Source organism: Indicator indicator, chromosome 21 (genome assembly GCF_027791375.1).
Source record: "Indicator indicator isolate 239-I01 chromosome 21, UM_Iind_1.1, whole genome shotgun sequence".
Taxonomy (NCBI): domain Eukaryota; kingdom Metazoa; phylum Chordata; class Aves; order Piciformes; family Indicatoridae; genus Indicator; species Indicator indicator.
This window is the reverse complement of record NC_072030.1, coordinates 12,530,038-12,651,933: the sequence shown is the minus strand read 5'-3', so window position 1 is coordinate 12,651,933 and position 121,896 is coordinate 12,530,038. Positions and strand designations below refer to the sequence as shown.

General features: G+C 40.8%; 3 protein-coding genes across 7 annotated transcripts in view; all 3 read right to left on the bottom strand.

Moving 5' to 3' along the window:
- Positions 1-2,028: 2,028 nt before the first annotated feature.
- KCNC1 (potassium voltage-gated channel subfamily C member 1) lies at positions 2,029-94,503 on the bottom strand. Of its 5 annotated transcripts, XM_054390317.1 has the most exons (5): positions 93,919-94,488; positions 19,320-20,253; positions 8,634-8,677; positions 4,914-4,983; positions 2,771-2,907 (listed from the first exon to the last, which is right to left on the bottom strand). In XM_054390317.1, exons 1-5 carry the CDS (start codon positions 94,486-94,488, stop codon positions 2,771-2,773), a joined length of 1,755 nt encoding a protein of 584 aa, XP_054246292.1. The 5 variants fall into 5 exon arrangements, with proteins under 5 accessions (XP_054246291.1, XP_054246292.1, XP_054246294.1 ...); XM_054390316.1 differs by lacking the exons at positions 2,771-2,907; positions 8,634-8,677 and adding an exon at positions 2,029-2,093 and having other exon boundaries at positions 4,914-5,102; XM_054390319.1 differs by lacking the exon at positions 8,634-8,677 and having other exon boundaries at positions 4,914-5,102; positions 93,919-94,503.
- An 18,211-nt stretch (positions 94,504-112,714) lies between these two features.
- MYOD1 (myogenic differentiation 1) lies at positions 112,715-115,514 on the bottom strand. Its single transcript, XM_054390539.1, has 3 exons — positions 114,954-115,514; positions 113,500-113,578; positions 112,715-112,962 (listed from the first exon to the last, which is right to left on the bottom strand). The coding sequence occupies exons 1-3, from the start codon at positions 115,512-115,514 to the stop codon at positions 112,715-112,717; spliced, it is 888 nt and encodes a 295-aa protein (XP_054246514.1).
- Positions 115,515-121,527: 6,013 nt separating this feature from the next.
- Positions 121,528-121,896, bottom strand: part of LOC128974171 (ferritin light chain-like) — a 4,468-nt gene continuing 4,099 nt past the window's right edge. The window contains exon 3 of the mRNA XM_054390719.1: positions 121,528-121,896. This exon is cut by the window's right edge and continues 120 nt beyond it. Coding sequence (XP_054246694.1) covers positions 121,528-121,896 — 369 coding nt within the window.

Genomic DNA, 121,896 nt, shown 5'->3' with positions numbered 1-121,896 from the left:
CTTGGATTAACCTGGATCTTAACTCTGGAGGTAAGAAATGGCTCATTTATCAGCTGAGAACAGGATAGAAACAGTGAGTAAAAAGTAGTTCTTGGAAGAAAGGACAGTCAGCTGAAGTAGAAATCAAGTACAGAATGCTCCATGAAGGGCTACAAAGGAGTTCTCTGATTATGTACAAAATCAGATTATTAGCCTTTCAGCCTTTACTCATAAAACATGGCTTGCAGTCTTCCCTGATTTTCCTTTTGGAGGAAGATTTTTGTGAAGACAAGGTCCAGTTGCAGTTGGATTTTTGTTTATAATTTAGCACTTACCAGAGTCATGAGTGTTTCTTCTATTTTTTTGGGTTTAATGTCTACTTCCTCGAGACCACAGGAATACTATTCCATTAAATGTCCATTGTCATGAGCAGTTGCAGATGCCGTAGCTTGCCTAGAAGGTTGCCAGCTCTTTTGAAGTTTCTCACAAGGGTAAAGATGTTTCCTTCCTTATAGAAGTATGTTACAAAAAGGTTCAAGCAACTAAGATGCTGTTGATACATAGTCCATAGTAGTTATTTGTAGCATCTGAACTGAAATTCAATCCCATTGTGTTTCTTGGTTCTGATTGTTGCGTGTTTTGTGTAGCAAAATAAAGTGCAACTCAGGCACCTGGATTTCTTTCAGTTTCCTATCAGGTGGAATGCTGTGGCTCAGTGAAAAACAAGTGAAGGACAGGCCCCAGTGAATTAAGAAAAACTGAATTCATTTAATCAGCTAAAAAGACAAACTTTTATTATTGTTGGGGAGGGGAAAAGGAAGATATCTAGATAATGATAGGGGTTTTTAATCTTCCCTCGTAAAATTACTAATGGTGCTAATTCTTCAGACATTGGTTGTATCAAGTGTTTGCAGGCTTCATTTACTATCTACTAACCAAAATTAGCATTGTAGAACCAAAGCAATACCAAGCTTTTCTCCTACATTTCTGTTGAGAACACTGTATTTATTCAAGATTTTAGAAGCAAGTCTCTGGAAACCCCTGATCGCTTCAGAAAAGGATTCCCCTTTACACTATACAGCAGGCACTGAAACCATGATACAAAATTTATTTCATGCTAGAATTGTTTTGCATAACATTGTGCATGCATTTTACTCAGTACTAAATTGCATACAATGCTGTTGTCTTGTTTCTTAAACTTTGAGACCATTTATAACTTGAGTATTTTCCTGATTTTGTACTATAAGTCCCAGTTTTAAAATAACACCTCTTTTGTTTAAAATTCATACTGATTACTTAAGATGAACAATTTATGAAGGGTCTTTATGTTGGATCTATACATCAATAAAATACAACATAACCAGAGCTGGAAAATTAAATCTAGACCAGCCGTTACTGTCAGGTCCGAAGAAAGGTCCCATGTGTCACAAGCATGCCAACAAAAACAGACAGGAAAATGTTTTTCTTATTTTTATACACTTCTAGTTGGATTAAAAGTTCTTGGATTTCCATGTGGGTGTGATGAACTGTGAAGGCGTGGTCAATATGACCGATGACTGCCTGATTGCACTTTTTAAAACCATTACTCTGTATCTTGTATACAAAAAGAAGCAATCCATAGCAAAGAAATGTACAGTTTTATAATGTTTTACATTTTAGCTACAACAATGTATGTAAAAGTAAAGAGCTTTGAAAGAAAATATATAACTTTGCTTTTTTTTTTTCTCAATCATACATTTGCAGTGTTTCTTGGGGGTTTTGCTGTTTTTGTGGGATTTTTTTTTTTTTAATTTTCAGAATTTTTTCTTCATGCAATTCATGCTATGGAACAAAAAAAATAGATTTAAAAAAAAAGGATCTTCTACAGTTTTGTTACATTTTGGCCGTAGAAAAAGCCTGCATCTCTAGTACAACTCCAAACCCACGAAGAATCATCCATAAAACCTGCATGGAGCGAGTTAACTTTGTCCGAATGAGAAGGTCTTCTATGCCTGCACAGTTCCACACAGATGTTTATTAGCCATCAATGTTCATCTCCATCTTGCCTTGTCAGGTCACTCTGACTGCCTCTGTTGGCATATATTTAGCAATGACTGGACTTTCTTTGCAAAGATCTGCATGTAAAGAATACAATCAGTACTTGAGCTTCTTCCCTGCGCTTTTCACATCAAGCTCGGCATCTTAGTTTTAAAGGAAGGAGGAAAAGGTGAAATAGCTACATGCAGAGGCAGCCATATTCTTCTTCAACAGGATTTTTTTTCCATGCAGCCAGACCGAGACCTCTCTACAGTGTGTCTGAGTATTGCTTTCAGCTTTAAATAGGCGCCCATGCAAAGTTTCATCCTACTGTGCTTGTTTGCTCAAACTCCTGCAGGGTTCCTATGGCTCAAAAATATCCTGAGAAAAGCAAAATCTTCCATCGTTGGCATGTTTCAGCATTGACTAAATGCCTAACCCATTCCATACAGAGCCAGTAGATCCACTATTAACCAAAATTAGCATATACTAGCAGGATGCACCAGCAAGGAAACTATCTGGTGCATCTACCCTTCATCCTATGTACTGATACCATGCAGCATGTATGGCCCACCAGTACTATGCAAATGCCTTCCTATTGTCATCTGAGTGCTATTTAGGAGTGTTGTCACCTAGCATCAGTAGTAACACCATTCCCAGCAGGTGCTACTGTGAGACATTGCATCTTCAGACTTAGTCACCTGGATTATATGCAACATAGCATAGGCTAATTGAAAATAAAGCTTTTTAGACCATTCTCTGCTACTGATCCATGCTACAATATAGATGGGATGGGAGACCAAGAACGTCTCACTGGACTAGGAGAGCTGTAGGGCGCAGACACTGAGGATAATCCTATCGCTTTTCCACTTATGCCAGCTATGCTGTTAAGGCTCCGTGACATTTCGTAACCTTCATTTAAAAGAAAAATGCAAAGTACAGCATTGGATCAATGACAGAATGGACTAAGAATGAGGTCAACATTGTAGCCAGTTCAATAGCATCTGCATGCATGGACATGCCAAGAGTAGTATCACTTGCAACATGACTGGAAGGCCATTGAAGTACAGAACACGTTTTAAAAAAAATAATTGTGTGTGTGTGTGTATATATATATATATATATTAAATCATTTCTCAAGCAAGGTCAGGCTATGTAATTGATCCTATAGGCAGCAACATGGTTGTACCCTAAAAAAAAAAAAAGAGTCAGTGGGAGGGATTTTCTGTGTGTCCATTATACACTCACACATACCTCTCCCTTCCACTTCATGCATTTTGACCTCAGGCAAAATTAAGGTTTCTGGTATCTTTAGGGACAGGAGCAGGGAAAAGGCAGCAAAATCCATAGAATTTGTTGTGTTGCTATAGAGATACTACTCTTTTGTTCTCAGAATTAAGAAAGAAAGAAAGAAAAAAAGAAAATGCATGCATTTGGTTTCCCTCCCCACTCCCCCCCCCTTCCCCCTTTCTTTATCAGACATGCACATAAATAGCTCAGCAAGTGTACAGAGAGTTGCACAAACTATGGATGAAATTCTGTTGGAACAACAGTTAAGATGCTCTCAACATGTTTCAAACAGGCCAACAATATGCTGACGTATATTACTCTTTAGCCAACCAGCCTCTGTTTCATTCAGTAACGAGAGACGGTTGCAGTGCATCGTGAAAACCATACATTCCTCATCCCAAAGGATGTGCCATTTGGAGTGTTCCCCTGATCCACTGGAACCACCCGAACTCGCCCGGGCTGAATGAACACGGCCAATGCTTATCCGATACAGAATCAAGTAAAACACTTTGCTACAAAGGTAAATTTTAGAGGATATGCTTTCATATGAAAGTCTTGTGCTCCAACTGTATCTTTGTTGATGATAAGCTTTAAACTTATAAATACATACACTATCTATAACTGGCATTTACTATAACTATTGCCCATCATACAATGGCACGTGGGAATTCTATACTCCATACTCAGTGTATGGTTACGTCATACAATCTTTGCGGTTTTAAAATACTGACTATATCGTATACTATATACAGTACACCAGTGATAAACACTGATCTGAAGAGAGAGATTTCCATTTTTCCCATTCCTTATCAACTTAGGTGCATACATACGTAACTGATTTTGGTTTGTATGGTTTCCTCATGTTAAATTATTTAAACAAAACAGCCTATTTTAAGAAGGGAAGGTTTTTTCATTTGATTTGACCTTTGTTGCTGAATAGATTATTCTGACCATTAGCAACCTAAAACACAATTACTTCTGAGAGATCACTAGCCATCAGAGCTCTGAAAAACTAACTAGTAATGGTTTATTTATGAAAGTGTTTTTAGATGGATTATGTTCCAGTTGTAAAGACACCTGTGCTAACAGATGTTCTTGTATGTTTTTCTTTCTGTTGGACTAAACAGCTAGGAATAGCCAAATAATTTGTTTTAGTGCTCTGTTAAGGTAGCCAAATAAGAATTTAATATCTCTTTAGGATGTTTTGGTTTTGTGTTTTATCTTTTCTGTCTGCCACTTTCAAGTCTATGCTTCTCAGAGTCTGGTAAGGTCTGTGAGCTTTCCAAGTGGCAAATCCTCATTGCTATGAAATGCTAATTGGCCTCTCCTTGAAGGATGGGCTAATTTAAGGACATTGCAGAGCATCCTCCACTAAAACTTAGTGCACCAGCTGGGGTGAAAGACTCAACTGCTTAGCATAGCTGCATGGGGTAGTTACAGCTCCTCAGGCTTTTCTTTCTGAAAGAAATAGGTTAGAAACTCCAAATGCAGACATCAGGTGGTGGTTTCCAGTCCAAACGTGCATATCTACAGCAAGCGCACTATTGCGTGCTACAGCTACAGCTGACTTTCTCTTATTTATTTACAACGGTTGCTATCTACATGGTTACAGGACCCCAGCTACATACCCTTTCTTATTCCTCCATCAGGCGGGCAGGGATATTCCCCGGTTGATAAGAGGAAGCAGGGTCCATATCTCTCCCGAGTGCCAGAGCGGGTAAAGGGCAGGCCCTCATCAGGCGTAATAGCCTGGTCTATGTGGGGACAGTCTTCGTTTGCCAGCGCCGCCTTGGCCACCTCACCATTCAGTTTCGAATCTTCAAACATATAAGCAAAAGGCTATTGAAACACTATGCACTGTTTATTAGAGTTCCAGCTGCAAATTAAGGGTTCACAGCTAAAGAGTTCTATAGCAACACTACAAAAGGTAGCATATCTGTACTAGACACTGCATTCATGTGCACTGCACCAAAATAAAGTCTGTTAAATGGGAGGAGAAACAACATAAAATTGCGTTAGGTGTAACAGCAGCCACCTGCACTTCCACACAGAGGGGCAGTTTCAGAAATGGGCGAGCTTTGGTTCCTAGTCCTGTGAGCAGAAGACTGCGGTTAGAAATTGGAGTATGTTTAGGCATGACATCAGATGGTGCATGAAGGACCTGTTGGTCATGAAGCCTACTGTCGCTCAGCACTTTGGAGAGGCAGTGGACTGTCAGTTCGGGTTTAGTATTTGAGTATATTCTGTTTGTGCTGATTTATGCTTATGTGCAACATTACTGAGGGGAAAATTCCTGCTCTTCCCCTTTCCCAGATTTACCCAGATTGTTTTATAGCATTTCCAGTATCAGTCATGCAGAATGGCTGTACACAGTTCAGACACACAGAGTACATTGCGTATGGAAGTATGACAGCAGAATGTGGATTTTAAAAAAAAGCAATCCATTTTCTGATGTTCTCCTCTGAAACACATACAGTATTTGCAATGCCAACACGGGACACTACAGATAGAAAACACTACAGCAGGCCATGAATTTGGAAAATAGATGGAGTAAAATTTACTCTCAGCTGTAAATAATGAAAGTAGGTTGTCAGATTTGCCCATTTTACTCCACACATTCCCATGAGGATAGACTGAACATAGTAAGTTTTCTCTGTGTGACTTGTTTGACATTTAGAAAACAATTTAAAGTGCTATTTAGTGTAGGATTTATTTTAGGGGTTTAAAGTGCAAATTGGTATATTGAGAATATACTCGAAATATGGCACAGCTCAATGTGAGTATTTTGGTTGAAAGGAAGGAAAAACAGTCAAAACGTGCTTTCTGTAGTTTCACAAATGCTGAGATACATTAACTGGGTGGTATTGGCAGCATCCTACACCTCGGTTGCACAATGCTTATTATGTAGACACTGTAAGGCAATGGGTGGTCCTGCAAGTCTTTAGGAAAGACAAACTCAACAGACAGACTTAATTTCAGTGCTTCTTCCAGAGTAGCCTACTTGCTTGTTCTGAATGCTACATCATACTGTCATTTATATTTCAGCAGTTTTGAAGCCAAATGATAAAAGGAAAGTACATTAGGTAGGGCTTGGAGATAGGATTCTGATCCTCTGGCTTCAGATGGACAACATAGATGAGTTGTAGGCAAAAGTCGCTTGAAGTTATATTTGTTGCTCTGCACATACACACACGCATACACACACAGAAGTACACGACACAAACTATGCCTTTATCCATGTACCAGTAATTGAATTCTATGTGTTTACTTTTATTTAGAGGGCACTGGTTTGTCACAACATAAACAGTCTTTTCTGCAGATCTCACCTCTGCCTCCATTCTTCTCCATGCAGAATCAGCCAATTACTTTCCCAAAGAGAGAGATAGTAATGTTTTGGTTTGTACAATGGAAATAATCAGGTCATTCAATGCGTTTTTTTTTTTTAAATAGCAGAAGCTATAGTTGCATTTTAATATTTGTAGACACTGATTTCAGTAGGATTCTAAAGTTTTAAGTTTGCACTGAGTTATATTTCCTTTGTGTTCATAACACTCACTGCTATTTAATGCCACTCTGCACAAAACCTGGCACAGCTGCCATAGTAGCCATGATACTGCAAGTACTGAGCTGTTGATTTAAAAATCACTTAACTGCATTTGGGGGCAGTCGCTGTCCTCATGGGGACTGGGCTTCTTTGTAAGCCTCTACTGCTACAAGCTGATGGCTCTAATACTGAAATGAAATTTCTGAGGTTCCCACTGCTACATCTGAGCCTCAATCTGCAAACTAAACTGTTAGTGATGGAGAGGGCACTGCTCTGATTCTAGAGCTCAAAACATACTGAGCAGAGTGGTTGTGGGTCTGGCGGCTCTCTGATAACACTTTTGCAAGCATCTTGCAGGCTCTGTTATGCTTGAATGACAAGGAAATTGACTTTCTTGGAATTTCATAAATTGCATCATACATCCCTAGCCACTTGAACTGGAACATGCTCTTGCAGGCTCTTCAGAGTCCCTTAGCAATGATGGAATTTTCTATATACTTGTTGCTGAAAATCCACAACCTTGTTATTTCTACTCAGTAAGAAGAGAACAGAGTAGCTGGAGACACAGATAAATCTCTGGTCTGTCCAAATAATGTCCCTTGAATATTCCATGCATGGGCCATTTTTTAGGAATCAGATTCTGGATAGCAATGCTAATGCCCAGTGACAATTTTGCTAAATAGTTAGGAAACAGAAATTACTAGCACAGAAAACTGCATCTATTGCTGGTGTCTATAAGCAAGCATTAAGTAGTTGTGTTCCAAATCACCTAATTCTCTGAAGATAAGACTGGGCAATCACATGATATTTAATATGTGATTAGTATATTATGGGAATAAAGAAAACATCACTGATGTCATCAGACCTGAGTTAGAAGTTCCTATTGTTTTCATTAGTGTATCTACTGTATGCTGAACAATTCCAGGAATGAGGTCTAAAGATGGGATGAAGTTATGTTATTTTAAGATGATTTCTCAAGTTTCAGTTTGCATGTTTGCTTTATCCAAGACAGACCTTGGGTCTGAGAGGATTCCAGATAAAGCAAAACTACCTAACCCATTACTTTCTTCTGGCTACCAGTCTGGTTGTACCAATGACTACTTCTCGGTGTTCAACATTCCCAAGTCTTGATTCTGGCCTACCAAATTCACATGAGTCTTTCCATCCCTGCTAACAGAATCTGAATTAGGTTTGTATGACATTTTTTGCTCTTTAGATTCTCTTTTATTAAGAAAAGTCAGCGTTATCATCTCTGTTTTACAGATGGGTAAAGCTACCATGCAGTGAAGTGACTTGCTTGCTGCTATGTAAGGGGTTATTTACAACAAAATCTTCTGACTCTCAGCTTGGCACCTGATCTACGTAATTGTCCTATCTGTGAATACCTAGTTAACTGCACCAGCTTTAAACATTCTCCTGCAGAGATTTGGCTGAGAGGCTAAAGAAAGTATTCAGCAGATCTCCCAGTGGAGTAGTACGTTTCACAGCTACCTCATTTCTGTGGTTTCTGCTTTTTTTTTTTTTTATCTCATCTATCTTCGTTTGCAGAAAAGTACTATTAAAGTGCTTCAGGCATTTCTGAGCAAACACTGAGTTTCAGAATGGGGAGGAGAGATTTTAAGAAAAAATATCTCAGAAGATATGTTGGATTTTGCGTTACATACTTTGCTTATTGTGGAGAAGCACAGCAGAGATACCTGTCTACTTGCAGCATGGCTTGCTGTTTTTGTCATAGCCAGTCATTGCATGCTGTCACTGTGGCTTTAACAGTGCTGCTGGTTTTGATGCTAGTCTAGAGTCTGACTCTGAATCTCCACCTATTTGAACTGCATCTTATGTTTAGAGTATCTGTAGACGATTGTACAATATATCATTGACTTCACTCTGTGCTTGGAAATGTGGCACTTGTAGAGAAGTGGTTCCTAGACTGGGAAAGTCACCCTAGTCCTCTCCCTGTAAGTAAACACTGCCATCTTCCAAGAGCTGCCATGAAAGAAAGTTCCTAATCTACTCTTCGTACCTTAGAATCTATCTTCAGAAATCATGTGTGAGCCAGGCATGGTCCCAGCTCCCACTGCTTCCTCTTGAAGTTGTAGCTGCCCCTCTTCCTATGTCTCCCATATGTCCACAGAGCTGTGAATTGGTCACTTACCCCAAAGAATGGATAAGCTGAAAGGCACTCTCAGGGTGGACCATTTTCTGTCCTTACAGGACTGGAAATCCAATGCCTTGTCCAGTCCTTACAGGAACTTCTGTATCTCGTAACTACTTTGACTGAAACAGGACTGAGAGAAACTGCACAACTCACAGCATGATATCTATGCATATTTACCCGTGAGTCAATATCAGGGTACATGAATCATTCCAGATTCTTTGACATGCTAAAGAAGATCAGGTCTTCTCAGCCCTGGAGCAGAAACACAGCAATTAAGAGATACAGTGCTGTTTCACTTGGCCACATGAGCTCAGTGGCAATCTCTTCCAGAAGAACATAGACTGGATTTCTTCCAGCTACCCCTTTTTACAGGTTAAAAGAGACAAGGACCCAGCCTGAACACCTACCACTTCTCTGAAGAGCCATTTGCCATTGCTCAAAGGTTCAAGGGACTTCAAGGCCTGTGAAATAAGGGGAGGGGTTGACAAGCAGGAAAAAGATAGGAGCAGTTTAGTGCAAATCAGGGCCAGAACTGAGAAAGAAAGTTGCTTGAAAGATGAAAATGTTTCTTCTAAGGAGACCTTGTCCAACTAAAGTTACATTCCACACCATTACTCCATATACATCTAAAAATGAACTTAGAATTTGTCTAGATATCAGCTGTGCTCTTATAACCCTGGTCCCAAACCTGGGATTGCCATTATTGCAGTCTGTGGATAGTCCTGCTCCTGACCAGTTGAAATTGGTCCTATCGTTCTCATTCAGAGCTTGAGGATCATGTTCATTTACTCATTTTTAAACACCTGACACTAACCCTAACATGCACAGGAGCTTCCTGAAATCTCTTATGAAGAAGGATCTCCATGAGGTCACTCACAATGGAGAACTTTAATCCAACTGATCCCTGAAGAAATAATAACATTGAGTTAATTACTCTTCTGCTTTTCAGTCCTCTCATGCTTTTCTGGTGATAGAAAAAGGATGTTAATGTGACAAATATTTGTTGTGTCATACTATGCTGGCAACAGGAAACTGTCTTGGTATGATGGTTTTCCCTGGCTCTTGGGCCGGTGACAGAATGGTACAGGAAAACAGTTGGCATGGCCAAAGAGAGGGTGATGTACTTTAGCTTTTCTTAGAGCCTATTAGCTGGAAGTAGGAAGTGTAGCAGCTGTGAGACTGCTGTAGTTGCTGCTGAAGGACAGAATTTCCCAGCTGTCTTTATTCTGTAGAAAATGCAAAGATTTTACATTCCTTTTTTGCATCCTATTATTCCAGCATCACTTTTGCCAGATACTTCTTGTGCTAAGCAAGTAATTATGATGAACTTAAGAGGATGAATGCAAGTACAAGAAACATTTCATCTGATTTGTGGAAGGGTTAAGAGTTGCTCAGCATCTGAAAATACCTGTTGTCTTTGTATCCCTAAATGTTGCATAGAAAGAAATATTTACAGTTCAATTCCTTACTCTCTTGAGTCTCTTTAATTCAAATTTCACTCCTGTAAGTTGTTTTTTTTGTTTTAGTTGCCTGGAGTTTGCTGCTCATTAATATTCATTGCCCACTCAGCAACTACATCAGTATAGATCACTTTATCTTTTATATTAGACTCCAGCTAAACTCTGCTGTGCTTCTTCACTGATTAAAGGACGGCCAGAGCATAACAGTGAATCAGGGAGTAAAGGAACTGCACACTGAGAAAAATGTGCTTCTCTGCAGTTAGTGCATGGCTATAGTGATTTCTGAGTTAACGCAGGATATACTGACAATTAAGAATATGATTAGTAGCAATAAATTTCATGCTATTCCTCTAGAAAATTATCTGAAATGTCAGCTATTTTTTATCATTCTTTCAAAGTAGTCTTTGGGGGTAATTGAGGGAGACTGTAAACAACATTGTTTGCTTAGAACCTGATTCAGCAAAATAACAATTATCCTTCTGTGCCAGACCATCTTCAGCTACAGAAATCAATTTTTATGGGCTCCAGAGCCTCATGCAGGATTAAGAAACATGGATCCCATGGGTAGGGGCTCATTTTTGTTGTTAAATCAGGTCCTTAGAGTGAAAGGGATATAACTTTTATTAAATTAGAAAAATAATTGTGGAGAAGATATATTAAACCATAGACAAAAGATGATGAAATGATATTACAGTTTAGAGAGTATGGAAGGAGGTATAGCATAGAGAAGAACAGCATAGAAAATATGGATTTAAACCTTTGAGAATGAGCGATGATGTGTCAGCATGGATATCACTGGTTTTCAAAATGGCAGTAAAATAATCCTAAATTGGTAGGTTTGGGAATTCTTTCTGCTGGAGAGTAATGAAAATTAATTTTTCCCATGCAGGCTATGTGAAAAAAAAGAAAAAAAAGATAATTTAACTAAGTAGTTCTATTGTCATACCAAGTACTTACTCTTTGCATTAATACCTCGCATCAGGTTTTGTGTCACAATCTCAGTGAAGTTACCTATAGTCTGTGACATTCCTTGTTCTTTTGCAATAAAGAACTGTACTGTAATCTCCTCGTCTGCCCAACATGGAGCTCAGGTTGATGGGAATTGGAGAAAAACTTCACAGAATAAAATGTGACAGTCTGTAACATACACAAGTTGCAAGCAACGTACAGTAATAACAAGTAAATGTTAACAAACAGAGCGAGAGAAAGAGAAAAAGAGAGAGAAAATGTGAAGAACATGTAAAAGAATTAAGATTCCTATATAACAGCTCAGTTTTAGTTACCCCAATATTCTAAGGACATAAAAATATTTCTTAGTGCCGGGTATCTTTATTATACAGTTTTCTGATTTTTATATTACTGCATATTTTGAAATTCATTATGAAGCTCTTCTGAGTAGATATCACACTTACGGACTTTACACTGGCCCGAGAGCAGAATTTAGTATGCTACATGAATATGCAGAATCCTTCCAACCCAACCTACCTCTTCAATATTTACTCACCACCGTGTTGACCTGGGTCCCTCCAGGAAGCCGTGTCTCCCAGTAAAGGCACTCTAGTGACGGGACCACCTGGCCCCGTACTAACTGGCCAACATAGTAACATCACTCCCAGAGAATATCACCTTTGAGAGGTATTACTTCTTGAAGTGAGGTGACTGTATGTTGGCTGCCTGCCTATTGTACTGCTTGAGGAAATGCAGGAGGTCTAGTTAAGTAGATCCAGTGCATCTTGCTATCACAGGTATTGTTGGTTAGGTGCTTAATGCAGTGCTGACAACTATTGTTCCTTGAAGTGCTGCGTTGCAAAAAGCTCAGGAAGAGCTTTCCTAGTTTTATCCTGACACTTCTGGAGTTTCACTTACACCCATCCTGGACTTCTGAGACTCTCGCTATCACCATATTCTGTAGAGGACTGTGGGTTGTTGACAGGTCAGGTAGAGGTTGCAAAAGGATGTAGTCAGGTGAGCCATGCTACAATCTTATATTACTGCTCTAACTGAGGAATACAGCATGATGATCTGTACAGTATGGAAGGTGTCTGAGGCATGGAGCATGGATGAATACAAAGAACAATGACAGCAGGAATGGTAGATTGCTTGTTATTTCAGCTTTGTGCTTATAAACAGACAAGCAGTAGACAAAAAGCTTGGAGAAAATTTCCAGCAAGTACAGAATAAGAGGGATATAGGCAAGTGGACTGGGCACAAAACTGAGACCTCACACAATAGACCCTTTTGTCCCTGGCCTTTTGTAGTAATGGGTAAGTCATCCTGTCATTCTGTTTATTTAGTTCTGTGTATGAGATGTACTTCTTGCACAGAGGTGCCTTTTGTTGTGTCTGTCCTGCAAACACTGCTCATACTGAGTCTAGCAGATGCGAAGGCTACCTCCCTCATATCCCAGGAATGCATTCTGCATTGGCATGGGTGCTGCAGTGGCAGGCACGTGCTTGAGAAAGAGGATTGACCACATTTACATCTGCCTTGTGCTGGAGGATTGGGTCAGGTTGGCCTTACTTGGCTGGAGCAGTTGTATCTGTGTATCTGTGTTTTCCCATCACTAAAAGTGCCTTGTGCTCATTAATTTAAGGCATGAGAAGACCTAAGATACATTATTTATTTCTACAATTGTTTTTCACGTTAGTGCAGTCCTGCCCCTACACACACTCATCTCTGGCTGGAGCTGTGTGGGGAGGTTTTTCTGGTTTTTTTTCGATGTCTCACATAGTGCCAGAGAAAGGCAGGGAAATCCAAAGCACTGTGCTTGAATTTGTAGCTTCTGCTTTTTGTTTTCAAATAACTTGGTATAGAGGATATTAATTTTTATTCAAATTCTAAAGTAAACAAGCACCATAGTACAAGTGACACTCACCAGTTGTGTCTCTACAGGAAATAACAGATAAATAATTGTACAACAAAGTATTACATTATATTAGTTATAAATTCTGCTCTCTGTGCAATTCACAGCTATGCAATTGCAGAAATGCCACATTGGGCAGGGGTCAAGAAATAGATCCATATTGCTTGCACCTGACTGTAGGTCACTTAACTGAGGATCTTAAGTGAGTTGCGTCAGCTAAGATCACGTGTGGAGAAAGCCACCTCCAGTGGGCAATTCAGATCATGAGTGAGTGAGATACTTTTCAGAACTGCCTGATTCTTCTTCCAGTATAAGGCAAGACCTCAGGAAATGCTTAGGTTAGTTGAGAAAAGCATAAGGAGCATTTTATACTCTTTTATATGGAGCTGTTGCAATTTCTGCATTAGATCTAGAGGACTCCATCGTCAGTGGATATGATCATTACCTCATTCACTATTTTGAAGTCACAACCTTTGGATTTTTAAAGGCTGGGGAAGCTAAGGATAGGGAGCAAAAAACACCTCCCTATTACCTTTTCCACTTCCCTTTTAGTATTTTTGATGTCCAGCATATTTAAACTCCAAAATCTTTTGAGCTGAAACAGGCCTAAACTCTTTGCACTTACATTGTTGTCTACTGTTCATCTTACAGAGAGGGTCAATGGTTTTATGACACTAAGATTAGGGTTTTTTTTGTCAATGTTCAAAGGCATTTGATCAGAGGATTTTCTTCCCTGTGGATTGAAGGACCACCACAGTGACTATATACCTATAGCTTCAACAACGTTTTGCTACCCATAAAAGTCTCTGAAGTTCTCAAGTACAGCAAAATGTTATGCAGCATAATGGGCCTGTGACAAGAACTGCCAAGAGTCCCCAGTTCCCACTAAGTATTGGCACTAGAATGAGAGTGTTCAGCACACTTTTGACATTAGGACCAGTGTGTTGCCCAAGGAATACAGGTTACTTAGGTTATGGTGACAGAAGGGATGAAAAATGAAGCTCTGAGAAAAGAGCACCTCCTTCAGAAAGCACGAGTGATAAAGCTGAAATGGGTAATTCCACAATTCTTTTAAAAGGAGATCAGCTCTCTCTCAGGAAATTGCATTGAAATAATAGGTTCCTAAATCACAGCTTTGCTCCTGTTCATCTGACCATGGAGTTACACTAAGTCACTCTAACAACGTAGTTCCTCTCGGTCAGTGAGACTTGGATTGCTTTAATTATAGAGATAGTTGAGGAGCAGGTTATGGAAAATGCGGTTTGGGGCAGGTAAGTAAACAGAATTTTTTTTCTGAAGCTACTTACTGTATTAGTAATGACAGACATTTTTCCTCTCTTAGGCACCTGAATCCTGGTTGCATTTTTTCTGTATTTTACAGCTATGCAGAGCAGTGAATTCTGCCATCAGTACACTGTGAAAAAGGCTGAACAATTCACTTGTATGAAGATAGTTGAAGTGAAGCTGCATGCAGAGGGGATCAGAGAGGTGAGAAATTCTTGTTTTGGCTATGTAAACACTGTGTGTGCTGGCATTGTGTATATACATACAATAAAACCAATAAAAGGTTAGGGTAGATCTCTGAACAAACCTAAAATAACCCATCACCTGTGGCTATATATTCTGGACACATTCTTAATAGCATTCCTCTGTGGTACCAGACAGTACTGTAGACATCAAATGAAGTTAGGAATTCCATTCATATTCTAAATTTCTTGTTGGAAAATGACAGTCACCACTTCATCCTGTGGCAACTTTGAGATGTATTGACACAGTCAACCTATCCTTCAGGTAGGCAAGCAGCTGACATAAGACTGAAGAGCTGAGTAACACTTCCCAAACAAAACTGAGAGCTTTCAAGATTCGGTTTGCATGTTCTGAGGTTTTATCACAAACTTGTACCTTAATGCATTCCACTACATGTACTGAGATAAATTATTTATACCTGTAGGATAGTGTGTGGTTGGGGACAGAAATTAGCTAAGTTTAAGTGGCTGAGATGATGTTTTTCTGGTTTGCTTTTTTGCCCTTTTGCTTCTGGTATGATACTGACTGTCTGGAATTCTCAGAAGCCTTTAGATAAAGGCACTGCAGCACAGCAAACTATGGTTGACTGATGCTTATTTAGTTATGTTAAACTAGTGGCTTTGCCACAGACCTTTTAAGTGATCTTACTCAGTTAAATTAAGCTGCGTCAAATGAAAATACTGGAGATGAATTCCACTTTCTCTTTGCTGTCTACTTAGCCTGTCGAGTGGAATACGGTGGTTGTCACATATATGACAGTGACAAAATGAAACCCTGATCTTGAATGGGGCCTGTAAACAACACTGCAGCACAACAAAGTTAATAGTTTGACACGGTGATGCTAGAACCTGATGTGTATTTTAAACAAGGGGACACCTGCTCCTCTATGGTCAGAGATATCCCCGAGTCAAGGAGTTTTAATCAAACTGGTCAGGTGAGATCAGGTCCAGTTCCTCCAGGCACCATATAAGCAGAATCTTGAGAATTTACAGGTCTGAGAAACTGCCTTTGTCTCTGCTTTCTTCGTGATGCTGGTAAAGGCCTACCTGCAGCTGTAGTTGTGCCATCCCCTGCCCTGAAGTGCTTTTCCACCCTTTCTGCTGCCTTGGAATGGAGAACAGGAAGGGTTGCTACAGAAAGTGGAGGCACAATAGAATCAAACTCTGACATTCTTGATATCAAATTAAAATCAAGTGCTGTTATTTAAAAATACCCTCCTGCCAGGTGTAGTTTAGCCTGGGACTGAGCTGCTGAGAGTGTTGGGGACAATTTTCAAACTTACAAGAATTTAAATTCAAACCCTCTTTGCTTTGCCTGCAAATGACCATGGCATCATTGGCAGCAGCTGTGCAGCCTGCAGGCAGAGTTCTGCTGTTTGCTTGTCTGAGCCAGGAAAATGTTCTTCATCCTGAGCAGAGGCACCAGGCTATGGCTGTGCAGGACTCTGCACAGCCCCCAGCCCTGTGTATGGACCAGGAACAGCTGAGAACTGCTGACTTGGTGCACAAGAGGGCTAGAGAGACATAGTCCTGTGTGGAACTATTTCATACTCATCATTGTTTTGTGAAGTGTTTAATCATTCTACCAGACAATATATGGAGTTAATAACTTCATATGATGTCCTTTACACCTGAGCAGCTAAACAGGCTCTTTTGGGAATAACATATTTAGATATGCATCATATGACCTTACATCACCTAGACACTGTCACACTGAAGCTTTACAATTAAAAATGACAAGAAATATCTTGGAGAACTCAGGCATTATTTTAGAAACGTTAGGCACCCAGTCCATGAGCCTAGTACAGTGTTAACTGGTTGTTTACAGTTAGGTGCTGTCAACCATCCAAATACTTTACAGTATGGGAAATATTCACTGCTTGCATGTCTCTGCTTTCCTCTAATGTGCAGGCTGTAGCTTCAGGAACAAGTCAGTGCCTATGAATGCTTCATGTTACACAAGTGAACCTCAACATCCAAGGCAATGCAGATCTTGTTTTAACAGTTCAGTTCTGATCACATGATTTTTTACTGTTTTCTTGCACTCTTTGTAGATCTTTCTCTACTAGGAAGCTGAGATGCAGGCAGTGTTTTTTTGCAGCTAGTGGTGCATAATAATTATCAGAAACAGAACTTCAGCAACAGTGTTACTGAGTCCATTTTGTTAGCTGATGTATAAGTGTGCTTTGTTACTTCTTAAAATATATATACTTGAAAATGTATATAAAAATATTCTCTCTTAATTATTGCAGAAATAGATAAATTGCTGTTACTATCAACATTTCATAGATATTCTAGTAACAGCTTATTTTAGAGCACTGATGGCGGCAAAACAGTTCCCCATTGAACCAAAATTACACGTATTCTCAGGATACCAGTGTGGAATTGCTCTGAACTCGTAGAGTTCTTAGTCCTCTAGCTCCCAGAGAGGACCTGGGTAGGTAATGGAAGGAATTTTATAAAGCAAGGGATTTCTGAGAAGAAAGTCACTCTGGAGCTGACTGCAGAAGTACTCAGGAGTCTGGTATCTCTTGCACATTACAATTGGGTTGTTGGTATATTGCTTACAGTAGGAGACATGCAGTATTGTTTGTGCCCTCTTTCCCTCTTGATATGTGATGCCACAAAGACATCTGTTTATGAGGAAGTTTGCTGCTTGGCCATGAGTTGTGATAAGCATTTGCAACCTGAGGGGAATGGATGATAAAACCATACGCTTATGCGCCAAAGATACAATAGGAAAAAGACAGTCTATCAGTCACGTGAATTGGGATTGGCCTGTTGCAATGGAATAGCCTTCAACCAAAGGGGAAAAAAAAAAGCTAGTTACCTTCTGAATGGATTTTACATAGTTGCACAAAAGGGAAAAGAAATAAGAAAAGAAGAGAGAAAAGAAGAGAAGGTTCCCACCAGCTCTTTCCCTCCAAAGTTAGCATTGGCATTGGTGAAATCACACACAAAGGAAAGTCTGACTTTCTTTGTGCCTCTCACAATGACATCAACATGCATGGCTATGAGATGACCAGAGAATACCTCACTCACAATGAGCAACAAATTAGAGTTTTCTTCAAAGTAAAAAAGCGATAACACAAGACCATCATAGGTATATGCTAGCTCTTTCAAAACATCTCTTTTTGACTAGATGACAGTTCAAATCACTTGAATGGCGATCTCTTTACAACACAGGGGGATATTCTGAACAGGCTAGAGAATGTCTACTATACAACTTGGCTGGAACACCTGCCAGAAATGAAGTTGGCTTTGTTTTCAACGTGGTTATCTACTTTGAAATTACTCCATAGAATAAATAGTGATATTCCATGGGTAGAGGTAGGTTATGGGGTTTAAGTAATCAAATTGGAGCCCCATAAATGTATGTGCTATAGGAGGATTCTCATAAAACTGAGATATTCCCATAATTAACCACTAGCCATGGGATATTATAATATATTCCATGGTGACTAGTATTTTTTCCATTTCCCTCCCCCCTCCCAGCAGAATTAGTCTGATTTAATTTTGCTCTGGTTTGACCTATTGCTAACATGAATCAGTATAATTAAAAATAAGAATGCCATATTATGAGGTGATCACTGTTTAGGCCAAACTGGCCAGTAATGAATGACCAGTCAGACCTTATCCAGTTGGCCTTTGCTGCTAGAAGGTTGAAAGAGCTGTAACTCACCAACCCATACTTGCAAAAGGAGCATATTTTAGAAAATGTGGTTCAAAACTCTTGATAGTTCTAAATTTTAAATTCTAGTGGAATATTATGGAATAGATTGATTCGCACGCCATGGTATAAACATCCTTACATCTAGTCATGTCTCAGAGTGAGTCATTTTGCATTACTGTCAAGAATTTGAGCTGTTGTTCTATTTTGCAGTTAATCATCAGAAAGAGACGTGATTGTCTCATGAATATGCATGACGATATAGTTGTCCCTTCAACTTACTAGGCACCTAGTTTCTGTAATGAGATGTACAATATCTGCCATTTAAAACAGCTGAAAGGTCCCAAATGGGAACAAATGAGAAAGCATCTGGCTGTTTCAAATTCCAGCCCTGTTTAGTCAGAAAACTCTGTAATTGCTGAGTACTTGGCTCCTACTCTACTCTATGAAGCATTCAGCTCCCAGGAGCCTCTGAGATGTATTACACAGTCCAGCAACATAGCTGTAGAACTCTCAAAATTCTTCCACTAGATGTAACAGCTCTTCAAAATATCTTGAGACTTGTATGCCCTTAACCAGGACCAAAGTTTGGGCTCCTGGAGCGTGCTTTCATCCTTAGTTTTGCTGATCAGCCTCCACTGTACCATTTGTCCCTGCAACCTAGACTTCACACATATTATTCACTGTGTGATGGTGGGACTAGAATGGATAAATGTGCTACCCATTGCTCTAAGAAAGCAGTCTGGCTGAATCTTAAATCACTACGCGGGATGGAGGTTAACGGTCAGATGGACATTCCTCTAAGAGGTTTCCTACCTGCTCTGTTAATTTCTAAAATTTCTTCTTGGGCCAGTGGGCAAGTGTCGCTCTGAGTACTGTGGTGTGGAGAGTTTACGACAGATTTACAATAATTGGGGGATCCCAGCTGGGGTGGCCTCGGGATATGCTTCTTTTTTTTCTTTGGTAGCTTCTGCTTAGCCATAGCTAAGGAGTAATACATTCCGAAATTGTTCACAATGACAGGGACAGGCATGGCAATGGTCAGCACACCAGCGAGAGCACAGAGGGCCCCCACCAGCATGCCTGACCAAGTCTGAGGATACATGTCTCCGTAGCCCAGGGTCGTCATGGTGACAACAGCCCACCAAAAGCCGATGGGGATATTTTTAAAGTGTGTGTGTTCACTGGCACTAGGGTCATTTGGTTTAGCACCTATTCTCTCGGCATAATAGATCATCGTGGCAAAGATTAAGACGCCCAATGCCAAAAATATGATGAGCAGCAAGAATTCGTTTGTGCTGGCGCGGAGGGTGTGTCCCAGGACCCGCAGCCCCACAAAGTGGCGGGTCAGCTTGAAAATTCGCAGGATTCGCACGAAACGGACTACGCGGAGGAAGCCCAGGACATCCTTAGCAGCTTTGGAAGACAGGCCACTGAGTCCAACCTCTAGATAGAAAGGCAGTATGGCCACAAAGTCAATGATGTTCAAAGAGTTTTTGATAAATTCCACCTTGTTTGGGCAGAAAGTGACTCTCATCAAGAACTCAAATGTAAACCAGACCACACAGACACCTTCAATGTAGGTGAGAAAGGCTTCAGTCTCTGCTTCCCTGTAGTGCCGCACCTGGGTGTCATTCCCGATGAACTCAGTTTCTGTCTTGTTCACGATGGGGTTAAATCTCTCATGGGTCTCGAGGCAGAAGGTGGTGATAGAGACCAGAATGAAGAATAGGGAGGCAAATGCCACATACTGTGGAAAAAAAGAGAGAAATGTTAAACAGTAGATTAAGTACAGGGGCTTTGATTCTGAAATGCCAGAGAGAGACAAGAGCTGTATTAGAACTGGAGATAATTCCAAGCCTTCTTCCTGTGAGCTTAAGATGCCAAATCTCACCTGCAAAGATAGCTAACATTCAGACTTAGAGGGAGAGCAGTATAGAAGTGGATGCTAACATCCGTTCCTATACAGCTGTCACTTAAGTGTGAATGTAAATTTAAGCAAACATTTAAATCTCAGAGCTTTCTGTGGGATTTAAGGTTAAGGACATTGAAATTTTGCCTTCCTGAACTTGGTCTTTTGTACTGTTTGGTCTTAAAGATACTGCATACCTTCTGGGACAATTGTCATGTGAGTCTTTTCTCAGTATTGTGTCAGTGGTATGGTGGCTCCATGCTGCTCCCAGCTCCCAGCTGTTGTATTTCAGATCTCAGTAAGGTGCTAGTAAATACTAGTGGCAGTCTCAGGTGGGCTCTGCTGCAAGGAGCAGAGACCTGCTTAGCATTGTCAGACTTTCTTGCCAAATCCCAGAGACTGGTTGCATTTCTGAGATAGTTCTGATCTTGGAGATACAAAGCATTGTCTATGCTTTGTTTTAAACAAATAAGCCCAGTAACCCAGTAGAATTCATTGATACAGGGCTTGGACTTGCCAGCAGATGGGCAGTGAGGGCTGGTGATGAAAGCACTCGGACAGAAAGCAGACGACTGAGGTTCTCTTCCAACCTTCACCATTGACATTTTTAGCCTTCAAGCATGTGTGTCTACGTCTTTTGCACCATCTTTTGTCTCCTTTTTTTAAATTGAGATGATAAACTCTTTGGGGCTGTGGTCTGCCAATTTATGTCTGCCTAGTATCAAGCCCATTGAATGCCTGTAGTGGGGACCTGGAAATGGAGACCTTGGCTGAGTCTTTGAAAAGACATACACCACTCTTGAACCATAGACAATAGAAAAAGTGGGTGATGGCAGTGGAAGCAGCACAGCCTTTGCAAGTCAAGTTCCAGTAACTTGAGAGTTTGTTTTCTAGGAAAGAGCAATCTACATGACACACCATTCATAATTCATTCCAGATCACAGTTCAGAGTGAGCTAGTAGAAGGTGCATGCTGCAGACTGTGCTCTTCTCCTTTGATGCTGCTCAGAATCACTTAACAATCCTGACTCAGGCTGGATGGGAGAAAAGAAACAGATCATGCTCAGAGATTTGCCAACCTCTCCCTTTGCGACTGCTAATCCCTTTTGTGTTTTAAGGAAGTTCAGGAAATTCTACCCTTCCCTGAACCTCTGGATGAAAGGCAGAGGAAGACACCATTTTGTTTGAACTACATCTGTTTCCTACATGCTGTTGAAGCATCAGGAAATCTACAGGAGAGGCACCCTCTCTTACTGATCTGTTTTGGTGGATTTCAGTTTGAATGGCAAAAGTATTTGATCACTACATCATAACCCTCCTGGTTTTGTGGAACCAACAAAACAGTTGTCTTAGTCTGTATGAGCAGGGCTTCTGAGCAGCATGAGACTTGCTGCTTCTCTCACAGGCAAACTCAGGGCTTGCCAAGACTAAAATCGGAGATGAGAGCACTCTCACCACGCATCTTTGTCTCCAGAGAAGAAATAATGGAGCTATTAGTGCTGTGAGGTTTTCAGAAAAATATATTAGGACTCTAGTGAGAGCAAATATGTTGAGGTGTGGGGATTTTTGGGGGGGGATGGGGGAACAAACAGGTAGAATAATAAAAAAAAAACTCTTGAGTAATTTTTCAGTAAGTCTATGACTGGTGAATGCTGTATATCTTGCAGGAACAAGATAGACTCAGAAGAGTTTCAGATCAGTGTTGGCAAACCATGGGTTGATTTTCTACAAAGCATCAGTAATTCAAATATATCCAGAACCCTGTGCTTTTTGCACATGATCACCATTCACAAGCAATCTCTTCAAATTCTTAACAAACTTTATTTTACAGTAGTTCCTCCTCTTGAGGCTTGTCTCTGAACACTATTACACCTGAATGAAGCTGCCAGCATTTACCTGTGACCTGAATAACAAAGCTTTGCCAAGTTTGTATTTTAATCTGAAAACCCATACTTCAACCACTCATTTAAAACTTAGTCCATGTATCACCAAAATGTTTAGCAACAGAGGCAAATCTTTTTGCTGCAGCTCAGCCAAAGAGTGGGTTAAATGAAACCTGCTTTAAAATATTTAGCTTTATAACCACTTCATTATCTGTCAAGACCAATTTTCCAGGCTTTCTAGGAGATAGGGACCCTGCTTCAAACAAATGACTCACTTTGAATGTGCAAGTAATTCTACTGAAATTTTGAAAGAAATGTTGAATCTGTATGACTGATCAGATGACTAAATGTAGGCACATGATACTGGCAACCAGATAATGCTGTGGAAGTGAGGAAAAGCTAGACTCTGTCAAAAAGCAACCTCTGCAATATTTCATTAAGAATCCTAATGTAAGATGGTTTAAGATCATTTGAGTAATGATTATGAAACTGAAATTGCAAGGGGAAAAATCCACTTCTGCTTTTATAGGTGTGATGAAAGTGTGAGGGCACAATCAGATGTTACCACCAAACTTTTCCCTGTGCAGGAAGAGGTGACTATCTTGGCAGTCTGACTTTTTTCTGTGAGATGAAGAGGCAATTGACACAGAAGCTCACACCAACAAATATACTGGCTCACTCACAAGATTTTTCAAATTCGTGTTTCTTAGCTGAGACAAATGGAAGAAGTAGGCTTGCAGATAGGCAAAGCTTGCTCTAGAGTCAGATAAAAAGTCCTACCAGCAGATCATGGATGAAGTGGTTGCACAATGGAAAAATAACCCATATGACAGCTTGCAAAAAAATCTTGGAATGCTTAGTAGTACACAGACATGAAGCAGCGTGTTAAAAAAAATGTGCAGTCATCTGTGGAAAATATGCTTAAGTTATTCGGTGTTGATACTGCAATAAATAAATTAGAAGCAGATCTCTCAAATGTTAGTCCTAGCAGACAGCCATGTGCTTTGACAGGGTAGTTACTGGGATAAGCAGAACTGCATCAGAACTTGAAGTATGATATGTGTGGTATTTCTCTGTGACCACATGGCCAGCCAGCTGGTCACAGGCAAAGGTTGACTTTGTGGCTTTGTAGCTCACAGGCAAGTTTTCCAGTTTCACCTAGGATAGATGAAATCTTGTGATTTGATAGGAGAACATTGTCACAGAAGAGACGTGAATTTATTTTACAAGGTTCCTTGCTAGCTCCCTAGCCTGGCTGGCAGTGAGAACTAGATGGAGACATTATGGTGGGAGTAAGAAATGTTTCATATTGCTCAGCAACAGCTCAATGGGAAATTCTTATCTTAACATATATAGATTGCTGATCTAAAAGCACCCCAAGACTTCTGCAGCTAAGTAAATGGGACACTGCAGAAGGAGCTCTAAGTGTTGAAAGTAAGTCTTCCGTTTCTTTGAGGGGATGAAGAAACCTGCATTTGAGAGGGACTTCCAAATGTCATTTCCCTGTCCCAACACAGTGTAATCCTTTCTGAAAGGTAGCTATAGTGACTGTTACTAAGGACCTGCAATAGTGAATATTGTAGAAGTGCAGCAGGAAGTTTATCCCAGTGCTTCACCATATTTTATCTGTACTTTTTTGTGATGCCTAACGTAAATCATCTTTGCTGCATTTTAAGCTTGCTTGCTTTTGTCCTATCCATGACAAACAGCTAAGGATTTAGAAATTTGCAGATCTTTTCCTTCTTTTCCTTGTTTATGAGTCCTAGACTCCTGTTTTCATATGCTCATGCTCTCACTGCATTGATTCAATAAAATTGTTAATCTCATTTTCTGATGATGCCACACACTTTTATGCTGTCAATTCTGTCAAATGCTCTAGAATGAAAAACTGGAGAAAGTCACATAACATCTCATGCACAGGAACATAAACTAACACATGACAAAGGCAACGAGGGAACTTTCATAGCCTGCTACTGCTAGGTTGTTCAGTCTTTTTCTGTTAGGCAGTAGGTAACCTACATTGAAAAGGCAAGTTATGTAGCAATGATGGATGGTAGTGTCATGCATTAGGATTTTCAGGATCTCACCTCACCACTTTTGTTCTGGAAACTATTTTATCTCCTGAGAAAATCACACTTCCTCTGTAACTTGCTGCCAGTCCCTCCTTGTGGGAAGAGAAAAGGCATTTCTTATGCAGTTCCTTGACAAAGGGGAATTCCTGACTGGAGCTAGGTGGAATCCAACTGGGAAAACCCAAAGACTTGTGAAAATGAGCTTAGTCCTGAGACTTCCTATGGCTTAGAAGTAATTTTTCATTTTCTCCTTCCAAAATGAAAAACATTTACACACATGCTCATGATTAGGATTAAGTGCAGCCAGATGAGGGTCTTTATATAAATCTGACCATTATGTATATCTGACATTTTGATTTTGGAAATGTGAAACTACAAAGATAATTTGTTGTCAGGTTTTATTGTCTTGTGTGCATACACATGCACACTCACTTCCCCAAAGTTAGCTGGCAAGGATGGAAAATAGTATTCACCTCAGAGGGGTTCTGTTGATTCAAGCCATTTCTAATCCTTGTGTGATCTGTGGCAACTTGTGCTGCCACAGGCCTGCTTAAGGCATGACATGTGTACAAGTGAGTGTCACAGGATAGCATAAGAGCTGCTTCCCAGATCAGAAATTACAGATTACTTCAAAACTTAGAGCTAGTTAGGTACTTGAAAAGTGCCAAAATCAAAGTCTGCAATTATTTTTTAAAAAATAAATTATTTCACAATCAGAGCTTGAGGTAGTTTTATGTAACTTGTAGTATAACCTCAATGGGGAGAAAGAGGCAGCTTCCCATTGTGACCACTTTCTTCAAATGCCCTGTGCTTCAGGTAAGGTGCACAATTTTTTTGGAAAGCTGGGAAAGCCATTTTCTCATCTTGATGTGCTAAGTGCAAGCGACTTCCCTAAACACATTACTTGCAACTCAGCAACATGATAATTCAGAGGATACTCTTTTAAATGTGGTAAATTGTTCCTGCACAAAGCTTTTGCACATCATAGGAACCCAGTCTCTGGTACTGACTGGAATCAGGGGAGACAAATGCACTCACTGTTGCTAGCTTCTTTGCCTCTGAAACAAGAACCCAGGATTTCTGATTCTCTTTCCCCCTTGCCCCCTGTGTTCCATTAATCTATCCAGGCAACTGCTCTGTTGTGGAGAACCTTGATATAGAGAGAAACTGCAACATGGTAGGAGTCCATTTCTGCACCATTTCTTCCAGTCAGCAGTAGAGCTTCTTTTTGATGTGAAGTGTTGCACTGAATATGTGACGATCAAGCTCTTCATGACACAGTCTCTCAGTGAGGTAAAGACTTGCAGCAGAAAAAAATAGCTTACTCTTAACCTGGCCTTGTGGGCTGAGAAAATTCACGTTTTACAGACCTTTTTTTCCCAGTGCAAGTGTTGACATAGTACTAGGAATTTTTTTTTTTCCTTTTCAATAGTCACAAAAGTTGGGGAGTGAGGAATTGCCAATCGTATTTTAAAGGAGCTGTAGCCATGGTAACTGAGGTCCCTTCAGTTGCCAAGGTAACAAATGCAGCTCAACTGCCTTGCTGTAAAGCCAGAGAAATCTACTCATGATCAGTTGATTTTAATATGCTTTATAAATTTTTGAGCTATTTAAGGTACTTAATTCCATAAATCAGAAGTGTCTGTTAAAACTACCAATACACTGTACTATTCATGAATTATTCACCCCATTCTTATTTCACCACCTGGAGTTTTTTCCCCTATCAACGTATCTAGGCTTTTTCACTCCTAGTTTTTCTTATTTATTGTTTTCGAAATGGTCCTTCTATCTGAAACAGATGATTCATATTATTGCTGGTTGTAAATCTTATTCATTGGAGAAACCCTATCCCCTTCCCAGTACCCTCCCAGCTCCAGTCCTGAAGCCTCTAAATGGAGCGTTATGTACTTCTGCCCTGAAACCATGAAATATATTTCGCTAAAAATTTGCTAATGAATTAAATCAATACAATCTGGAATGAGTTCCATCTCAAGCAATCAATGCAAGCCCAGTGATGTACAGCAGGCAGGCAGGTAAATTGTTCTAAATAAATTTACAATTGATTTTTCTTTTAAAACCAAATTAGGACATTTATAATCTTACCAAATAAGATCAAGTGCAACTTATGCAAAGAAGGGTATTCCTAAGTTTGTCTTTTCTAATACTAGTAGTGGACTTGTTGCTATTTATAGCTCACTAACTTTTATTCCTGGGAGAATAAGCATAACTTCTTGTCCCAAACACATCATTTACCTGTTATTGAAACAGGTCACATTTATTCAGGATTTCCACTGATTAGCAAAACACTAATAACTTGTGGTAGCCTCTGCTTGTTAACGAACACTTAAGGATCACATAATTCAGTGTAAGTTATGTGAAAGCTTTACACACCAGTGTCCTGCTATGGCTATGAAATGCAGGCCAGGACCTGCTTCTGATCATGCCTCTGGGGGTGCTGCTGGCTTGCTTGGCACATCAGCACTATGTGCCTTTGCTCAGCTCTCCACTATCTACACTCCCTGCTATGCAGACATTCCCACTGGAAAAGCAGATCCATGTAGGAGAGCACTTTTTTGTTCAAGTGGAGCATTGTGCTGAGACTGAACTAGTTGGCTGTGGAAGGAGGAGGTACAGGGACAAGGTTGTCAGAGCTGCATGTGCATGGAACGCTTGGATCTGGAAGTAGCATAGCCATGACTTTGTGCCTAAATGTATATGATCTGCAGTTTCTAGTCTGCTAATTTGGAGATGTTTTTCCTGCACAGATGACTCATTTGGGGATATGCATTGGGCATATCATTGGAAGGGGAGCAAAATCTAACTCTTCACCAATATGAAACGTCTGCTGCATTCATTTCTTGTGTTTATAGCCATGTTGTGGCAACAGGTGCACAAAATCTTACATTCTGAAACCACATAAGATTCTGAGTTAGTGAAAAGCTGGATTGTGGAAAGTTCCCTCAGAACTGTTAAAGTAGTGCTGTCAGCAGTGCTGTAAGACTGGCAACTAAGAAGCTGCCTTTAAAACCCCATCGGTATTTAGGCAGATGTCATGGGATTTAACACAGCCATTGGATTTTGAAGGTACTTGCTTTATTTTGCCTGAACAAAATATGCTTGCACGAGGGTTATGTTACAGTCCCCTTGGTGTTCTATAATGACCATTAGTATGAGTCATTCTCCTTGCTGCTTGCTCAGAAAATCTTATTAGTTCATCACATGCATATACAACTCCCATTAGTATTAAAGATGAGCAAATCACTTAATAGGTGTTGGTTTAACCCTCCGTTTTGGGCATATTAGATGAGACATCATTCTTACAAATCTTGGAAGTGAGAAATGCTAGAAGTTACATTTCGTGCGTCCTGTTGCAACTGGGAGGCCTTTCCAGGGCTATTCAGGTGATTATAGGGGATGGACTTCATTTAAGGGAGAATTCCAGAATGGAATATTTATTTATTTATCTATCTTTATCATGTTTTTTCACCCCATTATTCCTATGTACATGGTAATTTGTTTTGTTCAGTTTTTTTCTCCTTGGTCAAAGTGCTCTTCAGATTGTTGCAAACTGCTTTTTGAACTCTTTAGTCAGCTGCTTAGCAGAGGTAGATATATCGAGTTGGTTCGGTCTGTGTTCTTGTTTCCACTTATCCCAGCCTGCAGAGGTATCTTTTGGTTTTAGTGATGATTTTCTAAAGAATAAGGGAATGCTGGGATCTCTTCAAAGCTCAGTTTAGATCAGAATTTTAAAAATTTTGAATATTAACCCTTTCCCTGATGTTTGAGTTGAAGCTTAAATGTTATTGTTATTGATGGGAATAATTTAGTATCCTGCAGAGAAATGTTATAATGATAGCATGTTAGAAAGGCTTCATTTCTCAATACCACGTTTTTAAAAATCCAATTAGTCTGCTGGTTTGTTGCCTTTCAAACCTACTCAACAAGCAGCTCAAGTATGAGATGGTCTGCTGCAAGTGACAGATCTGCTGCACTTACCCAGCCCTTCCCATTGCCTGCCAGACAGGGAACTGAATCAAGATAGCTGAGCTACCTGAACATAAGGCGTATCTGGACTGATTCGTTGGCTCATGAACACAAGAAGCATCATGCAGTGCATTTATTACATTGCCAAGCTCTTCTAAGTGAACTTGAATTTCTGTATTGCATTCTGGGATTAAATGTTTCTGACATTGACTAGAGGGTTTCTCTTCCCAGCTCTCATTTATGACAATGAATTTCTTAACTGCTGACTTTTCTAAGTTACAAATGGCTGTTGGGTTGACTCTTAAGGCTTCAGTCTCGTAAGCATAAATTCAGATAAAGTTTCTAGTTTATCATAACTTTCTAGCATTTGGCAAAAGCTCTGGAGCTGGAAAACAGCGTGGAGAACTAGAGCCTCTTGGCTAATTGTGAGGAATGGTGGTCATGGGGACTGGAAAATGGCCTTCTTTGATGTGCTGTAGCTAGACTATCTCAGTCTCCAAAGCAGTCAGTCTCTGCTTGGTGTTGCTGTGGCTCCCTTACTTTGATCCTCTAAATCCTCTCTCTTCATTTGATTTATATGTGCAGTCAGCTTCTGTGTTCTGGGATCCCTTTCTCTTCTGGGCAAATGTGCATGAAAGGGGAGGAGTATTTGGCTGTAAGTCCTTTTGCTATTTCAAATACAGAAGTAGGCTGGAGCCTTCTGAGAAGGCACTAAATTCTTCTTACAGTACAGAAACATGTATTGCTGGGTTAAAAAATGTGTCCTGGTGCAAAACTAGGCTGTATCTTGGAAGATAAAATCTTTGTCCACCCCTGAAAAGATTACTATTGTGACAAAGCAAAGAAATACAAAATGGGGAGAAGGTGGTGTGTCTAAATGGTTTATGGGGAGTCGACTTAAAATCAGGTGTCCCTTTCATTCTAACAAATGAATTGAGAGAAGCAGTTAGGTTTTGCTGACAGCCCTTTTTCCTGTGTGCACTGCAGCACAACTGAATTCTCTAAACTGCCCTCAACAGGAACTTCAGCGGTACTGCAGTGACTGTCTTGCAGGAGTATCTGCTGTAGCTTTCAGCTGGCTGGTTTGGTGGTTAGGTTAGCAGCACAGCCCAAGCCTGCTGGCTGCTTGGCTGGAGATGTTAATGTGTGTTCTGTGGCAAAAGCTTAAGGGTCAGCTTTTACTGATAAGAGGAAGTAATTTGAGGGAGGGGGTGTTTCTATAGGTTGAGTGCAAAATTATGCTTTCAATTCACTTGTTTCTTCTAGCCAATTTCCCTTTCTCTTTATTATGGCTTTTCATCCTGTAGAGCTGACTTGAGGAGCAGTGTGCATGTAAGTGGGAAAGAGCAAGTGAGGAAAACAAGGAAACATGATATTGGACTAATTAGGTCTCTGCTGCTTGGCAACAAATAAATACTATTTAGAAGAACAGGAATCAGACTGAAAGGAAAAACAGGTAGCTGAACTGAGTGAGGGCTTAAAACAATTTTTATTTCATCTATCCTCTGCTCTTTACTCTTATTTTAAAGTCATAAATAAGGAGCTGAGTGAGATTATTTCCTATCCTGTCATGTTTTCTTTGACAACCTGTAACTTCCAAATAGTATCTGCTCAATAGTATACTAAGTCTTGTGCATTGAGTGAGGACTGCACACAGGCAGTGGCCAGATGTGGGGTTTCTTTCCAGAATGATGGAGATGTCTAGGTACAAATTACTTCATCAGTATGATAAAGTTTTGCTTATTTGCTTTCTTGTTTTGTTTCCATTTTTCCAGTAAAGCTTATTGGACATATCTGTATTTGTATGCAGCTTACTTAGAACTTGCCACATTCCTTCTCCTTGGAATCAGCAAGGCTGGGTTAGAAATGACCAGGTGCTCTGCGGCATTGGGAGAGAACAGGAAATTAAATTTAATTATTTTGGATATAACATGCTTGGAAAGATTGTTAAAGTAAAAAGCATATTATCTTTACCACTGTTTCACGTAATCATCTAGAAGATGCTGCTGAGACTTACAGATGATTGCAAAGACTCCCTGCAGCCCAATTTGCCCCTGATGGCATCTGCATCACTTGCTAGAATGCCCTGAGGTGATTCTCATCTCATCTTCCCCGTGATGCCCCAGTGAAGGATGTGGCTGTCTGCCACTTCACGGACCTCTCCCTCATCTGCTCCAGTTGTTCCTTGCACCATGGAATTAGATTAGTCAGGTTTACACCTTTACTATTTGCATGTGACACATTAATTTTCAGTATGCTAAGAACCTACTGCACAAGTATGCTTCTGGCAGGTTTTGATATTAATTAATGATATTAATATTAATTTGTAGAATCTCATATGTATGAGGCTGCCTGCCAGATGTCAGAAAATAGTGACTTTTTTTCATTCACTATGATGAACTTTGCTGCTTTCAATAACAGAAAAAAATTTATGGGGCAGGGCTGTGTTTGCGTGAAAAGAACATCAAATGCAAACAAACTACACTGAAGTTAAAGAAAAACTCCTAGTGGCTGGAAAACAATGCTTTAGTGAGGAAAGCAAAGCATTCCTGAAAGCTTTTTAGACCATTGTTGGGTTTTGGTATTAAGTGGTCTTCTCTAGAAATCAGCTGTAAGGCCACACTGACAGCAAATTCACTAGAAGCAACTCTACTAGATTTGATGCTTCTGGACCCTCTTCCTTCTGTCATTGGGGATCAAGCTCTTGCTGTTGGTTTCTGTACCTGGAGCAAGGTGTAATGAGTCAGCAGGATTCCTGAGTAAAAGAAGACCTGGAAACACTGTGTATGAAAGTTTGATAATAGTGTATATTGATTTATATTAATGAGACCTATTACTTTGTCTCACACCTTATTAGTTCTGATTCACTCTCAAACCTCAGTCCAGTGGAACTTACTTCTATGGTCTTGAGTCAAGTTGCAGAACTAGCCTATCAGTTTCAACTAATAACTTTTTGCACTTGACCTAATTTAAGGAGAACAGCAGGTAGCTAGAGAGAGAAGGTGATGACAGCATTCTGCTCCTTCCCTGAAAGTCAGTGGCAAAGGTTAATAGTTTTGTGTTAAACAGCTTTTCTCATGAGCATATCCCAAAATGATGCACAAAAGAGAAGGGCTAGTATTAATTCCCCATCGTGTATGGGGAGGACTAAGCTGCAGAAAGAAAACTGGTTTTGTTCACTAGTGCAGTGTACCTGCTTCTAGGAAATAAATACAGCCCAGAACTTAGTGTGGAACACAGATACTGCAAAAATGTCCCTTGAGAGTAGTTATTGCTTCTAAGCTGCAGTGTCAGTGAGCATTCAGGCATGACTAGGCATGATTCATTAAGTCTGTTTCTCTGGAAATCCTGTTGAGATAGAAGTTGTAAATGGGGCAAGAGCCAGCCAACTTCTTAATAGTGGCGCACTGCAGCTAATGATGCTTCTATTCATTTGCTACACCAATGGTACAGCTTAATGGGACAGTAAAAGAAAACGCAAACATCAGTCTTTAGTAGCTTCAGCCTGTTAGATATGTTTTGAATCTCAAGGCATTTAGAAACCCAAGTTGTGTAATCCATTTCATACTGATTTTAAATTAGAACAAGGACACCTTATCCATGGACCCTATCCATGATTTAACAAACTGGTGAGACTGGTAACGGATACAGAATTCGTGTCACAGTTTCGTATGTAAGCTTGTAATTTCATTGGCCAACTGTTCTTTAAAGAAGTTGGTCAAGATATAGCTTTGGGTTTTATCCTCATTATGATCCTAAATCCATGAAATTTCAGGCAAGCACTTTCTTGTGTTTAAGGCCACATTTGGGGTGCAGCTCTCAACTGTGGGCTTAAAATAATGTAGTCTTCTCAGTGTCTCCCAGACCAAACCATGATGACCAAATTAAGTTGGTGAGATAACAGAAATATCTCAACAGTGAATGTACTTCAGCCCCACCAAAAATCACTTACCAAGTATCTGTTAGTGAATGGTGAGAGGGCTGAGAGAGCAAGGACAACTGTACATGCTCTGCACACTGGCTTTATTCTGGGAAAACTCAAGTTTTGCTGGTGTGCAGAATAGATCTTGTAGAAATAGTTACAGATTTTGCAAACCAGATGATCACAATTTTCTTGGCAGGCTGTCCTTTTAACTTGGGCTTCAAGTTATTCCTAATAAACTTCTTTGTCAAAACACTACACTTTTATAAAACACTACATGCTTCTTTTTTTCCTCTCTCTCTTTTATTTTTTTTTTAATCTGGGAAAAGTTGTTCCTTCTAAACTGGCTAAAGTACAAGTATTATGGAGTCTCTCTGATAATTGCACAGGACTACATGGTTAGAAGCACACAAAGACAGTTTAAGGAATGCTTTCTTTTGTGGTCAACTTATTCCTATTCAAGTGGGAGAATAAGAAACCCAGGTATGTCATTACTTTTGCAATTTATCAATACGTAATTTTTTAATTGCACACCAGGGGAGGTGACTTTACTCTGAAATAACTTGCCTGAGTAAATTAAGAAGCTTCTTGTAGACTCAGGAGCTACATGCAAGTCCTTGGAGTTCAGTGCTTTAGCAGCAAGATTATTATTCTTGTCATGTTTTCCTTCTTCCAGAGGAGCCAGAATCATGCTGCTGTTGAAATTGGTAGATATTTTGTGGCATGGTTTGCTGTGTAGACAATTCAGCTTCTAGTGTCCATGGAACAGCAAATTCTGTGTTGTCCAAAGCTGTTTGCTGTCTCTAAAACAGCTGTGAATGTTTCAGTATTGATCCAAACTTGACCATAAAAACTATATAGCTTTTCCCGTTCTCAGTTTCTTGTTGTCATGTGTTTGACACTGAGTTTGCAATGCATGCCAAGTTTATAATTTCTACCCATAATCAAGTAACTATGTTTTGTAGCAGCTATTGAAGTGATAGCAAAGGTACAAGTTGCTGGGGAGATGGAGAGACATCTTTGTATAATGGATTGGATGCACATTGGTGATAAACCTGTGCTCTGTAACAGAGCCAAAGCTCTTGCATCTACCAGTGTAGCAGGGAACTCAGGACATCCCACATCTATCTGTTGAAATGGAAGTTTGGGATCCTATGTAAACAGAGCTAGTGGATGCTCTTTGTCATTCTTTTTTGAAGGACAGCAAGAGACTGCAGAGATACCCTAAACCACTACCCAAATCTAGCAGTTTGGTCCTTTCTCTCTGTTCTGAAGAGCAGCTGTCAAATATTCAGTTTTGCCAGGCCTGAGGACTAGAACATCAAATAAGTCGTGGTTTTGTGCCTTCTCCTCTGCCCTATTTTGCCAGGAAATATATACACAAATACATATAGCCATCCAGAAATACTGGCTCTTCATGGTAGGGGAATACCTGTCTTTTTAAACTGGGTTCCTGACTCTCACGCTGTGGGCCACCTGAGGGCAGAACATGATGTCCCATATTTATGAGGAACTGCCAATAAATACCATCAGTGAGGCAGGCAGTGAAATTCCTGGGCACGCTCAGGACTGGATAATGCCAGTGATGAAGGAAAGTGGCCAGTTCCTGGTGGGAGGGAGGTGGGGAGTTGGCAGTTGCTGATTTTTTCAGGGGAAGAGAGAGGCAGAATTAAAGCAAAGATTCATATACAATTCCTGCCTCACAATTCATATACAAGGTTGGCATTGCTGATACCAGCTTGAAAGTACTGGATTTTGCAGGTCTGTGCATCAAAGGTACCTGTATCTTCCTCTGCTGTCCTCCATTTTATGTTGCGCTCTATACCCTTGAGAGATCAAATGCTGCAACAGCAGGTTTATAGTGTCACTCACACAGGATTTGGTTACGCATCTCAAGTCCAAGGCCTTTTTCTTTATTAGGTTGCAGCTGGCATTTGTTTTTCACTAGCCAAACTAGGGCATTTGACAGCAGGTAGCAGAAGGCAGAAACTTCTTGTCTAATACTTTGCCTGCGTACTGATCATCTCAATAAACTAGGAGAAGTATCTAAGCTTAACAGCTCTGCCTGCACCCTTGCATCTTGTTTCACCAATGAAGCATCAGAAGAACAGTCTGCACTGATCTTCCTCCATGTCTGAGGAAGGTCCACCCTACTAAGTGTGACCTGGAGAAGTCTTGTGTTTTCCCAGCATGTTGATCTTTGTTAAATTGGAATTGATGATGGTGTAGGGAGGAGGGGATCATTGAAACAGAACCAGAACTGCTGCAATTGTGTGCACAAAAATGAGTATTTGACAATGGAAGCAGTAACCCCTCAGCAATCCTCAACTCCCCTGGACCTCATCTTTATCTCTCAACATAGCAGTTCATTCCCTGATTGAATGCCTACTGCTGATACCATTCACCTTTTCCTAGCATCCTGTATGCTTACAGATAGTGTCACAGCAAAATGATGTTTCACCACGATGTGAGAAAGTAGGCACTGGATAAATCATTGTGTGACTATTTGACAAAAATTTTCTCTCTTAAATTTTCCTTGAAGCCACAGTAGAATTCCTAGGTATGTAGAATTCAGTGTGGGAGTGACCAAGAGCTAGAGTGGCTTGGTATGGAATCAAAATGGTGATTTCTGTGCAGTGTGTGGTAGGTGAGCAGCAGAGAAAAATGGACTCTCTGTGAACAGGTGCTGGAGCAGTGGGTATTCACAAGTGAACTGGAGCGCAAATAGTGGTGGGACATACCCCATTTGCTTGTTTGTTTCTATCATAGCTAGAAAAGCTGCATTATCTTTTTACGTGAGTCTCATGTTTGTTTTCAGTTCAGCTTCCTGACAGGAAAACAAACCATGTCTGGGATGTGTTTTGCTCAGGGCTCTGTAATTCTGCGCAGTGACACACACGTTCAAGCTCTGTGGTGTGTACACCTGGCAGCCCATGTAGCATGCTTGCATTGTGCTTTGTAAAACTGGTCTCTGCTGCTAAGCCTGTCTAGCAATTAAAAAATCCCTCCTCGTGTATTAAAGCACTGAGCAGGCCAATTAAAATGGGAAGTAAGTTCACCAAACAGTGGAGTAATAAAAAATTATCCAGCTTGCTAGAGAAATCTGTGGTAAAAAATTTGCCACCTGGTATCTCTGGAGAGAGTTATTCTGTGTGTGTACTAATTTTCTTCTCCTCTTTCTTTTTCTGTATTTGATCATGATAGGGAGCACCCACAGCACAACATTTGTGCACTGTGATTAGTTACGCTTATTTGAGGATGTTTAGGGGTAGAGATTTTATTTTTCAAGTACTGTTGCCAGTCATGTTAGGTGAAAACCATCCTTATGCAACCCTTTTTAAAAAAAACAAAAACCGAACCCCAAAAACCCACAATCAAACTGCCACCCAAACACAACACACCAAAACAACAGAGGCTTCATCCTTTCTGCATCTTTACAGACCAATAAGACATTGTAAGGATTCCCCAACAGGGTATCACATTAGTGAAGTTGCTCAGCATCTTAGTGCTTCCTATGTTCTAACGAATTTACATGCCAACACTCACCTAAATGTGATAGTTGGCAAACTAATGCTTACAATTTGAGCTTGCTGCGTAAGACCTATTGCCTCATGTAACAGATCAGGAAAAGAAACAGAGGCCACGCTGAACCTTTATTTAAGGGAAACACCAGGAGACTTCAGCCATTCTTCTGTGGCTTCAAACAGCCCTGCATTTCATTTCAGTTCCTGTTTTTAACACTGTAGAGCTGCACTTAGAGGCTATGCACAGATAACCAGGTAACTTAATCATAGTGAAACATCTTCAGACCAGGTAAAAATCACACAAAAATTGTAAAACATTCCAAAAATCAGTAAGCAATCAGAAAATAAAATCAGAAAGTGATGAATCTGTGTGCCTCACAGGGTCTGCAGTAAAAACCATTTCGGACTTTGTGTTAATGTCCTGCTCTGTACAACTAGAAGAAGCTCTGAAAAACCCCAAAGCAGTGTTTGGTGGCCTGGCCTGCACAAGTTATGCAGTCTCTATAATTAGTGTTTCTTCCTCCAGACTTTGAACATATATTAAGTGAGCTGCTGAAGTGCAAACTGTGACCTGTTTGGAAGTTATTTTCTGGCTGGCTAAAGGAGTTGTCTTAGCAGGAGCTTGTAAGTGTTTCTTAACCTGTTGAGATTCCATTTCCTGCACTCTTACAGTAGGAATTGCTTTTACAGACCAGCCATTTTCCTCAGCTGGCACTACTGCATTATTAAAGTGCTTGACTTGCTCCAGGAAGGTATCTTTCCAGTGTAAGATGAAGTTTAGGTGACAGGCTCTCATGAGGGTTCCCCCCCCTCCCTTTTTTTTTCCCCACTGCAAGCTGCTGCTACTAGCTGGTGTTTTAAGCTTTCATATTTCATCATGAAATTTGTATCATCTTCTAGAATTTAAGTCTTGATAGATGGGCTATTGCAAGTACTCTATTGGCCAGGCTGCGCAACCATGTTACCATCCACATATGTACTGCCAGGTGCTACACTCCACATGTCCCTCCCTGGATTTAAATTAAACTTCCCCTCCAGTTGTTTTTACTCCAGAAAAGCAATGAAGATTAACTATCTTAAGACTATTGCTAAGATCAACAGCAAGTTTCCTTTGTTATTAACAAAATTACTACTGATACTTAGTAAATGCACTCTGTGGCAAACCTTGACAGGAAGAACATCTCTAGAGAGAAGAGTTGGAAGAGAAGCCCAGAAAATGGAAAAGATGTGCTGTGTTCACACAGCAGGAGGTTAATGGAAGAACCTGCTGGTCTTCTGACCTGGCAAGACAAGAAACCTGCATGTCTGGAATGGATTCAGCTAACAGAAGTTGCACTATTTTTTTAACTTTGCAGTCATTAAGATTTCATCTGAAGTAATGTGGCTTTTTGTGCAGAAAGGAGGGAGAGTTATAAATAACAATTCTTTACATTATACTGCACCTTCTCTCCAGAGATACTGAAGCACTTGACAGGTTAATTAAGACACACAACTCTCACAGGAGATCCATAGAGCATCAAAAGCTGTCAAGCTACCAAAACCCTAATGAGTTTTGCATGTCATCTGAGCAGCTCTTGGTGACTGGGAGCACCCTTAAATCCATAGGAAATATAAAGAAGAAGTCATGCTCTAAATCCACTTGAGTATATTTAAATCTTAAAGGTGGGTTGTAATAATTCTGCTTGAATGTGGTGACACTAATCTGCAGTAATATGATGGTTTGGAGGCCCTTCTAGATAATCACACTGCAACAAGTTTAGATTGGATATTAGAAAAAAAAAAAAATTACTGAAATGGTGGTCAGGCTGCCCAGGGAGGTGGTGGAGTCACTGTTCCGGAGGTATTCAAAGCACACGTAGACACAGCACTTTGGGACATAGTTTAATATCCATGGCAGTGTTGGGTCAATGGTTGGACTTGATAATCTTAGAGGTCTTTTTCAACTGAAGTAATTCCCATTTTCTAAGTGTCCTTTTCTAGAGGGAAATGACGTATGCCAAGCAACTAAAGACTATATGCTACAGTGAGCTTGTCTCTGGTTTCGGACTGGCTGAATGTTAATATTTCACCCAGAACAGTAGGGGGTACTCTTAGCTTTTCTCCTGCAATGGAGGTTGAGTTTTTGCTGCTCCCATTAGTTGTTAGGTATGAGTCATTCAGAAAATTCTGGCTTTGTCTAAATTTACAGGTAGTGACAGCCCTAGAAACAGAATAAAAGACTTGAGGGTGTTAGCTGCAGGAGCTGGGATTTTTGTAAGTGAACCAAAGTGGATTAGGAACACCAAACTATTCCCAGCTAAATGGGATGTGGCATGTGATTTCTGAAGATTCCCCACATAACCTGACTCTGAAGAACTTTGAAAGATGCAAACGGATGTGTTCAGGTGTTTTGAAATAATGACTGGAATCTGATCTGAGAAGTTAGTCATGCATTTTACTCCTCTATATCTGCACTTGCTTTCTGTGGCAGACTGAACAGTTACTTCTAGGACATTATTTTCTAAGAGTTCCATGAGCAAACCAGGCCAGGAATAGCTCCAGCAGACAGAAGCATCAGCCATCCTCTGCAGCATGTAGTGAAAGGCTGAGTGATTTACTGACATGGGATTCCCACTTGCCATGAAAGAATACCTGCTGTGGACCGCGACAAAAGAAGTGGGGGAAGCTCAGTTCGCCTGGGTAGCCAATGATCAGCATTACCAGGAGCTTGTGCGTGCATTAGAGGGAGAATGTGTCCTAAGGTCTGCAGAGCTGTCACAAAGGAAGTGTCAGGCTGCCCAGGCAAGCAGAATGCACAGAAGGGGATCTGCAGGGTTGCCGCTCTGGTATAACGGTTGACTAGAGTTGTCAGTTTGGGGTAATGTGATGTATGCATTAGAAAAAAAAAGGCCACACAAAACCCCTCCATAGAACCCCTCTCAGCAGCAAACACTTAGCTTTAAGCCTTGTACACAGTATGTGGCAAAACTATTTATATTTTTATGTGCCAACATGGCCTCACCTCTCCCCTCTGTTCATGCCCCTTTCTTTCCTGTCCCCTTGGCTGTGTCCACAGAGAAGAGCACTCCCAACTGGCTTGCATCTGTCAGATTTTCCTGTCCTGGACTACCCCTTCCCTTTTTGCCATTTGTTTGAGTTTTGATTCAGGGCAGTTGGAAGCCTTGCCCCTCACATGCCATTTCTAAGTGCCAGGGACATAAGATATGCTGCAGGCTTAGGGTATGATCCAAAATCATTTGGGTTTTTGGATCAAATCTTTCTGTTTTAAAAACTGGCAGCAAGGCTGGGGACTCTGTGCTGAGCAGGCGTGGCTTCAGGTCACTGATTTATTTGTTTTTATGAAGTACTAGTTCATGTAGCTGTGATGGCAGTAATCTCTCAGGCATGCTGGCTTTCTCAAGGAGAATGCAGGCAGAAAGCCTTTTAAATAAAACATTTTCTCCCTTTCTCCTTTTTCCTCCTTTTTCTTAACAAATTGCTTATTGCAGGGGGGAGAAGAAAATTAGCATCCAAATTAGCCAGGCCAATGTGGCTGCTGTAGAAGGATGAAGAAAATAAGGAGCAAGAGCCAGGAGCCCTGGAGCTCTGAGTCTTCTAGGAGCTCCCTCTGAGCCGTTCCCTTCTAACCCTCTAGGTCCTTTCTTATTACAGTCCTCTTTTCGTCTCAGATCTTTTGCTTATTGGGAAGTGGTTCTTGCTTCCATTATTTCAAAACATGACTGGTGACCTTTTTCAGGCTTTTCCATGCACTTCCTGAAGAGAAGTCTTAAAGACCTCTGAACCTGGGGTTCCTGAAGGAGTGTTAAAGGAAGCCAGTAATACTTGTTTCTTGCATAGTAAGACTGTTTGGTTTTCTCCATTTTTTCATTATCTGAAACCCCGAAACAGACCAAATAATTTAAAAGAAATAAATCTTAAATCACAAAAGTATCTTGGATAGATATTTGGCATAAGCTATCCACATCAAACAAAGATAAGAATCAGAATAAAGAGGAGAAAGTAATTGCTGCCATTTGTCTGTGCTATTCATATGAGTGTCACAGATTAATACATTTTGCAGGATTTGGAAGGCTTTCAAAAGCCAGTACTGCAGTGGGATCATCCCTATAGCAATATCTCAAAACAGCTGTTACTAGAGAGTGGATGAATGACATGAAGCATGTTTTCTAATTAGCTCTAAGTTTATCTCTGTTCTACCTAACCACCTCTGATATTCCATTTCAGCGTTAAATGCTTCCTCAGATGGATGAGGGCAGAAGAACTGCGCAACTGCTTATCTACTAAACACATTTTGGACTTAAGCTTTTCTTCTTTCCTATATTTATAGTAATTCTTTTCACATAATTAAAAGATCTGTTTCATTCTAGAAGCAGATTTTTTATATTCAGTTGCCTAAAGCTCGTGCAGGGGAATATGAACGTTCAGTTGCTTTCCCTAAACCGTTGTCTGCTCAGCAACGCAAGGACTTGAATGTTCAGCTATCTTTTTGCATTCTCAGCTTGCAAACAATCACTAATACTATTTTTACATGTAAAAAAATGTGTCCTCTATATTAAAATAACAAAGACATGTTAAAGCTAAGCACCAAACCCTAAATTTTTCTCTCTAAAAGACATTGTTGCCAACCATATGGGCATCACTGAAAATTAACCAGTAAAGTTAGATGTCAGTCCCTTCCACTTCCAACAAAGTGACCGTGAAGTAGGAACCCATTTATGCAGTACACAGGAAAGACCAAGACCTGTGAACTGGATTTTACAGATAGTGAGATGAGGTGCCCAAGTGAGAGAAGGAATATGTATGGCACCTCCAAAAATTTCAGGTTCACCTTGCTTTGGATTGCCATGCTGGACACTCAGAGTGAATAAGGACTTTTGGAGCTTTTGACCAAAATGATTCTACCATTAATAAGGCATAAAGACTGGAACTCACTTCAGCAAGCAAAATAGAGACAAGTGCAAGTCATTTTAGATAGAATTAATTTTTAGAGCATGTTTAAATTCAGCGTTCATAATGAGAAGCTGTCCTCCCTGGTGATGTGGTGTCTACCTCCATGCTATTAATAAATGTAGATATGTTCTAGAGTATTAAACCAAGAATAGATTTTTTTTCCCCAAGCATATTTAATTTTGAAAATTCAAAGATCTTTTTTAACCTCAGAAAACTTAGTTGTTCTTAAGCTTTTTAAAAATTGAAACATATGTTGAAGGTTTTAGTGAAAAGTGTGTTACTGACATAGAAAATTAGGAAGGTTCTTTTGCTATGAACCCAAATATGGGAAAGTCAGCATTTATTCTTGTTGATTTTCTTTCTCTGACCAAAGCCATTCTCTTTATTATGTTTTCCTAATTTTTTTAACCCTCTTGAACAGCAGTTTTAACATTGACAGAGTTCATGGGGCATCTCTATGTGACATCAATGTACCTTTATAATGAAATTTCTCAGAGAGCAAAGATTTTTAAATGGATTTGAGGAGTTTATAATCTAATCAGGGGGCAGGGGTGCCGGGAGTGGGGTACTACTGGTGGTTTTGGGGGTTTGTGTGTGTGTGTGCGTGGAGCTTCACTGAACTGATTTATACTGGCTGTTGATCTGATTCAGTGCCTTTTGAAGATTTACTTCCGATGAAAATCTCGTTCTCAGTCAAGCTCTTCTATTTTTGCAATGTCCTGTTCTAGAATTTGAAGTTTTTTGAATTAGATAGTGGTCAGCACGTCTTATCCTGTACTTGTTACCCTCTTCCCTTCCTTAGCTTTCATGGGTTCCCTCTGGTCTTTGTGCCAGTCTCCTGGGTCTGCTAATCGTAGTGTTGCCAGTCAGACTTTCCTGCCTTTTGCAAGCTCTGAGAGAGTACTGCAGCAAAAGCTGTCCCTGCTGCTTAATACAAGGTTCACTAGTGCTGTGATTTCACCTGGCTTTCAACACCTAGTTAACAGTCTGCTAAACATTTCAGAGCATGCAATGTACAACTGGTGCTGGCAATATCCAAATGCCTCTAATTAGGAGCCAGGTGCTACACTGGGCAGTCTGAGTGATAATAGAGAATGAATTTGAAAGTATGTAACCTTCATATTTTGGATGATGTCTTGTATTATACAGGAATATTAAGAATTCAAGCTAGCATTGATAGCTTTCACCTTAACTGGCAGACTTAATTCTTATGGTTCAGAACATACTTTTAAGTCTCTACACAGATGTCATTACTTAGAGTTGTATTTTGAAAAGTATACTTAGAGTTGTATTTTGAAAAGTTATTGATGTCAAGCCATTTTCCCAAGATGAGGACACAAATTCAATTACTTGTTTTGTCTCCAGAATGACTTCAATAAGCTAGCATTGATAGCTTTCGTCTTAACTGGCAGGTGTAATTCTTATGGTTCAGAACATACTTTTAAGTCTCTACACTGATGTCATTACTAGTATACTTAGAGTTGTATTTTGAAAAGTTATTGATGTCAAGCCATTTTCCCAAGTTTTGTCTCCAGAATGACTTCAATAACCTTAATCATGAACCTCCCTAAAACAATGGAAATTAGTTCTTTAAACAAGGAAACAAACTTGAAGTCATCCATCCTGTCTCCTTTTTCCCATGAATTATTTGGTTACTTAAGGAACTAATTGAAGCACAAGGCAATTTCTGTTTCCAGAAGTTCATTTTTAAATATTGGAGTCTAAAGACAGCAATTAGTCAATGAACTGAAATTAATAGGGCCTGTTTATTTAGAATTGCTGAAGGGTAAGATTACATGAAAGTAAACCCAGATCTTTGCCCTTGTGATTTAATGACAAGACCTTGTTTCCTTGAAGAACACTAGAGATTTCTTTATGTCTGCTTCTGTGTCCTTTAGAAACAAAGATATTTTCCAAATGCAACCACATCTAGAATGTGAACCTGTGCTTCTGTGTTGAGGCCATCCTGGTCTGAAAAATGTTTGAGGTGCCCATTTTGTGGCTCTTTTTAAAAAGCTCTCCAGCCATTCCTGTACATGAAACTGAACTAGGGAAGGGTTCTGCTGCCTGTAGATGGAAATGAATCGCATACTGAGAAGTTGTTCATATCTGAAGCTTTTTGTTAGTTTCACAATACCTTATCAGCCCTCAAAAATACCTGTCTAGCTTTCAATGCTTGGAGCTTTTAGAACAGATGCTCTTGCAAATTAAAAGCAGTTGAAGAGAAAAGATTAGGTCTGCTCTTGGCAACAGGATTTCAGAAAGGACTCAAGCACTCCTTCTAGCAAAAAAGGAACAATAGCCAAGGCTTGCAACCATGCTGTTATCAGTTCTTATATCCAGACAGTTTCTGCCATATTCATTGTTTCTTCCCACTCATCATAGGGGAGAATCAATACTAATCAATATGTGTTAATGTTTGCAAGCATTTTAAGGTTTTTTACATATTGAATTACTAGGAAAGAAGGCTATTATAGCAGACAATAACAAACATCACCATAAAATTGCTCACATTTCTTTGACTACTTTTAGGAGTTTTGTGTTCAGAAAAAAGAAAGGATAGCACAATAGGAGTCTGACACTGACCTATGATTTGTCCATCAGTGTAACACTTGTGTGAAATTATATGTCCCTGAGAAGCAGATCCAACAGATGAGTCATGAACATGTGAACATTGTGGTGTTCCCATTGCCTCTTTCCTGTCCTTTGCCTCTTCTATTGTGCATGTGATCTCAGTATGAAACTGTGCCCTACCATGTTTCTGTATCATATGAGATTTGATTTCTTCAGAAGCTGAGGCAAATAGCTACATTTTTATCAAGTGTCTGCAAACTGCAATAAAGACAACTATCTTCCAACACGTTGCAAATCCAATCTAGTTCCACTTTCTTCCATCACAATAATTTAAATGAGAATGTGCCTTTTTCTCCTTAACTTTCTGTCATGAAAGCTAAGACTACGTGCTCTGTTTGATTCTTGAAGTAAATTTAATGGTTTCAAGGAGCAAGAAATGTATATCATGATGTCTTGGTCTTTCTTTGTCACCCATTGCCATACACAGAGAATATTTGCTCCTAATTAAATCAAGATTTTACAAGCTATCGTAGGAGTCTGTTGACAAGATCATTATAAATTATCAGTTTACTTAATGAAAGGAATAGATTTTTTGGAATAGTAGCAACCAAGAAGCTGCCCTAATGTAGTGTGGTCCCAGCACACTGTTAACCTATAATTTAGAGTTCAAGGGTTTTGCTTAGAAAAACCATCTGTTGATGGAAACTTATCTGAGTCTAGAAAATACCCTGTGAATGGGAGATGGTAAGAAATTGTGCCACCTTGGAATATTTTGCTTCTAAGGAACACTCAAAACTCAGAAGATGAAAGCTAGTTGTGTAAGATTATTATTGCCAGCTATAGTAAGAATGATGGTATATTTTGTGTCTTATGTTAAGATGACCTATTGCAGTCTGAAGCATGTTTTGAACTTGTCTGTGCTCATATTTCATTGGAAACTCGCTCTTTCCAAAGAGACTGTGGCATTGGTAAGTGCAGGGCACACAGGCTTTTTGTCAAAAAGATAAGGAAGAGCTCCTGAGAGGAATTTGAAGAACTGGTTTGAAGAAGAAAAAAGAATACTTATTGAGAAGGAAAATAAAAGCTGCTCTAGTTAAAAAAGAGAGGTGGAAGACAGAAGTAGGAAAAAAAGACTTGTGGGATGTCAGGAATAAAGATGGGGAGCTTAGGAAAAACTGAGGACAGGTGAAGGTCTGTGCTACTGTAAGCAAAGCCTCTCAGAGTGTGAACAGGCTCGAAAAGAGGGTCAAAATAAGGAACTTTTGAAAGAAAAGTAATCTTGAATTTAGTATTGATGGTTTGCAGTGGAAAACAAAGACAGCTTAATGTGCAGGGCAGAAATAAGAGATTGAAGCTGTAGACTTCTTAAGGAAGAATCAATAATGGAAGAGTACAATGAAAATTACAGCAAGAGAGAAGCAGAATTCTATAAGAGACTGAGGAGAGGAAGGGTAGATGATGTGCATGTTGTGGTAGCTTTGGGGTAAGAGCACTGGAGGGATGTTTGGAATAAGATGAAAACTAAGCTGGCCAACACAGCAGGATGTGTCTTGGGTATGACTGGAAATAAATGGGGAATGCTGGTGCACAGATTTGGGGAAAACTCCAAAATAATAGGTGCATGAAGCAAAGCCAAAATGTTTGCTTCACTTTTCATGAAGCTTATGCTTCTTTTCTTGGAAGATTTGGGTGAATAGGTGTAGAATATGCAATAAAAGAGAGGGAAATGTGGAAAGTGGAGGAAAAGACCATGATTAAACCCTGAAAGTTAAAACAGTGAGAGTAAGGAGGATAAGGATACAGGAGAACAAAAATGAGAATACATGACATAGCACAATTATTGAAATAGAGGTAGAAACCTTTAAGTCACATGTATTTTCCAGGTGTAATCAGCTTCATATAGATGTGAGCTGGCAAAGTACAAAATTATTTCAAATGAATCTGAAATGTGATTATCTTGACAGACTGATTATATTTGATTGTGTTGATTATGGTTATTAAAATAATTTTTGTCTGATGAAAAAATATATCCTCATAGTCTAATTACAAGTATCCAAAATGTAGATTTAACAAATTGCCTTCTGCTTAAAAGTTCTTTTTTAAAAGGGGAGGGGAGGCAAACAAACAGATGCATAATATTGTTATATATTATGGGGTGCTTTGAAGGAACTCTTTCCTGGAAAACTTGTGTGCTTCCTTGCTCATCCCTGAAGTACTGTAGGCTACATATCTTCCAGAGGAAACATTCTGCTGTCATTTTGAATTAAATGCTTAGGTGGTTCAGGTGAGCCTTTTAAGTAATTTTACCAGAAAAAGAAAATAAAATAGAAATGTTGTGTTGTGCAATGTCTCATCTGAAAAGTGAAGGGAATAGCTCATCTCATATGAAGAATGGCTGAGAGAGCAGGGGCCCTTTAGTCTGGAGAAGGCTTGAGTGAAACCCCACCTGCAGTGCTGCGTCCAGCTTTGGAGTCCTCAGCACAAAAATGTCATGGACCTGCTTGAGTGACTCCAAAGGAGGACCAGAAAGATGACTGGGGACTGGAACACCTCCTATATAAGGGTAGGCTGAGAGCATTGGGGTTATTCAGCCTGGAGAAGAGTAGGCTCTGGGGAGACCTTAGAACAGTCTTCCAGTCTTAAAGGAGGCATAAAGGAAAAATGACAGGGAGGGACAGGTATATCTTTGGGAAGGAAAATAAATGGTCTATGGACTAAAGAATGAAAATGTAGAATGTTTTTGTAAATTAGATACTACATGACTATGTTGGCAGGAGGTGGGAGAGAGCAGATAGAATTCCTGAGTGTTTCTGTAATTCTTCTTTATTCATGAATGTTTCCCCCTGTGATTCTGAAAGTCTAGAGTATTTTGTGTGTGTATCCAATTTAAAAATGTTAAATGTGCCCAAGTGCTTAGAAGTTTAAGAGCAATTTCAGGAAGAGTTTCTCTGAATGTGTGTGGGATTAAAGGTTAGCCACTTCTTGAGAACTGGGCTTTGACTCTTCCATTATTTGAATGCTTCTAGCAAACATTCTACATTTTTACAGAAGAGTTTACTTTTCTCTTTAGTAAATTGCCATAGTTTCCTCACAAATTTCTTTAAGAAAATTAAATAAAGGTTTTGACCAAATACAGTTGGAGTTTTCTAGGACCTGGAAATGACTGTATTATGTAGAAGTTATGTTTCATTTGGATGAATTGGTTTTCATTCAGAAATTATCCTGGGCAACAGGCACTGAGTGGATTTTATCCCTTCAGTTACTGCCTTGGCAATTAGCTTTATTTAGACTTCTGGAGAGTGAGAGCATAATTAAAAAGTTCTTCAGTGCTTCTTTTAACAATTTCTTTCTCCTTCCATAGAGCTTTACTTCTTAAGTGGTACATCCAGCCTGATGAAGCCATAACTTAGTACATATACATGTGGTGGATTATCTAACTCATAAACTATCTATATCTGTATTTTCTTGGAGGCTCCTGTTTCACTTTTTCTTTTTATGTGATGTATTTCATGCATGTAATGGCACTTTCAAGGCCAGGGGCCAATACATTTTCAATAATTTTGCATCCAAAGTGTGCTTTTGAAAAAGGTCTGTTTAAGACAAAGTGTATGAAAAGTTTCAGTTTTCCCTTAAGCTGCTGAATGAGCAGAGGGATGGAGGTTCTATAGTTACCAACAATGTTTCCCAGTTGTTGCTGTCTAGGGAGCTGCTTGCATAACCATGTTTGTTAGGAAGTGCTGACAGTCCATGACTCTGCTTGGAATCAGTAGGAGCAAAAAATGTGTAGCAACTCTGCTACTTAAACTTGAGCACCTTAAATATATGTCCCTTTGAAGATGTTGTCAAAATGTTTCATTTATGGTATTTTTTGCTTAGCTGTTAAACTGTATGAGAGCATGAGGGACATCATAAATACCTTTTTAGATCTGTATTAGTTTGCACAGTACCAGTTTACTGAGGACAGTTGATATAATATTCTCCTTTTTTAATAATTAAGGTCTCTCAGTGAGGGTTGCAGGCTATGAGGAAAATTATCCAAGCTTCTAAACAATTAGGACCTCCATGGGCAGCTAACTCCCTCCCATAAATTCAGTGGCCCTAAAGATGAATACTAATTAGAAGAAAGTATGTGCCAGACACTCAGCTGGTGGAAAAGGAAATCATTCTCTTCCCCGCAGTGCTGCCAGGTTCACTTACATCAGATGAGAGTCTGACCACATGTCCCGGAAGACACAGCGCAGTGCCTACAGAAGATGAGTATAGGAGAGCCTAAACCTTGGGACCATCAGTGAATACTAAATCTGGCAGGAAAGCTGCCTTCAGAACTTCATCAGAGATGGCTTTATCACCATAATTATGTATGTGAGCCATCCAGGACACATGACCATGTGCAATAAATGACTGTAATCAGTGGTAGTAGGCAAGGGAGAAGTAATTAGTGGTGCAGAGTATATGGTTAAATAGCTCTTTCTTTTCTCCTCTACCTATTGGTTCAAGTTAATATTATTCATGTATCTTCTAAGATCAAATTACCTGAACTAATAGGTAGCATTTTCCCGATGCGCATTCATGAGCAGACTGTTGTTCTAAGGCAGACCTGAGACTGTCAAATGTTTGCTAATAGAAAAGTTAATTTTGGAATGAAGTGTAGGTGTTTGGAACATCTGTGCATTCCCCTGACTAATGTCTTGTTGTCAGCTGATTCTTCATAGACTTTGCCAATCATATTTGTACCCTAAAGAACCAGCTGGGCAGACATTCCCCATCAGAAAACAGAATTTGGCTGCTGATTTCACAGCTTCTCTGTTATGATACTGAAGTATCTTTGGGAGGAGATCACTCTGTGTGTTGCCTTGTCCTTACACAGGAATTCTGGGCCATCAACAGAGTGAAGGGAGGCTGTTGCTTCAGTCAGGTAGAGATCCTAATCCTGTAGCAGTTATGCCTGAGAGAAGTTGCTTTTGATTCAAGGATTTGGTCAGAAATCCTATAGCTTAATGAACTATTTTAACTACTGCAAACTACCCCTTTGCACTTCTTCTCTTCTTAATCCTAGAGACAGAGGTGGTTTGGGCTGCACAGTACTTCAGTGAGATGGCATTAGGAAATGGATTTAAGTCAAGGAGTTAAAGCTTTCTTCTTCTTTTCCTTTTCAAGCCTGTCCTGCAGTGCTCTCAGATATTTTGAGATTATCAGTCCCTGAAGGTCTACGTCATCTGTTAAAGAGTGCTCACTTCTGCACCCATCTTAGGGAGGCACAAGGCCTTCAGCCATTTGTGAAGCTGTGGGAGATCTTCCCTCTCCTCTGCTCCATGCACTGTCACACCCTTGCCAGGAGGCCATAGTGGGGAGATATTTACCTCTTGCCTGCTTGCAGAAACTGCAGTCACTGCTGAGTTAAGAGCTGAATGGTTCCCAGGGAAGAGATTTTCAGTCCCAGCTGGGACCTCACTGTCTAATGGTGAAAGTTGGTGCCTATTGTAAGACTATTAAGTCCGTTAATAACCAGCTTTTCTATTAAACCACAGCTTTACTTTGCCTGAAAGCTATAGTACTGGGATTATCACACTCTTGAGCACCTTTACAATGGCAAGATGATTATGCTGTCCAGGCAGTGCATGCATTTGGGTATATCACTTGCCTTAGAATGCATGTTTTTGTTCTAGCTCTCCCTGGTCACTGAGCAAGTGGTCTTATAAATAAACTCATCTGTAGATATCATGTTCATATATTTAGGTAACAGCACCAGAAGAAAGCAAAAATTCTTTAAAGTCATCCAGCTATTAACAGTAAGTCTAGTATAGATTCAGATTTGGCAGGTTTACTCAAAAGACTCTGTGCAATTAAGCAGTGGTCAGGGATCAGAAGGAAGGCCTGGCCTGAATAATTTGAGAGGTTGCAGGCTTTGATTCACAGGCTTTCCACTGAAAATAACACTAGGTGATCATACTGCTTGTAGCTCTTTGAAAGTCTTGCCTTGAAATTCTGCCCAAGTGCAGAATAGAAGCTTTCAGACAGCAGATATCCTGAATTCACCGTCCATATGCTACTGAATTATTGAAGAGTGTGGAAAACTGTTTGCCTGTGTATAGTGACAATCCACAGTCAATAGGGAATTTGGAAACAGGTGATAAGACTTCAAAAAAAGGCTTTGATGCAGAAAAAGCAGTTGTGTTTCTTTGCTTTTGTTATAGTTGGTGTTAGAAAGCACTTCACATGCATTTTCAGACATTGGAGAAATGACACAAGCCCATTTTTGGGGGTAAATCTAGCCTGTCAAAAGTCACTGGTCTTGCAGGAAGGGTGACTTGGGGGGTTTGTTTAATTTCTCAGTGGTCTGATCTGATGGGCTGTCTCTTTTCTGCTCCTTGTTGTCTTTTGTCTCTCAGTTTACAAATGTCATGACTGCTGGTAATGACTACCTCTGGCTGGCATTTGCACAGAGTCTATCATAAAGTGTTGCCAACCTTGCTTTTGGGGCCTTTAGACATTTCTATGGGGGGAAAAAAAAGTCTTGACATTTTTGTTGTTCTGGGTAGTTGCACTTGTGCATTGAGAAAAGTAAGGCTCCAACTGTCTTTTGTTTTTTTAATGAGCTTTGCTTCATGCCTGCTGATAACGGTACCCTGTCCATAAGAGTGTTTTATATTGTGAATATTGTGTAGAATGAGCTCTGGGATTTTCATGTCATCTTGCCATTAGAAGAAAGGATACAGCAGTAATTCATAAGGCATCCTTGTGTTTTGATATGGATTGGTTAGGCCATAGGTTTATACAATCTCTTTACCAAATAGCTTTACACAGTCTTGTGCTCTTGAGAGGATAAAAGAAAGTTTCTGAATACAAGAGAGGCTGATGCCCATGCCCTTTTAAGACACTGTACAAAATTACTTCAAAACGTTGAGAAAAGGCAATTTTTTGAGACATAGAAGCTTCCACAGTTTACTTAATTATTAGAACTCCTCTTTTTTCATCTTGACATACTAGAAATTTACCTTTTACATAACATTAATGTTCTCAAATGTAGTTTACTACTGACTTTCATATGGCTTTGCTACAGCTTTTTTTATACAGATTTCCTATTGTTATAGGGATTATTTAATCCACATTTCAAACTAGCATGGCACCAAAGTGGGGCTGTGTTTGCTCCATGTTATTATTTGAATGGTAGGGAAAGAGTCTGAAAGCTTTTAAAGAATCCATACTCCTAGTAGTTCTAGCAGTACAATATTTAAAGCAAAACCAGACAAAATTTACTGTAGAGTGGTGAATTCTGAAAATGCAGTTCTTAGATTTGTAATCCCAAAATTAAGAAATAGAGTGAAAGTTTGAGTTCCTTCTCCCCAAACAAATCTCTTGAATCCAGCAGTTCCTGCAGGAGCCTCTTAAAAATCTTTCCACTCATTCACTGGGTGCTGAACGCTCCAGAAAATGAGGTCAGTTCCATAGGTTTCCAAATACGGATTTAGGATCCTAAATATAAGCATGTTATTCAAAAAGAAATTTGCTTCTTTTTATATAGATTGTGAAGCTACAATCAGATCCACTTACTCTATTTCCAGCTCTCATGGAGGGCAACAACAATTGTATTTAGTTCTTGCTTTATGTATAAAATTGTCATTCCTTGCAGGTGAGTAGGTGTGATTCTGTAAGTCCCTCTGGGTACTTGCCTTTCCTTATTATTGTAACATGCTATTTTTCTTCACTCCCAGCAATCTGGGAAGAAAACTTGGATTTCCTCAGCTCTGCTTACGTACAGAAAGCTGTGCCTTCCTTCAGATCAAACCTTATCAATGTCCTATCTCCGGGTTTATTCTTTCTGGGATGCCCTAAGAGGGAGTATGTATTTCTTACCCTTCCATTCAGGTTACCTTAACTGACCCCAAAGTTTAACAGAAGGTTGGCAGTCCTTTTCCACCACTCCAAAAGCAGCTTCCTGCTTTGTCTCTAACCTAGATCAATCCCAAGATAGCCACTTGGGCTGATGCTGAGCCCAGAAACCTCAGAGATGTTCTGGGTGAAAAACTTCTCCGGAGGCAATGTTTTTGGCATCTGACCTGCTCTGTTATCAACCCTTTTCCAGTCTCACTCCTACTGCAGCCTTTGGCTTTGTCTCTCTGATTCATACCTGAGAGGAAAACTGCAATTTCCATAACATGTGATATACCTCCAGCAGTTTATTTTAATTCTTAAAGTAACTCTCTTTACTCTTGTGTGGCATGCCCAGGAAAAACCTTTGGGTGAGGTGCCCAGGAAGAGCTTTGTCCTAAAATAGACCATGTGACTGTGAATAGCACAACAGACTCCGAAAGAACATGCAGAGAATATGCAGTTAACAGTAGACTTCATCTGTAGCTCTTACAATGAAAGCAGTGTTTTCTCCTGATCTGCTTCCACATCATCACATTGTCTCTTACATAGGAGAGCTAAAACAGAGACTAATAAGAAAGCCTGTCTTTTCTGTATCACCTTTTATCCTAAAGCCTCTTTTGCCATACATCAGAGCATCTCTAAACTTATTCTGCTTTATCTCAGCTCAGAACCCTATCCTGATAAATAGAAGACCCGTGTACAGCATGTGTATGAAAAATACATACACAAGTGAGTTTTCTCACCTCTGGAATCAAATGGAGTGAATATGGCATATGTTTAGCCACTTTAGTCCATTAGGGAGTGAAAATGGTTAAGTATGCTCCACATCTGAACAAACCTGCTGGAAAAGCTGATGTGCACGTTATGGTTACAGATACCATGTAGGAATCTGGCATGAGTGCAGGCACTGTGCTCTGAGCCCTTGAAAGTGTACATGTCAAATAGCTTGGTGCTAATGGCCATCTGGGAATTCAGTTGGCAAAAAAGGAGTGATGTGCTGGCACAGAGCTGTTGGAGCTGTTTACTGCACTAGCTGTCCCACTGCTTCTCTGTGCAGAGGAGAGTGAGGATGCATGCAATGATAATCCTGTAAGGACAGACAGTGTGCTGTAGATCTCATTTCGTGCTGCAGAAGCTTCTCCTGAGTGCAATCAGCCTTCAAAACCAGAGGCACACGTGTGCCTCTCCCCTGTGACCCCAGGAGGGCCAGCACAGCTGCACTGGGAAAGCTATCATGCTTTACAGAAGTGATATACAGCCAGCAATCAACAATGGCAAATGACTTTTCTGTCTCAGCATTTCCAAAACAGAGTACCTTGTAGAGGGGCAAGCTGCAAACTGACTGAAGCGAAGCTCAAGGCTGGGTGTGAAGTTGAGCCTCTGGAAGACCAAGTGCACTGGCAAAGCAATGCAGTGGAATCTATCACTGTGCCAAACTTCTGATCATGAAAATTTCATTGTAATGTACCAGTGATTCCATCTCTTAATCTTCCAAATAGGAAGTGTCTCAAGAAAAAATTGAATTTCCCTCCTTGCTGTCTGTTGCATAAGTGGGTCTGTGAGATTTAAAACAAAATTAATGATTTTCAAATTGTTGAATCCGCTGAGTTCAACTCAGCAGCTTCCCTTTAACTGTTTTATGGAGACACAGGCCTCTTGGGATCACTTAGCAAGGAATTTATTATTTTTTTCTAAATTTGCTCAAGGCCAATTTATCCCAAGTGTTGAATCTATCCAGCTGTAACTGCAAAAGAACTGATTTCCTGACTGCCATCTTAACAGTACTTGAACCAATTCGTGCAGATAAGGGGGGACCAGCGTTTACCAAAAACTAGGGGTCCATTCAGTTATGCTTGCAGGTGTTTGTTTTCATAAGACAGCTTCTGGCTTCCCATTAGTGAGAGGAAAAGAAGAGCTGGAATCAATGAGTCAGATCCTTAATCACTATAAATTGCCATAGCTTCCTAGTTTTCTTTGAATTTTCAGCTGGCTGTGCTGGATTGGCCTCAGCCCTAGATATCTTCTTAACCGTCAGGTACAGAAGTGATTTGTGAAGTTCAAGCTTATGTCTCAATCCCTCTTTGCTCCATTCCAGCAATGGCAAGGGTTTCTAAGAGGAATGTAGACATTTCATTTCAGTTAGATCAAAACCAAGAATCATTTCAGTTAGATCAAAACCAGGGGTATCTGCAACATAAAGGTGAAATTACAACATGTCGTGCCTTTCTTGAAAAGAGAGTGCATTTGTCTGTTGACTCATGCTATTCCTACTAATGGAGGAATAAAAATACTATTTCTGGTAGGGAGGATATGGATAAGCAGTCTTAGAAATAGGGATTTGCTGTTGCTTAGAACTGTCGGTAGAGAGTTAGCTATTTCTTTTAATTTCCTGTGCCACAGTCCTACCCTGCTTCATGATACAGGAGAGGGGAAGAAAGGTTTGGCTGGCTATATCTGAGCCCTGGAGACAGCCTGGGGAATTGGAAGGCAGAGCTCGACAGGGACCCATCCTTCCTCCACCCCTGTGCACAAAGTGTAGCTGGCAGAAGCTCCATAGTGGCAGTCGTGGAGGGTTTGTGTCTGTTCTCCCAGACTAGGTGGCAACACTTAGGAATTTTCCATTGAAATAAATTGCAGTTAGTTAAATTTTCATGTTCTGGAAAATCTCATTGTATTACTCCAGAAAATTTAATTGCTATGAAACACTTTAATCTCCTCTCAGAGAAACAGAATTTGAAGTGTCGCACTTCTGGTCTGTCCAAAATAGTAGAAGCTCAGTGCTGGGTGGGAATTGCACTGGTACTTCCTTTGACTCTTGCTTTTACTGTCAGCTTACAGACACATTTCCTGTGATGGACCACAATCCCTCTTTAACCAAGCTGTTCCATGAGTCCATAGCAGTGCACACTTGCTCTCTGTTTGGGGCAGAAAAAAATTGCTGTTCTAGCTTTACCAGGTCCCTTCTGAATTCAATCTAATTTTGGATTCTGGAGTAGAAGAACATGCCTCAAATCCTCCCCACGTTTCTTAATATGCACTTTCATTTAGGCCTCAAGCTTCAGGCTAATGAACGCATCTAATTCCTTTCTCCTTTAAGGGCAAGAGTAGAAATGACCTAAGAATGCACTTTTGGTTGTGGTTTGCCTTGCATTGGCGTTTGCCACAGCTCCCCTGGAGGGCAGGTGGAGACCTGAAGGCTGATAAAAAAGGAGAAGCAAAGAGGAGCACTGAGAGCAGGAGCATTTTACTGCCAGAGGTATTTCCTTCCTCTGGCTTTTTATTCAGTGCTGTATAATCATGCCCTTTGTACTGGCACGGGTGGTGGTGGCAGATGGACTGGTCATGGCAGCACAGAAACTACAGCTGTTGCTATGTGGCAAGTGAGTTTGCTGTCATGCTTTATGCCACAGCCAAGAACCAACCTGCAAATAGTTGTAGGCTGAGATCCTGCACAGCTGTTCTGAAGAAAAGTTGGCATTGAAAACTTCAGAGAAGTGGGTAATTGGTAAGCAAGCCTTATTAAAATGATCTGTAGAATTATTTCTGAAGCAGTTTAATGTTAATTTCAATGTGCAGTTATTGATTATTTCCACTGTTTTTTCCACTTTTCTCTTTGCTGTGTTTGGCTCTGTTTGTGTTCCCAGCTTGAGCCACAAAGTGCATATTGCACAAGGCATTGAGAATGAATTTGCCCCACTCAGCTGGAATCAAGAAAATTCAGTTAAAACTCAGTGTTAAACTTAACAGCACGCAGTATATCCCACAGCTTCCCAGTAAAGGGTTCATCCTAAAGTCCTAAGAAATAGCTGCATTTTATTAGGTTAGGAGGTCCATTTTTGCACCCCCAAATCTATCAGTTTCAGCATTCTTGTGGTGCTAACAATACAGGAGCTGAGCTGCAAAACTGTTGCTGGGCTTAAACCATTTCACAGGAGTAGTGAATGTATCTTATTTCCCCTGTAAATGTCTGCCTCTTTCTCCTGGATAAGTGTATAACCTCTTCTCACCCTGCTGTGCTGTCTTGCACCTCCATGCTTTTGCCCCTTTCCTGTTTTGTTACATGGTGAACTTTTGCAACTCACATGGCTCAAGACAGGCTGGCTTCTTGAATGTAACCAGAAGATTTTAATCCAAGGCAAATCTTCACAGCACATAGACTGTTTGGGGGGGGAGAGGTGGGGTGTCTGTGATTTTATAAATATGGTAAAAGTTCCACTCCAGAATGAAAAGAATTTTTTGGGTTGGGTTGGGGTTTTTAAAAAACTTTTAGACCAATGATTTGTCATTCATGTGGGAGATATATCATTAGTGAAGAAAATGAGAATTGGAGATATTCTTCCCCAGATCTTAAAGGTAAAAATTGCAGCATGACTTAGAAATTATCTGATCTGGAGAGCATAATGAGAATAGCTCTCAGACATTTCTGCTATCCTAAAGGAAGATTAAAGCCAAATGTTTTTAACAAACCAGCTCACCTGTTCCAAAGAGTGGTTCTTTCTCTAATCCAACTCTGCCATCAAGTTTCAATCAGTTTTGTGTACTTCCTTTAGTAAAATTGGTGCAATAGCTCTTAAAAATTAGTCTCACAGGCTCTAATAACTTAATGAAATTTTTGAAAACAATTTAAGAATTTCAGCTGAATAATTTTACATAAATTGAGTTTTATCAAAGATCATGTTCATACAACTAATACACATTCTCTCTGCGTGTCCTTTCCCCTTTCTTTTTACAGCACTAGCATTTTTAAGGGGCAGGAAAGTCACAGTGAAAGTATCTAAATGAAGAGGAACATTTAAACAATGCCCAGATTAAAACAAAAACAAACAAACAAACCAAAACCAAAACCCAGAACAAACAAAAAAGAGTTGTGTGCCCTGTTTGTTCTTTCCCTCAGTTAACCTTTCCCCTGCCAACTCCATCTAGATCTGTTTGAAAGCTACATTATGTTCTCCCCCTTTGTAGCCTTTGATCTATGGATTCCTTTTGCATGTTAAAATTGCTCCTAATTTCAGCTTCAAGTTTATGATGTTGCTAATGACGAATGGTCTGTGCAGGGTACATCTGTAGGAACTGCCTTTCAAAGGATCTGTTCACTTGTATCAGAAACTGTCTTTGACATCTTAAAAAAATATTTTTAAAGAATTGTTTCCAGTTGGAGAAAGGCTCTGAATGTTAGATGAAAGGAGGAGCTGCTTGAAGGGCAAAGCGAACCCGTTTTTTCTTCATATTAGTTAAGGATCAATCATCAAAAGCTCTTCTCCATTACAAATCTGCGTCATAAGAAAGTGAATTAGGACAGCAATAGTAATTGTATTAGATTCTTTGAAGTGATGATATTCCATAGCAGCTTCAACCAGTTTAGTCACAGTAGTCTTGATCTATCAAAAATTACTAGCTCCAATTCAACAGGGATCTCTGCTCAGAGAAGAGCATGATGTTAACAGCACAAAACATACCCAACTTCCTTATGCTGATACCTTTCCTCAGAGAAGGGCACTGCGGTAGCAATTGTCTTATAAGATCAATGGTATTTTTGGAGGAAAAGTAGCTATTGAATCTTTGATCATGTTAATTTGAAGCTTGTTTATTACTGTACATTTTACCATAGTTGTCTAAACAGAAAAAAACAAACAACCCCAAAACTTTTAGTCTTCCAGAAGGCTGAAGCTGTGTAGGTTGATAAGGCAGAGTGCATCTCCAAAATAGCAAACTATCGACCCAAGGCTGCCCTTTAACTACATGTATCTGCAGAAGAGCTCCCTGATGCTTTCCTTTACCATCAATTGCAAATCTTCATGCCAGTATATTTATACTGTCCTTCTCACTATCTTTATATGTGGAACAATGCTACTGCTTGTGCTTGTCTTCATGTGTGAATGTCAAGATGAGGAAAGCATAGAGGAACTTCTTTATTGCTCATGTGTCTGTGCCAACATATTGGATTGGTTGATACGTTTCTGATTTTAATGAGACTGGAACTCAGCCTAGACTCAGTAACTGCAGTGAATTCAGATGATTTTTCTTTCCTGCACATATTTTATTTTCTGTAACCCAGGAATGCAGTTTAAATCACATCCAGTCATGTGACAGAATGATTTTGTTTATGTGAAACCTTTCCCAGTTAGAGAGGTGTGTGGAGACACCAAGTCTGCTTTGTCATTCTTTCCATTTCGATATCTAAGAAAGGAGATTGTGATATTGTGACTTGCACCTGCTTTTCATATGGTCCAAAGCTAAGTCTTCATATCTGAACACTGCTGAATTTCATGAGTTCAAAACTGGAACGGCGCTTTCTGCCAAAAAGTCTTCTCTAGTAATACCCTCCTGAAGAAGTGTAAGAGATCTCCAACTATTCCTAAAAGCAGTGGACAGCATATTGATTTAGCATAAACCAAAACAGTTCTATCAGGTTTATATCCTTAAAGAAAACTAACAATGGCAGTGCAGAACACATTTTCCCTCTCCATGCTGATGTGAACTGCTACTGTGATATATTTGGCTCCTGCTGTTTTCAATTCAGGCTGCATCCCATGAGCAGCATTTGGAACAGAGCAAAACCAAGTAATGACCTGAGAGTGGTGGCTTCCTCCCAAACAGAAATACCAGGGCATAAACTAAGAGCCTTGTGTTAGCTCCTACAGTGCTGACTTTCAGTGAGCCAGGGCGATGCAGGAGAGTGAGGAGGGAAAGCTATTGTCTTCCTAATTAAAAAAGAAATGCATTGCAAACACTGAAAGCATAGGACTGGCTCAGGAAACAGAAATATTTCTTGAATTATAGTTTTGTTTGGTTACAATGGCAGGGTTTTGAAATCACATTTCAAGTCACTTTCTTTTGTCTGGTTTTATCAAGGTACTCTTAGCTGTACTGGAGCTTTTAAGGACCAGGTATTAGATAATCCTGAGCTCCTACTGAGACCTTTCTCCCAGTATTTCTAACCAATAACCAATTTCTAACAAATAACCAATTATTTCAAAATTAAAAATCAAAGATGAGGATTCTAGTTGGGTAGGGCAGTAGGATGCAACTGGGGGATTGGTTTTGTTTTGGGAGTCTTTGTAGGATTGGGGATTTTTCATTCGGGTTTTTTTGTTTGTTTCAGGGGGTTGGGCATTCACTATGTGATGTTTTCCATCAGCAGATTCTTTCCTGATAATTTCAGCAAACAAAAAAGTTGCAGAGGTCTTCCAGAAGATAACTGTCATTAATGCACTTGCACATGTCCACCAGAGCTCTCTTAAGGTTTGGTTTAAGGACTGCCCTTGAGTTCATCAAGTTTCATATCAGTTCGTGAATGCAGATCAACCATCTGAAATCCCAAACCCAGTAATCTTAATTTTGCTTTCCTTTTTTTTTTTTCTTAAAATCACACAGGGTCTTCACTGCTTTATCTGTTGGGCTGCAGAGCACATCTTTCCTGTGGTGGTGTTGCTTGCAGCACTGGGTAGCTGCTACCTTCCTGCACTCAGTTGTGGATGCCGCATAACTGCACTGCTAAAATCTTGAAGTCCAGATTAGTTTTAGCTCTGTTTCAATGGACCTTGCCATTTCTTAAATTCACAGAAAACTTCTAATATTTTAAGGGCTTAAAAGCCTTCGCTGCTCTAAAAATTAGGAAGTTATAGGGGTTACTTATCCCTGTTATGTAGCAAAGAAATCAAAGGACAGAAATGATGTCCTGTATTTCTTAACTGGATTGCTTCAAAGTGATTTGCTTAAGAGAACTGTAGGAGTCAACAGTCAGGATTACAGCTGCAACCTACCTACCTACCAACAGCTCACTCAAAACCACATTTGCCAAAAGTCAGGGTAGGGGGTGGAGGGCTCTGTGTGGGTTTTTGGTTGGTTGGTTTTGTTTTGTTTAACTGTTCTCAGTTATTCTTTTGTAAAAGCATGTAAGGATACTTAATCTCTGGACTTGGAATAGTCCCTGAATTCTTGGCTGTGCAGGACATCATATGCTTGTCGTCTCATTCTGCTGAAATCAGAAGGAAGACTGTGTATACTCTTATGGCTGACAAGTAGCTATCATTAACAGAAATTTGTGTTAGTCTAGATCCATTGATATTTAATAAATTGAGACTTTTTACATTTTAACTTACCCAAGCCTTTTGCAAATCTTGTGTCCTTAGTAATATACTTATTGATTTTGATTGGTCAGTTGTTATCCACTAGCTAACTTATTTTACAGTCAGTAGCAACACAAGCTGATGCTAATTGACTGGTTTTGTGTTCTCTACTGAAATCAAAGTCTAGCTCTATTTTAAAGTACTCAGAAATATCTTCTTTGGACCTGGTTTTCTCATTCTTCCTTCAGAACACCTTTGACAGTAAATAGGAATTCAATGAGAAGACTATTTATTGGATCTGGTTCTTAGGTAACCTGGTTTCAGGGCTATGGATAGATTTGCACAGTTAGTTTTTTATGTTAGGAACAAGGTGATGACGTTTATTCATCATCCTTTACAATGGGGTTTTGATGGGCTGAAATTGTCAGTAGTGCCAGTGTCAGGAATTACCTGTTTTATGCATTTTTTTCAAACTAAAAATAACAAAACCAAAAATGAACCCTTTCATTTTTAAAAGGTTCTTTTCTGCCAGGTTCTAAGCTGTCAGGTTCCAGTCATGTCCTCTGCCGTACTTCTAATGACTATCAACGGAACCATTTACTCTGAAAGGACTTTTTAGGCAATTAAGTCAAGCATGTGTTTAAAGGCGTTGTTGGTTTAAGATGAAAATGGTCAGCAGCTGTTAGAAACAAGTCCTTAAGCCTTTATGAGAATGCATAATTAATCTTCAGACTTGATGAGAAGGGAAATATTAATTGGGTTATATTCTGCCAGATCTTAAGTGGAAGTGGCTTCATTTTGTCTAAATCAAAGTAATTAAAAGAGACTAAAAATGTAAAGTTGATGCTGTAGAGAACTGAGTTTAGGCAATTCTGCTTTGCCAAGCAAGTGGATTTCAAGCAGGAAGATCATTTTTTTTGAAAGCCAAGAAAATATTATGGGTAGGATATTTCTTCAAATCTTACTGGACCTGGGGGAGTTTTTTTCTTACCTTTTGAATGTCAGGGTTTTCAAATTTCCTATTAGATGCTGCTGTTAATTTTAGAATCCTGACTGAGGTCAAAGTAGGTCTTGGTACTGCTGCTACCTCAGGCTGAAAGGACTTTTTGGAATTTGAGTTTGACAGAAATGAAAATCATGTCAGCTATGTTTTGTGTGTTAGGGCTCTGTATAAATAAGCATAAGTCTCTTAGATTCTTCAACAATAGTAGGTTCGATTCGTTACAGCCTTAAATGTGGAACCTGGAAGCAAAAATACATTGGTTATGGATTTGAATTTGGAAATAAATGTCAAACTTCTTTAAAGATTAATGATTTTGGCTTGGGGTTCTACTCCTTTTCTTTCTTTCTTTTTTCTTTCTTTTTTTTTTTCATTTTTTTTTCTTTCTGATTTTAAAGTGGTATAGAAAAAGGACCTCATAAGAAAAATATGATTGCTTGGGCAAATCCAGTTAATGGGCAGCTAATATAACATTAGAATTAATGTAACATCGTGGATTTTAAGTGACTTAATTGTCTGGTGGACCCCACTCCACCTCATCCCTCCTCTGGGGTTAGCTAAAAAATCTTGAGCTATCCTTAAGGCAGATCTTATTCCTCCATAACAACCTTGTCTCTCAGTCCTTAAAGGCAAGTGAGAAGGACTATTTTGGTTGTGCTTGGGAAGTAATTGACTAAAGATGGGATGTAATGACAGTGTATTAAAATATGTCACTTGTTCAAATAGCACTTGTTATGACTCCAGAAGGAAAGAATGGAGATGTAGAGTCATTCAAAGCCTATCTAGGGTTTGTGATAGCCTGTATGCTGCTTGAAAAGGTTTACATCTAATGGTTTGGCAAGGTAGGAGCAGCTTGCAGGTAACATTCTGTGGAGTGAGGGTTGGCTTTCTCCCAAAACCAATAGAGGAAAACAAAGCTTACATTTTAGGTTTTTGTAGTCGGTTAAAAGCAATAAATGTGCAACAATATTATTGCATTTCAGTGATTTTTACAGTGTTATATTGAAATCATCTCACAAGCACAGCCAAGAATGCTGACATTCCTGCGCAGATAAGTGATGTTGGCCATGCTTCTGTACTCAAAGTGAGAATGAGGCCTGCATTTTGAATGAAAAACGTCAACCAGGGCACAACCAGGGTTTCAGGCCCATCACTACCTGGGAATTTTCACACTGTCTTGCATTCCTTATGCATGTTCAGAAATTAGCCTCAAGACAAGAGGTGAATTGAAATGCTGACCCAGCCTCAAATCACTGAGTGCTGTCATCATTTCAGTGAAACCTGTGGGCCTCCTGAAAGGGGAAAAATAGTTGATAAAATTAACACACTGTGAAAAATTCTCTTAATTGCCAAATGACTAAAGAATACAGTGAACTATAGGATCCTGAAGTCCTGCCTTTGAAATCAAGAGTGCAGAACGGAATGCCACTTCAGGGAATGTTTCCTTTAATTTGGCTTTTAGTGCTCTTAGGGATGCAAGCTGGTGTCTGACTAAATATCGAACAATTTTTCAAAACTGTTGAATATCTTTCCTTCTGATTGAGATCAGAAAGTCATCTTAAATGCCTATCATTGGCTTTTTAATGGGGAGAAGGGCCCCATCCTGGGCCTTTGCCCTTTAACTGAAGAACAGGAGAGCAGCCACGTCTTTCAGAAGCAATATCAGCTCTTGGGAGGGGGGTGGCAGATGCTGAGGTTCTGCACTGCCATGCCATGTGCAGCATCTGGACCATCTGTGCTGGCAAGTTCCTGGCAGTAATGTTTTGTACTATGAGTCCAAAACTGGGCAAACTGAGAACTGCAGGACTTTAAGACTGTTTCCAAAGAGCTGAGGATTATTCCATAGCTGGATCACCAACATATAATTAAAGCAGCTTTCAAAATTAAAGGGAGAGATGCATTATATTGCCCATTTCCAGGCCCTGGTCCAGCTAAGCAAAGAAGCACATGCTTAATTCTGAAGAGTGAATAACTTTGATGCCCAGTTCATAGGGGTTTAATTTATTTGAGCCCTTTGCTAGATTGGGGTAATTTTTATTATTTTTTTCCTCTCTAATTAGCATGACTGCTTAGCAAAGATATTTCCCTTAGTGGTAAGTCGCCACTTTATATTCCCTTTATAGTATTTCCAAACTGATTTCTTTTCAAAGATCACTACCAATTAGCACTAAGCTTCCTGTGGACATTGACAGACTTTCAATACTTTCTGATGTTTATGGACTACATTGAACTTAAGTTAGTTTTAGACCACAAGACAAGGGGGACAGGGTTGGTTGTTTTTTCTGTACATCACAGTTTCATATCTTTAATAACGATTCTTTGGTACTGAAGACATTTCATAGGGTCAGAGAGCTCCAGTTATTTCATTAGAATGAAATGGAGAGTACAGTTAAGTCATTAAGTAGCCTGTAAATCCCCACTCTTGCATGCAGACTTTTTTCTATAGTGATTTATTCTAAACTTGCAATAATCTCTTTAGAATTTAAAGTACAGTGAACAAGGCCAAACTTCATGGTGCAGCAGAGCTTTCAGATTGAACTTAGTAGATTCATGGCAGGGCTATAAGATAGAAGAAGGGAAGGAGTGGGAAGATCAGTGGTTTGGTTTTGATCTCTTGGGACTTCCTGTAAAGCAGTTAAGGTAATAACCCAGAATTAATGCAGTGACCATTGTAATAGTGGTGTGAGAATGTGTTCAGATCCATTAACTAACTCCTAATTCCAGCCACTCTGGAAGGGCTGAGACTGCAGTGTTTGCTCAAACACTGTGAAATGCATTGTTGCATTTTCAGTTGTAGCTCATACCCAGCTGGTTCAGTCCTCACTCCTCCATACTTGCCTGCCTACCTGGCTTTCCACTCACATGAGCCCTCTGAATACTTATAGCAATATCACAGAGTAGTGACTATCAAATAAAGGTAATATGCTGGTGACAGTGGAAAGGCTTTCTATTTTTTATTCCCAAAATACTGTTTTCTGTTAGAGTCAAATGAAGAAAAGTCTCTCTCCTAATTTATTTGTGTCAAAAAAATCATCACTATTGTATTTTCAGGATTTTGCCCCTTCACAACGCAAATGCTGGAAAAAAAAATCATATGATTTCTGTGGCAGAATGATTAAAACTGTAGCACAGCCCTGATCTGGGAAGGACTAAGAAATGTTTTGTTGCTGCTGTTCTTTTTTTAGGTGATCCTAGTGAGAATTAATCTGAGATTACCATTGTGTTTATCCTTGTGGCTTGGAAATGTAGCACCATTTTTTTCCATCCCATCCCAGCAATACAGTTGTCCTGGCCTCTGAACCTTTCTGTCCTGTGGTCCCAGGTGTCTGCCAAATTTATCCTTTGTATTTATTTTCATTTGCCCTTCTGTATGTCTGTCAGACCCAGGATCCACAGCCCCATGGAAGGCTCAATGGCTTTTTACTTTACTTTGGTTTCTGATATTATAGAGATATTTTAGGAGAGGAACAGCTACCTTAGTTTGTGTGACATGTTTTCCTCCTTCTCAAGACAGGAAGAATCAGGAATGGGATTCATGTTTTGTGGGAATGTGTGTTTTGTTTTGCATCTTGAGGGAGGATCAACAAAATCTGGAGTATCTCCAGAGCTCTCTGCTACAGCATTTGGGGAGCATTTAACTGTCCGTCCCCTTTGTTTAGTGCATGCTGGATGCTAAATGCCTACCTCCACATCAGGCAGGCCCTGAGCTGCTGATGCAACAGAAGCTGTGATATCCCAGTGTGCAAAAGGACTTTTCCCTTCTCTTCTTCTCTATCTGTCCCCAAGCTGAGTTGCAGGGGTTCTCTGATATGAAGCTGATATATAAATGTCATCTTTCTGGGGAGGCTTAACCTCGGGAGGCATGAAGTGCTTTGAGGCCTGACTTGAGGCAAGAGGATTTTGTGCTATGTTCCAGGTTTGCATCCCTCTGAAAGCACTTGGCCTAGAAAGGAATATCCTAAGAGGGGTGAGACCACAAGACACTTCCATTCCTCTCATGTTATTCAGAGGAGATATGTGTAAATGAATTGGTGCTTGGAAACAGCCTGGTTGCACTGTGTCTTTGATTTTGGTTTTTTTGCTAAGGAAGTTGAATTATTGTTAAACAAAACAATCTCATTAAATCAGAATGTGATTAAACTAACCTGGTTTCTTCTGCCTACATTATATTTGCTCTATCTGTTTTTGCATTTTGGTTGTGTGCAGTGTGTTTTACTTGTATCATTTTTGTTGGTGAAAGGGTAAGCATGAGGGAAAAATGAACTTTCATTGCTAATATTTGGGAAGAAGGAAAGCAGGCTGCATGAGAGGGAAGTATTTGAGCTATGTGCTTTTGAGTGTTGCTGTAATATCTGGCTGTTTTACCCTACATACCACAAGAGAGAACAGTTAGGATTCTCCTCACTAGTAAATAAAAGATTTCCTACTGCCCTACAGACTACCTCATTTTCTCCCAGCAGTTCATAAAGCTGTGGCACGTCAAAAAAAGCTTTCAGTATATTGACTTGATTTTCCATTAAAAATTAATTGCTTCCTGTTTGATGATGGTGATAAACAGTGACCTTTGAAGCGTGCTGCAGTCTCAAGTATACTTAAAGCTCTTAGCCTTTGGCTGAATGACCTTTACTTGCAGGTGTCTTCAAGACATGGCTTCACAGAGATGACACAGGGAAGAAAGCTTTCTTTTGTAAAGCACCACATAGAAGTTAGCAGTCTAGCTGCTCTTAACTGTAAGTGTGAGTGACTTCAGCTAGCAGGTTGTGCATACAAAAGCACCATTGTTGTCCTGCTTGTGTTAGTTCCTTCTGCTCTATAATAAAATCTGAATTCTATGTGTATTTTAAAAAACAACAAAACAAACAAACCCAAAATCTCATGCCTAGTCCAAATGTGATTCTATTGGCTAATTAAAACATTGTGCAACCAATTTTGTTCAGTTAACTGGGGGAGCACACATGTGACTTGAACACATAACTGAAAAATGGCATGTTAACATATGGACATGATCTTCTGTGTCCACCCTGCTTAAGAACAGGCTTTTGATTCCCTGTTACTGTGAACTGCTCTTTTCTTATATTTAGAGTGCTGCAAATTGTCTCTTGTCTTACTCCAATCTGTCCAGCAAATTCTGTGTCTAAGCCTGTCCTGGCTGTCCTAAAATGGACTTCACTTTCAGCTGTTCCAGATCATTCATTGATATCAGCTCCTGCAGCAGCTGGCATTTGTATCTTCTGTGTAATTAACTGATATTTTTAAATTTCAGATTGAATCTGAATAATATTTCTGTTGAATTTACATTTCTTTGTACTCCTCAATCTCCTTGGATTTTAATATTATTTTTCAAACACTACAAAACACTTTAGAAAACATTAATTAGTGAGTCCATGCAAAATAAATTGATTTCTTTTCTTGACTGGGCAATCTGCTCAAAAGGGAAAAAAACCTCTACTTTGTTAAGCATTTTTGCATTTCTCAGTTCTCTCTGTCTGGCTTTTTGCAGTGTTGCTGAAAGCTCTGCTTGCGGGTGAAGCAAAGAATGCGAATGGGGAGTGTGGGATATCCCTGTGGAGACAATTATCTTTAAGTGTCATAGCAGTAATGTCTTTTTCTCCTCAAAAATCAAGAAAGTCAAACCTCTTCTGTCTGAAAGCAAAACAGCATTTTTATGTAGAGAATCTGCATGGTGGATCCCTCTGCAATTTGTTGCAGTAAGACTGCTGGGTTGTGTGCTTGTGAGGGTGGAGGGTAGACAGAGGGAAATCTGCATGTAGCACATCAGATTATTATTTAAACAGTTCTGGCAGAACCTGTCAAGGAAAGTAAGATAAATCAGGGTGAAGGCAAAAACAATTGTGTAAGGTAGTTCATACAAAGCAGTTGCCATTATAAATAATCAAGCACAAAAAGGCATCCCTTGGAAACTTTCCAGTTCATTTTTACCAGTTCTGCCTTAAATAACTGACAATTTTGTAGTACTTTGTGTTCTCACTCATTGCTCTTCCTTATCTATGGGAATCTCCCCAAGTACTCTTGGCTCCTTGGTCTGGATCATAAATCTAGATCTTTGCTTCTTGCTCTTGCTTGTTTGTTTTTGTTTTGCATCCTGCATCCTAGGACCTAATCACTAAGGCTATGTTCTTTATATAGCTCTCTTGGCATCCGAGGCTTGCTTCTAGCCAGAACCCTCCCAGCTAAACAGAAACTCAAAACCTTGGTCATTAATACCCTGTTCTACCGAACATCTTTGCTCCCAGAAGAAAATAGTTGCTTCTGCCAGAAGGCTGTGCTCTGACCAGTGTCTGTCTGGGCAGAGAAGGGAGATGACATGTCTCCATTTCTTCAGTGCATCTGAGAGGCTTGGTTATCACTGACCCGTCCAAAAGAGCATGGGATGTCCCTGTGTGCCCTGGCATTGCTCTGCAATGGAGTATGATCAGCAGCAGCCTGAAGCAGTCTCCTTTCCTGATGATGACTTCTGAGCACATGAGAAATGGACCATCACCTAAACAGATTATGACAGTTGTGGCAGCAGTCTGTTTCTAGTTGGCACTGGTCTGAGGATCTTTCTTCCTTACAGCACTCTTGATAATAAGGAAGGGAGGCCAGGGAAAGACTTTGAGGATGTTATGATGATGATATGTAATCTTCTTCCTAAATCACAGGAAACTGTGAAAAACATCTACATTTTAAGGAAAAGTTAGACTGGTAGGGGATTCTGAACAAGACCATAAGAAGATATTGGACCAACTTATCATTCAGTTTAATAGCATGCAAATTATTAATACAGGCTTTAAAATCTTGGGCAAAATACTAATGAACATAATTCTTCCTGTCAAGAGTAGTTACAGAAATGGTATCTCTGATGGCCTAAATTCACTTGGCCAGCAAGGATGCTGCCAATAGCTGTATTTAGCATCAGTGCAGCATAAAAGTCCTGCTGTCCCAGACATCTGTCAATACCAGATGAATTTTTTGGTTAAGTACGGAGAGCAGAATACAGGTGAGATTCTGTTCCCATTGCAGTCAATAATGAAATGCTTGCTGATCTCCAAGGGCAATGTAATTAATATCAGGGGAAATGTTTAAACCCATGGCATCTTGAAATATTAATTAGTATCTTGAAATACCTGATTGTTTTGCACATGCCTTCCTTCTCCTCCTGCTTGCATTGGGATGCTCTGATTATTTAAGTCCGGGGCATGGCATAGATAATATCACTGTTCTAATTCTAGGATAAATATTAGACAATTATAATTTAAAAAGATTTATTCCTAAACCAAAGGATAGGTGATAGTTTATGTACTCAAGCAATGAGATGTAGTTCCTCTGTAATTGGATGAAAACAAGGAGTGGTGTTTCTTGTGATATAGTGAAATGCTGGCCAGACAATTAGCAAATTTAACCTGCAAATTGCATTAATTTCTATTTGAAAAAGTTGTGTTAACTTCAGTAGAATCAGTCAGAAATTCATAAATGAATGGATATTTATCTCTCTCCCTTGTTCAGAAAATAATTAATGAAGTTGTTCTGCAGTTAAAATACTTATCCAGAGGATAATTTTTCAAAAGGACAAATCTGTAATAGGATTTCTTAATTTAGGTGCCAATTCCTCTTGAAATCATCCTTTATTATTTCATTGTGGGAAACTTAAGCACCAAGTCCTTTTAGGATACTGCCTTTTAGCATCCACCAGGTAATAAGTGTCATGAAAATGGGTGCCTGAACTGAGCACTGAATTCTTCAATCAAAATTGGGGCTCTGGATAGACAAACTGCTGACTGTCCTTTTCCAAGGACATATATTTGATCCCAGTTGCCTTCAAACATAGGGTTACAAAAAATTCCTGAGAAGGAACAGGTCCAAAACAAAAGTGGATTTGGCCCCAGGTTTGTCCCTCTGAACTGGTTAAGGAGCTTAATTGATAGTATTGAGAGATAAAGGAGAAGCTACACCAAGGAGAAAAATAAGCCTATCTTGACACATGGCAGATGTTTAATTTTAATTGGTTAAAACAAAGCTAATCCATGGGGGACATCTTTAGTGTGGCCGTTGGGACTTTGCTTTTTCCCCTCTTTCTTGCCTGTCCTGTAGTTATAGGCAGCCTGGTGCCTCTGGTGAGAGAGTAGCTCCGGGTGACTTGAGGCTGTGCTCGGCAGAGCAGCTGTGGAGCTGTGAGAAGAGGCTCCTGCCTTTCTAGGGCCATCTCCCTCTCTGCAAAGCAGCACTGACTGCAATATGCTTGCAGCTCTGTAGCGGTCCTGCTGGTGACAGCCTGATATGAGGGAGAGCAATGACAAACAGCCAGGAGGTGATGGGAATAGCTCTTGCCTGTTGTGAAAGGAAATGCTAAAAGCCAAAGAGCAGCACTGCCTAGGAGGACTCCCCTGTGAAAAGCAGCTCGAGGTTCACCTCCACTTGGAAACTGATGTAATATTAAACAATGTGCTGTACCAGCTGGAAATGAAGTTGTAGCACTGCTGCGCCCGAGCGCTCCAAGATGAGCTAGAAACCTCTATTACCCTGGTTCATGGGTACCCCAGCCAAGTGAAATCAGCTTTGCCATGGTCAGACCTAACAGCAGAACAACTGTTCAATTTATTGTTCTGGAGCTGTTTGTTTTCAGCTATGTAAACACAACAAGTGATGGCCATAAATAGCTCAGTCTTGTTCTGCTAGCATTAATATTTTCTTGACTACAGTAAAATTTATGTTGCAAAGTGGTTGGTATATGTCAACATATTTCTATGGGACATTTTATATCACTTACTCTTCAGGTAAGAAAGTAATTTAAGTAAGAGCACTGAAGAGCCTGAAATCTGTTTAAGAGCACTCTTCAGAGCTGGATTGAGAGAAATGAATGCCTGTGCCCCATTTGCAAAGCAGCTAGTCCTGTCTCCTAGCCAACACAAACACATTTCATAAAACATATGTGGATTGTGAGAAGCTGGTAGAAAACTAGTTCAGCAGTTTCCATCCTTGCAACTTGTTTGTCTTCCATTCTTCTGTTATTTTCAAGACTAAACAAATTGGTCTGGATGTCTTAGTTTCTACTCAATGAAACTTCAGTACTCTGCAGGAATTCAGTAAACCAGAAACACTGCTTGGTGCCTGAGAAGTTGCTTCCATTTTGAGAATGTGTTTCTAGAGAAGTAGGGTGTGAGTAGATGTGGGTAGTGAAAGAAATGGCACCAACCATGCAGTCTTGATTTCTGAAGGCATTTCCTGAGTTATTTTAAAGGTTTTACGTATGGTTACTGAAACCTTAACTCTGATTACGAAGTGTCTTTTTAAATGAAAGCTATTAAGCCTGATGCTCTTCATCGATTCTTTTCAGTCACTTAAAGTTCTTACACAGCTGTGGTGTTCTGACCTGAGTTTGCTCCCTGAGATCAACATATATCAACTTCTTCCAAGAAAAGGGAATAGAAAAAAGCTTTACCTCCTCTTATCTTTCATGTCATGTCATCTTCTATTTGTTTGCTTTGCTGATATTTATGTGTATCTATTTTATACTCTGTAATCTTGTATCTTCTATTTTGTGATTTTTATTGAGAGAGTTTAAATCTGATTTTTTTTTTTTTTAGGCTGGACTAATGATTGAATTTTCACTGTCAAGACAAATATCAAATGTTTTTTATCCTGAATTAGAAGTTGAATTTACATATTGGCAAAGTACCCCATATAAAGTACATCATACAGGACATTTACTCAATGGCATCCAAAATATTGTAGACATTAACCATTACCTTCCAGAGGTTGATCATAAACCAGGACAAAAAAGTGTGTATGTAAGACAGCCCCCAGGTAGCCGTTGTTTACATGCTAGCAATTTACACCGCCTTCTTTCTCTATGCAGTCAGTTGTTACCACAGAAACTGCAACAACACATGGCACTGGCAGAGCGAAAGCTCCTTCATTAAGAAAGACAATCAACTAACATAAAAAGTCTCTTGATCTTATCTCTGCCATTCAAAAGGCGTAAAACATTGGTATGTCACAGTCTCATAGCAAATAAAATCAGTCTTTTGCAGAGAAAGGCTTTTAGTTATGTCCATTTGAACACCCTAGACAATGCAGGTTTCACTGAGAGATTCTCTTTGTGCTGCTGTTGGACTGGAAATAGCCACACAATGTAGAGCTTGAATGGAGCATGGAAGAACTGGGATATAATTAACTACCACCTCCAGATATTATTTTATAAATTAAGGGGAATGTGGTTTGATTTTTCTACAGAAGCTAAATAAATATGCATTCAGGAGCTCTTGTGGAGGTTGCTCCTGAACAGAGAGTTTGAAACTATCTGGACTCAGTTTTCATGAGAGTGCTGGTGGAGGTGAAAAGGACATAATTCTCCTGTATCTTTTTCCTTAAGGCAGAACAAGAGGTTGGCTACAGACTATAAATCCGTTTGATCTGAGGGAATTCATGGATGTAGAGGTTATAGTCTGGTTGTCTCCTCATGGACAGGGGCTCTTCTGCCATCACTTTCCCTAGAACTGGGTGGGCTTAAGGAACGAAGAAGTGGGCATGAATTGTTATCCTGAGGTGCCTAAGGCCCTTGAGACCTGATCCCTGAACTCAGTACAGCCCCCTTTTCCTTGACATGAAGCCCTGCTTTTTGGGCTTTGACTGGAGTCTCATCAAGAATAGACTTTTTGTGGCACTCCTTCTGGGCTCCAGTCTGTCCTTCTGGGATCTTCAAGCAGGAGAGGCAAGGGGTTTCCCAGGCTTCAATTACGGGTATTAATATGCAGGAACCACTCTCTACAGGAGCATCTCTATATTTCCATCTGTGCTTTTGGTGCTTGCTGGCTTCCCTCATCTACTTGTAGTAAATGATGGGCTCCAAATTTGCCTCGAAGATTTTGTCTGATTCCCACTCACATGACATGCAGGACAGAGCTATGATACCAAGCATGAGCAGTGTTGTTGCATGTATGTGCTTGTTGTCAAACAGCACCAGCTTTGCCACTGAGGCAAATCACAGTTAAAATACAGGTAGCTTCAAGAAGTCTTTTTGGTCACCATAAAGTAGTGGAAAAGCAGAATCTCATTGTCAAGAGGGAGAAATGATAACTCTGTCATTCATCTCACTCTTAAGTATCCAGTGATATGCTGATGCTCTTTGCTTTAAGAAATGGATTTGAGGTAGCTCAACTTCATTTTAGGAAAATGATTCAGTAGATTGTATAAGGCACACTTTGGTGTGATAAACTTGCATGGATACACACAAATTTAGGCAGGGCTCTGCTCCTGAACTGCTCTAGACCTCTGTCTGGTGGTGTTGTATAGCTTTAAATGAAAACGTTGCCATCAATCAGCCTGTCACCTACTTTGCTACCCACTTGTATTAAATGATTTGACTATCAGCTAAGATGGAGCACACCAGTGAGTGGCATATTATAAGTGTCTAGAGAGATTAGATACTGAAATTAGATGGATAGCATCCAGGCTGCTGCACTGGATCTCTGAGCTCCCAGTATTGCAGCTGCCAATACGCCCTGCTACAGTCAGATAAAACCTAAAGCTGTGCTGCTTCATGCTCTTCCCTTAAAAGAGGCTACAAGCTAGGGGTAGGTAAAGTCAGGCTCCTAAGAAAGTCACAGTAGCTGTGTGCACTGTATAAGCAATGTGGCATCTAATTCTTCTATAGATGTAGTGTGGCAGATTACAGTGGATGCCTGAATTCATCAGATACCTTAATAAGGGTTAACCTCTTCTATTTTCAGCCTTTTAAACCACTAGCTTCTCAGTAAATTCTTCCTTGGGGTGATCCTTGACAAAAGGTGATCTTAAAACATAACAACTGAACTCTCAGCTAAGGGATCTGGAAGTGGAGTCCCAAGATGACAGCCATCTTTGGGGAAAGCATCCCTCTCCCTGGGAAAGTCCATTTTCCTATAGTGAAGCAGCATGGGATTTAAAATTGTATACATGGGTGTTGATGTACTGCCTTTGCTTCTGTCACCTTGTCAGGGGAAAACATTCTGCTAAGAAAAGGTACAGTATATAGGCAATAAAAGAAAATATAGACACAGGTACTGAGAAATAGCATTTAAACACCTGTTTCCACTGGTGTTATCCCTTTCTTAAAGAGGGGCACAAGCTTAGGACCACACAAAGGGAAAACTGGGCTGATTGGTGGACTCTGACACAGGGGCCAAAGGCTTTACCACAGATGGCTGGTGGTGGAATGAGTGGACAACTATTTTATGAATGCTTTAGAAATATTCACAAATGCATAGGGATTATGTAATTAGTTGTAAGTCAAACCTTTAGAAACAAACACATAGGCTGTTACTGGCTCATCTTTTCAGGGTTCAAGACAAGTATGAAACTTACTTACTAAAAAAATCCCAGTAACTTTCCTGAATTTAAAAATAGAATGATTTAAGGCCCAGAGGTTAATGCTGGGAGAGTATCTCTGTTTTCTGCAGAAAGATGTCTTTTCTAGTCTCCAGCTAGAAGAAACGTGATTAGAAAAGAAACGTTTTTCAGAGTTTAACTTTTCATGTATGGGTGTATTTATCTATATAAATTAAGGTTCTTCTCTGCTCATGTTAATTACCACTGAAAGCAATGTTAGCCTCCCTTGTTAATAAGCTGGCATAGCATGTTCTTGTTCTTTAGCCGGGCCTCTGACTGTTCCTCCAAGAAAGCACTGAAAAACATTCAGGATGATAAAGGAATAACGGCTGAAGTAAGCTTTTTAAGTAATTTTGATTTTAATTTTTTGGGGGGAATCTTGTGTAAATTTTTCATGGTAGGAAAGTGGGTTTTTTTTAAATCTCTCTATGTATTCCTGAGCAGCAACATTTGGCAAAACCAAATTTAGATATATGGTGATGGTGCCCTTAATGCATATGTTATCTTAAAGTCATGCCCTGTAATTTGTGTTACAAAAGACTGGGAAAAGAAAATTCTCCTTTCTTCATATTCTATTTTGGTGGAAAGTGGAAGAAGTTGCAGAACAAAAATTTTGTCCCTGACAAGATCACAGATAAGAATTTCAGCTCAGCTATGTCAGCTAGTACAGGGTGGCAGGGGTCAATTATTAAACAACTACTCAAGAAGTCCAGGAGAAGAGCTGAGCAGTGCTTTATTTAACAGAGACCTTCCTCAGGAGTTTAGGGTAGTCAGTCCTTGCCCAGCCTTCTGTTTACCAAGAAGTCTGAACTTTGATGCTCCATGTATGATGGCTGATCTCAATTGATTAACTAAAGCATTGCTATAAGAAGAAATGGGAATATGAAGGGATAAATTCCATACAAGTGGAATTTAAAATGAGACCCTTGGGCAATCCCATGAACAGGGAGTTGAAGGAAGATGAAGGATTTGTTGTGCTATTTAGTATCCTTTGTTATGGGGTAGGAGATGTCTGACTATGATGGAAATTCTGCCAAGTGCCCCTAAGGTTCAGAGTAGAAATAAGAATTTCAGTTCATTGGTGACAGTTCTAAACTGAGCACCTTGCAAGCTGTTATGGCCAAGTCACTAAGGGTAGCATCTGCAGGCAAGAAGGAAGGTGAAAAGGGCAACTGCTCTACTGCTGCCAAGGAGAGGAGTGAAATGTTTCTGTGCACTCCCCTCATGAGGGATTCCTCTCTCATTCTTGCCCTCAAACGTGACCAGCTCTGTTGAATAACAAGGTGCAGCTTTTATTTTAGTCACAATAGCAACATTTCCCCCCACTCACCTTACCTGGCCTGTCTCTCAGAGGCCTCATTGGCCTTCTCCCCTGAGTGTGGTCAGGAAGGGATGAGAACAAGCCTGTGTCCCTGCCTGCATCTTGGAGGCATTTGTTGAGTTTTGTAAGACATTTGTTTGTTTTCTAGAGAACAAAGATTGGTATTCAGGGAAAAAACCCAAGCTGTTGTGACAGATGCCAGTCTGCCTGGAAAATACAGAGCCTTTGTTGCAATTGTCAGGGAAAAAATGCTGGATTTTAGAGCAACATCCATTGGAACTAAGCACAGCACAGGTACTCCTGGATTTAGCATTAATGCTTTGACCTGTTTAGACCTATTTACAGTAGTGAGTCTGGTGAAATCTAGGGGCTTGTTTTTGTTTTAAGTAGTAGGAGACAAGATTCCTTTCTCACTTCTCTTAATGATTTCTTTTGAATAGCTCGGAAAAAAAGAAATAAAAAGTGGGACATTTCATTGCCTCAGTTTGCACATTTTGTGAGAAAAATTGAAGAACACTTGCATATCACTACAAGTACTGAAAAGATTAAGTCCTTTTTGTCAATTATTTTGAATTTCTGGAAAAAGATGTTATGGATTAGTAAAATAACATGCTATTTGCATAAATACTACATGTAGAAGTTGAACAGTGATACCTAAGATAATCCAAAGCTCATCTTAAGCATTCATAAAGTCTTCTTTTCTTAGCTCTTCCTATAGGTCCTGTTGTTGAAGATGCTTGCTGTTGACTACTTGCAGGCAAATCACTGGAATGTAGCCCTGGAGCTGATTTTTTTTTTTTTTAATCACAATTCAGAATGTTTTCTTTGAGCTCAGTGTAGAAGGCCAAGTTCTCAACTGGAGAAAGTGCAGGTGGTTCTGTTCAGCTGAACATCTCTATGCCTATTTGTATTAGCTAAAGTATCCTAATGTACAAATGTCTCTGCAGTATGAAAGCTATTGCTTGCTGTTTTCCCAGTAGTAAAGATACTGCAGAAGAAACAGGCTTCAAAATCCTGCTGGTCATGTGTAGGATGGTTTAGAGTTCATCCTGTTGTGTTAATATATGGCATCTGTAGTGCAGGGTCTGTAAAGGAAATATTAAAAGGAGTAAACTGAAACAACTTCATAGTTGCCAACATCCACAGAGGCAACTGAATGCTACTGCAGGGCTTCCCTAGTATTATTTCAGAATAAAATCCTTGATTTAGGGTTTTAACTCCTCCTAACTGTCTGAAATGCAGTTGCTGTGCTGCTGAACTACTTGAAAAATCCTGTCATATGGATAATTTCAGGCTGTAGGCAATAAAAACAATAGCAGGCAAGGAGACTACAAAGAATGGGTTAAATCACAGACTTCCTACCTCTTCAGTATTCCTGGATAATAATCCACCTACAGTGACTCTACACTGTGGGTAGAAAATGCCTACCTCTTTTTAAACATAATTTATGCACTCCTTTGCCTTTTGAAAAGGATAGACACCAGCCAGATAGAAGACTGCTCTGCTGCATTAGGGCTCAGAATTAACCATCAAAATGTGTGCCTGATGTGCAAGTCAATCTGCCAAGTCATAAACGTTACGAACAGACAGTTGATTACAGGGTGTGTTTTTAAAGCATGCTTTCTGGCTATGTAGCTTAAGCAAATGCCATTTCTTCCAAGCTGTGCTAAAAGGACAGGGATATATGTTGTTAACCTGGTGCAATAGGAGATCTGCCATACACTGATTTCCCTGGAGGATTCTTTCTGCAAGGGCTGTGTGTTATGAGGCAGTGTCTCCTGGATGATTCAAAGTGCCCTTGACTTGATCTGCAGTAAGCAGGAAGGAAGATGCCTGATAGTTTCTTCTCTGATGCAGTGGTGGCATCTGAGGAGGCTGAAAGTGTGAAGGGGACTTAAAAGGAAGCTCATTCCTTCTTTTTTTTTTCCCTTTTTCCCCTTTTCCTTTATGAAAGAAAAGTTCTTGGGCTTGGACCTGAAGGGGTTTGTTGGTGAGAAGTTTCTGCTTTTGAAGTAAAATTGAGAGCTAGAAAGTTCTCAAGTGGTTGCATAAGTATTGAAATGACAATACTGCTAAAGCCTGAAAAGCAAGCAATTGACTGGGGAACATATTTCTATTAAAAATGCTTTCTGACCTTTTTTTTTTTTTCCTTTGAGTTTTGATTAACTTCACATTAATTATAATCAATGCGCACTGGGGAAGAAAGGTGTGGGGTCTTTTTGTTAAAATTTCAGCAGCCTTCCCTTGTTCTTCCATTTGGAAGAGAAGTAATTGTAATTCATGGTACCTTCAGGAATTGCTCTAGCAAAAAAAAAAGCAGGGAGTCAAATTTGACACTTTTTGTCCCTTGAATTGGACAACCAGGATATAAGCAATTTCAGGCTTCCCTGTATGCCATACACAACCAAAACTATGTAAATATGATTTAGAATTCTTTCTTCAAAAGCAGTGCTTTTTTTTTTTTTTTGGGGGGGGGGGGGGGAGGGTGTAGAATCTAATGGTCTCTTAAAGGTACCTAGACATCTTCTAATCTTCTATAGCAAGTTACCAGACTGTTAAAGTGGAGACGCACTAGCAAGTGCTGGCGCTGTTCATATCTTTCCAACACACTCTGGTCTGCATCCTGGTCAAAAAGGATTTTCAAAGAGACTGGTATCTACAAAGAAGTTGTGCAACTCTTGTATTATCTGCCTTGCTCCTTGAGTCTTCAGGAGAATAATTAACTACTCCCTGTCCCAACATGCTGCCAAGCACAGAAGAGGTCTGTCATCTGTTGTGTCTATCCTGACTTTGCTTCTCATCCTGATCTGTAATAGTACCTCTGCCACTTCTGGCTGAATGTTTTCTCAGGAAGCAAATAGCTTTTCTTCAATATCTGTCAGATGCCTTTATGTCAGAGGTCTTGTAATGTAAAGATGATCCTGGAGATAAAGCCAACCCAGCTGAGAAAACGGTGACTGCTCCCTCTATGGTTTGTGTCTTTATGTGATTGCTCAGGGAGCTTCAGCATATGTCAGGCTTCAGCATACACAGCATCTGCTCTGGCATCTAATTCTGTAGGGTGCTGGTTGTCTCTGAAGAGATCCACTTTGCTAGACACAGCTCTCAGCTCATACTTAGTCTGACTGTTCTGGGAAGGAAATGTGTTTCTGACAACAGCCAAGATAAAACCCAAGGCTTTGTTCTATTTCCACTTCAGGGTTGATGTATACTTAAGATTGTGGACACAATGGGTGAATTACACCTAGACTAGTTTCTGGCTTTAGGAGATTGCTACAAACTGGAGCCAGTTAAAGTGTAGAGTATGATTACGTCTGCTAGTACTTCATTTTACATGTTCTGTTTTAAAACACCTATTTGGGGATATAGGTATTCCTTTATTAAACTTTGTTTTAAGTTATCTAGCAGATCTGTCTGTTGGGCATACTCTACTGGGTGTGCCCTGTGTTAATTTATCATCAGAAGAAAGAATCTTCTGAATTTTTATCTGTCATTTAGAAAGGCTTTGTATACAGTGTTAAATGTTCCTAAATTTTACCTCCCTGATCTGTGAAAGCTTTGCTTTCTTATTTCCTGTCAATCTTATGAGAAATGCTGAATAATCAGAAGGAAGCAAAGGTAAAATTGCCTTCTAATCCCACGGATTTATTTTGAGAACAACTTTGGTTCTTTCTGTGTCAGAAAGATTTCCTCATTTCACCTGCTTGGGGCAAACACAATACTGGGAATTCATCCATTATCTCCAATTTATCTCCAAATTACTGTACATATATTAATTAATCTCCACAATACCCAAATAAGATAGATACATAATTATCCTGATTTTAGACGTAAATCACTATCAAATAGTTCTGACTTGCCAGAGGTCACATCTGAAGTCACATCAAGAGTTGATGCATTCCTATGCTTCTTACACAAGATTGTACTTCTTGTCTGCTCCCTTATCTCTCCTTGATACTTCAGCTCCATCACCGTATCCACCACTGAATCTTGAACGTATATTCATACTGGAGTCCTCAGTGGCCAGAATACATTAAGAAGCCACATCTTTTCATTAGCCTTCATTTCATTATCAATTCAAGATTGCACATTTACAGTAGACTTCTTTGGTGTTTTTGTTGTTTTGCTTTGTTTCTTTTAATTAATGTGATCAACCAAGGTCAAAGGAGTGCTAACTGTCCCATGGAGTTAAGGCATAATCCCCAGAATAATACCTATGGGAACTGACACTGACACTTGCACAGCATCTATCAGAATGACAGGGCAAGAACCTGTGGTTCCCTCTCACTTTCCCTATATATTTATTAGGCCAGCTGTTTTCTCCTGAAATCCCATTTAGTCTTTGATCACAGCTGAAAGGAGTCATTGTGTGGTGAAGGCTGTAATTCTTGTGCAGGACACTGAGGTCTGTGTCCTAAAGCTCTTAAAAAGATGAAGTTAGCCTCTTTTTTTTTTTTTTTAATTTATTTTTTCTTCCCTATCAAGCTCTTGTGCTGCCATCAAAGGTCTTTGACTTTCACAGGCTCCAGAATAAAACAAGGGCATCAGAATGCACCATCCAAAATCCTCAAGTTCACCAGTGATAATACATGAGACTTTTCACTGTGGAACCTAACCTTTTTTTACTCTTTGGCAAGCTCACAACTGTAAAATATGCACTTTTGATCACAAAATCTAGTATTGCAAATTTCCTTCTTCCTGGGCTCTTGTGAGAGTTTGTGTTCTTGCTTGTGGCACATGCAGAAAATACTGGCATATTGCTAACTCATTTGAATTATTCTGATTAGGTTGTTCTCACCTTGCTGGAAAAGGATTTACTGTTAAGATGCCACAGTCTGAGATTTCAGGCTCTTGACAGTCTTGTGTCTCTGCTAGTAGGCTGGTGATTTGTCATCCTACATTCCCCTTCCAGGCTCTGAGCACTATTTGTTCTTCAATGTCTAGTGAAGATTGAAGGGTGAGACTTCCCTCTCCCCACTGTGATTTGTTCTTCTAATTTTGAAACCTCCTCCCATCTCCTATTTACTGCTGCTTCATCCTACTCCAGGCATTTTCCTTCTCATTGCTTACATTGGAAGCACTATTTTCTGTAGTTCCGCTTCAAGAGTGTCCTTCTAATGTCTGATGACAACTGCAGTTCCTCCACTGCATAGCATCCCATGCTCTGTGAGCAGACCAGTTATCCAAAACAATTAAAATGCTGTTAAAGTCCAGAACTTTCATCTGCAGCCTCTGGGTGAAAAAGGAACAATCAGAAGGACAGGAAAGTGTTGGTCCTTCTTAAAGGAAAGTAGTTTTGTGTCCAGAAAGGGCTAGAGAAACACAGAGCCAGGCTGAGACTCATTTGAAGGAATATTCATGAACAAGCCTGTGTTTTCCTGATCTACATGGAAATCTGTTTTTATTCTCAGCCAATTGAAACACAAACAAACCAACCTAAAACCACCTCAAAAAAAAAAAAAAAAGCCTAAAGGACTGCAACCAGAAGATGTATATTTGTAAACAACTCAATAGAAATTATAAAGGCAATTTGGGAAAAAAGGATTCTCTTTCTCCTTGAAATTATTCCAAAAAAATCTGTCATATTTGTCCTGCAGACTTCAGATGACAAGATTTACTCCTTATCCAAAGATTTCAGCAAAATTTTATGCAGAAAATTCTTTATGTTTTGGCCATTCTCTTTTAAACTTTGCTGCTTTGTTCTTTATTTCTGACTACCATTATACTTTTTCACTTTTCTTTTTTTTAGGTAAATGTGAGGGGAGAAAAAGAAACTAATACTGGGGGAAAAAAACTTTGGGAATTTTCTCATGGAGAAAAGGGAGAAACTTTGAACAGACCTTCTTTTGTAGAGGGGAGGAAAAATGGGAGGGGAAAAAAAGTCTTGTCCTGCTGCAAAGAAAACTTATCTACAGTTATTCAACCAGCTTGATCTGAAACTGCAGAACACATAATACTGCTGATACTTAAAAAGCTGATAGCCAAAAAGTCTGTGTGTTGTGAGACGGCTCCCTGAACATCATCTGCAAAGTTTCTGAAAACACAACCCCAGAAAAATTCATCAGCCTTTCCCCTCCCTCATAGCTGGATTTGAAAGACAAATAAGGCTGTGGAATAAATGCTGAAGAGGGGCTGGTGACATGCCTGGTGACTTTGCTTTTGGTTTGTCTCTTTATACATGTGAGTGTTAAAAACACAATCAGTGCTTCAGCACAGCAGATTCAGAACCAGGATGATGAAGGCAGGTGTATTTTAAGAAAAAAGGTATTCTACCCCAAGCTGCAGAGCATGGTGACTTTTGTTAACTAGAAGGATTCATCCTTTGGGCTACTAAGTTGGCTTAAGAGCATCTCTGTGGCCTACGGGCATTTTAATAGCAGGACTGCAGTGAAAACTCACAGTGAGCAGGAATTATGCAGCTTGATAGCTTCCTGTCATCTTGAAATTATTCTTGATTACAGCTCATACTGCATGCAGTGCAAGTAGTGAATGAGAAGATACTTTTTTCCATTTGTATCCAAATTTTTATTGATGTGCCTCTCAAAATACAGCTCATGGTCTCTTAGTAAATATGGTGCAGGGCTTGTGAATGTAGATTCCATACATAAATTTTCTGCTGCTTTTTTTCTGAATGTATTTCTGAGCCCTTTGCCCTTTGCCATCTGTGTACACTGCAGCTCTTGTAGGAAGATCTTCAGGCCAAACTACTGCTGTAACTGGACAGTCACAGACAAGCTCATAGTAGAAGTCTTTTTTTTTTTTGATCCTTTGCTTGTCAAAGGGAAGAGCAAGAGATGTCACAGAAAGGGATTTCTACTGTAGGTTTTGCAACTACAAAAGCCTATGGATATGCAGTCCCACTACGCAGTATTCCATAACCACAGAGATACAGGGAAAAGACTAGATGCCTCCTCTACCCAAGTTTAATTCCTGTTTGATGGAAGTTGTATAACATAAGACTCCGTGTAAGGGAACAAATGGCTTCAATTGCTTCCTAGCAGAGTTCTCCACCTTCTAGTGGAATGAAAATACAGATGACCTCCCCAGATCCCTCCATCTGAAAGGTAACTTCTCCTGTTTACAAGAACCCAGCAAAAGCCTTGTTGATGTGCCCCTTTCCTTTGGATTTTTATCCAAACTGTTGCGAGTATTTTGCACTTCAATATTGAATACTTCTTTAAAATTCTAAATAATATTTTGTCTTTTCCTTTTTATAGGAGCTTTTAAAAGTATTTCCATAAATGAGGAAGACTTAAGAGAACCTTCATCCTGCAGGGAGATGTTAGTACTGGTAGTCTCCTTCTCAGATGATGATAATAGACACACAAAGCCATCACAGCTGGCATTTTAAAATGTTTTCAATACCTAGCTTAAGAACCTTTGGGGATAGACCTAAAGAGATCATCTGCAGGTGTCACCAACACTAAAGGGAACTAGAAAATCAGGATCTGATTCTGAATTTCCTGTTATGGCCACCTTTGTGAGATCAACATTTATAGTTTGCTACAGCAGGATGTCTGAGGCTTACTGGGACCACTGACATGAGTTAGCCCAGTGTCTGAAACACGCTTGTGTTTAGCTTGTTTTCAGTACATTTTCAGATGCACTAATGGGCCTTTTGGATGTCAAACACAGCATCTTGAAAACACCATTCCTCTTGTGGCAAAAGGGAAATCTACATGCTTAATTATGAAAGAGGCTGGAACGGTTTTGCAGTGGAACATACAGGGAACAAGAAGCCTCAGAACACAGCTCTGAACTTCCTGGCTTTTGCTCGTATTCCTGCCACAGTTTCCAGTTAAGTTTTCTCTTTCTTCTACATTTGCTGTAGTTCCTCCTTTCTTCCTTTCTAATAATTTAAGAGACAAGATGACAGAACAGATTACAAAAATATCTACAAATAATACTGTACATAAAGAGGCATTTACCCACTGAGTCTTAAAACTCATTCCCTGATTTGTTTCTATTTTTATAAGCTTCATCTTACTTGACACTGACAATGATTCATATAAATATTAACTATTCATTTTTAGTCCACTTCACATAAGTGAAGCTAAACTGTCCTGTTCCTTGGAGTTTTTACCCTACAGGTCCTTACTTAGGATGGAATAGAGGGACAGGAGAATTCAATTTCTAAGTACTCTACAATTTGATCCTAGGGTCCTAAATATTAGCATAGATGTAGAATTTTTCAAATTTTCAATGAGAGTCATATTTTAAAGCAGATTTTTCTTTTCCTCCTACAGGATATAAAAGTAGGATATATTACCATGGATTGAAATCTAAATCTGAAGGTTGTGGAATGTAACGATTTCTTATTTACACCTCTTTGTCGTGTTGTGGTTATGTAGAAGAACTCTATCACCATGACATTCTTCTGCTATATCTTGTTTTTTAACTAGATATTCTTTTTTTAACATTTTATTTATTGTCCAGATGTTTTGTCCTTTAGTCCACACAGCAAAGCCATTTAAACAATGAAAGAAATTTTTTTTCAATGTTTGTCACTTCTAAATTCTAATACGATTGTGTTTCTGTTAGAGCAGTAGATTTGATAACAGATGGTAAAACTGCAAAATTGCCTCTGCTTCATTAGAGCCCCTGGCAAGACTCCGATATTAGGTAAATTACAGCAGAGAGGGATATTTACCAATATACCCTTCACAGTTTCCAGTAAGATTTTGAACTAGTATTACATGTATCATGAAGGCAGTGAATGTCATAGCTAGAATGTTACTGATCACTTTAGTGTTGGTTGTTTATACCAGCACTAAAGCATACGTGCTGTAAAAGACCCTTATCTTGCAAAAGCTTGTTCTGGTGCTTTTCCCAGTTACATTTATCTTGGCAAGAGTTTAATTCAGATCACTTTCCTTTAATGATGATAATGCACTTTTATTCAAAAGTAATAAAAAGTAATCAATTTCCATTTAAATTAAAAGAATGATTACGTTAAAGTATTGATGAAAAGGCAGCCTTCAAAGATGTTGTGAACGCTTCTATTTACATGGCATGACTGAAAGGTGACAGATTGATAGCTCTGGGAGATGTAGGTCTGTTCAAAACAAATTATGTGATGTGTCCTCACACTGCCTTGGGAGCCCACTTTTGAGAGTGGCGGAACTGCTCAGACTCTGGGGTAAAGAAGCTCTCACTACTTCTGTGTATCCTCTACTTCTTTGTATCCTCTCTTATTTCTTTGTGCACTTTGTATGTCCCTTCTCCAGAGGGGCTACACTAAATCATTGCATGTAGCTCATTCTGGAGTCAACTGCATGTCGACAGCGTGGTTATTTCCTATCAGGAACCAACTTTGAGCTGAGTGATTGGAAATAGAATCAAGTGTTGTCACGTTGTAGGTACACTCTCTCCACAATCTCACTACATCTATCTGTTTCCTGCAATTAATCTTGCTGAATTCAGTAGCCTGGAATTGCCACACAGGAACAGCTTCTTAGTTCCACATTATTGGGAAATGCTGCTTTGCCACATACCCAATATATTGGTTTGTGAATTAGTCACGCTGTGCAAATGGGATCAACTTCACTAACTGCCTGGATTATGCAGCTGTCTGAAGCTGGGAAGTCTCTTGAGCACAGATGGATGAAAATTTGAAATCCTACAGTTGGAGGAAGATATTAAACCTGAAATTTCACATTCTAAGCAAAAAACCCCAGTGTCAGCTAGATTATTGCATCTAGGGAAGTGTTTCACACTACTAATACCTCTTGTTTTTATTCGACTGTGTATTCAGCAAGTACTTTTGAAGAACTGTGTCTGCTAGCGAAGAAAAGTTATGGGCATTAAGAAGGTCTTGATATAAAGCAGTTGCCAACAATACTAACACAGTTGTGGGCACAGGCAGAAGCAACACCGTAAGCACAGGGGAAAATGAATATACGTTTACATCTGCAAGGTTAGTGTTTTGTTCTAAGTTTGAACTCATATGACGACACTCTTCTGTGAGTGTGACCTCAGAAGTGAAGACGTAGGAACTGACTGCTGGATTTCCATGATGCAGGAGCGACAGAGAGATGGTGGGTGCCCAGCCCTGCTGTCTGCAGTGGGTATCACAGCTCACACGCATACTGCACCTTTGGAGAATCACAGCTTTGGGTGATCTTCTGCTGCAGTCCAGGTTGGTTTGAGTATAGTGTAAAATTCCTCCCAGAGACGCTTACTGTTATATTGCTGGGTTTATGGTAACCAGCATTATGGTAACCCAGCATTTAGAGGTGTCAACACAGATTGTAACCCTGTTGTGCTAGTTACTGCAATAAACATAGAGCAGTAAAGGAGAGAAAACCAAGTGCAAACCTGAGAAAAGTTGTTTTCCTGTTTTGAGAATGACATGCTAAGACTAAATGTCTTGTATGATTCCACACACACTAAAATTCATAGAAAATTAAAAAGGCTAAAGCACAGACAAATGACACAGCTCACAGAGCTAATATAACATATTTGTGTGCTCATGCCACTGCAAACCTTTATTGCTGAGCTATACCAGTGTGGCTTGACTTTGTCCTGCTGGCATGCTGGAGAGAGTAGCTGGAATTCCTGACAGGGTTCTTCAGAGTTAACATAGGCAAGTTAGCAGGATGCACACATAATGGCTTTAGTCAGATCTGCTAACAAATGGTCACTTGACGAGCTACACCAATTCAGTTGCTTGGAATCATCAGTCTAAGTCTCTCCAAGTCTCTGCTTTGAGGGAGGGTTTAGATTGGTGGGTTTTATTTTGTTGGCCTCTTTTTTTTTTTTTTTTTGCTTTCCAGTCAATTCACACTGTGTAGGTCTGTGTATATTTCTAGGGACGTGTGGACTGTTCTGAATGAATGTTAAAGATCACTTAGTAAGAATAAAGGCTTGCCCTGCTGTCCTAGCCAAGATATCCTTTGAGGATAGTAAATGTGCAATTTTAGGAATTGCTGTAGCTGATGGTAGTAAAAACATGAAGATAAATTTGTGGTTTGGAGCTGAAGATGTTATAGAATTGCAATTGAACCTCAAATTTTTCATTTGCCTTTCACCCAAGTCACTGACACTTATAAGGTAAACTCAACTTTTCTTAGCAGAGCAGGTTCTCCAAAAGGTGTTTTCTTTAGAACAATGGATGCACTTTTGCACTATTGATTTCTTGCTGCTTAGATATAAATAACATTTCAAGTAATCTATACAGTTTTGAAATTTACATTAGGTCTTTTAATAAAATCACTAGCACCTTTGGGACTTCTTGGTAAGATAAACATTGAACTCATATCAGCTGAGCACTAAATTTCACTATTGCTTAAGCAAAATTCAGACCTAAGCTAATCTGCTACAGCCCCAAAAAAAGAAACCCAAAGGCCACCTGCCAGCAATTGACTCAGACTGGTACTGACTGAGCTATCAAAGCACAGTTAGGCAGTTCTTGGTTTCTCCTTAGAAGTGCTTTACTGAAAAAGCCTGAGTTAAAATGAGTTCTGCATTATGCGGGACACATTCCCAAGAAGTGCTAAGATGTACTGTCACTAGATTTCTTGCAGAACTCCACACTAGAAGCAATGGGGAGATCCATGCTAAAAAAAGAAACGGGAATAGCGCAATGTGGCTGACATCATCTTGTCTTGTTTTTAGAGTAGAGATCAGAGGCTGCTGTGAAGGCAAATGCTTTGGCATTGAGTGCTGTGGCAATTGCACACTTGTCCTCACCCTGAAAACTTTTGCCTGAAATAGGTCTGCATGGGTCTCTGGCTGGATTCCACTAAAATCAGTGGTAGTGGTGACAGTGGCCCTGCAAGGTGAGATAGGATTTTGCTGATGGTATCTTTTGCCCTTGCCCATGTTCTTTTGTGCTGTAAGACATGACCTCCTTTCCACTGAAGGTTGTAGGTGCTCAGCATCATTAGGAGTTTCTCTCTATTCATTTTTGGGAAATCTATTAAAAAATTAGAAGAATCCTGATTAAAGGTTTTCATTTCATTAATAACTGGATAAATCACAAAATTGGCCTCTACCATCTATACCTGTCAATTGATCTAGTGTAATCATGACTGTTAAGAATCCAAACTGAAAAATATAAAAAGGTTATTGGAATGAATTTTTAATGTGAAATTTGCAGCTGAATTGATGATGCATGTCAAGCAACCTGAAGCGACCATATCTTTCTGTAGTTGAATAGGGAAATGCAGATAATGTTTTAAATGTGGGGTTTTTTTTGAGAACAAAGGTGAATAAGAACAAGGATTCTTCTGCCATTGAAACAAAGAGCTGTTATCTTGTTGGTGTGTTTCTGTGCACCTTTTAAATTTTTTTGTGAATGTTGAGATGATGGTCCAGGAAATTCAGGAAAGAAGATGGATTTGATTTGCTGGTGCAGACTAAAATGCTTGGCTTAACTTGTATTTGTCTCTGGGAAATTATGTGACCTCACAGGAATGGGTTTTGCCTTTGTTATTTAAAACCAAATAATCTATTTTATTCGTTCTTAATGGGGGCATTCTTTACCAGTTTTTCACATAAAAAGTCATTAGGATATTTTAAGCCATTTCATGCAGTCACACCACCACAATGGTCTTGAGCAAATATTTTCTGCAAGTAGTCTAGCAGTGCAAAGATCTACTGCTGCTCCTGAAGGATCAACAGAGTTACATAAGTGTGTGCCAGCAGCGTGAGCCTGTGGTGGTAGCTCATGTGCAGCACACACATTGCTGCCTGTCCACACTCACTGAAACCCAAGATTTATTGCATTTACAGAGGGCCATTACAGTGCAATTTTAACTTGCTGTCATTAAAGGGTCTTACATCATAAGCAATCACTGCAAAAAGCCTTGGACTGAGATTTATTCATAATTTTTATAGCATGATTTATTAGAGCCCCCACTATATCTTATAAATCAGAAATGAGAATCAATTAGGGCCTGGTCCTTTCACCTTTACCCATGCTGGGTGGTACCTTGTTCTCAGCCTGAAGGATGCGGGGATATTCCTGGAGTAAGCTATCACTACAGGAGTAGGAGTGAAGACAGCAAAATCTGAGTCCTTAGTGAGCACAGGAGAGAGATGTAAATTTTTTTTGAGAAATGACAGCATTTGGTTTATATTCCAGGGGGAGGGGGTGGTTCTTCATAGATTTCTTTGGTTTCATCAGATCCTAACACTCCTGTGTGCCATTTGGAGTGAATCACATATTTATGTAATGCAATACTCAGCAGAGAAAGCCAAGTCAGCCTTCTAATGCTGTTCTCTCCTCAGATCAAATCCAGCATATAGTAACTGAGAAGCTAATTGTAATACAATTGCAAAGATCTCAAAATGGCTGTTCTTACCCCCATGAATACACTGAAATGTCATTAAATCAAGCGTATACAAAATGGAATCTCAGTTTTGCCATCTGTATTTGCATAAGAATGCATTAGACCCTTGATTCTCAATTAAGGCTCAATTCTTCAATCTGAATACCTTTGCTTGCCCTTTTTATTCTGAAATACCGAGCTTGGATATGATTTGGTTGACCATTAATTGAAGTCATGTGTTTTGGATGGGGATGTATTCTATAGTTATTGCAGAAAAAATGCCAGTGAGATCGTTAAGAGCTTTGCCAGTATTAGAGCTCTATGTTTTGATGCAATGTGCTGAAGATGCTCATAGCTTTAAATGATTATGAAAATATATACCTGAATATGTATGTTCCCAATACACTGCCAAGATCTATTGCACTTCAGTGCTTTGGAATGGAAATATGCAATGCATCCATTTAAAAAAGCAGTACACTGCAATTAATGTTAGCCTGAGCCACACTGCAGGAAAATTCATTTGTATCCTTGAAGTTGGTGGTAATTTTGACACTGAATTTCAATGGCAGTAAGGCTGGACCCTCTGTTGCTGATATGCTCACATCTCTCCTTCTTTTAAAAGCAAGGCAATATGTATATACTTTACTAAAGTACTATCAGAAACACACACAGATCAGTCATGTATTTTTACAAATAAAGAGATAAATACCATAGAACACTAGACTGCACAGGAGAAGGAAAAACATGAGGAAAAAATAGTTTCCCTAGGTATAGTCTAATATATCACATTTTTGTGAGCAGTTCTAAAATAGAAATATTATAATTGATCCACAGATCCTTTTATCCTTTGTCTCATGATATACCAACAGATGATACCAGTATTTTGTTGCCTTTTTCTCCTAGTCAAAATGGAAAATGTTAGGAGAAGAGCAAAGAAAATAACTGAAGGCACACAGGGATGGATTAAAGAGAGAAAGGACTAAAGATCATACTGAAACCAGTCACTAAAGTCACATCAATTTTGGTGACACCACGGTTACATTTTCAGAAGTATTTTGGGATGGTTTAATTTTTAAGTCCTTCCTCATATGGAAATCCCACTCAGCATCGTAGGAGGCGGCAGTGATAGGAAGGCATATATCTATAGCTATAGCTATATGTGTGTGTGTGTGTGTGTGTGTGTGTGTGTGTGCATATGATGGTATGATCCATACAATCACAGCCTTGGATAAATCAAGTAAATTTTGTAACCTAGAAACATAAAAATTAAGTAAGATTAAAACAAAAATTTAAATGGCAACATATGCTGTTCTTTTTTAAGGTTTTAGAATAATAGAAATAAAATTGGAAATAGGCAAAAGGATTAAAAAACCTTCCTTAAATTAAAACTGCCAAGTCTGTACTAGCCAGCCAGAGATTTGTCAGGTGGGTAAAATCATCCCTGTCATCTCCCCATGAGGTTGTGACTTCAAAGAGATTGTAAGATGTTCTGAGCAGACATCATATCTTCCTATGTGTTTCTGAACAACTTAAATCAATGATGCCATGATTCTGCATGGCTGCTATGACCTTTTTTCTCTTTTTTTGGTGGTGGTTTTAGAATTCATTACTTCTGAAGTCAAAGGGCAATTCCCAGGAGTTATTTCTGAGTGTGCCTGCTCCCACCTTGGCTAATGCAATAGGGACTGAACATGGGATGGGATGTGAGAGATGAACACTTTCTAGCTGGCATTGCAAAGGCTTCTTTGGACAGGATGCAGAGAAGACTACACCATGCTTACTAATGGGTTATATAAGGATTTGCAGTAGCATGTGCCTCAGTGAGAGAAAATAGGAATAAAATGGGATTTTAGGAACTATATTAATAATGAATGACAGAATGGTAGTTAATACATGTCTGTCTGTAATTCCATTATGCTACAAGTGCAGGGGAAACTTCATTTAATGTGGAAAGATTCTAATTTTTCCAGAGCTGTAATGCAGCGTGCAGTTAAAATTAGGCTGTGTCGTTAATTGTCAAAGTATGTGGTGAGAATTACTGCAGCCAGCTTCAGTGCAGGATTAGCTATGCCTCTGCAGGGGAGACCTTGCAGAAAGGCCCAAGATGGGAGAGCAGCTCCATCAGGCCCCCTTTGCTGAGATCTCCCTTTGGGGAGAGGTTGGTGGTGGTTAGGGGCAAGCATGTGGGGCAGCTCTCCTCCTTTCTCTCCCTCAGCACTCACCATGGAACACTCCAGTGTGTCCTGCATCAGATGGCTGCAGAATGAGCTCCCCTTGTGAAGGGGGGTGAGTATCTATTCCAAATCCCTGATGCTTCCCCCAATTCCTGATTTTAGCCATACTGGGCCAGGGTAAAGGATGAGCAGAATTCCCCCAGTCTCTAAGCCTCAAGACAGTATGGTTATTCAGGAACTAAGATCCCATAAGAATGTAGCTCATATAGAAAAGAATCAGTTTAAATGAACACAGCAAGGTTGAAATGCTCTGGAATGTACCAAAGAATGCTGGAAGAAATCCCTGGGGAATACCTTTTCCTCATCTCCACTCTTCTTTTTCCTATCTCCTTCTCAGTGTCAGAAACTCGCCCTTCAAAAATCACCCACTGAGGAAAGCAGATCCTTCTGCAGGACATGAAGGTAGAACACGAGGGACAGGTGAGTCAGACTTCTGCCATAAGCCTTTCCTCTTCCAGAGCAGAGCTGTATAGCATATGCCAGGATGGCAAGTCAAGCTGTTGAGGACTTTCCATAGCACCCCAACCAGCTTTTATTTTAAAACAGTAAAACTGTTTTTTTGGAAGGACTACAAAAGCCTTCCTGAGGGTTCATTAATGAATCTTAACTGTCCGATTTGAATGTGAGTACTAGTGCAGAATCTCAGCTGAAAGCTCCTGGTTCTCAAGCACTGACTGACCTACCAGCTGTGAATTAAACACAACCTTATCCTGCTGGGAAGGACGGGAAGGAAGGGGCAAACATCTTGGATATATGCAGGCCAAACTCCCCAGGAAGTCAGTGGGAGCTTTGCTAGTTTAAGAACAGCATGATCAGACATAAATATAAAGGAGAGAGGCTGCTAATAAAATATTTTTCAGACATTTGTATAGTGAGGGGCCCATAATATGAGTGCAGAAGGCAGGACACCTATAACAACAGAACTCTGATGTGCTTCCTTAGTCTGTCTGTGTAGTTTTCTGTGTGACTTTGAATGTGTTTCTACCTTTGCCTCTACTTATGAAAAATAATTTACAAAGTTGCCTGACCCTACAAGAAAGACAGTTCTTATAAGCTTAAAAGAAATGTTTTACCAGTTGAGGTGCACAGTATCCATTGACGTGCAGTGATCTTTAGCTGCCTGATCAGATGCTTTTGAAAATCCACTGGGATGCCTGTCTGTCTGCATATGCACCCAGTATCTCTGCAAATCTGACCTTCTCCATCATTTACTCTCTTCAGACCTCCAGGTACCAGACTTTGCCTCTGTTACCCATATCCGTTATTTGAACCAAGCTACCTTTTCTTACTACAAGAAGGCAATGAAATTTTTAAAGGTATTTCATTATTTTAGAAACAACTACCTTATTTAAGAGATTACTATTTAGAAAACTAGAATTTAATTAAACTCAGCCACTATTCTTTCAACAAAAAAAACGTTGCCTCTGTTGCACCTAAAGACAAACAATTAGTGAGTGGGAGCTTATGCTTTATCAAAATAAGTTTAGAAGCAGACAAAACTTGCAGAGTTAGCTGATTTGCCTGACATACACAAGTTCTCTTTCAGTCTCCCCAGACATCTACAGTGAGAACCAATGTAATTTAGTATGCATTAGGTGCTGGTGAAGCAAAACAGTCAAATGTATTTGCAACCAGTGTCCATCAAAACGCTCCAGGAATGGCTAAATTTGAGTAGATGCTGAGCTCTTTGTAGACAGTTCATAAACATTCACTGAATTAGTGTACAGATAGAGCCCAGAGAAATCCTGATTTATTCACATATGCAGGCTTTCATTTAAGCTTAATATTCATATACTGTTTTCTTTTCCCTTTTCCAAGTGCACCCGTCTAATGGTTATGTAAAATGATGCTTATATTAAGATGTTATTTTGGTGCCATATATAAACACCAGACATGTATTTAACAACCACCATTGGTACAAGTCTCAGATCCAATGAGGATGACAAATTTTTGTGAGGTATTTTTTGACAGAATGGCAATGTGAATTTAATTTTTTGCATGACTGAATTGCAGTTGGTATCTGAAATCAGTGTACACAATTGAAAGTGAGGTAACAGTAAATTTGTTGCCTGTACTTCACTAACAATTGCTTTAATATACCATCACTTGTTAATGATGCTATCCATTATTTCACTGTAAATTAGCTATTGTGAATTTAAGGTCTTTTTGCAATGTCTGTGTTAGGTTACAAGAGCATAAATCAAACTCCCATCTCTTTTTACATCTATAACCACAACATATGGCTTTTATTATAAAATGTTAAGTATCTTATAATGTCTTCTTAATGGACAGCATGTGCATGTGTTGATGATGAAAGCCATCTTCCTTCATGCAAAATATTAATGCATTCGGCCTACATCTCCATAGATGCAAGTTTAAAAATTGTATTTAACTCATGAAATATTCAGCATGCACTTCAACTTTGCCCAGAATTCATATTTCTCTAGTTCTAACAGTCCTTTAAGGGAGTAACAAGTTAGAGGTAAATCAGAGCTATCAGGTATGCACATATAATATAACAGCTACTGCATAAAAATAACCAACAAACCCAAACCATTTTGTAAAATGTGTATTTCCAAATAAAATACTGGTAGAGAACTACAAAATTGAATTTATATCCTCCTAGAATTACAGCTTGTACATCACAAAGACTCTTAACATTACTTACAGATTTTGCCCTTTGACCTAAAATATCATAATGCTTCCAAGCAAAAGAGTGTTTTAGTCTCTGTTTTATCCCTTTCATTAGGACAGCATTATCCATTTGACCTTTGGACCATTCCACAAAGTCTTGGACTAGCACACTTCTTTGACTTAAAATGTGTTTTACCAACAGATTCTTGGGCACCAGAAAGATCTGCTATTCCACTCAGTGCCTGCTAACATTGGGCTTGATTAAAGGGAGCTAGCTAAGCCTTTTGAAGGATACTATCCAGCCTTCCCTCTATGCTTCCATGTTCCCTTGGCAGAAATCAGGGATTTGAAAGCTGCAGTTCAACAGCATCATGCTTTCATCTTGTGCTAAATATTTTATTATTCCTTTATCCTTCATGCTGTTTAAAGGAATTCATTTAAAATATTAACTTCTTTGTTCAGGGAGGAAATCTCCAAAGGGTATGCAAAGAAGAATCTTTAGAAAAGCACCAAGATAGAATTCCAGGCTCTGCTCCAGCTTTCCCCATTCATTCAGCCTGCAGACCTGGCGGCTCCCTGCTGGGGATCTCTGCTCAGACGGAAAGTCTCCAGCAGCTGCCGTTCCACCACCCATTCATACACAACCAGTTCCCCAGTCCCTGCTCCTTGCATTTCCACTTCTTTCCTCCATCCCTCCAATTTGCGCCCTGATCTGATCTCACTTCTCAAGAACACTGATCATCCTCCTACACCAAAGCACCACTCATCCCTACCGAGGGCTGGCAGCAATTATGTTATAACAAAGGTACACTGGAGAGAGGAGTAAAACCCATCCAAACCAGTTTCTTTGTGAAGGCATTATCCTCCACCTGTTTTCCTGCTTATCGGTATGGGGGAATCTTGGGGGTTAATCCTGATGCTGCTCCTGAAGTAAATGTTTACATTGACTTCAGGAGAAAAATCGGGCCCTAATTAATGTAATTATCCTCCTATGTAATAGCATGAAAGGTACCTACTTAGAGGAGTCGGGTGACAGTTCAAGACCATGTTTAGCCACAGCCACACTGTAAACTGCACCAGTGTGCATTCCCTTTCCAAAACAACTGCAGGCACTGGGAGGGGAGGAGTTGTCCTTCAGTCGCCAGGCAAGAAACCTGTCACACAGAGTGTCCCTTCTTACATGAATGAACCCTCTACTCTGATTAATATTTTGCATTTCCCACAAGGGAAAAGACAGAGTGGAGAGGTAAGTGAGGAACTGAATTACCCATTCTCAGAGAAGCATGATCATAAATATTTAACATGGTATGTAGGAGAACAGAGAAAGCAAGAGGCTCCCTTTCCAGTCCAGACTGAGAAGCCCTGGTCTCTCAGGGACTGCTTGTTCCCATGATCCTTTCTCCATCTCATAAAGAAGGGAGAGCTGTTAGCTCATAAGAGGGTTGGACAAGGTGTCTCTCTTTACTGAGAAATTACTGACTGCAAAAAAATCTATGCATTGGAGGGACATTACCTGAAGATCTCCCTGGCTTGTGAATGGGACTCTGCCCCAAGCTGTGCTCCTTTAGGAGACTGCTAGAAAACAAGGGTCTTGGGAAGCCCACATATGAGTACATATGCTGGTGCCTTGGTGTCCACTGGTGCTCCAGTGCATGGGCCTGCAGGAGAGTGATACATCCCTATAACCTGTGTATGATTTTTTATATAGCTACACATGGATGGCTGCTCTGCTCTGACAGTGGAGATAACACTGATGATGTTGGGAGGAAGTGGGACTGAAGGGAGGTTCGAGTGTTTTGATGAGGGTGCTGGTTGGATAGCTTACCCTTGCATATCTGGAGGAGTAGGGATCCTCAAAGAGTGCCCAGATGCGGGGCTGCCACCGTTTCCAGAAGCCCCCAGACCTGCCATCTGGGGAATCACTAAGTGCTAGGCGTTTTGTCATTTCCAGCTCCTCTTCACCATCACCAGAGTCTCCGGTGCCATCTATGTCTCCGTCCTCGGCACTGCTATCCAGGGGCGCCCCACCAAAGCTGTCCAGCGCCTCTTCGGCGTCACGGTGCTGCCGATAGGTCATCCAACAGCAGGGCTCCACATCGGTCTCATCGATGCCCCAGAAGGCCAGCTCCTCCTCATACAGGGGCCCGCACACGTCCGCGGGGCAGTGCAGCTTGCCAGTGCGGTAGTAATTCAGGATATGGGCGAAGACGCCCGGGTGCCGGTCAAAGAAAAACTCGTCCGTGCGGGGGTCATAGTCGAAGTGGCTGTGGGCATCGGGCTCGGCGATCCAGGCTAGCCGAGTGCCGGGCAGGGTGCGCAGGGTGCTGCGGTAAGTCTGGTGCCTAGTCCCTCCCACGTTGATCACAATGCGGTCGCTCTCGTCGCCCTGGCCCATCTCGTCTCTTATTAGGCATGTCGCAGACTCATCCAAGCAAGCACGGCAGGCGGCAAGCCCGTGAGGGGACGGCTGCTCGGCGGCAGTCGGTGCCTAAACCGAGCCCCGATCCAGGCCCGGGGGGGCGAAGGGGCTCCGGCCGGTTCGGCTCCTCGGGGGCCGCTCCTAGAGAAAGCCGGTGCCTCTGGCTCCCGGCGCTGCACCGCCGTCGTCTGAAGTCAGGCACTGGGGGGCCGTGGTAACTGCAGCCGCGGCGGAGGGGCAGGGGGGGCCATGCTCCGGGAACGCGGGCGCTGCGGTGCCGGGGCGCGGGGATGTGCCGGAGGGGGAGGGCCTTTCCCTGGGTGGACGTGGCCAAAAGCACAAAATAAAAAAAGGAAAAAAATAAAGGAGAGAGAAAAAAAATAAACGGAGAAAAATCACGGCACCGGTGCTGCCCACAGGTGCTGCGGGCGCGGGGCTCAGGGAGGCGGGCAGGCGGTGGCGGCTGCAGCCCCCGCGGGGCTCGGCGGGGCTGTGCCCGCGCCCCTCCGGGCGGGGCCGAGCGAGACGAGCGGGGCGGGGGCGCCCGCAGGTGCTGAACGGACAGCGCCGAGCGCCGCCTCCGCCCTGCGCCCGGCCCGAACGCTACCGCTGCTCCTCCCGCTGCCGCCGCCGCTACCGGGCGGCTCGGTGCAGCCCGGTGCAGCCCGCCCGCTCGCCGGACAGCGCCGCGCAGGCGCGCTGCCCCCGCCCTGCCGCCGCTCGCCGGGTCCTAGCGCCGGGCGCGCCCCGAGGGCGCCGTCCGTGGCTGCCGCCGCCGCCCCGACCCCCGCAGTCCGCCACGTCGCGTACGTCCTCACCGGTGGCGGGACTGAGCTCCCTGTTCCGCTGCCCCCGGCTGGAGAAGGAGCGCCCTCCGACCTCGGTCCCTTCCCGCGTAACCTGCCTTTCTTTCTTTTGGTGGCGCGACGGTCGCCTTGGAGTTCCCTTTCGGGACGCGCTGGGTTTTGTGGTGCAGCCCCGCATCAGGCTATGAGCGACCCTCTCTGGTGCTGTGGAAGCTAGCCACGGCTGTTCCCGTCCTTAGTGGGCTGAGCTCACTGAAAAGCAAAGGTCAGGACCTTCTCGGGCATAAATTTCTCCCAGCAGTGATGCTCCGGGTTTGAATCTTCTACTACATCACACCTTGATATGCGCCCACACAGCTGCTCTGGTTCTCCATCTTGCTATATATTCTCCCTGCTGTTCACTTCTTTCTTCCTGAACACCAGGGTTGCTATATGCGTTCCTGTAGTTTATTCTATTGTCATTAATTCTCAGGGGAGATCTTACATCTACAAAAAGACCAGTTCCTGCACCACGAGGAGTGTGACGAACAGCAGGGAGATGGTTGTGTAGAAGGGAAGTAACAGAGGTATGTGGACATTTCTGTGTTTTGTCTTGTTTGCTGCCAGCATCTCAGGAGTGCACTTAAGAGAACCTGGAAGGCTGAGCCCTTGTAGATGAATCATGAGAGGTCATGTCATGATGAGTGAATAAGGTGGAAAAACATAGGATTGAAGAGCGTACAGTTGAGGAATGTTGCTGGAGGACAGAAGTGGTAGAGACAACATGGTGCTCAGCAGAAGAAAGTAGACTGGAGGAATGCAGTTAAGTTGAGCATTAAAGGAGGCCAGGGCTTCAGATGTGCTGGAAAGGCAGGTGAAAAACAAGTGGAGGACTACTAAGGAGCAAGTGGTGTGGTTCAGTTTGTGAGAAGAGATGCTTGATCATCCACAGCTTCTTTGGTCTCAAAGGAGCATTGCATGTTTGGGATTCAGGGAAGGGAACTTTGCAGTAGTTGTGGTAGGATATACCAGAGAGGCCTGGACAGTCGATGTGCCTGTGAAAAAGATAACAGATTGGTCCTGAAATTGGTGAGGTAGAAGGAAGACCCAGAAACTGGGTACTGTTTGTGTGTGACTCATGGGGAAAGGGAGGGCAGACAGTGGAAATGGGGAGTGTGTTACTGCTGTCAGCAATGAAAAATTAAAAGGAAAGTGAGGCTAAACCAAGGTAACCTGCACCTCAGCCAGCATAAACTCACAAGACCATCAGCAGCAAGAGGTGCCAGGCAGCCACTGGAGCACTGTGACTGAATGAGGTGGAAAGGATGATGACAGAGAGAACCACAACTGCAGAAATGCTGTCTGAAATCCTTGAGAACTGCCAGACAGAGGGCACAAGGCAGAAGAAGGCAAGTCTGTGAGCTCAGGCCTGGCATTAAGAAAGGAAAAGAGGATGATGACTCAGTGACAGAAATAATACAAGTGCCAATTATTTTGTCATCATAGTAACTCAGTACTTTCAATAATAATCAATCTGGGGATCAATGGGAATATACCATAGGGTGGGTTCTGAGAGGAAGGCATGTGACCCAGGATAGACATTTAAGAATTTGTGAACCCTAGGCCACTGGTCCTTCTGGTCACATCCACAGCTGTAGAGGCTCTTTCCCAGGTTGTTAGCTCCTACCTTCGATGTTACCTCACCCACATCAGTGATTCCTCTTCAGGAGTTTCAATGCTGAGATCTAAGGCAGGGATGAAAGGGAAATCTTGGAGCTTCTGTTTCTTCAGTTTCCCTTATCTGGTCATCTGCAGGAAGGTGGTGCAGGACCTTAAAGTCATCTGAGAGTACACGCTGAAAACCAGAAAGCTTGTTTAAAGATATTTTTCATGGACTCAGGTGGAAAGGCCATGCTTAAGCGACCTGTGAGGTTTCTTTGAAGATACTAAGACCGTAACTGATAAAGGAGCCTTGGTAGACATGGAAGGGCTGGATATTTCAAAAGACATGAAAGTGCCCCAAATCAGAGATTGATGGGCAGGCAGAAGCTGTGAGATCTGGAGCAAGATAGCTACTCAAATGGGAAGCTCTCTTAGAAATCTGAGTTGGAACATGAAGCTTATACATTATTTTGTGTGAAAAATGAAAGATAACCATGTTTGAAGATTCAATTCAAGTTTGAGAGGGAAAGTATTAGAAAATAATATTTATTAAACAAGGATTGTGGCACAAAATAACTCCATATTGAGACACAGTCTGTGGCTTGCACTATCAGTTATGGCATGATTTGCATTTGTTTAATTAGTGGTGGTTGATACCCGCAGATAGGTAGTGGCTGATTTTCACAAAATGAATGTTTGAGGTCAGTTCAGCTGGTGCTGTTTATTTTAAAGCTTTACTTTAAGCCTGCCATATAGTGATATAAAACTCTAGCTTAATTCTAAAAAATAATTTCCCATCATTGGAAAGGTTGGGAATATGATAGACAAACCAAACCAAAAAATTTCTAAACATCTTATCTGTGAGCAAAAAATTTCCATGGAAGTTTGGTTAACCCCAAACTGTATTGTGACACTTCTACCTCCTCTAGTCCCACTGAAAAATAACAATATTACGATGAATTTTTATTCTGGTTTATATTTGACATGTTTAAAGATTCTTTCTGGCTGCAGAACAATTGCTTGCACAGACTTGGTATCTCAGACCAGAAGCCTCCATCATCAGGTGCTGGGATGCTGAAGGATCTCCCCCTCACTCTGCAAAGAATGCCCAGGCTATAAGAGATTCTGTAATCCCTGTGTGCACGTGATAAACGTATGAATGAATTTGCCACAGCCAGACATACCCAGATTGAGTCTTTTTGATGTCAGAATCATTGTATGTTTCCTCTGTGCCTTGAGACTAGCCCTGGAGACAACAGAGTCTTTTGCAGAAGCAGGATCATGCATTTGGTCACTCATATAATGCCAAAGGGTTCAGAGGAGTTATGAATGAATGGAATGAAGAAATGAATGAATGAATTGAATGAATGAGTGGAAATTGAGGTCCCTTGTCAACAAACTGAGATCGGTTCTCTCTGAACTTCCTAGATGGGTGTCTTCTCTGCACTGGAAAGAAAAGTTAGATGGGGAAGACTTAATGTGAAAGCAGATGTTTAAGTCCAGGAATTATCTAGAACTAAACCAAATTTAATACTGTGGGGAGACTTCTGTAGAGGGAATGGAGTTTGTAGATTGTTCAGAGAGTTCACAGTCTGTTTCAAAAAGCAGCAGCAGGACACAATGCTTTCTGAAGCTCTTAAAATGCATTTAAAAACATTAACTTCAGAATTGTGTTTTGTTTCCTGAGCTGATTCTCACAGTTGATGGGAGATGTTGACGATCATCTGCCTTGAGCTGGGACTGACCAAGCTGGGCACAAGTGGGGAAAATAAGCTGTAGAGTTTAGAAAGATCCTTCTGAAGGCCTCCCTAGTGGGAGTCTTCTGAGAGGCCAGAGTTGCTCAACTGATACTCAGGAGTATATATATGTGCTTTGAGCAGTCCTGTTAAAGTCATTAGGTCTTCTCTTCTTAATCAGCATTTTTAATGGTGACAGTGGAAGAATGACTTTAGACACATAGATCTGCTGTGTGGCAGCAAAAGAGAGTGAGTCCTCTTACTAAGTTTATCACTTGTGTTACGTCGCCCCACTGTCTCCTCTGTTCTGATGACACAAGCAAAGTCAGTCCTTCTTTCACCTCCGTATCTGGTGTCCTGGCATCTCCTTTGTTGCCCTATGCTTCAGCATCTCCAGGGTAATAATAGACTATAAAAGGTAGGTTGTCTTTCAGACAGAATTCTAAATTCTATCTACAAAAAAACAAAGAACCAACCAAACAAACAACCAACTAAATAAAAAATAAACCAAAAAAAAACCCCAAAAAACCAACCATCTTGTGGGTTCATGTGCTATTCGCTAGTTAATCCTCCTGCTCTCCACTTACTGCCTTAGCTGAGAACTCCAGTGATTTCTAATCTAATTCCAACGGAGCTTTCTTTTCAATGTGGGAGATGACTGAGCATATTTTCCCTAATATTCCTGAACTTGGTCACTCATAACTTTGGAGTGAAATTGGATTTTCTATTTTTTTTTTTTTTATGAAGTCTTATACCACTTAGGGAAGATGCCAGATTGACAGATCAAAATCACTGTGTTGTATAGGCACAGAAAGCACATAGGGAAGCTTTGCTCTATGTTTTGGCTCTTTACTGGTATAACATCTCATTCTGCAAGAATGAAGAATCTCTCTTCAGCCTTTTCATTCACTGAGGTTTCTGGTGAGGATACCAGCAATGGCAACAACCAACAAAGCTCTCACTCATGAAATTTAAGTTTACATCTGAGTTCATTGGCCTGTTTGTATTAAAAGAAAAGGGCTATTCTGAAAAACTTGTTGACCAATTCTATAAAATGCAGCCATATAAAAAGGGAAAAGAGATGTTCATAGAACCTGTGACTTTGTGTGCAGTTATGAATACAACTGGAGAGCACATTCAGCATCTTTTAAAGCTAGAGGAAGTTGAGAGGGAGATGTGCTTCTAAAAGTTATATTCTCAAACCAAAAGGCACTCAGGGCTTGAATGCTATGATTCAGATTGTGCTCTCTTGTATTAAATTCATGACAACTCAACAGTATTTCGATGCAGTTCTATATCAGTTTTAGATTACATCATGCTGTGAATTGCTCTATCTGTTAACATTGATCTTTATAAATCACTTGGTTTGAGGACTTCAAATTGAAAGATGTGATGCACTTCAGCATGCATACTCACTTTGTCCTTGAAAATAATTTAAAAACAAAGCAAGCTGCAGCTGCATGGATGATATTATTTTCCTGAAAGATTAGATTTACCCCTTTGAACTGTCAATAGTTGGACAAAGCCTTCCATGGAAAGAATGAGAACAGAGATAAAAATTATTGGTACCTGATGTTGACTGAGAGAGTCACAGAGGTGCTGCACGTCTGAAGAGCTGTATAGCCCGAAGTCTGATTCAAAGAAGTCATGGTGCTTTTAACAATTAGCCAGAGTACAGGAGTTATAACTGAATGCTAGTTCCTATACTTCTATCAGGTTAGATTTTTTTTTTCTTAATTACCTAAGTTTGGTTTGAATATGTAGTCCATTTTCATGCACGTTCTTTAACTGGTGCATGGTTTTGCTGTAAGCTGAGAAATGCTTTGCTCTGCCTGCCAGGTTGCATTTTGTTCTTCAGCCATTTGTAGTGGGCTAACATTTAATTGTGAGTGAAAAAAATGGAAGTAATACTGTGATATGTTAGATATGTTCTTTACTCGCTCCATTAACTAAGAGAAACTCCCACCAGTATCCATTTGATTTTGTTGAAAAATTATGGGAGATGGAACTAAGTAAATAAGATTTCCGGGATGGTGCACACGATCAAGACGAGATGGTGGAAGGAGTGTTCTGCTGCTTGCTAAAAGACTAGGGCGGTTTCCAAACTCACTTTCCTCTAGGGAAAGAGAAGATTGCTCCTTCCTGGCAAGAAGAACAGCAAGCACTGCAAACAAATTTTGAGTTGTCTGTCCTACACCCAGCACCTGCCTGAACCCAGCATGTGGCTGAACTGGTCAGGCACTGTGCTTCTCTTGGAGCACATACATTGGCCTGAAACAGTGTGAATTTCTAGACATACTTTAGTCAAGGCTGTAGTAGAATTGTCAGGATTTGTCTTTGATGAGGCTTTCCCCTCTACCTTTTATAGTCTATTATTACCCTGGAGATGCTGAAGCATAGGGCAACAAAGGTGATGCACCTGCAAATCAGCTGAGACTTAACAAATGTAGTGGCAGCATTAGTGGAGTGTTGCTTTCAGAAAAATCTGGCCAGATAAGTCTCAGAAAGTCAAGGAACTTTTAAGACTCCCCAGAACAACTCATCTTAGGGTCCTCAAGAAGTCATGGGGCTAAATCACAGTAAGGTCTGCTTTGGGTACACTGCATTTGCTACCATGTGTGGTTACAGGCAAGGTATGGGCTTGTCTCTTATCTTCTTTGTACTGGTGTAATCTATCAAAACAAGCAGCTGGTGACAAGAAAAAATCAGCTTCTACAATTGGAAGATTCATGTCAATACATAACAAAAACATGCTTACCGGAGCTGCTAAAAATGTGTTACTCTGAGCTGAGTGCAGTTATCTTGAAGGCTCTAAATCTACCTTTCTAAAAGAGTAAATGAGCATACACAGAGCCAAACAATTGTGTTATTACCATGTACTATACTAGAGTTTCAGAAACAGTTAGTGATTTGCATTTATTTTATTTGATGAGTTGTTCTGGGGAGTCTTAAAAGTTCCTTGACTTTCTGAGACTGACCTGGCCAGCTTTTTCTGAAAGCAACACTCCACTAATGCTGCCACTACCTTTGTTAAGTCTCAGCTGATTTGCAGGTGCATGAACATAGCAACAGACACAAACACAGATACAGACATATGTATTTCACATATACTGTATACAGAATACAGAACAGGAGGTGCTAGTCTTTTCTTGAACAAGACATGCAGTTCTCAGTGCCTCAAGTATATCGTCTTCATTTAACCACAAAAAAACCCATCAGATGGCTGACTGAGGAATGTAGGACCCATTCTATTTTATACTATATATGCTTGCCTGTCAGTTGGCTATTTCTCTAATACATCAAAATAATTAGAACATTTCTTTCTTCTCTTTTTTTTCTCTTCAGATTGAAATCAGAACTTTGTTTTTGTTGAATGATTCACTTTCCACAACTGTTATTACTTCTCCAGCCTACTCTGAGTTTGCAATAGTGACTGAAATGTTCTCAGACAAGCAGATGGGAAAATGGCCTGTAAATCTTTATTGTTATAGATGATTTGTAAAACTTGGGATGCTGAAAGTAAGAGTAGTTCAAATAAATCTCAACAATGCTGACTCAAAGGTTTAAAGCATTGCTTAAATCCCTTGATTAACCCAGCTTCTCAATATTTGACATGAATCAATAACTCTGAGATGTCTTTGCTGTTCTCTGGCTTTGTAAATATTTACGCATCCAGTCCCATCAAATATGATATTTAATCCTGTTGAAGTAATTCTTTGTATGCTGAATACGAAGAGACACAAAGTATAATAGTTCCCATGACGCTAGTTAAATAATTAGCACTAAGGATGAAATCTGCTGCATTTCTTTTGTCAACAGCCAGGATTTATACAATGTAAGTGTGAGTGAATGGAAAACAAAATCCACCTTCTGTCCCAAATCCTGGGCCAGCTGCTGGGGATGCAGATTTTCTGATCCTGGCTTGTGTCTGGGCCTGTGGCTCAGCATCAACAGCAGCCTTTTGTTCCACTTAAATGAGGTGTTGAGAGCTAGAGCAAGGCAAACAGCAGAAGGATGCCACTTCTCTTAGCTTGTTCTCAGCCTTCAGTTTCTGGGACATACTACCATGAATGCTCTGTGCACTCTAGGAGCAGGAAGATGCTCTACACAAGGTTTCCAGGACCTTGCAAAGCTTTCTGTAGGAATCTCAATGCAAGATGGTGGTACCAGCCCTCCAGACTGGGGCTGGGATTCCTGCTAGCATGCAAGATTTGCAGTAGGTTTGCATTTATGTGGTTTAGCTTAAGAAGCACGGTGACATGTTTGGTCCTAAGACACAGCACCGGCTGTTTACTGATTCAGTCTGATTCATCTGTGGGTTCTGCCAGGTTTTGCAGTTGTACTGCTTGCCTCTAGGTATTCCAGAAGTAGAAGAGATTGGGGAATAATAAGGAAGCAGCAAAAGATCATGGTGGCACAAGATATTCAGAGCTGGCCAACATGAAGTCAGAAGTGGATCTTCCTTCAGATATGTTCCATTCTCATGCATAATTTGACCTTTCCGTGCTTCAGGGATAGATTCCTATCATATAAGAGAGCCTACAATGGCATATTTATTGGCTTTCATATGAAGGGATGAGAGAGAAGGAGTATCCAGTTCTCACATCTGTAATAAAGGCTTTATTTCTATGGATTTTTTCAGGTTGTAATAAAAAATAAAATATGTTTGTGCAAGTTCTCTTAAAATTTTTCTCTAGCTTATAGGCATCCTGCCTAGTAAAGAGTGGAGAAAAAAAATTTATTCTGTGTTAATTATTTACAAGTATTTTACCTTCTTATTTGCTTATTTGCCCTTAAGAACTCTTCAGTATATGAAAAGGTCTTCATGCAGAAGTACCACAGTGTGTTGTACTTCTGTAGCCCATTACCACTGCACAATTCAAGCAGAGAGATGTATGCATGAGGGGACAGTGCTCCACAGAAAAGGTGATGTGGGAAGTCAAATGAATTTACTGTAAGTTTTCCTGACTCTGTGCTTATACAGCCTATAGGAAGTGTTTTTGCCTATAAATCTACAAATCTAGGTAATTCTGGTTAGGAAAATTCCAGAGTTTGTTTAGGTTTCTGATGGATTCTTTTTCAGTTCTGTTTCCACATTGTGTTACATTTCTTGTCTTACTGGCTGTTTCTCCCAGGCTAAGTAGGATCTGCAGAATGACACTTACATTTAGGGATGTTCTTTGAGGTACTTTGGAAAAAAGATCTTTATGCAGAAAGGTTTGCATTTTCAGCCATACCTGTTTGAAAGCCCAAGAGAATTGAAGAGGATTTGGTCCAGCTGGAAATCAGGCCAGAGATGATATATCAAAATATGAATTAAAACTTTCATATCTGAAGATATAAAACTAATTACCTTGGTTAAGAAAAAAATACAACCTTTTAATTAATTCTGGCCAGTCAATGATAGTCTTTAGATAGCATGTTAACAAGCAAATAAATAGCCATGGGACAAATTAATAGAGGAGCTTTATGGAGTAGATTTACTAGTACTAGATTTAGTACTAAAATTAGTACTAGTACTAGATTATGGAGTAGATTTACTAGTACTAGTACCAGATTTACTACTTTATGGAGTAGATTTACTCAACCAACCAAAGTTCCTAAAGGTTCAGCTGCAAGTCTGGAAACATGACCACTGGTGTCTAAAATAGGGGACATGGAAATAGATTATTTGGGTTGGTTTTGTTTGTTTTATCTTTCTACATTGTGGTGTTTACCACAAAACCAACCAAACAAAAGGCCACAGGTATTGGTAGTGGTCATGCAGTGCTTGAAGGGCACATGCCTTCACTCACCACAAAGCAAAGGCATGTCAAAGGTATGTTGCTTCAGCTACAAAACATAAGTGCAGGAATCACTATATACCAAGCAGCTGTGAGGATTGAGTGATCTGATCAGTCTTTTCTGTGTCCTTTTTTAATAATAATTATTCATGCTTAAAAGATGGAATAACATTTGGTCATCCACATCTGAGGAATAATGTTTTTCCTTGCCTTTGATGCACAGCAGATCTCATAATTTTTAGTGCAAAAAGGCCAGAGAGCAGACAGGGTGAAATGACGGATTCAGGTAAAACATGAGCAGGCAGCTCACAACAAGCAAGTTCAGGGAATGGCAATCTTCCTGCTCTTCCCTAGGGACCAAGCAGAGCTGTTCAAGAAGGAGCAGATGGAAACAGCTGCCAACAGATGAATATTGGAAAGGATTCAAGCCACGGTACTTGCTGGAAGTTTGTGATGGCCTGAGCTTACCCATTGACAGGTATCTAAAATTTAGAACAGTGATCCATAATTTCATACCTATGAGGAATAAAAGACATGTACAAGACATTTTCTGAACAGAAAATCTATCTCTGAGAAGTCCTGTGGTGAGAGGAATTTTATGCTGCCTGTGGTAGTAAAGATAAAAGAACACTGCTAATGTATTTTTTGTGAATGTGTCTATTCTGTAATTTATTCACTCAAAATGGTGGTTTACTTTGAGCTAAGAATCAACAGGTGGGGAAGAGAGAATTTTGGGAAATTCAGTGGCACGATGCTGACATTTTAATGTCGTCTTGCAGCTTTTCTAGTAAAAGTTAAAATGTCCTTGGCAAACAAACAAACAAAATAGCACCCCGTGATATTTTTACCTTTGCTTTCCCTCACCACACACACACTGTTTACTCCCACAGAACTTGAAATATTAACCCAGCATGTTAATTTATTTCTTCCAGAGTTGCCCTGGCCATTGCATTTAACATCTCTTTTGGAAGTACTTCAAAACAAATGGCTGGCTCCATCTCTATCTTTGTTAATTAGGCACATTACGTTGTTGCCTTTTTTTCATATCATTTAATGTAATTGGCATTTGTGAAGCTTTTGAAAGGCATGTTGGGGACTAGATTATGTACTGCTGGCTTTAAACTGCAAGCTGCTTTAAATGCCTAGTTCTGCAGAGGACAGCCATCGGAAGTGTAGCACATGTGTGCCCAGCACATTCCGTGCTGCTTCCTTTCCACGAGGAATGAAGTGACCAGTGTGACATGTGTTCCTCCCAGCATACAGCTGTAATTCTATGGTGGTATGTATGTAATGGGAGCATTCTGTGCCCAGTTTGAAGGACAGGACTCTCTACAAGCTGTTGTATAGATGCTTTGGTTCAAGGTAGTTGTTTTCCTAACTAGCTTTAGACAACTCGCCGGGACACCTGGCCATACAGGCACAGAAGCCTGTGGGTTTTCACGTAGAAGTGCATCTTTGCAAGCCATGAACTTGGACTTGCTGAAATAATTCCAACAGATTAGGGTGCCAGTACTGTGTCAGCTGCCAATAAGATTGATGAATGCACACTAGGTAGGAATTCAGCTTATTAATTTGAATTGTCTTGGTGAAATGGTACTCTGTACCTGAACCGAGGAAGAGTTAGATATAAAAGTTTGGGGGGGTGGGAAGTATGCGCTAAAAGAGTTCGTGTCCCGGCCTCTTTTCCATAGAAATGCTGCCCTCCAGTGGTCTGAAAATCCCCATTCCTAGGGCTCACGGATTGCAGTAGTGTGGTTTCCACCTGCAGCAGTCAGATGCAATCCTTCGTGTCACAGGCACAGCCTCAGGAAGCCCACAGGTGGAATAAGACCAAGTAGAGACATTCCTAGCAAAAATGTATTGCTTTACCAGGCCAGGCCCACTGACTCTTCTGGAAAAAAGCAACTCAAAAACTCTTTCTCACAAATGGCATGGTCATAAAGTCTCCCCCTCAGGGACAGTCAAACAACCTGACCACACAGAACCACATGTAAGAAAATGGTCATGAATGGGGCAAACTGGTTTCACAGGACATTTGTTTCCAAATGCAATGTTTTGTCACTGACAAAACTCATCCTGGCTCAACAGTCAGTCAGACACAGAGCTCTGCAGATGCAGTTGTCAGAGAACCATGAGGATCCTTCTGTCCTCACGGAGCTCAAATCCCAGTCCCAAGACACAGATAACATACAAGTTTTCTGGGTTCTGTCTTTCAGTCACAGCAGCCAAGTGCATTTTGGGTAGGATTCAGAAGTAAAGCATCAATGTGAAAGAAATGACTGTTGTATGGCCAAACCATAAGGGAGATGATCTTTAGGTTTGTCACTTCTATGCTTGCTTACCTTTTCCTTGAGTGGCTTCAAATGGTCTTTCCAAACGTGCATCTGTTTCTCAACTTGTCCTGTTGTACATCTGCATGTAAGGTGGAGGTTACCATGCATGCTGAGATGTATTGTATCCTACTGAGGGATTTGGCCAGTAGAAGATCACATCATGGTCTTGATGTCATCTCCTGTTCCTGTGCATCTGCCTCACCTGCCTTCTGGTAAGCAACCTATCTCTTCCAGGCCCATTACTAGCATCACAGGTGATACAGTGCTTTCAAACACCTTCCATTTCTCTCTCCTTTTGTCTTTCTTTTACACTTAAACCAAAGAGAAATAGAATGGTACTCCAAAATTTGTGTAGCAATAAGAAAACCCCATATTATTCCTACTTTTTTTTTCTCTTTCTATAGGAGGCTTTTGGTAGGGAAAACTTGGGGTTTCCAACGTATTTTTCCTGTTGTTCCTAGTGTTTTGGGGCTCCAGGTGCTGACTGAAGACCATGAATATTCTTGCTATTTCTCTACCAAAAACTTTTCTGTTAGATGAGGGAACACTGAATTCCCTGAGCCACTTTCAGAAAGCAATTTGTGTTTTATCCAGCAGATGTGGCTGTTGGACCAAAAATGTGCTCAAAGCCAGTTGAGGTGGATTAGGGGAGACTTTCAGAGGGTTTCAACAGTCCCAAGGTTTTATCCAGCATCTCCAGATCTGGTCCCTTGAGACTGGGAGACTCCTTTTGACAGTCACATGCCACATTAGGTGACTATGCTGAGACACAGACCTCTGAGTGAATCTAGCTGCAAGCAAAGAAACAGCAATAGCCTAACCACAATCACAACCTCATCCAATCTTCTGATCAAGTGGGTTACTGTCTGTCAGTTTTTAATACATCTTTATATGAATAGTGGAAAGTTTCACTTCATATACAGGATTTGCCTCCCTATTGATAAATGTGAGGTTATTCCTTGAGTCTTACATGAAACAGCACACCTGATGTTGCTAAGATGCTTGTAGAAGATAAAAGTAATTAATGTTTTAGAAAGAAAATGTGAGTTTAGTGCCATGCTGGTTGTATCACTGGGAAAACCCTGAGATTTTCTATCACCCTGTGGTTACAGGACAGGTCACTTTTCACTATTAAACTTACAATGTTAAGGACTTTATTCAGAAGTGGCTCTGGGCAAAAGGCAGATTTCTGACTCCACTGGGAAATTTCTGGGTTTCTTCCACTGGTCCAGGTGGCTTCATGCCAGACATGTTCCAATTTCCTGCTGGGGTATGGGTATGAAAGGACTACCTGGAGGCTCTTCTGTGTTATGCTAGGGACCATTCCCTCCCTCATTAGCCCTGAAATCTCAGACATTGACAGGACAGTCTTTGGTCCCCACTTAATGACATTCCCAGTTGTGCAGCAAGTCTTTTGAGAAGGAATTGTGCTGCATAGATCAAGGAGAGAAAGTCATGACTGTTCAACAGTTTTACTGGAAAACAAGAGATGTGAAAGGCTGAGGGAGAGCAGGCTAAGAAGCATTAGTAAGTAGTGCTTAATGAGATATTTGGGTATGCTGCAGTAGATGCTCTCTGGGACATTTGACATGTGGGCCTATTATCTCCATCCCACACTCACACACCCTGCATGCAGATCATGTTGTCAAAGATTTGCACTCTGACTGTACCGAGTTACTGTTTAACCTGCTGCTGGTGAAGCCAAGATTGCTGTGTGCATGTTATGCATAATGACCTTCATACCACCTCCTGCTCCCACAGACTCTTGTCAGCCACATGTTATGGAAACGTTGTAGACTTTCGGTGTCATTATGGGGATAGTTTCTGGGTTTTGTTTTCAAGATCAGGTGAGCAGGGAAGCCTGCCAGCTTGCTCAGTGTGATTGTGCTCAGGGATTGGCATATCTGAAGGCATTGGGATAGAAATGGGTCAGCGAGCAGTGCACAATCCAAGGGCACAGCATGGAGTTTGTCATGGCTTTGCACCACTACCTGAGCAGTATCCCAGACAGATTTGTGTGCAGTAACTTGAAGCTATTGCCACTGAAGTTGGAAGTTTTGTCACTGATTTCAAGGAACAAATTGGCATTTTTTAAACAAAAGTGAAATGCTAATTTCTTCTCATTAACATTTGGATGGTATGAGGTACAAATGTTTGCTTGTCGGTTCACTTTTAGAGGTAGTTCTTCTGAAAAAATATTCCAGAAATAGTTTATACATTTCTTTTACCTAAAACTGAATTTCCAGTATGTGAAAAATTTCTGTAGCAGCTTTAATGACAACATGGGAAATAGTGTGTAACATTGATACTTTTAAAGCCCAGCAGCTTGATCACACTTCTTTTATTGTAAAAAAGTGAAAGTAGAACAAGGAACTTCTTCATTCTCCTATTTGCAAATGACCTGATGAAATTTCAAATCAAAGCACTTATAAGGGAGGTATAAATTAATTCCTCTTCACTTTTTCCCTAGCAATAGTTAGAATAAGATGAGCTGATAACACTGGTTTTGTCATGCAGCTCCAGTGGGACTTTCTTAAGATATCAAATCAAATATTTCTAAGGTACACACTTACCTCTATGTTCAAAGGCAGCCACTTCCCTTTGTATAGCTGTATGACTTTTCCTTTGGAGGCAGGGTTTCATAGGAAACACCAACTGTTCAAGTATCTTTAGTGAAAAGCTCCAAACCCCTGTTCAGGCTCTGCACTGTTCTGTCAAGGCAGCTCAGGGAAAGGAGCACTTTGCCTGCAGTCACCCCCATTTCTCCCAGGCTCTGCATGTCATGGGTATTTGTAGCCCATGATGGAGTGTTTCTACAGGCCAAGCTAGACTGCAGTTTGTCTTGTAGGACCAGCCCTCAATGCCTAAATACACCTTTAGGAGCCAAATTTAAGAAAAGCAGTTTGTAAATGCTGGATCAGTCCTGTGTCTGTTCCTCACTTTTCTCATGTTCCCAGCTGGAACTAAAGCTCTGAATCCAAGTATTTCCAGCTTTGAAATGTTTGCACATAGGCTGGGATATACTTCTGTCAGTAATGTGGTGTCCTCTTGCTGCACAGGGGAGTAGAGTAACCGGGCATTTGTTTTAAACATATTACCTTAGAAATAGACAGGGAGAAATTGCACAGGGAACACATTTTCCTTATTTAAGTTCAAAAATAAATATAGCTGTAACCTAAACGTGCATTTATCAGCGTGGACACCCTTTGGCCTTGCTCCAGTGGACTTTTCTCACTGACATCAATGGGAAAAGGATGAGCTCTGTATAGGAAATCTGTGAATATTTTTTTCTTCTTCATCCATCCATCTATTTTGGGATGTGCTAAATGCTTGTTCTCTGTTGTAACATTAATATCAGTATGTGGAAACTTGGGTTGCTAAAATAAATCAGTGAAATGCAATATACATGACTTCACATGGAACTACATGTACATTGTCGAGCACAAGTGCCTCATGGCCACTCTGCTGTGCCAGCTTTACTACCAGGTACACCTCATTATGTCCTGCAGAAGTGGGGTGCTGTGGAGAGGCAGGCATGATCTCTGTGCTACCAGTATCCGTAGTCTCTCTAGTTCCTGAGCTGGCAGAATGCTTCTTAGTTGCCATTTACACGACAGTAAAACTGGTTCTTTTACCAGCCTCAGAGTATGGGGATGGCAAGGCCTGCAGTGTTTTACAAAAGCATCACTTGCACTGTGGGCCATTGCTGCAGGCAATGGACATTTTATTGTTGGTGTGTGAGACACTGACTTGTGAGGCTCTGGCTGTTGCTCTTTAGTGTTTTACATTAGCAATAATGGCTTCAGATTAACCTGGGGCTTTTTTTCTGACCTCCTGCTTCATGTTAACATGAATGAGCACATTCTTGAGTTCATTTGATTTATATTTTTAATGGAAAAAATGAAAGGAGTAAGTGTAACCTTTATGGGCTGGACTGTTTTCTGCCCACAGTGAAATCAGTGGGAGACCTTTACCAAGTCAGGAACTGATGAAGGTATTGAGAGGACAGTTCTGCCTCAGACTCGCCTCTGGCCTGCTCGACAGACTGGTCCTGTGCCTTGATGCCAGTTTATCATCCACCATGGGCACGAGTGCTCGGATGAGAAAGGAATCCCTGTGGCTGCTACTTTCCCTGCCCCTCTGGCTTCCCGTAAGCTCGGAGCACACCTCTGCCCCAGAATGAAGGAGAAGCAAGCACTTTGTTCTGCTGGCCATCAGGCTGTTTGCTCTTCTCTCCATGGAACACTGATCTTCAAGACCCCCATGACTAAAGGAGTGTGAAACATTTCCCTGGAATTAGCTGTTCCCTGATTTTCCTGCTTGAGAGGTAAGAGCAGCACAAATTCTCTCACCTAAGAGAGAATATGACAACTGATCTGTCACTGAAGTATTTAGAGCTGATGACGATACCTGGGTTGGTTTGTTTGGGGGGAGGGAGGATGGGGTTATTGGTTTTTTTTTACTGTGATGTTTAAACAAAGTCCCTAAATCACAAGGATATGACAAGAAATGGGTTATTACATGTTTGCTACAGCTGCCCTTTATTCTTGTCTGAATGTAGATAAATGCCCTGATGGTCACTTACCAATGACAACCTGCTCAAGGCTTAACATTTTTCAGTTTCATTGGCAAGCTTGCAAGGTTACACATATATACTGAATGAAACATAGCCTACTGGTTATTTTTAGAGAGACTCTAAACAAGAAGTAAATCCCTGGAGTAATGCTGCCAGTGATGTGTAAAGTTCAAATCCAAATTAAAACTGCTTATCTTTGGCCTAAATTCCAATCTGAACTTGAGGAAAAACTGTGATCTGTATCTTGAACTCTACAATAAAAAATCCTTCACAATTGTTTTCTAACAGCTGAGAAAATACAAATGTGGTACAAACACTTGAACTAAAACTTGCATGAAAAATCTGAACATTTGTCCAAGAATGTAGTACCTGGTTTTATGAGACACTATTGCATGACCTTAAGTTTGCAGGGAGAAAGAGAACGCTTATTTACCTACAGATCTCTAATAATGGCCTCTGATGTGCAGGATGTGGTTTAGAAATCCTCAGGATACAATATGAAGAAAGCAGACTCCTTTTCAGCGATATATTTATGCAAAGTAGTCAAAAGCAGCACAACTGAAACATGGTCTTGATTTCTTTCATGGTCTTGCTGAATCAGAGCCTGTATCTTCTTCATGCCAAGGCAGTGATCTTAATACCACTCCTAAATGTAAGAGTAATTCTAGAAGCTCTAATGAAAGTCAAGATAACGCCACAGATTTTATAAATAAGGGTCTTTATTTAGAATACTGTTGAAAACATTCTTGGCAACCACATCATATAAATATATAAAGTTAAAGTTTGACACAACAAACCAAGCAATATTAAATATTTTTAGTTTTTTTCCCTTTTAATTTTCTCCTTTTCTGTTTTTTTTTCTTTCTTTTCCCCTTCTTTTTTTTTTCCCTTTTTCTTTTTTTTGCAAAGCAGATCTCATTTAGAATTATACAAAAAGTTCTATAAAAAATGGTCCACAACCTTATTTTGGCCAGAATAGGAGTAATAAGAAGGATCAGTTGTGCCACTACTGTTGTAGATTTCTATTCTCCTCTGCATTCAAGAGCCAGGTTCCTATTCCCCAAAGTCCAGATTAAATATTGGCCATTTCATGGTACACAATTTTATCTCTAGACACATTAAATAACTTTAGTTTAACAACCAATAAATAACTAGGTGTATTTTGAAGTAATATATATGTTCAAAAAGTTACACATTTGAAGGAATTTTAAGTGATATTTTAAAGCTGGAACAAGTCTTGAGAAGTCTTTTCAGTCTTAGAAGGCAGGCTTTGTAGCATGGCTGAAAAGAGCCATTTGTTTTCAGTGCAGTCCAGCCGGACCTGCCTTTATAGCACTTGGTAAATAGGGTTGCTGCTGCTATTGTCCTGGGGAAGGGGAGTGCAGTTGGGAGAAGGAATTTGGGCTCCTCCATCATTCAGACTCACTCCTTCTTGAGGGGAACAGGGACTCCCTTCAGCAACAGTTTCCACTGGAGGCAGTATAGGGCATGTGGAGTTGTCTGTGGAAATCCTTTCTACAATGCTTGAGAGACAATCAAGGCTGGAAACAACGGAACTCTTCCCATGCTTTGGATCTAAAAAACAGACAAGAAGGTGCTCAGCTTATCCAGTGGGTACCTAATGCAAGTTTGTGCATAAAACCCCAGTGAGTGCCTGCCAGCATGCATCTGCTGGGAGTAGATTCAGAGGAAATGAGAAGTGGTTAAGGACACCAGTTATCAGAAAACACAGACAGATGAAACCAAACTACGTTACTTCGGGGCTGGGTAGATCCAGGCCTTCACTTCAGTCCATAGAAAAGGAAGGGAAGATTTGAAAACAGTCAACAATTTCTCCAGTTTGGACAGAGTTAGAAGAGTCTTCATGCAAAACACTGGAAATTAGTTAAAGAGAGGAATATATTTTTATCCAGATGTTATGTTTGCAAAATAGGAACTGCAGCTGTAGCATGTGCCTGAATTTGCAAGTACATCTAGAGGAAATCCAGTGCTTCTACTAGCATCCACAGCTCACTGGCTGAAAAGGCAGGTTCCTCTTCCAGCCCAGTGGGGGCCAGCTTAATAACAGCCTCCATCTCCAGGTTTCATACAGCTGGTACAGCACATACTCACCATTTGGTGATTCTGTGTAGTAGCTGCTGTCGTAGCTGTTTCTTCTGCGAGAGCTGCAAGGCGGCCTGCTGTACTCCATCTGGAAAGGAAAGCAATCTAAGTGAAGTCACTGGCTGGGAACAGCAGTTACTGAAATCCCAGGAACCATCCAATTTCATATTTCTGTCTGTGCCATCATTCCATGGCTGAAGTGTCATTGAGTTTTAATTCTCTGAATAAGGCAGAACTTAACTTGGCTAGAATGGGACTCACCCCCGAATATTTTCTGTGGCACAGCTGTTCCAAAGGAAAATTACCATTGTTGTTGTATCGAATGATGAGGGTTCCAGCATTCTGATCAAATACTGACCTACTATCTTCAGCTTGCAGCAAGGAGATCAAGATAGTAACAGGCCTTTTTTTGGTTTAATTTTTGAAGTTTTTTCCAAACATGAATTTCTCTTTAAAAGCTTCTAGCCTACCTTTGCCCCTTGCTACTTCCTTTAGTTTCTCTTCCCATTTCCATTTTGTACAGAAAAGTCAGAACACACACTGACCAATATATTTGTTTCCAACACTTTATCCACAACGAAATGACTCTTTCTGACAAACGAAAAGGGCTGTACTTTGAGGAGGGGTCATTCGTGGAAATCTTCTCTCCAATCTGCCAGCTATCTCATAATCGCAGATATTCAACTCACTACTCTTGGCAGGACCACCCCAGAGTGGTGAACTGAATTTTGGCATTCAGACCAGAGTCTGAGCCTATAGTCCATGTGAAAAGATATGGTGATGACACCCTCTCTAGCACCCAACCTTCTTCTCCCCTCCCCATAACAAACAGGACACAAAGCCTTGGGGTTTCTTTCCTATTGCTGGTAAATGTCTACAGAGGGGATTAAGTGCGAGGAAAAAAGGAGAAACATTTTCTTAAGGGTGAAGGAAAACTACTCCTGTTAGAACTTCCTCCTGTTATCATAATGAATAGCAAAAAAACCAAAACCCTTTTCTTATCAGCTCCCTTGTAATTACCATGACCAAGGAAGACTTTCCTGTCTGCTGTCCTTAGAGGATTCAAAGGTAATGATGCTAAAGAAGATGGAAACAAGAGATGCCCCAGGAGCTATGGCAGCACAAGTATGGCTCAGATCTCACCGCGTCCCCAGGTACCCATCCCAGGCAGCTTCCCAAAGTGCTCCCACAACTCCCCTGGCTCTGCAAGGGCACAGAGAGACCTGCCTAACTTCCCGTCCTAGGGAAAAAAAAAAAATCTCGTAGAGATTTTTTTTTTTTTTTCACAGAGATCCTGGCACGTGGGGACCCCACCTCCCTTTACTGCTGGAGCTCAAGACACAAGAGAGAACTTTGTCTTCTGCCTGGGGGGTTATGGAAAGCAGTTGCTATAGATAAAGCAGGAGGAGAGTGACAGTGTCTGGGGCGCCTCAGTGGCAGGGTGTCCTCCCTGGGGCACTCACCATGCCATCAGAGCAGTTGGAACGAGGGCTGGAGGCATCCGATTCCCCACTGTAGTGCTCCAGCACTGGGTAGTAAGCGTCCTCCTGCTCCCGCAGCAGTGCCTGCAAGCTCTCGATGTAGCGAATGGCGTTGCGCAGGATCTCCACCTTGGGCAGGCGCTGGTTGGGGTTAGTGGAGGTGCAGCGCTTGAGGGTCTCAAAGGCTTCGTTGACCTTACTGAGCCGCCGCCGCTCCCTCATGGTAGCAGCCTTGCGGCGGTCGGCATTGGTGGTCTTCCTCTTGCAAGCCTTGCAGGCCCACAGCAGGCAGCGGCCGGCCTGGTGGTGCCCACTGGGAGCTCGGACGTGCTCTTCCTCGTGCGGGTGCCCATGGTGGTGCCCGTGGTGGTGCGAGTGCTCCTCGGGCTTCAGCAGTCCCCCCACGTGCACCAACCGGGGGTCCAGGTCCTCGAAGAAGTGCATGTCTGACGTGTTGAAGCATGGGTCATCGTAAAAGTCATCAGCAGCTGTGAAGGAGCAGAGGGAGCCCTCCGTCATCTCCATGGGGCTCAGTAAGTCCATGGGGGCGGTGGAGGAGACAGTGGCTGGGCCAGAGGGGAAGAGCGAGAGGTTCAGAGGAGAGGGGGCTTCGATCGGGATGTTCAGCGGCTGCTTGTGGCGAGGCGGGTGTACGGAGCAGAGGCCTCACACTCTCTCCTAGGCGAGGCCACCAGCACTAGCAGCCGCCGACCCCCTCCCAAGCCGCGCCGGTCCGAGAGCGCCACTCGGGGCTGTATTTATGCCGGAGCCCCCACGGCGGGTCGGGTCGGGACGGGGCGGGGCGCGCAGGGCGGGGAGGGGGCCACGGCCGCCGGAGCCCCCGGGGGGGTCGGCGGGGCGCGGTGTCCCGCGGGAGCCGTCGGGGCGGTGTTTCGGGGGCTCGTGCGGGTGCAGCGCTAACGGCAGCCGCTGTTGGCGCTCGCTGTACGGTGTCTTTTTTATTTTTTTCCCTTTTTTTTCGCCTTGCGCAGCGCTCCCTGCCTAGCCCGTCAGGAACAGCGAGGCTCCCCGATGCCCGGAGGTGCTGGCCGGCGCCGGCCGCATGCCCAGAGGGGACAGCGGTGCTCCGCGCTCTCGTCCGCAGCAGCGCATTTTTCTGCACGTTCCGCCGGTGGCCGGTGGGGCTGGGGCTCCGCTGCATCCTCCAGGGAAGAAACCCCAGCCTCGGGACGGGTTTCTCCGCGCCGGCCGCTGCTGTGCGGTCTGTGGCCACAGGGTAACTACTCCGGGGGTGTTCGTGAGGGCGGACCGTGCGGGCGGCACCTCCGCACTGTGGCCGGGGCCCGGGCGCGTGGGGCCCGGGGACACTGTGGAGAGCCGGGACCATGCCCGTACCTCAGGGGCAGCGGGTGCGAGGGGACAGACCGGACGGAGAGGTCGTGGCCGAGGGAGCCGGCGGGGCGGCCGCCATGCTGAGCGCGGACGCCTGGTGGCGCTGCGCTCGGCGCGGGTAGTGTCGTGACATGGCGGCCTCTAGAGGGGGGCCGCGGGCCGCCAAGATCCGCCGCCTGGGCCGCTGGTTCCTTCAGTCACTTTTGCGCCGAGACCGGCGGCTGCGGGCTGGGCGGGTATCGGGGATGTGACTTCTACGAGGTCTCCGGGATAGTGAGGGGAGGGAGCAGGTCCGTTCAGGAGAGCCGGTGCTCTGGAGCCATCGCTATTTGCTCTCACCTGGGGAAGAAATTTCCCAGCGAAAAAATGTCTGGGCCACGTTGGAGTGCGTTAGCCCTTTTCTCAGGAATCGGGGTGTCTCAGCCCACGGCGGACCCAGGTACATGTCAGAGATACATACCGAAAATGGAAAATGTCCAGCTCAAGACTCAAGAGCAGTTATTGAAACTTGTTTTGACTCAGAGCAAAGTTGTGCGAGAGGGCAAGGTCTGGAATGGCCAAGACACCCAACCAGTGCCTTAGCAAGTTGCAGCCAGGTTTATCAGAGAAATACTTGGTTTCTCCAGTAAAGCAACAGTTTAATAATGGTTTAGTAATGATGTACTGGAGAGTTGAAGCCTGAGTTATGGTCAGCTATCACTTCAGCAAGTTGCTCTTCGTGTGAGGCACGATGTGTAAATTTGCATTTCAGGTTGCTCTACCAACTCAACCCTCTTTGCCTTTATTCTGAAATCTTTGAAGAGATTAACTTCACGTGGTGAAGTAATGTTGCTGCACATGTAATTGCACTGCAGCTGGATTGCTTGTGCAACAAGAACTTGCTATTTCAGATATCTAGCAGTGGCAGTTTGGACTTGGAGAAATGGGATGTGTTTTGGTAGCTTCTCTCAAGGGCTCACAAATTTTTACTCTGCTGTGGAATATTATTTGAGATGAGAAAGCTCTTTATGTGATACAGAAGCACTCCAGCAATTCGACTGTGATTTCTTTGACTTAATGATTAAAATAGTTATGGGTATTTTTAATGTACCATGAACTAAAATGGGTAAAGCAAAGCTCTCAAACCTCTGTCTTCAGTAGGGCAAAGGGCTGACACAGAGAATCTGAAAAGGTAAAAAACATCCATCAATGATCTAGTGTCCAATCCCTGTGCCTCTGGGCCTGCCTGTAGCTGAGAGGGGCTACGGTGATGGTAGCTTCTTTTGTTATATGATCTAGTTTTTGCAAAAATGCCTAATGTGCAGTCCCCATTTTCTACTTACTTGTCTTCAAGTACAAAGGACTGTTAATCACAATCTCTCATTATCCCCCCAAATATGAAATTTTTAATTTAAAGAAAAACCTGTATGTTTTGGACTCTGAACAAGTTCTTTCTTTCATTGTATACAACGCTGAAAAGCGATATGCCCCAAGGAGATCAGCTACTGACCACCCTTACACATTTAGAAGTGTATCTCCCAGCTGTTTCTGAAAGGCAGGGTAGCAAACTTGTAGAAACACTTCACTATTATTACAGAGGCTCTTTGATCCAGGAGTGAACAGATTTATTTTTTTTTTATATCTTTCGGAACAGTTGAGTAAAAATAGTTTATATTCAAAGTAGTGCTAGACATACGGTAACAATAAGTATGAGAAGTAGTTGTGTGTAATTATTGAACATGTAAATTGGGTTATCAAGGCTTGGTTCTGGCTGTGTGGCCCACTTAAGACACTCTCTCTCCAGATCATCAATTTGTAGAAAAGGTAATTTTACCTCATACTGAGCCAGTGTTGTAGTGTATTCTGCCACTGTGTGTATTGAGCTTATATGTAACCCCAGGAAAGGGCAGTTTGACTTGCACATGTAGTGGTTACCTTGGGCACAGTGGTAGCAAATGATGGGACTTGGACAAGCAATACAAGGAGGTTGTTAGTAATTGCCCATGAATGCACTTAAGAGAAAAAGTCAGGAGAAGGCCCTGACCAGGTGATGAATTCTGCTCAGAGTGATCTTCTGGTGAAGGTGCCCTTGAAGACTCCTTCCCTGCTGCTGCTAACATTCTTTTTCCAGGATTATTCCCAAGGATGGGTTTGTCCAGAAGGGTGTTGCCTTGTACAGTCAAGCCCTGAAAATAAGTGCTTGCAAGCAACGCATCCTAAGGTGCAGTTCTCAGTTTTGTGTGGGAGTAGTGGAAAGGATGAAGGAGGGCAGAGGATCTCCGCCTGGAGGCTTCATGTGAATGCCTCACTCTGAGAGTAAGCAGCAGCAAGGGCTCTTTCCCTCCAACTGCAGGTGGTGCTTATGGTAAGCATTTAGCAGGACACTATTGTTAACACCTGTTTGGAAGCCTCTGTGGCTGTAACTCCTAATTGTGTCTCTCCGGAGCTTCCAGTTTGGATGCTGTATTTAAGGTATACTGGTGCTGCTACTAGCTATTCTGAGCTGCCCCAGACTCGAGGTTTGGACACTTTTTTGGAAGTACAGCTAGAGTGTATGTGTACAAACAAGGATTCAGAAGAGAAAGAGAATTTGTAAAGTTTCTTGAAGTGTTGCTGCCCTTACACCTATTCTACATTCATCCTTCATCTCTCTCTTTTTTTTTTTTTCCCAGGGTGTGGTTGAAAAGGAAGCTGGAAGGGCAGAGACAGACTGTGCTTCCTGCACTTAGAAGCCATGTGTGCCCTCTCAGCAGAAACAGCACGTGGATGAGAGCAGCTTGATCTGCATGGTAACCAATTGATTTCTCCTTTTTTCAGAGGATAGAGACAGGGAAAATAGCTGCTTGTGAGTTTATCTAGAATTAGCAGGGTTGTCCCTTCAGGCAAAGGTCATAGAAAGTAATTTGTAAAAGTGAGTGAAAGACCTAAAATCTGAGATTGTGTAGACACATTTGGCCTCTGAGAAACAAACATGGCAGCGTTTCAGGGAAAAGGTTAAGTCTCACTTTGAAAAATTTAAATGTTGGGATTGTTATGTTGGAATTCATTTAAGGTAAAAGAGTTTAATTTCTGGAATCTCTGGAGGAGGCTGTACCTATATTTCAGAGGGTCACCAACTCTTAAAGGAAAAGACTTGTGGAAGGAAGTCAAACATTACCGGTAGCATTTGGAGTGGTTTTATACGGCATTAGTTTAGAATTGAGTTAGTGGCTTTGCTCTGCCCATACTTGGTGAGCTGTATTTTAGTACTGAGAGGAATGGATTCCTTTGTTCTTATTCATGTTGAGCTGCAGTCAGTGGAACTAATTGTTGAATAAGGTATGCTCAGCATGGGGATGGGTGATGGAATCTAGCCCAGATGGAAATATCTTTTAAACTACAGCTGTATTAGTGAGCAGCCATCTCAGCATAGGCAAATACGGCACACTTCTACAAGAGCTTCAAGCCATTCTTCTAGTATGCAATTGTGTTTTTACAGATGAATACAGGGGTTGTTTTAAAGTGATTCCCCTCCCCCCAAGTTTGAATCCTATTAACAGAAAGATTGGGAAAGCACCTGAATTGTAATTGTCCTGTGTTAACCTCAACAAAAAGTAGGTGGGCTCAGGCAGCACCGTAGAAATGGCTACTTGACCACAGCTGTGCCTAAGTCAGTTTACTGAAAATGATTTATTGTGAAGTGTTTTTACCTTAATGCAGTTTTCTGATGTTTGTTTTCATTCGGTATTCTACTCTTCCATTTTGTACAACTTTCTTAGTAGTAGAAAAATATTGGTGCAGTTTTGTATATATGTGCAAAATATCTCTGAGAAAAATACTAGCAGGCCTGTGTCGCAAATTTATGAATACAACATGAATGCAAAACGCCAGTTTTAACATTGAAAAGAATTTATTTTCAGGCACAATAGGAATATTGCTTACTGTATTACATAAGTGTGAGGATCTTTCAATGAAGCAAACCCTAATTGCATAAATGATAACATACATGACAACCCCCTTAGATGCATGCAGGTAGCTGATCTAGCCAGTTGCTCTTCTCAAGTACCCTTGGTAGACCTTGGTATGCAGCATACAGGAAAAAGAGGAGATGAATGGAAGGAATTGGACACCTCTGAACTGTAACCAAGCTGGCTAAAGGCTGTAGGTGTGGCAGTGCTAACAGCCCCCCTAATGGCTCTAATTAAAATGTAAAATTAATGCATGGCCACTGTCTATGATGCAATTCTAGTTAAGTGCTGCATTTTTGACAGTTGGACTTGATCTTAGAAGTCCTTTCCAACCAAAACAGTTCTATGATTTTTCCCTAGGGTCTTACTTCTCTACTGAGGACCAGGACAGGGTATACAAGAAATAGCACTAGTATAGAGTGATACTGTAATTTAGAGCTCTGTAAGGTAATTAAAGCAGCCATCCTAGGTTAAATCTGAACAGAGCTCTCAAGCTAGTGTCTTCAGTGACACTTACAAAATACACACTAGAACCTGTGAGGATCATATCCAATAAGAGCCTCCAATTTATCTCTTGTCTGCTTTCTGAAGATGAGAAAAGCCAACTAGGCAAAGAACTGAAGGGGAAAAAAAACCAAAACACCACAATGTCTTATTCCCATTGTTGAATAATGTTTGCAGCCTTCATCTTGGAGAAGTGTACCACAAGCATTAGCTGGGTGATGAGTAATTAGATTACTTAAATTGCTACTATGATAGAAATAAGACCAAAAAAAAACTTTTAAGTACTTTTTAAAAGTTCATTATATTAGTATACTTGTTAATAATGTAAAAATCTTAGTAATATAAAATATTTAATAATATAAAACTAAAGCTTTAGATATTCTGTCACATAGAAGTTTCCTTGTACTAAAATTATGTTGTTTTTTTTTTAAACTTTAGGTATACCGTTAAAAATAATTTGCACTAATTCTGTTAATCATTAAGACAGAGGAGAGTCTTAATTTTTAGCTTCTCAGAAGAATTGCATAGATACAGGTGCGACCAATGCTGACAATCTAGATTGATAGCAAGGTTGCTAATTTTTAAAATAATGGTATGGGCTAGATTCTGAGTAGGAATGACTTGGAGGATGAGGGGACAGGGTATAAAGCAGGAGCGATACAGCACCGTGTTTCCTGAGCTCTTGTCTCATGTCCCCACTCCATACAGGTCTGCCTTAGGTGCTGCCCCATAGCTGCAACAGCCACAGCATTAAAAGCCCTCCCTGCCCTGCTTCACTTTTGCTCCTGTCCCGTCATTGCATTGTGGCAGTGTGGTAGTGCGGTAGTGCAGTGTATGGTTGCGTATATTGGTCCTATGCCATTCCTGTGCTGGCAAGATTCTCTCTGGGGTCGCTTCAGACCCTCTGCACCTCCTGTACACTGCTGGAGAGGCTGGCAGGGGCTGCAGTGCTGACTCGACTCTGGTTCTATGCCTCTTCTGAACTCTTTCTGCAACCGATCCATAAAGTAATCCCCAAGGCTGTTTCTGCCATCCTGGGAGCAGTCAAGCCTGCGAGCAGTGGTCAGTAGATCTCCCATCAGCTTGATCTTCCGGATTTTGGGCTCAATAAACTGTTTCTTGATAGTGCTTGCACTGTGAGG

Bases quoted from the DNA above. Each gene is read 5' to 3' on its own strand.
- KCNC1 (XM_054390319.1), bottom strand. From the start codon at position 94,488: ATGGGCCAGGGCGACGAGAGCGACCGCATTGTGATCAACGTGGGAGGG. The intron at 20,254-93,918 runs GTAAGCTATCCA...TTTTTTCCACAG, and splicing joins ACTCCTCCAGATATGCAAGG to TATGTGGCATTTGCCTCCCT. The intron at 5,103-19,319 runs GTAGGAAACCTC...ATATGTTTGAAG, and splicing joins TTTAGAAATTAACAGAGCAG to ATTCGAAACTGAATGGTGAG.
- MYOD1 (XM_054390539.1), bottom strand. From the start codon at position 115,514: ATGGACTTACTGAGCCCCATGGAGATGACGGAGGGCTCCCTCTGCTCC. The intron at 113,579-114,953 runs GTGAGTGCCCCA...TTTCCTTTCCAG, and splicing joins CCAACTGCTCTGATGGCATG to ATGGAGTACAGCAGGCCGCC. The intron at 112,963-113,499 runs GTGAGTATGTGC...TCTGTTTTTTAG, and splicing joins CTACACAGAATCACCAAATG to ATCCAAAGCATGGGAAGAGT.